At 47.7% G+C, this 143,093-nt stretch overlaps 8 protein-coding genes across 11 annotated transcripts in view; 3 read left to right on the top strand and 5 right to left on the bottom strand.

Annotated features, from left to right (window-relative positions):
• Positions 1-5,482: 5,482 nt before the first annotated feature.
• LOC143955999 (uncharacterized) lies at positions 5,483-12,803 on the bottom strand. The gene is made up of 3 exons (XM_077466128.1): positions 12,750-12,803; positions 6,538-6,647; positions 5,483-5,898 (listed from the first exon to the last, which is right to left on the bottom strand). Exons 2-3 carry the CDS (start codon positions 6,631-6,633, stop codon positions 5,548-5,550), a joined length of 447 nt encoding a protein of 148 aa, XP_077322254.1. The 5' UTR covers positions 6,634-6,647; positions 12,750-12,803; the 3' UTR covers positions 5,483-5,547.
• A 9,034-nt stretch (positions 12,804-21,837) lies between these two features.
• LOC143955865 (uncharacterized) lies at positions 21,838-26,650 on the bottom strand. 2 transcript variants are annotated; one of them, XM_077465984.1, is made up of 3 exons: positions 26,596-26,650; positions 25,400-25,517; positions 21,838-24,317 (listed from the first exon to the last, which is right to left on the bottom strand). In XM_077465984.1, the coding sequence occupies exon 3, from the start codon at positions 23,135-23,137 to the stop codon at positions 22,256-22,258; it is 882 nt and encodes a 293-aa protein (XP_077322110.1). In that variant the 5' UTR covers positions 23,138-24,317; positions 25,400-25,517; positions 26,596-26,650; the 3' UTR covers positions 21,838-22,255. The 2 variants fall into 2 exon arrangements, with proteins under 2 accessions (XP_077322110.1, XP_077322109.1); XM_077465983.1 differs by lacking the exon at positions 26,596-26,650 and having other exon boundaries at positions 25,400-26,569.
• A 25,950-nt stretch (positions 26,651-52,600) lies between these two features.
• LOC143955475 (uncharacterized) lies at positions 52,601-106,037 on the bottom strand. Its single transcript, XM_077465516.1, has 12 exons — positions 104,915-106,037; positions 104,165-104,420; positions 103,953-104,050; positions 103,642-103,863; positions 103,377-103,521; positions 101,435-102,672; positions 72,020-72,175; positions 70,046-70,144; positions 63,793-63,888; positions 63,512-63,712; positions 56,162-56,297; positions 52,601-56,035 (listed from the first exon to the last, which is right to left on the bottom strand). The coding sequence occupies exons 1-12, from the start codon at positions 104,996-104,998 to the stop codon at positions 55,284-55,286; spliced, it is 3,483 nt and encodes a 1,160-aa protein (XP_077321642.1). The 5' UTR covers positions 104,999-106,037; the 3' UTR covers positions 52,601-55,283.
• LOC143955988 (uncharacterized) lies at positions 63,930-65,375 on the bottom strand. The gene is made up of 3 exons (XM_077466114.1): positions 65,319-65,375; positions 64,768-64,882; positions 63,930-64,353 (listed from the first exon to the last, which is right to left on the bottom strand). Exons 2-3 carry the CDS (start codon positions 64,861-64,863, stop codon positions 64,003-64,005), a joined length of 447 nt encoding a protein of 148 aa, XP_077322240.1. The 5' UTR covers positions 64,864-64,882; positions 65,319-65,375; the 3' UTR covers positions 63,930-64,002.
• On the top strand, positions 68,368-70,912 carry LOC143955232 (uncharacterized). Of its 3 annotated transcripts, XM_077465316.1 has the most exons (7): positions 68,368-68,420; positions 68,909-69,018; positions 69,294-69,640; positions 69,757-69,854; positions 69,937-70,119; positions 70,200-70,409; positions 70,565-70,912. In XM_077465316.1, exons 3-7 carry the CDS (start codon positions 69,556-69,558, stop codon positions 70,763-70,765), a joined length of 777 nt encoding a protein of 258 aa, XP_077321442.1. In that variant the 5' UTR covers positions 68,368-68,420; positions 68,909-69,018; positions 69,294-69,555; the 3' UTR covers positions 70,766-70,912. The 3 variants fall into 3 exon arrangements, with proteins under 3 accessions (XP_077321442.1, XP_077321441.1, XP_077321440.1); XM_077465315.1 differs by lacking the exons at positions 68,368-68,420; positions 68,909-69,018 and adding an exon at positions 69,032-69,166 and having other exon boundaries at positions 69,296-69,640; XM_077465314.1 differs by lacking the exons at positions 68,368-68,420; positions 68,909-69,018 and having other exon boundaries at positions 69,173-69,640.
• Positions 71,208-73,970, top strand: LOC143955231 (uncharacterized). The gene is made up of 2 exons (XM_077465313.1): positions 71,208-72,224; positions 72,457-73,970. The coding sequence occupies exon 1, from the start codon at positions 71,243-71,245 to the stop codon at positions 72,194-72,196; it is 954 nt and encodes a 317-aa protein (XP_077321439.1). The 5' UTR covers positions 71,208-71,242; the 3' UTR covers positions 72,197-72,224; positions 72,457-73,970.
• LOC143955804 (uncharacterized) lies at positions 83,410-86,484 on the top strand. Its single transcript, XM_077465925.1, has 4 exons — positions 83,410-83,629; positions 83,744-83,832; positions 83,988-84,123; positions 84,655-86,484. Exons 1-4 carry the CDS (start codon positions 83,545-83,547, stop codon positions 85,608-85,610), a joined length of 1,266 nt encoding a protein of 421 aa, XP_077322051.1. The 5' UTR covers positions 83,410-83,544; the 3' UTR covers positions 85,611-86,484.
• A 17,627-nt stretch (positions 106,038-123,664) lies between the features above and the next one.
• The window catches only part of LOC143956099 (uncharacterized), a 184,932-nt gene continuing 165,503 nt past the window's right edge, over positions 123,665-143,093 (bottom strand). The window contains exon 2 of the mRNA XM_077466234.1: positions 123,665-124,807. Coding sequence (XP_077322360.1) covers positions 123,947-124,807 — 861 coding nt within the window. The 3' untranslated portion in view covers positions 123,665-123,946. The remainder of the gene's footprint in view (positions 124,808-143,093) is intronic.

Consider the following 143,093-nt stretch of genomic DNA (forward strand, 5'->3'; position numbering starts at 1 on the left):
CGGTATAGGGACTGACGTACAGTCTGCTAAACACTAATACACAACCTGCTTGGTCCACAAAAGTTCTTATAAGGACTGGTAACTTGGTATAGGGTGCTACGGTACATAGGCTTGAGTGCGGTACAGTCTGCTGTTCTGTAAGGACCGCTATCGGTCCACAATAGATAGGGTTGACGTGCACCACTGCTGACCGCTGCCCTATACTGCAGCAGTCCTTCAGCGGTATAGGGACTGACGTACAGTCTGCTAAACACTAATACACAACCTGCTTGGTCCACAAAAGTTCTTATAAGGACTGGTAACTTGGTATAGGGTGCTACGGTACATAGGCTTGAGTGCGGTACAGTCTGCTGTTCTGTAAGGACCGCTATAGGTCCACAATAGATAGGGTTGACGTGCACCACTGCTGACCGCTCACCTATACTGCAGCAGTCCTTCAGCGGTATAGGGACTAAGAGTTTTGTCACAGGGTCATTTAAAAAATGACATGCAGAGGAAGAGGCAGGCCCTTCCGCAGGGGTGGTAGGGGTAGGGCAGGAGCAACAGGCTTGAGCCAAAGTGGGAAGTTGCAGAAGGTGCGTTCAATTACTTTAAAGGATGCACCAGACTTGGTTGAGTGGCTCGCTCAGCCTTACTCTTCTGCACCCTCCTCATCCTCTCGATCTGCACCCTCTTCTTCACTCTCTGCTATGTGCACCCCCAAAGACACTACCACCAACAACACGACCACCACCACCACCACCACATACCTTCCGCTTGAGTCACTGGAATTATTTTCCGATCCATATCAAGAGGACATTTCTGATGCGCAGCCACTCTTGGTATTGGATCAGGAAGAGGAGGTAGCAACAAGCGCTACTCAGCAGTCTGACGCCAGTACCCAGATCAGCCCAAGGAGGAGGTTGGTCCCCGGTGTTGCTGCCTACTCCGAGATCTCTACTTATAGCGGTGGGGAAGGTGACGTTGATGATGACGTGTCTAGTGATGTCACGTGGGTGCCCACAAGAGAGGAAGAGGAGGGGAGTTCAGAGGGAGATATGGACCAGCAGATAGGGAGGAGAAGCAGCAATGACTTACATTGCACAGCAGGGACAAAGCAGACTGCAAATGTATCAGGAGCGAGTCATCGACCATGTACGGTCACATCTGGCGCTCCCAGGACACCGGCACATGGCTCCGCAGTGTGGGCTTTTTTTAACGTGTCCGCTGCTGACAATAGCGTTGCCATCTGCAATCTTTGCAGTCAACGCGTTAGTCGCGGTAAGCCCAATACTCACCTAGGGACGACCGCCTTAAGAAGGCACATGAGCAGCCATCACCGAGCCCAGTGGGAGCAACGGAACACACAAAGCCACACTGCAGGCTCTCACCGTCCAGCCTCGTCTTCTACTTCTCCTTCTCCTCTCTCCTCACAATTGTCCTCCACTCCACCTTCCATCACGCCAAGCTCACATTTTTCTGCAAAAAGGCAGGCTTCCGTGGGCCTAATGTTTGAGCGTAAAAAAATGATGACGCCGGATAACCCTCTTGCCCAACGGTTGGCGGCTGGCTTGTCAGAACTCATAGCCCGCCAACTACTGCCATATAAACTGGTGGACTCGGAGGCCTTTCGCAAATTTGTGGCCATTGGAACACCACAATGGAAGGTCCCAGGAAGGAAGTATTTCTCAGAGAAGGGCATCCCAGAGCTATATGGCCATGTTCAGCGGCAAGTGAATGTATCTCTGGCACACAGTGTCGGTGCCAAGATACATCTGACCACAGACACGTGGTCTAGCAAACACGGGCAGGGAAGGTATATCAGTTTTACTGCCCACTGGGTGAACCTTCTGACGGCCGTCAAGCATGTAACCCGTGGCACCCGTGTAGATTTGGTTTTACCGCCACGGATTGCATGCAGGCCTGACTCTTCTTCTCCTCCTCCTACTCCATCCTCCTCCCTCTCCTCCTCAGCTGCCTCCTCCTTTTCCGCTGCTAGCGTCTCTTCCACTGCACCGCCCAAGCTCCCCAGAACCTATTCCACATGCCAGGTGAGACGTTGCCATGCCGTGCTGCGTCTGTTGTGCCTGGAAGCAAAGAGCCACACTGGCCCGGCACTCCTTTCAGCTTTGCGTTCACAGGCAGATGAGTGGCTAACACCGCTCAATTTGACAGTTGGTAAAGTGGTGTGTGACAACGGTGCCAATCTGCTTAGCGCATTGAAACAGGGCAAAATCACGCACGTGCCGTGCATGGCACACGTCTTAAACTTGGTCGTGCAGCGATTCCTTGTCAAATACCCTGGGGTCCAGGACATCTTGCGGCAGGCAAGGAAAATCTCGGCCCATTTCAGAAGATCTTACACGGCCATGGCTCGCCTTGCTGACATTCAGCGGCGACACCATCTGCCGGTCAGACGTCTTATTTGCGATTGCCCGACGCGATGGAACTCAACCTTCTATATGCTTGATAGGCTGCTCCAGCAGAAACGTGCAGTTAACGTCTACCTGTATGAACTCTGCGAAAGAAACGGTTCTGGGGAGCTGGGTTTTTTTTCACCGCGCCAGTGGCTGCTCATGCGCGACACATGCAGACTTCTGCGGCCATTTGAGGAGATCACCAAACTGGTCAGTCGCAGCCATGGCGCCATCAGTGACATGGTACCTTATGCCTTCTTTCTGGAGCGTGCATTGCGTCGTGTCATTGATCAGGCTGTGGAGGAGCAGGAGCGGGAAGATGAGGAAGTCGCAATGCTGGATGAATTCCCAGGGGGGGCTACTCTATCTGAGACAAGTCAACAACAGGAGTCTGATGAGGAGTCAGAGGAGGATGGTGCCGGGGCGGATGAGCAGGAGCAAGAAGAGCATGCTTTAAACCTTTCTGGGATCCCTGTTGTGCGAGGATGGGGAGAGGAGAATGAAGAGGACGACATTATCCTGGATGATGAGCAGGAGCCAGGCCACCACACCGCTTCCACTTTAGTGCAAATGGGGGCCTTCATGCTCCAGTGTTTTAATAGGGACCCCCGTATAAAAAGCATGAGGGTCAAGGACCAGTACTGGGTGGCAACGTACTTAGACCCCCGGTACAAACACAAAATGGCGGAAATGTTACCGCCGTCGCAGAGGGCTGTCAGAATGCAGCACTTCCAGGCCTTGCTTCGAGAAATGCTGCATTCTGCTTTTGCGTGCGCTGGCAGAGGAGCAATTCCCACTCCCAGAGAAGGATTTGCGGGTACCAATCCAACAGCGCCTGCAAGAAGAGGCCGGTTTGAAGATGTGTTGGTGACTTCGGATATGAGGTCATTCTTTCAGCCGACCCATCGACAGGTGTCATCCGGATCCAGCATCAGGGAACGCCTAGACCGTCAGGTGTCCGACTACATTGGGTTAACGGCCGATGTGGACGCTCTGAGGAGTGATGAACCCCTAGACTACTGGGTGGGCAGGCTTGACCTCTGGCCAGAGCTTGCCCAATTTGCAATCGAACTGTTGGCTTGCCCCTCATCCAGTGTCCTGTCCGAAAGGACGTTCAGCGCAGCAGGGGGGATTGTGACCGATAAGCGTACTCGCCTAGCTCACCACAGTGTTAACTACCTCACATTTCTAAAAATGAATGAGGCATGGATCTCGGAGGAATTCAACACATGTGACCAGTAGACCATGTATATGTCTATAAACTATTTTTTTAATCAAGCACACAGACCTTCTTAATTCATTTGGCTCACTTCCTTGACCCAAAAAAGCACACCGTACTATATGCCCCTACCCTCCTCTTTGAAGAGGTTGAGCGGTGTCATATTTCTACTGGGGCTGCTTATGATATCCCTGTGCTGTGCTGACTTCCTCCTGGGGGTTCTTATTATGAAGGGATCACACTATCCCTGTGCTGTGCTGACTTCCTCCTGGGGGTTCTTATTATGAGGGGATCACACCATCCCTGTGCTGTGCTGACTTCCTCCTGGGGCTGCTTACGGTGCTGCTGTCAGTGCTGTATGTCACGGTGCTGCTGTCAGCGCTGTATGTCACGGTGCTGCTGTCAGCGCTGTATGTCACGGTGCTGCTGTCAGCGCTGTATGTCACGGTGCTGCTGTCAGCGCTGTATGTCACGGTGCTGCTGTCAGCGCTGTATGTCACGGTGCTGCTGTCAGCGCTGTATGTCACGGTGCTGCTGTCAGCGCTGTATGTCACGGTGCTGCTGTCAGCGCTGTATGTCACGGTGCTGCTGTCAGCGCTGTATGTCACGGTGCTGCTGTCAGCGCTGTATGTCACGGTGCTGCTGTCAGCGCTGTATGTCACGGTGCTGCTGTCAGTGCTCTGTATTACGGTGCTGCTGTCAGATGCCTCTATCACGGTGCATGTGTCATTCCGGTATGTCACGCTGCTGGTGATCATCTCCTGCACCCTCTTCTTTGCCTACCCTGGTCCCTGACCTTCCCTCTCCTCCATTGCCTTCATTAGCTCCATAGTCCTGAATTGTTAGAACAATTTCCCAAATAAAATAAAAATGCTTGTAGTTATCGATCCCAAATTCACCTCATACATGTATTATGTCATTGTCCAGATGGTGGGACTACGTTTTACCCCCTAATAATTACCACGTGGCCGCAAATTCGACATGAAGGTTTGCAAAGTTCGCCTCCCATTGAAGTCAATGGGGCCCGCGGCGAACGGTCGGTTTCGCGAACGTTTGGGTCCGTTCGCATTTCGCGTTCGCGAAACGTCCCGTCGGAAGTTCGTCCATCACTAATCATCTCCACATGTCAGAGTGTTCAATCACTTTATGTTCCCGACCCTCAACTCCACCTACCTGATGATGGTGGGGGATGGTGTGACCTTCCTGTGTGGAATCCCGGGAATACAGAGGACGGGGACATCTCTCTGATGGGTTCCTGGTATTTGGTGGCTCCATCATGTCCTTGTGTCCATCTGAAAACTCCTCCATCACTCCATACTCCTCTTCAATAATAACAATATTATAATCCCCGAGGTTTCCACTCTAAATATATAATAAAACATTCATTGTAACAAACATGCTTTTGTACTATCACTGTACAATCAACGATTGTTCCTCATCTACCTGATGATGGTGGGGGATGGTGTGATCTTCCTGTGTGGAATCCAGAGGACGGGGACATCTCTCTGGTGGGTTCCTGGTATTAGGTGGTTCTATAATGATGTCCTTGTAGAGATCTTTGCATCCTTTCAAAAGCTTCTCCGACACACCATACACCTCTATATACTCTTCTTTAACAATATTACAATCCTCGAGGTTTCCTCTCTAAATATATAATAAAACATTAAGTGTAACAAACATGCTTGTGTATAATTCAGAATTACCAATAATTGTCAATCATCTACCTGATGATGGTGGGGGATGGTGTGATCTTCCTGTGTGGAATCCCGGGAATACAGAGGACGGGGACATCTCTCTGGTGGGTTCCCATTACTGGATCCATCTGTAGGAAACACACACACTGACTGAATACATTGTTTCTATGTGTTTATCAGATGATGGGGGATGGGTGGAGCCTCCGTACTGCTCTCTCCTTTACAATAAAGTCTCCTCTTACCCGGTGATGTGAGGGGCGGCTGATTGTCCATCATGACGTCCTTGTAGAGATCCTTGTGTCCTTCTAAATACTCCCACTCCTCCATGGAGAAATAGACAGTGACATCCTGACACCTTATAGGAACCTGACACACACAATGATACAGTCACCATCCAGACACATCCCTTGTCTGTTACTGGATAATGACCCAGAATTCCCAGAATCCTCCTCACCTCTCCTGTCAGCAGCTCCATCATCTTCTTGGTGACTTCTAGAATCTTCTCCATGTTGTGTCTCTCGGGTTTTAGGGAGTCACATGGAGGCACTGTGATGGTCATATGATCACCTGACTTCACAAGAGGAAATCTCTGTATTGGAGAACCAATAGGAACATCATGTTAGAATCCCAGAATCCTCCTCACCTCTCCGGTCAGGTCTGTGTTTTATTAATAGAGATAAGAGTGATGTCATGTGACCTCCCAGAATCCTCCTCACCTCTCCGGTCAGGTCTGTGTTTTATTAATAGAGATAAGAGTGATGTCATGTGACCTCCCAGAATCCTCCTCACCTCTCCGGTCAGGTCTGTGTTTTTATTAATAGAGATAAGAGTGATGTCATGTGACCTCCCAGAATCCTCCTCACCTCTCCGGTCAGGTCTGTGTTTTATTAATAGAGATAAGAGTGATGTCATGTGACCTCCCAGAATCCTCCTCACCTCTCCGGTCAGGTCTGTGTTTTATTAATAGAGATAAGAGTGATGTCATGTGACCTCCGAGAATCCTCCTCCCCTCTCCGGTCAGGTCTGTGTTTTATTAATAGAGATAAGAGTGATGTCATGTGACCTCCCAGAATCCTCCTCACCTCTCCGGTCAGGTCTGTGTTTTATTAATAGAGATAAGAGTGATGTCATGTGACCTCCCAGAATCCTCCTCACTTCTCCGGTCAGGTCTGTGTTTTATTACTAGAGATAAGAGTGATGTCATGTGACCTCCCAGAATCCTCCTCACCTCTCCGGTCAGCAGGTAGATGATCTCCAGGGTGAGGTTTAGTATCCTCTCAGTCATGTGACTCCGGTCCTCCTCCATCCTCATTGGTGGCGTCATCTATGAAGGTTTTCCTGTAGATAAATAACACTGATAAATAGAACTTTCTGGAACAGGGTACCCGAGGCAACAGTGACTCTTTCGGGGGTGAACACTACAGAGGCAATAAACCATGTAAATTGGAACATAATTTACAAACGAGATAGCACCAGAATCGGTAGACTATTGGATAGTCTACAGCATGGGTCTTCAAACTATGGCCCTCCAGTTGTTGAGGAACTACAATTCCCATCATGCCTAGTCATGTCTGTGAATGTCAAAGTTTTACAATGCCTCATGGGATGTGTAGTTTTGCAACAGCTGGAGGGCCGTAGTTTGAGGATCCCTGGTCTACAGCCTGGTTCAAGCGCAACGTTTGGACCTCCTCAGTGTTGACTTCCTAACTATGGGAGATATACACACAGGGCTTTAAACACACAGTCCCTGCTAATTTCCCTCCCATTGGCCAGTGGTAAATGTCTGTTGGTGGCTGGCGTTGGGGCCCAAAGTCTACGTTGGAGCTCCCTTATTAGAGCTTTGTTTTTCGGAAGAGGAGAAACTCTCCAATAACACATCCATGGAGTTCCAAGAAACGGGTAGTGCTGTCTTTTTAGGCAGAAATGTAACAATGCTTACAAAAGGTCTCCCACTACTTTGGAGTCCATGACTAGAATTCTTTCCTCTCCTGGGTGCTCAGAACAGAGTCACCGGATACAAGGACTGGCTCACTTTTGCAGTCTCTAAAGGGTGATGGCAGCAGTCCTGAAAACAGCAAATAGTGACCCCGGGTGATATAGTAGGAAGTCCTGGATGCAGATGCTCTTTCTCTCTCTCTGGACACCCCAACCCCCGGTGGACCCCACACAGGCCAACAAAAAGGGAAACAGTCTCTCTTCAACCATGGGAAATGGTCCTCCACCTGCAGAATGGTGTCCCCTTTGCTCCAGGGCATGGTCCTCTGCATACAAGAGGTAGTCATTATGGAAACAACGGTCTCTAAGGGTGCAGCGGTAGTCCTGTGTTCTCTAGCCTGTCCTTCACACTCACAGCTCCTCTTCCCCCTCTATGGCACTAAGGGCCTTCCCATAGCACGGCTCCTTCTCCTCGCTCACCCCCCACATGAGACAGTCCTGCACAGACGGGGCTTTTCCAGTCCTCTGTGCCCCTTTCCAGCACTGTTCTCTTGGAACATGTAGTTCTTGGAACTCCATGGATATGTTTTGGGAGAGTTTCCCTCTTCCGAGTTGTGATAACAAAGCTCTAATAAGGAAGCTCCAAGGTAGACTTTGGGCCCCAACGCCAGCCACCAAGAGACATTTACCACTGGCCAATGGGAGGGAAATTAGCAGGGACTGCGTTTTCCAGTCCCCTGTCCCCCTTTCCAGCACTGTTCTCTTGGAACATGTAGTTCTTGGAACTCCATGGATATGTTTTGGGAGAGTTTCCCTGTTCCGAGTTGTGATAACAAAACTCTAATAAGGGTAAGGGAGCTCCAACGTAGACTGTGGGCCCCAACGACAGCCACCAAGAGACATTTACCACTGGCCATTGGGAGGGAAATTAGCAGGGACTGTGTTTTCCAGTCCCCTGTCCCCCTTTCCAGCACTGTTTTCTTGGAACTCCATGGATATGTTTTGGGAGAGTTTCCCTGTTCCGAGTTGTGATAACAAAACTCTAATAAGGGTAAGGGAGCTCCAACGTAGACTTTTGGCCCCAACGCCAGCCACCAAGAGACATTTACCACTGGCCAATGGGAGGGAAATTAGCAGGGACTGTGTTTTCCAGTCCTCTGTCCTCCTTTCCAGCACTGTTTTTTTGGAACATGTAGTCCCACACAGTCTCCCTCACATTTTTGGCCCTTTTTCTAGTAACTACGGTCACTACCGAGTCAAGGTCAACTAGGGCCCAGGGCAAACCTGCCAAACTGCCCACTCCAAGATGTATGAGCATCATGTGTCAGCAAAAATCCCCCCCCCGTCCCAAAAAAAAAAACTAATCGAGCACTAATCTCCTTGCTTACCCTCTAAGCATAAATCCACCCTCTACCCAATACTAATCTGCCCCCCTACTGAAATCCTTCCTTCCAGCACAAATCTTCACCCCCCAACCCCCCCCCACCAAGCTCAAGTCCTCTCTCTCCAAATCCCCACCCCCAAATAAAAATAAATCACCTCTCCTAGCACAAATCCATACCATATCACTTCTTCTAGCACAAACCCCTCCTCCCAGTGCAAATTATCCCCCCAATCCCCCCTCCTAGCACAACCCCCCAGCATAAATACCCCCTAATCATCCCTACTAGTACAAATCTCTCCCCCCTCCTCCCCCCAAAAAAAGAAAAACAAATCACCCCTCCTAGCACAAATTCTATACCCCTCAGTTTTCCCCTGCAAACACAAATACTCTCCCCCCACTCTAAAACCCACCCTCCCAGCACAAATTCTCCCCCCAATCCCCCCTTCCTAGCACAAATCCCCCCTCCCTCCTAGCATAAATACCCACGGTATATATCAAGGGGTATGAATACTTTTTCAAGTCTTTGAAGTGGTTTACCGGGGTTATGGATGCAGCTATCAGACATAACCCTGGTCATTTTTTTTTTTTCAGCCAGCAATTCTTATTGTCGTTTTAGAAGGAGGCGACCCCCTCCCACCGGTGTTTCTCAGGGGCTTACCGTTGAATGAATGAATGAATGAATGAAATACTTATATAGCGCACAATGCGAACTGAATCGCCTCTAGGCGCTGTGGCGAGCTTTGATCATCTGCTAAAAGAGGAAGGTCTTGAGTTTTTTCCTAAAAGCCAGGTGATTTTCTTCCAGGCGGATGTTGATTGGTAGAGCATTCAATAGCCGAGGCCCTTGGACAGCGAATCTCCGATCCCCCTTGGATTTATACCGGGCTTTGGGCACGAGGAGGAGGTTTTTGTTGGCTGATCGAAGACTGCGGTTTGGTGTGTAATGATTTATTTTCTCCATTAGGTATTGCGGAGCTTCTCTATGCACGCATTTGTGGGTGAGGCAAAGGGTCTTGAACGTGATCCGATTTTTCACGGTTAGCCAATGTAAGCTCCTCAGTGAAGGAGAAATGGATTCCCAGGGTTTTTTTCCTGTTATCAGCCTTGCCGCCGTGTTTTGGATCAGTTGTAATCGCGCAAGTTGATATTGTGGTAATCCTATGTAAAGCGAGTTTGCGTAGTCCAGTCGTGAATTAATGATTGTTCCAACTACCACTGCTTTGTCATTCTTTGGGATAAAAGGGATGAGTCTGCGAAGCATGCGCAGCAGATGGTGAGATCGACTGACTACTGCTCCTATTTGCGCATCCATTGACATTTGTGCGTCTAAAATAACCCCAAGACTCTTGGCTTTGGTCTTTGGGGAGATAGTCTGCCCAAAGACGGTTGGTGGAGACCAGGAGGTTTTGGTTGCGGGCTTATGATTTGGGTGTAAGATAAGAAGCTCTGTCTTTGATTGGTTCAGCTGGAGGGAGTTGGTGGTCATCCAGTCCTCTATTGATTTGAGGCAGTTTTCAAGTTGTTGTTGGTGATCTTTTTTTCCATTGATCCGGAAATAAAGTTGCGTGTCGTCAGCGTAAGAGTGGAAGCAGAGATCTGAGCATCTGATGATTTGAAGGAGTGGGCGAATGTAAATGTTGAAGAGAACGGGTGACAACGGAGAGCCTTGAGGGACTCCGCAGGTGACTGCCCGAGTTTCGGAGAGGAATTTTCCTAGTTTCACTGTCTGTGACCGATTTCCTAGGAAGGACGCGAACCAATGGAGATCTATGTCTTGGACTCCGGCTACTTCTGTGAGGCGGACGAGTAGAGTATTGTGATCTACTGTATCAAACGCTGCACTTAGGTCTAGCAGTACGAGGAGACACGGCTCTCCGTCATCTGCTGCTTCGAGGGCGTCATCCCAAATCTTGAGGAGAGCTGTTTCTGTTCCATGACCCGGGCGGATGCCTGATTGCAGCGGGTCCAGGAGTTTGTGAGTATCCAGGTGAAGTTGTAGCTGATGTACTACAGCTTTCTCCATGATCTTAGAAATGGTGTTGAGGCTTGTAATTGGCCTACGGTTGTTTGGATCCTGAGGGTCCAGGTTTGGTTTCTTGAGTAGAGGTTTGACGATGCCTTGTTTGAGGATGCTGGGAACAATCCCTTCGTGGAATGATCGGTTTATGAGGTGGGTTATGGTTGGAGCCACGATGTCGGAGCATTCTTTCAGTAGTTTTGTGGGGATGATGTCAATAGGTGAGGTACTGTCACGCAGTTTATTAATGATGTTTTTTGCGGTGTCTACGGTAATTGGGGATAGTGAAAATTTTGGCGGTTGCGGTATGTTGGTGCGGACATCCTCTTTATGTATTTGCTGGCTGAGGTCGGATGTTTTCTTCTGACAAATTGTTTCCCTGATGGTTTTGACTTTATCGATGAAAAAATCTGACAGTTTGTCACAGTAATCCTGGGATTCGCTTTCTGGGGGTTCTAGGCACACCGGATTCATTGATTGATTAACCAGTTTAAACAGTTCCCGTGGTTGGTTTGCGGCCGTTGAGATTGTATATGAGAAGTGGTCCTTTTTGGCTTTGAAGATTGCTTTCCGATAATTCTCTGTCAGACCGGCGAGCCTGAGAAACGATCTGATGGTTCGCGCCACTGGTCACAGAGGTGGGGGTGAGAAAAGACCACCTCTATGAACAGGGACAGGGGGGTCTCCAAACTGTGGTCCCTCTAGTTGTTCAGGAACTACGATTCCCATCATATCTAGTCATGTCTGTAAAGGTCAGAGGCCAAACCTCATGGGACGTGTAGGTTCCATAACAGCTGGAGGGCCGTAGTTTGGGAGATCCTTGATCTAGGAGGACCCGAGCGACGTCATGACGTCACTCTCAGTCTAGGTCAAAATATATTTGTTTTTTTGTAGAATTAAATCAATTTTTAAATCAATTTATTTTATTTTTTTATCTTTTGCTTTCAAAGGTAGAGGAGATATCTGGGGTCTAGAAGACCCCAGATCTCTCCATAAAGAGGACCTGTCATCCCTTATTTCTATTACGAGAGATGTTTACATTCCTGGTAATAAGAGTAAAAGGGATAAAAAAAAAATAAAGTGTAAAAATAAAAAAAAAACAGTTTCTTGTGAAAAAAAAAAATTAAAAGCGCCCCCACCCCTCCGTGCTTGTGCGCAGAAGCGAACGCATATGTAAACGGCGTTCAAACCACACATGTGAGGTATCGCCGCGAACACTACAGTGAGAGCAATAATTATAGCGTGAGGCCTCCTCTGCAACTGTAAACTGGTAACCTGCAAAAATTTTGAAAGCGTATAGAGATTTTTTTTTTTTAAGTATTGACGTTTGTCGCCATTCCACGAGCGGGCGCAATTTCAAAAAAGCGCGACGCGTTAGGTATCTATTTACTCGGCGTAACGTCATCTTTTATATTATTACCAAACAATCGGGTTATATCCTTCCTTATATCCTTCCTCACCAGAGCCCCTTTTTGCGATTCGGTACTGCGTCGCTTTAACTGACAATTTGCGCGGTCGTGCGACATGGCTCCCAAACGAAATTGACGTCCCCCCCCCCCCAAATCGAACTTTCTTTTGGTGGTATTTATTTGAGGATTCTGAGTAATTTTCTAGCAAAAAAAAAAAATACAGATTTTTACTTGTAAACAAAAAAAGTGCGAGAAAAAGCCTGGTCCTTGTGTTAAAAAGAAGCAAAAAAAAAAAAAACATAAAAAAAAAAAAAAAAAAGGGCGGAGATCTCTCCCAAGGTCCTCTAAAATACATAGCCGACCCTTGAAGGGGTCTCTGTGCTTTTTAAAAAAAATAAGCCGGCAATGAAATGTCATTTGCTGCCCATTTTTACCACATTTTTTTCGGCAGTACTTTCTGTACATCGGAGAGATGCCGCCCCCCCATCCCGGAGAGGATGAGGTCACCCCCCAGGCATGTTTTCCGAAGGAATTGGACTTTCAGAATGATCCAATTTAAGCATATTAAAAAATCACATTGATTAGGAATTTTGCGTAGCAGCATCTGCTAAAAGACGTCACGGTGACTATGGAGGAAGAGGACGGATATGACGGGGGGGATTACTGGGTGTAAATATAAAATAAGATCTTATTACCTCCTCACCTGCCACTTCCAGCAATGTCTCCTCTCTACTTCCTCCCGACTTACTTCTGACCCGGAACTTCTTATTTATAACCTGACATCACTTCCTGTCTGTTCCTGACATCACTTCCTGTCTGTTTTCCATAAAGACGTCCCATCTTGGTTAGACGTGAGATCACCATCTTGTGGAGCTCAGAGGAACTGCAGCCCCCGAGAAACTGTCTCGTAGTGTGAACACGGCCTTGTGCTGTGTGTGTATATACTGTATATCCTTATAGATGGGGGTCACCTCCACTCCCACCAAGGGGGATAAGTATTTTACTGATTAGGTGGGAATTTGGGCAGCTTTAATTTTGCAGCAAAATTGATCACAGATTTAGTCATATTTAGCCGCAAATTTTTTCACATGTGGCATTGCTTAGGAGAAATTTGTTTGTAAAAAAAACTAGCTACCTTGAAGAACATCTTTCCATGTGGCTTTGCAAGCCTTGTGATGCCCCCCATTTATACAAAGAAGACTCAGGTAGTGGTAGAATGGTAGAAGTGGTAGAATGGAGGACACGGGTCCCCCCCTCACTGTCCTTACCAGCAAGCAGTCCACCTCTATTGCCAGAAAGCTGCCCCAGTAAAGATGGAGATGGGTGCCTTCTCTTTCAGCATGTCCCACCTCTGGGGGATGGATGCAAAGAACCCCAACAGAGAAGAAGAGATGGAAATGGCTCCTAATCCCCAGAATGTGATTTCCTTTTGGGGAAAAAAATATGAAAAGAAAAACTCCCTAAATTATTATTCACGATTTATATAGCGCCAACAGTGCTTTACAATGTATGGGGGGGACAACACAATTACAGTACAATACAAAAGGTACAGGAGGGACCGGCTCGTAGAGCTTACATTCTAAAGGGAGGGGGTGGTGGTACAAAAGGTAATAGCTGCAGAGAATGAATTGATGGGGGGGGTGGCTCGGGGACAGTTGTTGGGTGGGTGCGGGATAGTCTTCACTGAATAAATGAGTTTTCAGTGATCTCCTAAAGGTGGACAGGTTAGGGGCTGATCGGACATACTGGGAGGGAGTTCCAGAGGATGGGAGAGGCTCTGGAGAAGTACTGAAGGTGGACAGGTTAGGGGCTGATCGGACATACTGGGAGGGAGTTCCAGAGGATGGGAGAGGCTCTGGAGAAGTCCTGAAGGTGGACAGGGTAGGGGCTGATCGGACATACTGGGAGGGAGTTCCAGAGGATGGGAGAGGCTCTGAAGAAGTACTGAAGGTGGACAGGTTAGGGGCTGATCGGACATACTGGGAGGGAGTTCCAGAGGATGGGAGAGGCTCTGGAGAAGTACTGAAGGTGGACAGGTTAGGGGCTGATCGGACATACTGGGAGGGAGTTCCAGAGGATGGGAGAGGCTCTGGAGAAGTACTGAAGGTGGACAGGTTAGGGGCTGATCGGACATACTGGGAGGGAGTTCCAGAGGATGGGAGAGGCTCTGGAGAAGTCCCGAAGGTGAGCATGGGAGGAGGTAACAAGGGATCTAGAGAGCAGGAGGTACCGGGAGGAGCAGAGGGGACAATTTGGGCTGGGATATCTGCAGATGAGGTTGGTGATGTAGATGGGGGGGGGGAGGTGATGTTGTGGATGGCTTTGTATGTTAGGGTTAGCATTTTGAATTTTATATGATGGGGGAGGGGAAGCCAGTGAAGGGATTGGCAGAGAGGGGCGGCAGTCACGGATTGGTTAGTGAGGTGTATTAGTCTAGCAGCAGAATTCATAATAGACTGAAGGGGGGAGGAGCCTGTGTAAGGGTCGGCCATTAAGGAGGGAGTTGCAGTAGTCAAGGCGGGAAATAATCGCGGAGTGAACGAGTTGCTTTGTGGTGTCATTAGTCGGGAAGGTGGAATTCTGGAGATGTTGCGGAGGTGAAGGCGGCAGGATTTAGCCAGTGATTGGATGTGGGGGCTGAAGGAGAGGTCAGAGTCAAGGATTACACCCAGGACCCCGACATGTGTGGAGGGACCAATGGTTGTGTTGTTGATATTAATGGTGAAGTCATGGGGGGAGGGGATCGTGAAGGAGGAAATATAACGAGCTCAGTTTTAGAAAGATTGAGTTGGAGGAAGTGGTGTGACCTCCATACCGATATGTCATTCAGTAAGTTTGAGATATGTGAGGAGATGGAGGGGGTGAGGTGAGGAGTGGAGAGATAGATCTGGGTGTCGTCGGCATAGAGGTGGTATTGGAAGCCATGGGAGGTTATCAACTGGGTAGAGGTATAGAGTGAGAATTGGAAAGGCCCAGGGACGAAGCCTTAGGGTACCCCAACAGAAAGAGGAATGGGAGTGGAGGAGATGAAGTTGTGACACTGAAAGTGCGCTGAAATAGGTAGGAGGAAAACCAGGATAAAGCAGAATCACGGAGGCCAAGGGAGTGGAGTTTGCTGAGGAGGAGCAGGTGGTCAACTGTGTCAAAGGCAGCAGAGAGGTCTAAGGGTATGAGTATGGAGTAGTGCCCATTGGTTTTAGCAGTTAGTAGGTCATTGGTGAGTTTTAGTAGGGCAGTTTCAGTAGAATGTTGTGGGCGGGAGCCAGACTGTAGGGGATCGAGAAGGTCGTGCCTCATTCGGTCATGGACAAGGCGTTCGATGAGCGTGGAGGCAAACGGGAGCAGGGAGATGGGTCTTAAGTTATTCAAACAGGTGGGGTCTAGTGAGGGTTTTTTGAGTACGGGGATAACCAGTGCATGTTTGAGCAGGGAAGGAAAATGCCCCCTATACTCACCTAAATATATGGTCACATGACCTTCTAGTTCTGAGTCTTCTCTGTTCTTTCTATGCACAGGATGTAAGGTGCTTCTTCAAGCGTCCACATCACTGCCTCCTTGACATGATCATTTCCTATTGGCTGCCGAGCCAGGGTCCTCTTATGATCTAGAACAGCCTTTCTCAACACAGGAACCCCTGAAATAACTTTCCGGTCACAGGGAACCCCTGATAAAAATTACAACTCATGATACATTAGTGTGATGGTCAGTAGAAAGAATGATCCTTACACTTGTGGTCATTGGGAAGAATTTCCCCCTTACAGATAGCTAAAAAGATCAATGGTGTCAGTGGGAACTTATCTGAGAGGCAGAAATTGCTCATTAGTCAAGGAACCCCAAGAAACCTCTGGAGGAACCCTCGTTGAGAAACCCTACTCTGGAGGAATCTTAGGTTCCATGGAGACTAGTTAAGGAGGAATGTTCCTTACACTTGTGGACATTGGGAAGAATTACCCCTTAAAGATAGCAAAAGAGATCAGGGGTGTTCGTGGGAATTTATCTAAGAGGCAGAAATTGCTCATTGGTCAAGGAACCCCTGGCAGCCTCTGGAGGAACCCTAGTTGAGAAACCCTACTCTGGAGGAATCTTAGGTTCCATGGAGACTAGTTGAGGAAGAATGTTCCTTACACTTGTGGACATTGGGAAGAATTACCCCTTAAAGATAGAAAAAGAGATCAGGGGTGTTTGTGGGAATTTATCTAAGAGGCAGAAATTGCTCATTAGTCAAGGAACCCCAAGTAACCTCTGGAGGAACCCTCGTTGAGAAACCCTACTCTGGAGGAATCTTAGGTTCCATGGAGACTAGTTGAGGAAGAATGTTCCTTACACTTGTGGACCTTGGGAAGAATTACCCCTTAAAGATAGCAAAAGAGATCAGGGGTGTTCGTGGGAATTTATCTAAGAGGCAGAAATTGCTCATTGGTCAAGGAACCCCTGGCAGCCTCTGGAAGAACCCTAGTTGAGAAACCCTACTCTGGAGGAATCTTAGGTTCCATGGAGCCTGGTTGAGGAAGAATGTTCCTTACACTTGTGGTCTTTTGGAAGGATTACACCCTAATGCCTCGTACACACGACCGGACTTAGGTCTGACAGGGTTCTGACAGAGTTCTGACAGAATTCTGACAGAGTTCTGACGGACTTTCCGAATGAACGGACTTGTCCACACACAATCACACCAAAGTCCAACGGATTTGAACGTGATGACGTACGACTGGACTAGAATAAGGAAGTTCATAGCCAGTAGCCAATAGCTGTCCTAGCGTCGGTTTTAGTCCATCGGAATAGCATACACACGAGCGAATTTTTCGGTAGGAACTGGGTCCGGCAGAGTTCTGGCGGAAAAATTTGAAGCATGTTTCATTTCTAAAGTCTGTCAGACTTTTGCTAATCAAAAGTCCGTTGCAGCCCACACACGATCGAATAGTCTGCCGGAATCATTCCGTCAGACTTTGGATGTTGAAAAGTCCGGTCGTGTATACGGGGCTTTACAGATAGCTAAAAAAGATCAGTGGTGTCAATGGGAATTTATCTGAGAGGCAGAAATTGCTCATTACTCGAGGAACCCCTAGCAACCTCTTGAGAAACCCTTGGGTTTCATGGAACCCTGGTTGAGGAAGAACTCTCCTTACACTTGTGGTCATTGGGAAGAATTACACCCCCCCCCCCCCCCCTTACAGATAGCCAAGAGGATCAATGATGTCAATGGGAGTTTATCTGAGATGCAGAAATTACTCATTGCCCAAGGAACCCCTAGCAACCTCTGAACAAACCAAAAGATTTCATGGAGCCCTGGTTGAGGAAAAATGCTCCTTACACTTGTGGTCATTGGGAAGAATTACCCCCTTACAGAGAGGCAGGCATTGCTCATTGCACAAGGAACTCCTAGAAAACCTGGAGGTACCCAAGCGTTTCATAGAATTCTGGTTGAGGAAGAATGCTCCTTACACTTGTTGTCATTGGGAAGAATCACCCCCTTACTGGTAGCTAAAAAGATCAATGATGTCAGTGGAAGCTCATCTGAGAGGCAGAAATTGCTCATAGCTTAAGGAACCCCTAGCAACCTCTGGAGAAACCCAAGGGTTCAATGGAATCCTGGTTGAGGAAGAATGGTCCTTACACTTTTGGTCATTGGGAAGAATTACCCTCTTACAGATATCTAAAAGGGATCAATGGTGTCAGTGGGAACTTATCTGAAAGGCAGAAATTGCTCATTGCTCAAGGAACCTCTAGAAACCTCTGGGGGACCACTGGTTGAGGAAGAGTGCTCCTTACACTCGTGGTCATTGGGAATAATTACCTCCTTACAGATAGCTAAAATCATCAATGGTGTCAGTGGGAACTTATGTGTGAGGCAACAATTGTTTATTGCTCAAGGAACCCCTAGCAACCACTGGAGGAACCCTGGTTGAGAAAGAATTCTCTGTAAACTTGAGGTCATTGGAAAGTATTACCCCCTTACAGATAGCCAAAAAGAACAATGATGTCTATGGAAACTTATCTGAGAGGCAGACATTTCTCACTGCTCAAAGAACCCCTCGCAACCTCTGGGGGAACCCAAGGTTTTCATGGAACCCTGATTGAGGAAGAATGCTCCTTACACTTGTAGTCATTGGGAAGAATTACCCCCTTACAGAGAGCGAAAAAGATCACCGGTGAACTTTTCTGGGGAGTAGAAATTGCTCATTACTCAAGGAACCCCTAGCAACCTCTGGAGGAGAAACCCTACTCTGGAGGAACCTTAGGTTTCATGGAGCATGTTTGAGGAAGAATGTTCCTTAAGCTTGTGGTCAATGGGGAGAAGTGCCTTCTTACAGATATCTAAAAAGATCAATGGTGTCAGTGGGAACTTATCTATGGAGCAGAAATTGCTCATTGTTCAAGGAAACCCAAGCAACCTCTGGAAGAACCCAAGGGTTCCATGGAACCACAGTTGAAGAATAATGCTCCTTACACTTACGGTGATTGGGACATTGGGAAGAATTTCCCCCTTACAGATATTATTATTCAAGATTTATATGGCGCCAACAGTTTACGCAGCGCTTTACAATGTATAGGGGGGACAACACAAATACACAGATATCTAATAATAACAGATATCTAAAAAGATCAATGGTGTCAGTAGGAACTTATCTGATAGGCAGAAATTGCTAATTTCTCAAGGAACCTCTAGCAACCTTTGAAGGAACCCAAGTGTTTCAGGGAACCCTGGTTGAGGAAGAATGTCCCTTACATTTATGGTCATTGGAACATTGGGAAGAATTAACCCCCTACAGACAGCTAAAAAAGATTAATGGTGTCAGTGTGAATTTATCATTGGTCCAGGAACCTATAGCAACCTCTAGAGGAATCCTATGGTTTCATCAAACCCTGGTCTAAAATAAAAGTCTTCAGCGATCACATCAGCATGATGGGACTGCCAGGGTTTGGACAGCTGTGGGTACATCTGCATTATTGGTTTACTAGTCCTTTTCACCCAGAAACAATTCCAGCAAGGGTTAGGAGTGGTGATTATAATAATCTTTCAAAGTCTTAAAAAAATAAAAACTGGTGGAAATGGGTTCCAGAATGATCAGGATGTAACCAATAAGAGACAGGGGGCATGTTGGAGTAATCATCCTTTGATAAACAATATGATAATCAATAAGGAGATCTACTTATAAATATAATAATACAGCACAAATTATGTTGCAAAATAATAACGTAATAATATACAAAATCCAGCAACCTGCTGAGCAGAATGGGAGATGCTGATGTCTTCAGTGATGAGAATGTAGTTGGTGTTCCAGAAACACGGCTTGACTCCTCACAAGACTGGGCTGTTTGTATTCATGCTGATCCTCTTGTTTAGAGGGACACAGGACATAGAAAAGATGGAAGGGGGTTTCTCTACGTTAGATATGATGTGAAAGTGAGGAAGAAAGATGATCTTGTGGACACAGCACAGTGAAAAGGGTATCTAAACTATATAAAATATTAAGAGGGGAGGGAGAAGGGGAATTATCCGTATACTTAGGGAAATGGGAAGGGGAACTGGGGACACTTAGAAATGATGAACACAGAAGGAAATTATTAAGGATGACATATGCACTAGCGAAAGATTCACGAACATATGAAATGGCATACAAATTAATAGCGAGGTGGTACATGACATCCATAAGAATGCAGAAGTTAAGAAGGGGAGAGGAATTGATGTGTTGGAGGGAATGTAAAGAACAAGGCACGTTCAAATATATATGGTGGGATTGCCCAAAAACAAGACCCTTCTGGGATAAGATAATTGAAAATATATACTTGATAACCGGAAAGAGGATTAGGAAATGTCCATGGGCCTACCTGTTCCACGATACAGACATGGGAGTAAGGCAGTACAAAGCCACCCTTATCCCTTATCTTTTGAATGCAGCCAAAGCCTTAATACCAAACCATTGGGGAGACCCCCAGGGGCCGACAATTCTTGAGTGGGTGAAGAGGGTGGAGCAGAGTAGACTGATTGAAGATTCGATCAATAAAACCCAGGAGCCAGAAAGTGAAATCCAAGGGAAATGGCAAAAATGGCTGACATTCATAGAGAGTGGGAACTGTCATGTCTGATTAGTAGGAGCAGGGAACAGGGGAGGAGGACGAAGGACACGGGCAGAGAATGGGGGGCACAGCTCCGCCTTTCTTTTTTTTTTTTGTGCCCGGGGGGGGGGGGGGGGGGGGGAGGGAGGATTGGGGCTTTTAAATGTACTATGTAAGATGAGAGGTGTAAGCAGTCTTTGTCTCTGTGATACACTGTATGACTCCACTCTCGAGACTTGTATAAATATGTTTGAATAATGTACGAAAAAGAAAAATAAAGAATATATAAAAGATGATCTTGTGGTTGGAGATGTGGTTGGTGTTCCAGAAACAGCGCTTGACTCCTCATAAGACTGGGCTGTTGGTATTCATGCTGATCCTCTTGTTTAGAGGGACACAGGACATGGAAAAAATGGAGGGGGGTTTCTCTATGTTAGATGTGATGTAAAAGTTTGGAAGAAAGATGATCTTGTGGTTGGGGATGTGGTTGGTGTTCCAGAAACACGGCTTGACTCCTCACAAGACTGGGCTGTTTGTATTCATGCTGATCCTCTTGTTTAGAGGGACACGGGTCATAGAAAAATGGAGGAGGGGTTTCTCTATGTTAGATGTGATGTGTAAGTGAGGAAGAAAGATGATCTTGTGGTTGGAGATGTGGTTGGTGTTCCAGAAACATGGCTTGACTCCTCACAAGACTGGGCTGTTTGTATTCATGCTGATCCTCTTGTTTAGAGGGACACGGGACATAGAGGGGGTGATACCTGCTTTTATCACACTTTTTGCAGGAGAGGGGATACCTGGCATGGGCACACTTTTCCCAGGATGGTGATACCTGCTTTTACCACATTTTTTCCTTGAAGGGGGGTCCCTGGCATTCTTCTCAGGTGGCGATACCTGCTATGGTCACACTCTTCCCAGGAGGGGTATTACCAGGTATGGTCCCACACTTCCCAGGTGGTGATGCCAGATGGGGGGAGTGTGCAACATATAGGATCTGCATGCTCTAGGTACACCCCTGGAAAGATGATCCGAAGTTTGGATGGTGCGGAGGAGGAATTATGGGAGGAATGATAGATGGGTTTTTGAACTGATGGACTTATCATTGGAGTCAAGGGGAGAGTTGGCTGGTACAACAAGTACAAGCCGGTAAAACCAAACTACTAAGACACAAGATTAAGACTAAAACCCCCAGGATGGGCCTCACTTGTGGTGTTAGAAAAAGGAGAAGAGAAGAACATTTTATCATACAGATCTGAGAACTTAGTTGGTGTTCCAGAAACACGGCTCGACTCCTCACAAGACTGGGCTGTTTGTATTCATGCTGTTCCTCTTCTTTAGAGGGACATAGAAAAGATGGAGGGGGGTTTCTCTATGTTAGATGTGATGTGTAAGTGAGGAAGAAAGAGGATCTTGTGGTTGGAGGTGGTGATGGTGCGGAGGAGGAATTACGGGTGGAATGATAGACGGGTCTATGAACTGATGGACTTATCATTGGAGTCTACTACAGACGTCCTGAGATTTATGAGAAGGGGGGGAGTCGGCTGTTCCAACAACTTCAAGCCGGTAAAACCAAACTACTAAGACACAAGATTAAGACTAAAACTAAAACCTACAGGATGGACCTTACTTGTAGTGTTAGAAAAGGGAATAAAAGAAAAGAACATTTCGGAAAGTAGACATTTACTGTAATCTTCATTTTCTTCGAACTAAAAAAATATGTGTTAATATATTTACATTTTTTATTTTTGAATACTAAATGATACATCGGAAAATGTCAGCCTGATCACTACGACATTGAAATTGTAAGTCCTGTCACGTAGTCTGATCTCCCCTTCTCTTCAACTACATGTAATACCTAGCTCCTCTCTCACCATGATGTCTTCCATTGAACCTTCTGATGAAGATCAGGGGAGAATAGACAACACTACTGGAAGGACTCAAATAGCAGTGACATACTGTCCTTCTTTCCACCTGTAGAGTAAGTCAGACGGAACTTTGAAGTCTTTGGTGATCTCTGATTTCCTTATAAAGAGTTTCTTCCATGATAAAGATCAGAGGAGCGCTCAGCCACGTGTTTTCTAAGTTGTATATCAAGGTGATCTTCTTCCCGGTGTGAGATCTCTGATGTATGGCAAAACATGACTCATATAGAAGACATTTCCCGCACTTGGGTTGAGGTGTCGAGGGTTGCGTGGGTTCTTTGATGTTTGGTAAGGCAAGACTTCAGTGAAAAACATTTCCCGCACTCAGGGCAGGAATACGGCTTCTCCCCCGTGTGGAATCTTTGATGTACAAGAAGGTCTGACTTCTGTGAATAACTTTTCGTGCACTCAGAGCAAGAAAATGGCCTGTCCCCGGCGTGAAATTTTTCATGCCTGACAAGTGCCGATTTCCTTGGAAAACATTTTCCACACTCAGGGCAGGGAAACAGCTTTTCCCGCTTGTGGCATATCTGATGTTCAATAAGATTGGATTTCCACGAGAAAGATTTCCCGCACTCAGGACAGGAATACGGCTTCTCGTGTATGTGGGACCTCTGATGTCTGGTAAGAATGAACTTCTGTGAAAAACATTTCCCGCACTCAGGGCAGGAATACGGCTTCTCCCCCGTGTGAGTTCTCTGATGTATAACGAGGTCTGATTTATGCGAATAACCTTTTCCACACTCAGGGCAGGGATATGGCTTTTTGTCGACGTGTAATCTCTGGTGCCTGGTAAAACTGCTCTTTTCTGAAAAACGTTTCCCGCACTCAGAACAGGAATACAGCTTCCCACCCAGGGTTAGTTCCAAGTGAAAACGTTCCCCACATTTGGAACAGGAAAATGTTTTCTCTCCCTGAATCCCGGCCCCATCCCTCACAGGTTGCTCAGAGTCGGAGGGATTCCATGGTCTAGCCACACTGTGAAGTCCACCATCCATAGTGGAGATCATTGTCTTTTCTCCTCCACAATCTCCTGTGATGTCCTCATCTTCCATTCTACAACCTGGAGATAAAGTGAGACGATCCTTTGAGGGTTTCTCCATGGCGTGTCCTGGAAAAATATAAAAACATCATCAATAGATATGAGAGGGTTAGATCACTTCCATCAAGATCCCATCTGGATCAGGTAGATATGAGTGAGGAGATGTTCTCTGTGGAGGTCCCAACCAGCCGGGACTCTTCCCCCCTCTTCAGTCAAAGGTTCTTTGGTCCTCCCAGATCACTTCTACATTTACACAGCCTCGTCAGAAGAGCAGGAACCAATGGGGGGCTGGGAGGTCCATGCTCTTCACACAACCACAAGCCTAGGCACTGGGTCATGTGACCTCCGATAGACAAGAGGGTCAAAGTTCAGGCTTGCAGACCCTTTACCACTTTCACTTCCAAGTTCAGATCCATCAAGATTCCATATGTGTTAGGAAGGTAACATTTAGCAATAAGTCTGCTCAAAGTAGAGGGATCAATCCAAATGTCACAGATCATATGATCTGTTTTCTTGTATTTCCATGGATCAGCAGCAAAGCTGATCTGTTACTTATAGTTATATAATTATTGTTTTCTGTTACACCGTTGCTGTACTAGACTGGGAGTTATAGGCCTTACTTGCTGATTTACATAGCATGCTACATGTCTAGTCCCCATCAGCCTTACTATTTAGTCATGTTCAGATCAACGCTCTTGGCCTGTGCAATAGGTTCAATCCATGGCCCAGGACCCCCCTCCATGTTGTTATAATATCCCTGCAATTCTACGTTCCCTGCATTCCTGCGTTCTTGTTGACTCCACTGTCCCCTGAATACATTGTTTCTATGTGTTTATCAGATGATGGGGGATCTAGGTGGAGCCTCCGTACTGCTCTCTCCTTTACAATAAAGTCTCCTCTTACCCGGTGATGTGAGGGGCGGCTGATTGTCCATCATGACGTCCTTGTAGAGATCCTTGTGTCCTTCTAAATACTCCCACTCCTCCATGGAGAAATAGACAGTGACATCCTGACACCTTATAGGAACCTGACACACACAATGATACAGTCACCATCCAGACACATCCCTTGTCTGTTACTGGATAATGTCCCAGAATCCTCCTCACCTCTCCTGTCAGCAGCTCCATCATCTTCTTGGTGACTTCTAGAATCTTCTCCATGTTGTGTCTCTCAGGTTTTAGGGAGTCACATGGAGGCACTGTGATGGTCATATGATCACCTGACTTCACAAGAGGAAATCTCTGTATTGGGGAACCAATAGGAACATCATGTTAGAATCCCAGAATCCTCCTCACCTCTCTGGTCAGGTCTGTGTTTTATTAATAGAGATAAGAGTGATGTCATGTGACCTCCCAGAATCCTCCTCACCTCTCCGGTCAGGTCTGTGTTTTATTAATAGAGATAAGAGTGATGTCATGTGACCTCCCAGAATCCTCCTCACCTCTCCGGTCAGGTCTGTGTTTTATTAATAGAGATAAGAGTGATGTCATGTGACCTCCCAGAATCCTCCTCACCTCTCCGGTCAGGTCTGTGTTTTATTATTAGAGATAAGAGTGATGTCATGTGACCTCCCAGAATCCTCCTCACCTCTCCGGTCAGGTCTGTGCTTTATTAATCGAGATAAGAGTGATGTCATGTGACCTCCCAGAATCCTCCTCACCTCTCCGGTCAGGTCTGTGTTTTTATTAATAGAGATAAGAGTGATGTCATGTGACCTCCCAGAATCCTCCTCACCTCCCCGGTCAGGTCTGTGTTTTTATTAATAGAGATAAGAGTGATGTCATGTGACCTCCCAGAATCCTCCTCACCTCTCCGGTCAGGTCTGTGTTTTATTAATAGAGATAAGAGTGATGTCATGTGACCTCCCAGAATCCTCCTCACCTCTCCGGTCAGGTCTGTGTTTTTATTAATAGAGATAAGAGCAATGTCATGTGACCTCCCAGAATCCTCCTCACCTCCCCGGTCAGGTCTGTGTTTTTATTAATAGAGATAAGAGTGATGTCATGTGACCTCCCAGAATCCTCCTCACCTCTCCGGTCAGGTCTGTGTTTTTATTAATAGAGATAAGAGCAATGTCATGTGACCTCCCAGAATCCTCCTCACCTCCCCGGTCAGGTCTGTGTTTTTATTAATAGAGATAAGAGTGATGTCATGTGACCTCCCAGAATCCTCCTCACCTCTCCGGTCAGGTCTGTGTTTTATTAATAGAGATAAGAGTGATGTCATGTGACCTCCCAGAATCCTCCTCACCTCTCCGGTCAGGTCTGTGTTTTATTAATAGAGATAAGAGTGATGTCATGTGACCTCCCAGAATCCTCCTCACCTCTCCGGTCAGCAGGTAGATGATCTCCAGGGTGAGGTTTAGTATCCTCCTCTCAGTCATGTGACTCCGGTCCTCCTCCATCCTCAGTGATGTGGTCATGTGATCTAAGAGGGTTTCTCTGTAGAGAGATATCAAAGAATTTGTTGGATTGGATTGGTTGTACAATATTAGGATGGTGATAAAGGGGGTTAATAGACCGACTGCCCTCGATAGGGGGCACCTTATTATTGTCTAAACCGCCCTTCAGCCAAATTCGCCAAATGTAAAAAAAATTTAAATGATGACAAAAAAAAATGATATAAAAGAACCAACATGACATCTCAGGTTGAACAAAACAGAAGAAAATATACAATAGTAACTGATGATAAATATATAGGAAAAAAAAATATTAATACATTTTACAACTCACCGTTCAACAGAAGAGAATATGCAATAGTAATCGATAATAATAATTAACATAAATAAATAAAAAGCAAGAAGAAACATAAAATCTCAGTTCAATAAAAACAGAAGAAAAAATGCAAAGTAACTGATATAATAAAAATATAAAACAAAATTAACATCTCATAGTTCAATAAAACAAAGGAGAATATGCAATAGTAACTGATATAATAAAAATATAAATAAATGATATCACAATTCAATAAAACAGAAGAGAATATGCAATAGTATTTAAGATAATAAACATACAAAATAAATAGATAAATAAAAAAAAAAAACGATATAATGCCTTAAAGTTAGTAAAACAGAAAATAATATGCAAGTGTCACTGATAAAAATAAAAATATACAAAAAAAAAAAATGGATCCCATTCTAAACTGCATACAATTCTCGTTATTCTTCAATAATACAAACTGGGACTTAATTAGGTCCACAAACACGATCCCCGATATCATCCAGAATACGGGCAGTTTATTTGTCCGGTCACAGACTTTGATTGGGCTGAAGCCGAATCTCATCCTTCGTGACAAGAGACTGCTGAGGTGAAAAGTAAAAAAAATGAAGAGAATGTTTCAGCCCCGTAAGTAGGGGGAATGTTCTGCCCCTGAAGGGGTTAATCTAGGTTTCCACACTATATATGTGTGTATCATCATCTGCTGGAGATAAAAGACGTCACAGTGACTATGGAGGAAGAGGACGGACATGACCGGGGGGGGGGGGTTACTGGGTGTAAATATAATATAAGATTTTATTACCACCTCTGCTGCCAGTTCCAACAATGTCTTCTTTCTACTTCCTCCAGACTCACCTCTCACCTGGAACTTCCTGTTTATATCTGACATCACTTCCTGTCTTCCATAGAGACTTCCTGTCTGGGTAGAAGTGAGATCACAACCTTGTGGAGTGCAAAGGAACTGCATCCCTGAGAAACGTCTCGTAGTGTGAACACGCCCTTCTGCTGTGTGTGTGCTGCATATCCCTATGCAACTCCCCTAGGAAACTCAGCTGACAATTGGTTTTGAGGAGTTCTCTACCAGGTACCCCGAACCTTGGGGTACACCACTAATAACACTGAACCTTGGGGTACACCACTAATAACTAGTGATGGACGAACTTCCGACGGGACGTTTCGCGAACGCGAAACGCGAACGGACACAAACGTTCGCGAAAACGACCGTTCGCCGCGGGCTCCATTGACTTCAATGGGAGGCGAATTTCGCAAACCTTTAGGTCGAATTTGCGGCCACGGGGTAATTATTAGGGGGTAGCACGTAGTCCCACCACCTGGACAATAGCATAATACATGTATGAGGTGAATTTGGGATCGATAACTACAAGCATTTTTTTTTTATTTGGGAAATTGTTCTGACAATTCAGGACTATGGAGCTAATGAAGGCAATGGAGGAGAGGGAAGGTCAGGGACCAGGGTAGGCAAACAAGAGGGTGCAGGAGATACAGAGCACTGACAGCAGCACCGTAATACAGAGCACTGACATCAGCACCGTGACATACAGCGCTGACAGCAGCTCCGTGACATACAGCGCTGACAGCAGCTCCGTGACATACAGCGCTGACAGCAGCTCCGTGACATACAGCGCTGACAGCAGCTCCGTGACATACAGCGCTGACAGCAGCTCCGTGACATACAGCGCTGACAGCAGCACCGTGACATACAGCGCTGACAGCAGCTCCGTGACATACAGCGCTGACAGCAGCTCCGTGACATACAGCGCTGACAGCAGCTCCGTGACATACAGCACTGACAGCAGCTCCGTGACATACAGCGCTGACAGCAGCTCCGTGACATACAGCGCTGACAGCAGCACCGTGACATACAGCGCTGACAGCAGCTCCGTGACATACAGCGCTGACAGCAGCTCCGTGACATACAGCGCTGACAGCAGCTCCGTGACATACAGCGCTGACAGCAGCTCCGTGACATACAGCGCTGACAGCAGCTCCGTGACATACAGCGCTGACAGCAGCTCCGTGACATACAGCGCTGACAGCAGCTCCGTGACATACAGCGCTGACAGCAGCTCCGTGACATACAGCGCTGACAGCAGCTCCGTGACATACAGCGCTGACAGCAGCTCCGTGACATACAGCGCTGACAGCAGCACCGTAAGCAGCCCCAGGAGGAAGTCAGCACAGCACAGGGATGGTGTGATCCCCTCATAATAAGAACCCCCAGGAGGAAGTCAGCACAGCACAGGGATGGTGGGAGCCCCTCATAATAAGAACACCCAGGAGGAAGTCAGCACAGCACAGGGATGGTGGGAACCCCTCATAATAAGCAGCCCCAGTAGAAATATGACACCGCTCAACCTCTTCAAAGAGGAGGGTAGGGGCATATAGTACGGTGTGCTTTTTTGGGTCAGGGAAGTGAGCCAAATGAATTAAGAAGGTCTGTGTGCTTGATTCCAAAAATTGTTTATAGACATATACATGGTCTACTGATCACATGTGTTGAATTCCTCCGAGATCCATGCCTCATTCATTTTTAGAAATGTGAGGTAGTTAACACTGTGGTGAGCTAGGCGAGTACGCTTATCGGTCACAATCCCCCCTGCTGCGCTGAACGTCCTTTCGGACAGGACACTGGATGAGGGGCAAGCCAACAGTTCGATTGCAAATTGGGCAAGCTCTGGCCAGAGGTCAAGCCTGCCCACCCAGTAGTCTAGGGGTTCATCACTCCTCAGAGCGTCCACATCGGCCGTTAACCCAATGTAGTCGGACACCTGACGGTCTAGGCGTTCCCTGATGCTGGATCCGGATGACACCTGTCGATGGGTCGGCTGAAAGAATGACCTCATATCCGAAGTCACCAACACATCTTCAAACCGGCCTCTTCTTGCAGGCGCTGTTGGATTGGTACCCGCAAATCCTTCTCTGGGAGTGGGAATTGCTCCTCTGCCAGCGCACGCAAAAGCAGAATGCAGCATTTCTCGAAGCAAGGCCTGGAAGTGCTGCATTCTGACAGCCCTCTGCGACGGCGGTAACATTTCCGCCATTTTGTGTTTGTACCGGGGGTCTAAGTACGTTGCCACCCAGTACTGGTCCTTGACCCTCATGCTTTTTATACGGGGGTCCCTATTAAAACACTGGAGCATGAAGGCCCCCATTTGCACTAAAGTGGAAGCGGTGTGGTGGCCTGGCTCCTGCTCATCATCCAGGATAATGTCGTCCTCTTCATTCTCCTCTCCCCATCCTCGCACAACAGGGATCCCAGAAAGGTTTAAAGCATGCTCTTCTTGCTCCTGCTCATCCGCCCCGGCACCATCCTCCTCTGACTCCTCATCAGACTCCTGTTGTTGACTTGTCTCAGATAGAGTAGCCCCCCCTGGGAATTCATCCAGCATTGCGACTTCCTCATCTTCCCGCTCCTGCTCCTCCACAGCCTGATCAATGACACGACGCAATGCACGCTCCAGAAAGAAGGCATAAGGTACCATGTCACTGATGGCGCCATGGCTGCGACTGACCAGTTTGGTGATCTCCTCAAATGGCCGCAGAAGTCTGCATGTGTCGCGCATGAGCAGCCACTGGCGCGGTGAAAAAAAACCCAGCTCCCCAGAACCGTTTCTTTCGCAGAGTTCATACAGGTAGACGTTAACTGCACGTTTCTGCTGGAGCAGCCTATCAAGCATATAGAAGGTTGAGTTCCATCGCGTCGGGCAATCGCAAATAAGACGTCTGACCGGCAGATGGTGTCGCCGCTGAATGTCAGCAAGGCGAGCCATGGCCGTGTAAGATCTTCTGAAATGGGCCGAGATTTTCCTTGCCTGCCGCAAGATGTCCTGGACCCCAGGGTATTTGACAAGGAATCGCTGCACGACCAAGTTTAAGACGTGTGCCATGCACGGCACGTGCGTGATTTTGCCCTGTTTCAATGCGCTAAGCAGATTGGCACCGTTGTCACACACCACTTTACCAACTGTCAAATTGAGCGGTGTTAGCCACTCATCTGCCTGTGAACGCAAAGCTGAAAGGAGTGCCGGGCCAGTGTGGCTCTTTGCTTCCAGGCACAACAGACGCAGCACGGCATGGCAACGTCTCACCTGGCATGTGGAATAGGTTCTGGGGAGCTTGGGCGGTGCAGTGGAAGAGACGCTAGCAGCGGAAAAGGAGGAGGCAGCTGAGGAGGAGAGGGAGGAGGATGGAGTAGGAGGAGGAGAAGAAGAGTCAGGCCTGCATGCAATCCGTGGCGGTAAAACCAAATCTACACGGGTGCCACGGGTTACATGCTTGACGGCCGTCAGAAGGTTCACCCAGTGGGCAGTAAAACTGATATACCTTCCCTGCCCGTGTTTGCTAGACCACGTGTCTGTGGTCAGATGTATCTTGGCACCGACACTGTGTGCCAGAGATACATTCACTTGCCGCTGAACATGGCCATATAGCTCTGGGATGCCCTTCTCTGAGAAATACTTCCTTCCTGGGACCTTCCATTGTGGTGTTCCAATGGCCACAAATTTGCGAAAGGCCTCCGAGTCCACCAGTTTATATGGCAGTAGTTGGCGGGCTATGAGTTCTGACAAGCCAGCCGCCAACCGTTGGGCAAGAGGGTTATCCGGCGTCATCATTTTTTTACGCTCAAACATTAGGCCCACGGAAGCCTGCCTTTTTGCAGAAAAATGTGAGCTTGGCGTGATGGAAGGTGGAGTGGAGGACAATTGTGAGGAGAGAGGAGAAGGAGAAGTAGAAGACGAGGCTGGACGGTGAGAGCCTGCAGTGTGGCTTTGTGTGTTCCGTTGCTCCCACTGGGCTCGGTGATGGCTGCTCATGTGCCTTCTTAAGGCGGTCGTCCCTAGGTGAGTATTGGGCTTACCGCGACTAACGCGTTGACTGCAAAGATTGCAGATGGCAACGCTATTGTCAGCAGCGGACACGTTAAAAAAAGCCCACACTGCGGAGCCATGTGCCGGTGTCCTGGGAGCGCCAGATGTGACCGTACATGGTCGATGACTCGCTCCTGATACATTTGCAGTCTGCTTTGTCCCTGCTGTGCAATGTAAGTCATTGCTGCTTCTCCTCCCTATCTGCTGGTCCATATCTCCCTCTGAACTCCCCTCCTCTTCCTCTCTTGTGGGCACCCACGTGACATCACTAGACACGTCATCATCAACGTCACCTTCCCCACCGCTATAAGTAGAGTAGGCAGCAACACCGGGGACCAACCTCCTCCTTGGGCTGATCTGGGTACTGGCGTCAGACTGCTGAGTAGCGCTTGTTGCTACCTCCTCTTCCTGATCCAATACCAAGAGTGGCTGCGCATCAGAAATGTCCTCTTGATATGGATCGGAAAATAATTCCAGTGACTCAAGCGGAAGGTATGTGGTGGTGGTGGTGGTGGTCGTGTTGTTGGTGGTAGTGTCTTTGGGGGTGCACATAGCAGAGAGTGAAGAAGAGGGTGCAGATCGAGAGGATGAGGAGGGTGCAGAAGAGTAAGGCTGAGCGAGCCACTCAACCAAGTCTGGTGCATCCTTTAAAGTAATTGAACGCACCTTCTGCAACTTCCCACTTTGGCTCAAGCCTGTTGCTCCTGCCCTACCCCTACCACCCCTGCGGAAGGGCCTGCCTCTTCCTCTGCATGTCATTTTTTAAATGACCCTGTGACAAAACTCTTAGTCCCTATACCGCTGAAGGACTGCTGCAGTATAGGTGAGCGGTCAGCAGTGGTGCACGTCAACCCTATCTATTGTGGACCTATAGCGGTCCTTACAGAACAGCAGACTGTACCGCACTCAAGCCTATGTACCGTAGCACCCTATACCAAGTTACCAGTCCTTATAAGAACTTTTGTGGACCAAGCAGGTTGTGTATTAGTGTTTAGCAGACTGTACGTCAGTCCCTATACCGCTGAAGGACTGCTGCAGTATAGGGCAGCGGTCAGCAGTGGTGCACGTCAACCCTATCTATTGTGGACCGATAGCGGTCCTTACAGAACAGCAGACTGTACCGCACTCAAGCCTATGTACCGTAGCACCCTATACCAAGTTACCAGTCCTTATAAGAACTTTTGTGGACCAAGCAGGTTGTGTGTTAGTGTTTAGCAGACTGTGCGTCAGTCCCTATACCGCTGAAGGACTGCTGCAGTATAGGGCAGCGGTCAGCAGTAGTGCACGGCAACCCTATGTATTGTGGACCGATAGCGGTCCTTACAGAACAGCAGACTGTAACGCACTCAGGCCTATGTACCGTAGCACCCTATACCAAGTTACCAGTCCTTATAAGAACTTTTGTGGACCAAGCAGGTTGTGTGTTAGTGATTAGCAGACTGTACGTCAGTCCCTATACCAATGAAGGACTGCTGCAGTATAGGGCAGCGGTCAGCAGTAGTGCACGGCAACCCTATGTATTGTGGACCGATAGCGGTCCTTACAGAACAGCAGACTGTAACGCACTCAGGCCTATGTACCGTAGCACCCTATACCAAGTTACCAGTCCTTATAAAAACTTTTGTGGACCAAGCAGGTTGTGTGTTAGTGTTTAGCAGACTGTGCGTCAGTCCCTATACCGCTGAAGGACTGCTGCAGTATAGGGCAGCGGTCAGCAGTGGTGCACGTCAACCCTATCTATTGTGGACCGATAGCGGTCCTTACAGAACAGCAGACTGTACCGCACTCAAGCCTATGTACCGTAGCACCCTATACCAAGTTACCAGTCCTTATAAGAACTTTTGTGGAACAAGCAGGTTGTGTGTTAGTGATTAGCAGACTGTACGTCAGTCCCTATACCAATGAAGGACTGCTGCAGTATAGGGCAGCGGTCAGCAGTAGTGCACGGCAACCCTATGTATTGTGGACCGATAGCGGTCCTTACAGAACAGCAGACTGTACTGCACTCAGGCCTATGTACCGTAGCACCCTATACCAAGTTACCAGTCCTTATAAAAACTTTTGTGGACCAAGCAGGTTGTGTGTTAGTGTTTAGCAGACTGTGCGTCAGTCCCTATACCGCTGAAGGACTGCTGCAGTATAGGGCAGCGGTCAGCAGTAGTGCACGGCAACCCTATGTATTGTGGACCGATAGCGGTCCTTACAGAACAGCAGACTGTAACGCACTCAGGCCTATGTACCGTAGCACCCTATACCAAGTTACCAGTCCTTATAAGAACTTTTGTGGACCAAGCAGGTTGTGTGTTAGTGATTAGCAGACTGTACGTCAGTCCCTATACCAATGAAGGACTGCTGCAGTATAGGGCAGCGGTCAGCAGTAGTGCACGGCAACCCTATGTATTGTGGACCGATAGCGGTCCTTACAGAACAGCAGACTGTAACGCACTCAGGCCTATGTACCGTAGCACCCTATACCAAGTTACCAGTCCTTATAAAAACTTTTGTGGACCAAGCAGGTTGTGTGTTAGTGTTTAGCAGACTGTGCGTCAGTCCCTATACCGCTGAAGGACTGCTGCAGTATAGGGCAGCGGTCAGCAGTAGTGCACGGCAACCCTATGTATTGTGGACCGATAGCGGTCCTTACAGAACAGCAGACTGTAACGCACTCAGGCCTATGTACCGTAGCACCCTATACCAAGTTACCAGTCCTTATAAGAACTTTTGTGGACCAAGCAGGTTGTGTGTTAGTGATTAGCAGACTGTACGTCAGTCCCTATACCAATGAAGGACTGCTGCAGTATAGGGCAGCGGTCAGCAGTAGTGCACGGCAACCCTATGTATTGTGGACCGATAGCGGTCCTTACAGAACAGCAGACTGTAACGCACTCAGGCCTATGTACCGTAGCACCCTATACCAAGTTACCAGTCCTTATAAGAACTTTTGTGGAACAAGCAGGTTGTGTGTTAGTGATTAGCAGACTGTACGTCAGTCCCTATACCAATGAAGGACTGCTGCAGTATAGGGCAGCGGTCAGCAGTAGTGCACGGCAACCCTATGTATTGTGGACCGATAGCGGTCCTTACAGAACAGCAGACTGTAACGCACTCAGGCCTATGTACCGTAGCACCCTATACCAAGTTACCAGTCCTTATAAGAACTTTTGTGGACCAAGCAGGTTGTGTGTTAGTGATTAGCAGACTGTACGTCAGTCCCTATACCAATGAAGGACTGCTGCAGTATAGGGCAGCGGTCAGCAGTAGTGCACGGCAACCCTATGTATTGTGGACCGATAGCGGTCCTTACAGAACAGCAGACTGTACTGCACTCAGGCCTATGTACCGTAGCACCCTATACCAAGTTACCAGTCCTTATAAAAACTTTTGTGGACCAAGCAGGTTGTGTGTTAGTGTTTAGCAGACTGTGCGTCAGTCCCTATACCGCTGAAGGACTGCTGCAGTATAGGGCAGCGGTCAGCAGTAGTGCACGGCAACCCTATGTATTGTGGACCGATAGCGGTCCTTACAGAACAGCAGACTGTAACGCACTCAGGCCTATGTACCGTAGCACCCTATACCAAGTTACCAGTCCTTATAAGAACTTTTGTGGACCAAGCAGGTTGTGTGTTAGTGATTAGCAGACTGTACGTCAGTCCCTATACCAATGAAGGACTGCTGCAGTATAGGGCAGCGGTCAGCAGTAGTGCACGGCAACCCTATGTATTGTGGACCGATAGCGGTCCTTACAGAACAGCAGACTGTACCGCACCCAAGCCTATGTACCGTAGCACCCTAGACAGACCAAGTTACCAGTCCTGATAAAGAGCTTTGTGGAACAAGTGAGTTGTGAATGATTAGCAGACTGCAGCAGAAGGGCAGCAGTCAAGTATAATATTCTTTCTATATTTGGAAGAAAGAATATTATACGTGTACAAGCCTATTACCGTACCACTGATACCAGTCCTGAAAAGAACCTTTGTGGAACTAATAGTAACAGCAAGTCTTTAAAATTATCCTCACTGCCTGACACACTGCTTCCTGCCTGTCCCTATACAAATTGGCAAAAAAGAGTAGGCTGGAACGATTAGCTGGAACAGCTCTTTTGTGGACCTGATAGTAACAGCTAATGATGATGATGATGATGATGATGAAGAAAGACTAATCTGGCTGAGCTGTCCCTAAAATAGCAGCATACAGCGCTCTGTCCCTTTATCTAAACTGACAAAAGAAACTCAGGCTGCTGACCTAACACCTATACCAGTCCTGAAAAGAACTTTTGTGTACCAAATAGCTAGCGTTTTCTCTGTCCCTACTCCACACAGGATCCTTTCCCTACAGTGACAGAAGAAAGAATGTAAAATGGCCACCGGATCGGGTGTATTTATAGGTTAGGGGGAATGTCCAAGTGTCCATGAGCTGTCATGTCTCAATTGGTTGTCCTGTAACACATGATAAACGTGTCACGAAAGGTTAAAGTTCTTGTATACATTAAACACGTAAGTCCGCCGGGGCGAACGACGGAAAAAGGCGTTCGAACCCGCGGACGGCGAAAGTCGGAAATTCGCCGCGAAACGACCGCCGGGCGAACCGTTCGGCCATCACTACTAATAACACTGAACCTTGGGGTACACCACTAATAACACTGAACCTTGGGGTATACCATTAATAACACTGAACCTTGGGGTACACCACTAATAACATTAAACCTTGGGGTACGCCACTAATAACACAGAACCTTGGGGTACACCACTAATAACAACTTGGTTTTTGCGTTTTTTTTTTTACCAGGTATCCCAAACCTTGGGTTACACCACTAATAACACTGAACCTTGGGGTACACCACTAATAACACTGAACCTTGGGGTATACCAGTAATAACATTGAACCTTGGGTTACACCACTAATAACATTGAACCTTGGGTTACACCACTAATAACACTGAACCTTGGGGTACACCACTAATAACACTGAACCTTGGGTTACACCACTAATAACACTGAACCTTGGGGTATACCATTAATAACACTGAACCTTGGGGTACACCACTAATAACACTGAACCTTGGGGTACACCACTAATAACACTGAACCTTGGGTTACACCACTAATAACACTGAACCTTGGGGTATACCATTAATAACACTGAACCTTGGGTTACACCACTAATAACACTGAACCTTGGGTTACACCACTAATAACACTGAACCTTGGGGTATACCATTAATAACACTGAACCTTGGGGTACACCACTAATAACACTGAACCTTGGAGTACACCACTAATAACACTGAACCTTGGGGTACACCATTAATAACACTGAACCTTGGGGTACACCACTAATAACACTGAACCTTGGGGTACACCACTAATAACACTGAACCTTAGGGTACACCATTAATAACACTGAATCTTGGTTTACACCACTAATAACACTGAACCTTGGAGTACACCACTAATAACGCTGAACCTTGGGGTATACCACTAATAACAACTTGGTTTTTGCATTTTTTTACCAGGTATCCCAAACCTTGGGGTACACCACTAATAACACTGAACCTTGGGGTACACCATTAATAACACTGAACCTTGGGGTACACCACTAATAACTTGTTTTTTAGTTGTTTTTACCAGGTATCCCAAACCTTGGGGTACACCACTAATAACACTGAACCTTGAGGTACACTACTAACACTGAACCTTGGGGTACACCACTAATAACACTGAACCTTGGAGTACACCACTAATAACATTGAACCTTGGGGTACACCATTAATAACATTGAACCTTGGGGTACACCATTAATAACAACTTAGTTTTATTTTTTATTTTTTTACCAGGTATCCCGAACCTTGGAGTACACCACTAATAACACTGCACCTTGGAGTACACCACTAATTACACTGAACCTTGGGGTACACCACTAATAACACTGAACCTTGGGGTACACCATTAATAACACTGAACCTTGGGGTACACCACTAATAACACTGAACCTTGGGGTACACCACTAATTACACTGAACCTTGGGGTACACCACTAATAACACTGAACCTTGGAGTACACCACTAATAACACTGAACCTTGGAGTACACCACTAATAACACTGAACCTTGGGGTACACCATTAATAACACTGAACCTTGGGGTATACCATTAATAACACTGAACCTTGGGGTACACCACTAATAACACTGAACCTTGGGGTACACCACTAATTACACTGAACCTTGGGGTACACCACTAATAACACTGAACCTTGGAGTACACCACTAATAACACTGAACCTTGGAGTACACCACTAATAACACTGAACCTTGGGGTACACCATTAATAACACTGAACCTTGGGGTACACCATTAATAACACTGAACCTTGGGGTACACCACTAATAACACTGAACCTTGGGGTACACCACTAATTACACTGAACCTTGGGGTACACCACTAATAACACTGAACCTTGGGGTACACCACTAATAACACTGAACCTTGGAGTACACCACTAATAACACTGAACCTTGGGGTACACCACTAATTACACTGAACCTTGGGGTACACCACTAATAACACTGAACCTTGGAGTACACCACTAATAACACTGAACCTTGGAGTACACCACTAATAACACTGAACCTTGGGGTACACCATTAATAACACTGAACCTTGGGGTATACCATTAATAACACTGAACCTTGGGGTACACCACTAATAACACTGAACCTTGGGGTACACCACTAATTACACTGAACCTTGGGGTACACCACTAATAACACTGAACCTTGGAGTACACCACTAATAACACTGAACCTTGGAGTACACCACTAATAACACTGAACCTTGGGGTACACCATTAATAACACTGAACCTTGGGGTACACCATTAATAACACTGAACCTTGGGGTACACCACTAATAACACTGAACCTTGGGGTACACCACTAATTACACTGAACCTTGGGGTACACCACTAATAACACTGAACCTTGGGGTACACCACTAATTACACTGAACCTTGGGGTACACCACTAATAACACTGAACCTTGGAGTACACCATTAATAACACTGAACCTTGGGGTACACCACTAATAACACTGAACCTTGGAGTACACCACTAATAACACTGAACCTTGGGGTATACCACTAATAACTACTTGTTTTTTAGTTGTTTTTTTTTACCAGGCATCTCAAACTTTGGGTTACACCACTAATAATATTGAACCTTGGGGTACACCACTAATAACAACTTCTTTTTTTTTTTTTTTTTTACCAGGTATCCCAAACCTTGGAATACACCACTAATAACACTGAACCTTGCGTTACACCAATAATAAAACAGAACCTTGGGGTACATCACTAATAACAACTTGATTTTGAGGGGTTTTCTACCAGGTATCCCAAACCTTGGGGTACACCACTAATAACACTGTACCTTGGAGAATAGGTAGGTAGGCAGGTTAGTTAGTTACTTGTAGTGTATTTGATATATATATATGTATATATACAGTCAGTCTAATATATATATATATATATATATATATACTCTGCATTCAGTGTAGCCTATATCTACAGTGCATTCGGTGGTGTACTGTTTCTAATAAACTTCAGGCGGTGTATTAACATATATATATATATATATATATATATATATATATATATATATATATATACATTCTGCATTCAGTGTAGCATATATACACACAGCATTCGTTTGTGCATAGTTTCTAATACACTTCAGGTGGTGTACACAGCATACAATACAGTGAAGCCATTGTACAGTTTCTAATACAGTGCAGGCGGTATACACAGTATCTAATATAGTGTGTTCAGTTTCTACTACACTTCTGGTGGTGCACACAGTATATAATACAGTGCAGTGTGGTGTTGCAAAACAAATAATACATCATGTCTGGAAGGCCACCAAGGAGAGGCAGACGCTCACAGGCCACTAAAAGAGGGCAAGCAGGCTCTGTGTCTACAGTCAACAGTGGTGGTGCAGGTACGGTGCATCCTCTGCGGTTGGCCGTGGGGCACACTTGTCCTTTTTTTCTGCTGCTGGCCGTTTTATTGAGCCACAACATGCAGAAGAGTTGGTGGAATGGATAACAAAGCCGTCCTCATCCTCTGTCACCCAGGCTTAGAGTAGTTTGCTTTCCAACGCAGCTGCCAAAGCAGCCTATTCCACTGGCTCCTTGTCCACAATTACTCCTTCCATAGCCCCACCATCATACATGGAGGAGTCCCCAGAATTATTTGACCACAGTGTTGGTTACATGCTGCTGGAGGACACGCAGCGATTTGAAGGCTTTGATGTTGGTTCACAGGTTGAGGAAGGGAGTAACGTGAGCCTAGAGAGAGGGGGTGCCACAGAAGGACAAGAAACTGGCAGTCATGTTCCCCCAGCTGCAGCACACTGCCAAGTTTGCTTCAGTGACGTGGAGGGAGGGGATGATGAGGTCACTGACTGTACTTGGGTGCCTGAAAGAAGAAAGGAGGAAAGTGAGGAGGAGAAGGAGGCACAACTCCAACGAGGCAGGATGTCCTCTAGGGGGCAGCTTAAGGGCAGCCACCCTATTGCATCACACTGCAGAACTCTGCAGATGCAGGGTGCTGCTGACTCCCTGCTGACTTTTAAAAGTTTCTTGGTGTGGGCCTTTTTCGACACGTGTGCAGCAGATCACATCATTGCTGTTTGCAACCTATGTTTGAAGTGGATCAAGCGTGGCCAGAACAGCAGCTGCTTGGGCACCACATGATTGACCAGACATATGACGACCTGCCATGCAGTCCATTGGCAACAGCACTTGAAAGATCCACACCAAAGAACAAGGCGGACCTCTCCTTGCTCCTCATCTGGGATCTCCAACCTGACTATACCCCCAGTCCTCTCAAAAACCTGCACTGAGAGGAATGAAGGTAAAGCAATAGGTGTCACAAATAGTTGCAGCCAATCTGCTAGGAGTACACCACCAATTGATTTTAGCAGGCAAATTTCCCTACCCCAGTTGCTGAACCCGTAAAAAGAAATTCGGTCCCAGCCATCCACATGCTCAGCGTCTAAATTCTAGCTTGGCCAAATTGCTAGCACTGACACTGCTGCCTTTTCAGCTGGTAGACTCTGCCCCCTTTCATGAATTTGTGGAATGTGCTGTACCACAGTGGCAGGTTCCAAAACGCCATTTATTTTCAAGGAAGGCCATTCCGGCTCTCTACTGGCATGTGGAAGGCAATGTCTTGGCCTCATTGGACAGGGCGGTTCCTATTACTGCTGACTCATGGTCCAGCAGACATGGTCAGGGACGTTACCCGTTACCTTTCCTTAACGGCACACTGGGTAACTCTGCTAGCAGCTGGGAAGGATGCAGGACAGGGTTCAGTGTTGTTAGAGCTTGTTCCGCCACCACGCCTCCAAGAAGCTAGTGGTGATTCTTCCACAGCTCTCTCATCCACCCCTTCCTCTTCTTCCTTTATGGCCTCTTCTGCAGAATTGTCCTCTGAACCAGCAATGCTCCGTAAACATTCAAGGGGCTACGCAAGCAGTCAGGCTAAAAGATGCCATGCAGTGCTTGAGTAAGTCTGACTAGGGGACGGGGGCCACACTGGGGCATAAATTCTGTAAGCTCTGCAGGGGGCAGGCCCAGAGGTGGTTGACACCACACCAGCTACAGGCAGGAATGGTTGTATGCGACAATGGCACCAACCTTCTCTCCGCCCTCTGACAGGGAAACTAGACCCATGTTCCATGTTTCATACACGTCCTGAATTTGGTGGTGCAGTGGTTCTTGACCAGGTCACAATGCCAGTGCTCGGCTGGGTGACATTCAAAGGGAATGCAACCTGCCCACAAACTGCCTCATTTTTTACATGTCCACCAGATGGAACTCAACATTGGCAATGCTGCAGCAGCTGCGCACTCAACAGAGGGTCATTAATGAGTACCTGTGTGAGTATGGCACCAGGGCAGGGTCAGGGGAGCTTGGCTTTTTTTCGCCACTCCAGTCACTACTGATCAAGGATGCATGCACTGTCCAGTCACCATTTGAGGAGGCCACAATGATGGTGAGCAGTGACAATGCATGCATCAGTGACATTGTCCCCCTAGTCTTCCTGCTGAAGCACACACGTCGTGGCATCATGGACAAGGCACTTGAGGCAGAACAGCGGGAGGATAAGGAGGACTTCTTTACCTCTCAAGGCCCCCTTTATCCAGATAGCATTCCTGCGGGCCTGCCAAACACACAGGAAGAAGAGGAGGATTGTGTCAGCATGGATCTATAGGATAACAATCAGCAGCAGTCTTCAAGGGATGGTTTTCAGTCCCCAGAAACCCAAGGAGTTGTAAGTGGCTGGGAGGAGGTAGTTCCCGACAACGTCATCCTCAATGACCCAGAGGACTCAGAATCGAATGCGTCTGCAAACTTACGCTGCATGGCCTCCCTGATTCTGCAAAGCCTGCGAAAGTACCCTAGGATTTGTGGCATCAAGGAGAGGGATCATTACTGGCTGGCAACCCTTCTTGATCCTTGTTACAAGGGTAAAGTTGCAGAACTCATCCTGCCTTCGCAGAGGGAGCTGAGGATAAAACATCTTCAGGAGGCGTTGAAGAAAGGTTTGTGTAGCACATTTTCAGACCCTGGGAGGTTACCACTTCCTGGTGCTGGAAAAAGTGTTGCTGAGGCTTCGTTCAGTCAGGGGAAGAGTGGTGGAGAAGGTGGCCATCTGACCGATGCCTTTAAACTATTTTTTAGTCCTCAGCGCCAACGTCTGATCTGTTCTAGCAACCATCGCCAGTGTCTGCATTATATCATGCAGGAATATCTAGGGGCAAGAGCAGACTTGGAGACCTTTCCAACAGGGCATCCACTGGGTTACTGGGTCTTGAGGGTGGACCACTGGCCAGAGCTCTCTCAATATGCATTCGAGCTACTGGCCTGTCCTGCCTCCAGTGTGCTTTCTGAACGCACATTCAGTGCTGCTGGAAGGTTTGTAATGGATCAAAGAGTGCGCCTGTCCACAGACTCCATTGATAGACTCACATTTATAAAAATGAATCAGTCCTGGATAAAGCAGCTATCAAGCACCTGGTGCTGATGTAACTGATTGAATTTGCTATGGATCTGGTATCCCTTGAAGACTGCCTATGCTGCCTATCCTATTCCTCCTCAATCTTGATGATGCTAGCTTACAACAATATTTTTGGTTTAGGGCACCACCACCACCCAAGGCCCAATTGTTTTGCCCTTGTTTAACAGGGGCATGTAATTTTTTATATAATATTTCATAGCAGGGCCCGTTCCAGCGCCCACCAAGAGTAACTGTGAGGGCTTACAGTGTTATGGCACCACCACCACCAAAGGCCCAATTTTTCTGCCCCTGTTTAACAGGGGCATGTAATTACAATTTTTGATATAATAGTTAAGCAGGGCCCATTCCTGTGCCCAACAAAAGTAACTGTGAGGGGTTACAGTGTTCAGGCATCACCAACACCCAAGGCCCAATTTTTCTGTAGAGTATCTAGTGCAGCCTGTATAGTATATATACTGCTGCTCAGAGTATATAGTGCCCGGGGGACCCCCACGCCATTTGTTTTGTAGTATTTTTGGTGCAGGTTCCCCTTAATATTCATACCAGACCTGGTATTGGAATAGGGGGGAACCCACACCATTTTTTTCCAATGATTCTTATCTATATTGCTGATATCCGACAATAAATTACAGCCATGAGCAGTTTTAAATGAAATTTTTTCCTTTAGAAATGTAATTTTGCTGCAGTGCTGTTCAGTGGCGTAACTAGAACCTTCAGGGCCCCGATGCAAGAAACCATGAAGGGCCCCCCTGAACTCCAACCAGCGCCCTTCCCTTCGAGTCTGGCGGTGGAACTCCAGTGCGTGGTCACAGATATGACCTTTCTGAGCCCTGTAGTTCCACCACTGGTATCATTTTTTTTTTTATTATTTATTTTTTTATTTTTAGGTGCCTTATTGGGGGACAGTCCCTAGGCAGGATGGGGTCCCCGTCCCCAGAAGAGATGAGGTCCTTTTCTCCAGGGCAGATGAAGTTACTGCCCCCAGGTGAGAAGGGGTCCCTGTCCCCAGGGGGAGATGGAGGGGGTATGTAATGGTGTGGCCGCGCACACAATGTTGGCCTGGGCTCCATCCAGTGTGCTGGACGGGTGATCAGCATATCTCCCAGAAAGACCTTTCATCATCTGTGTATGACGGGGGAGGAGAGGGGCTGGCAGACAAGCCTGCAGTGTCCTCCGGGGGGCTCTCATAGGGCTGCACTGCATCTGTGTGCTTAAAGTTTGTTTACCCGGGAGAAGTATGCAGTGCAGTGTGGGCCGGACTCAGGGGGGGGGGCAGGACTCTGGCTGGGGAGAACAGACATCGGACTGAGCGGCAATGCATGGAGCAGGAGAGGGGTACTCTGAGGAGCCGGCCGAGGACACAGGTCATGCGGGAATGCGCAACTAAAGAGCAGCCAGTGCGATAGTCGAGCATGGAGCTCTGCTAGTCACCCTCCACCTCCAGCCACCCGTGTGCATGGTTCACTGGTACCCCTAGCTGCCTATCCTGCTGCTGCCGGCCATATGTAGAGGGGGCTGCATGGGCCCCCTGCATCACAGGGCCCAGTTGCGGTCGCGACTGCTGCACCCCCTATAGTTACGCCCCTGGTGCTGTTATAAACATGGGAAAGATGCTCTACTTTACAGACATACTAAGGACACCCCTCAGGCACAATATTTAAAGTAATATTTCATCATTGCTATTGTTTCACTTTAAGCATTATTAAAATCCCTGCTCATGAAAAAAACTGCAGTTTCTAAAACTTTTTTTTTTGCGTTGATACATGTCCCCTGGGGCAGGACCCCGGGTCCCCAAACACTTTTTTATGCATATAAGCCTTTAAAATGAGCACTTTTGATTTTTCATGTCCCATAGACTTTAACCGTGTTCGCACAATTTTTTTGCCTGTTCGTAAGTTCTGGTGCGAACTGAACTGGGTTGGGGGGTGTTCGGCTCATCCCTACTTAAAATTAGGGCAAAGAAGTAAGCAGAATGTCAGCAGAGACATCTAGTAACTGTCAGGGAAGGCTTCGCCGAAGTACCGATGGAGTTCCAAGGCAAATAGGTATGCGCATGCACTGGTTGGGAACTAGCCGAGCAGCTGTGCACAATTGTGCGACAATGCGCATTCCTAGGTGTGCGCCCCTCACTAATTCTGGTGCCAAACAGTATATTTAAACAGGGTCTTTGCGCTGGCTAATTGCTGTTTGGTCTACAGCGTTTTGTGTATGTTCCTGATTCCTGTGCGTGACCTCTGATCTTGACCTGGTTTGTTCCTGACTGTCCTTGTCTGCTTCCTGCCCTGACCTCAGCTTGTTCCCTGATTCGGTTTCTGCCTTATACTATTACCTGATCTGTGCACCTTTAGTGACATTGTCCTGTGACCCGACCATTCTCCTGTCTGCCGTCAATGCCTGATCTGCCTGCCCGTTACTGACCCGGCTTGTCTGACCCTGCATCCAGCTCTTCCAGCCTGGAACAGCTCCATCAGTCCAGCACATCAGCTTCTGGCTCTTGCTTCTTGCTGCACATTTACCACCCGTCTGCCTCCAGCTTGCTCTGCTGTCACATCTGCCTGCTGTTCCATCTTTTGACATCTCCCAGCTACGTTTGGGTACTACTACACAGACTTCTGGACTAATTATGCCGCGTACACACGATCAAAAAATCCGGTGGAAAAGTCCGGCAAACTCAAGTCCGCCAAACAATCCCCCCGTGTGTAGCCTCCGGCATACTTTTTTGACCCGAAAGTACGGCGGACTTAGAATGCCGTGTTGCATGTGACATGGGTTGATGTCACATGGCGACAGTCCCAGCATCCTCCGGGACTGTGACATCGTAAGGGGGCGGGGTCACCATGTGACACCAACCCATGTGACATAAAGCCATGTGACACTGCCCCTTGTCCCTATATAAGTGGCAGCGCAGCGCGTCCCTGGCATTGCAGCCGGAGAGATCGTCGAGTCAACATCTCCTGGAGAAGAAGAAGAAGAAGAACGGAAGGCGGCGGCGGCGACAGAAGACCGGGCCACCGCCTGTAAAAGAGCTAGAAGAAGGCGCGGTGGCCCGGCAGAAGAACCGAAGAGGGGGACAAGACTCCCGAAGTCGGAAGAAGAGGCCGGCGGCGAGGAAGAAAGCCGGACTCCTCCGCTAGCAAAAGAGCTACAAGAAGATAGCGGAGGAGTCCGGCGAGAAGACCCCCGAAGACGGAAGAAGACCCCCGGAGCTGTGCAATAAACTATTTTATCTCGTGTGTTGTGTTTTTTTTGTACTTTTATTTTACAGGTAAATGGGTAGGGGTACATTGTACCCAATACTCATTCACATAGGGTGGGGGGCCGGTATCCGGGGGCCCCCTTATTAAAGGGGGCTACCGGATTCCGATAAGCCCCCCGCCCGCAGACCCTGACAACCAACGGCCAGGGTTGTTGGGAAGAGGCCCTTGTCCTCATCAACATGGGGACAAGGTGCTTTGGGGTGGGGGGGCCGCGCGGCCCCCCCTTCCCCAAGGCACCCCCCATGTTGAGGGCACGCGGCCTGGTACGGCTCAGGAGGGGGGGCACTCGCTCGCCCCCCTTTCCTGGCCGGCCGGGTAGCGTGCTCGGACAAGGGTCTGTTGTGGACTTGGGGGGGACCCCCACGCCGATTTTTTTTGGCGTTGGGGTTCCCCTTTAAGTCCATACCAGGCGGCGGGGCCAGCGACGTCTCCTTCGTGGGCCCCGCCTACCTGGAGACGCGCTCGAACTTTTCTCCCCGTGTGTGGGGGCGAGTCCGTTCATTTCAAAAGTAGGGCGGATAGTACGGCGGACTTAGTACGCCGTATTAGTCCGCTCAAAAAGTGCCGTGTGTGGGCAAGTAGCCCGTTCAGAAAGTCCGCCAGACTAAGTACGTCGGACATACCGCTACGTGTGTACGCGGCTTTACAGGCACTCTTACCTCGCCTTGCTCTCACGGTTACTGTTCCATTATCATTGACTCCCGAGCCGGAGCCGCACAAGAGGCCTTCCTCTGCACGTCAGGCTCTCTAACCAGGTTACGTGACGGTAACCATAATAAAAGTGTGTGGTTCTACTGCCCGTTGATCCTAATCCAAGACCTGAAAGATCAGCACATGTGCTGAAACCACAGCCTCCACAAGCTGTTTGAGCCAGGCATCCAATTGGAAGGAGGTTGACAATCCGATGTCCGATACATACTGTATAGAAGTCATTTTATTAAATTTCCATTAGGTGTAAAAAAAAATAAAAAATCTAGTACACAAAACAACTGACGCGTTTCAGCCCTTGTAGGCTTTAGTCCACAAGGGATGAAATGCATCAGTGTTTTGTGTATTTGGGACTTTTACTCCTGTAATATTGGAATAAAATTGATATTAATGCAGATGGGACATGGGAACAATATGGCTTTGAAGGAGACTTTTATGTGAGGTAGAAGAATTTTTACAGCCAGCCTGCAGTAAACAGGGCTAGATGAATACACAAGGTCCTTATCATCTGACCAGTAGGACACTTGAGACTTGCATAGGGCCTGAAGGATGATGGATTTGATGGAAATCCTGTGTGATTAAAGGAAACTCAAAGTTGAGCCTGGGAGAGGAATACATATTTGTGACCTTTGGTTCAAGATATATTCCACAAAGGATCCAGGACATGATTGTCTGGGACTCATTTGGAGGTGGGTCAAGAATGGACGAGAGGCCTTGGTGTGTGTGAGTCAGTGAGGATGTGTGTGTGTGTGATAGCAGATTGGATCCCCCTTTCGTTCCCCTCGCCATCTCCCTCACCATCTTTTTACCCAAATTCCTTATTTGTAAGTATAATGTATTTATATCCCTATTGTAAATAAATCCAACCCTTATTTTAGGAGTTAGTCGTCCTTCATTGGAATCAAGACACTCCAAACAGAATACATTTTTACTCTCTCTCAATAGAAAATGAACCCGAATTGCTGACCTTCTTCTAGACTCTTGGACAGCTAGTAACTAGACATGTGCATTCGTTTTCGTCCGAATGCATTTTCGTCCGAATTTCAGCTATTTTCGTTTTCGTTTTGACAAACGATAACGAAAGCACAAGATCCTAAAAACGAAAGATCCGACATAAATAAATGCTTTATTTTCGTTTTCATTGTTACAACAGTTCGATATAGAATAGGAGATTCGACATGACTCTGACAATAACAATCTGTGTCTATAGAACCTGTGGTCGAATGTGCCTAACCTTACCTCTATTAGTCCAAGATTATATAGAGAAAATATTCGACAGAGAAAAAAGATTTGACAGAGAGAAAAGATTCTGCAAGTTACTGTCCTAAAAAGTGTTTGGGGACCCGGGTCCTGCCCCAGGGGACATGGATCAATGCAAAAAAAAGTTTTAAAAACGGCCGTTTTTTCGGGAGCAGTGATTTTAATAATGATTAAAGTGAAACAATAAAAGTGTAATATTCCTTTAAATTTCGTAGGGGGGGGTTGTCTATAGTATGCCTGTGAAGGGGCTCATGTTTCTGGTGCTTAGAATTGTCCCTGCACAAAGTGTCATTTATGCAGGAAAAAAAGTCCTTTAAAATCACTCGCAGCTATTATGAATTGTCGGCTCCCGTAATACAGAGAACACTCATTGAAAGTCATTGATAAAAAAATAAATAAATAAATAAATAAAAAAGCGTGGGGGTCCCCCAAATTCAATTTCCAGGCCCTTCAGGTCTGGTATGGATATTAAGGGGAACCCTGCCTCAAATTTAAGAAAAAATTTGACGTGGGGTTCCCCCTAAATATCCATAACCAGACCCTTCAGGTCTGGTATGGATATTAAGGGGAACCCCGCATCAAATTTAAAAAAAATTTGACATGGGGTTCCCCCTAAAAATCCATACCAGACCCTTTATCCGAGCACGCAACCTGGCAGGCCGCAGGAAAAGAGGGGGGGACGAGAGAGCGGCCCCCCCTCCCTCCTGAACCGTACCAGGCCACATGCCCTCAACATTGGGAGGATGCTTTGGGGGTCTGTGACCCCTCAAAGCACCTTGTCCCCATGTTGATGAAGACAAGGGCCTTATCCCCACAACCCTGGCCGGTGGTTGTGGAGGTCTGCGGGCGGGGGGCTTATCAGAATCTGGAAGCCCCTTTAACAAGGGGACCCCCAGATCCCGGCCCCCCCCCTGTTTGAAATGGTAAGGGGGTACAAAACCTACCATTTCACAAAGAAAGTGTAAAAAATGGTTAAATAAAACAAACACACTTTTGAAAAATTCCTTTATTAAAAATAAAAAAAAAGATTCCAGCGGCGGTAATCCACTCTTGCTATCCAGCGACGGACGGTCAGCTCTCCATCGATGTCTAATGTCATCCAGCGCAGCGCAGCATCCTTCTTCTGTCTCCGTGGAGGAGACACTACAGACATTCCGGCGGCTTGACGTTTCTTATATAGGGTGGGCGGGGCCACCCGTCACCTGACCCCGCCCCCCTCTGACGCAAGGGGAAACCCGGGGTTCCCTGTGACGTAGGGGTGACCCGCACCCCTCTGATGTAACACAGGCAGGTTTCCGTTACATCAGAGGGGGGCGGGGTCACCCATACGTCACGGGGAACCCCGGGTTTCCCCTTGCGTCAGAGGGGGGCGGGGTCAGGTGACGGGTGGCCCCGCCCTCCGTATATAAGAAACGTCAGCGCCGGAATGCCTCCAGTGTCTCCGTGGAGGAGACAGAAGAAGGATGCTGCGCTGCGCTGGATGACATTAGACATCGATGGAGAGCTGACCGTCCGTCGCTGGATAGCAAGAGTGGATTACCGCCGCTGGAATCTTTTTTTTATTTTTAATAAAGGAATTTTTAAAAAGTGTGTTTGTTTTATTTAAACATTTTTTACACTTTCTTTGTGAAATGGTAGGGGTACTTTTGTACCCCCTTACCATTTCAAACAGGGGGGGGGCCGGGATCTGGGGGTCCCCTTGTTAAAGGGGGCTTCCAGATTCTGATAAGCCCCCCGCCCGCAGACCTCCACAACCACCGGCCAGGGTTGTGGGGATGAGGCCCTTGTCCTCATCAACATGGGGACAAGGTGCTTTGAGGGGTCACGGACCCCCAAAGCATCCTCCCAATGTTGAGGGCATGTGGCCTGGTACGGTTCAGGAGGGAGGGGGGGCCGCTCTCTCGTCCCCCCCTCTTTTCCTGCGGCCTGCCAGGTTGCGTGCTCGGATAAAGGGTCTGGTATGGATTTTTAGGGGGAACCCCACGTCAATTTTTTTTTTTAATTTGACGCGGGGTTCCCCTTAATATCCATACCAGACCTGAAGGGTCTGGTTATGGATATTTAGGGGGAACCCCACGTCAAATTTTTTCTTAAATTTGAGGCAGGGTTCTCCTTAATATCCATACCAGACCTGAAGGGCCTGGTAATTGAATTTGGGGGACCCCCACGCTTTTTTTTTATTTATTTATTTTTTTATTTTTTTATCAATGACTTTCAATGAGTGTTCTCTGTATTACGGGAGCCGACAATTCATTATAGCTGCGAGTGATTTTAAAGGACTTTTTTTCCTGCATAAATGACACTTTGTGCAGGGACAATTCTAAGCACGGGAAACATGCGCCCCTTCACAGGCATACTATAGACAACCCCCCCCCCCCCCCACGAAATTTAAAGGAATATTACACTTTTATTGTTTCACTTTAATCATTATTAAAATCACTGCTCCCGAAAAGACGGCCGTTTTTAAAACTTTTTTTTGCATTGATCCATGTCCCCTGGGGCAGGACCCGGGTCCCCAAACACTTTTTAGGACAGTAACTTGCAAATTAGCCTTTAAAATTAGCACTTTAGATTTTGAACGTTGGAGTCCCATAGACTTTAAAAGGGTTCTAAAGTATGCTATATAGTTAGCTCCGTCGAATCTTCTTTATACATTCGACAGACACCATAAGCCTTCCAAGACAGATTCGACCGTAATTCATGTGGATTTTCGGACGAATGCAATTTTTGAACGAAAAACGAAATAAATAAAAACGAATTTCGGGAGTAACTAAATAAATTAAGTTTTCAGACGAAAACGAAATTCCGAAACGAAATATTTTACTCTGCACATGTCTACTAGTAACTGAGCCAGCAACCTTGGAGGTCTGGATGTTTTCAGTGCTTGAGAACTTAGTTGGTGTTTCAGAAACACGGCTTGACTCCTCACAAGACTGGGCTGTTTGTATTCATGCTGATCCTCTTGTTTAGAGGGACACGGGATGTTGGAATCAAACAGGAATTAATGTTATACATCTACACAGCTGTTTGTACAGCCAAACTCAGCCATATTGATACTTGCAGTCCCACACGTTTAAAGGAGAAAGAAATGTGGCACCAAAACACAATCTGAATAGCAGAATGAGTTCTATTCAGCCCACCTGGAGTGTACTGAACTTCAAAGACAATATGGCGCCGGTCTGTCTGTAAGAACAAAGAAGATAATTAGTGAGCGGGAGGGGCGTCCGAGATCGAACCACAAGATGGGAACCCAGTCGGAGCAGTTGCAATTCATGGGCAGACACTGTCCCCCAGAGGCCAAGTATGGCAGGACTGTCCGAGGTGGTTAGCCTGGGGGAGGAAACGCCCCAGAGACGCTGATTGGTCCACAAGAAAAGTAGGGTGGGCTATGGGGTGTGGTATGGCTGAGGTATGTTTAACAAAAAGGGTTGCAACAATGAGTTCGGTCTCTATTCCATCAGGAGGTCCAGTCACGAGGGTCGGATAAGTATAAGGCTTATATTGTACTTTGATTGTATGCTATGTATTATTGTAACTTCTATTGATACTTTATGCACGCTTTCTTATTTCCGTGGGAAATAAATGAGATTTAATTGATCTTAGACCATGTATTGATTTCATAGCCAATGGTGGTAGTATTGTGATATTAACGATAGCATGTGCTTGGCGTATAGATAGACTAGCTGAACTATAGGGACTAGACAAAGGAATACATAACTGATAATAATAATAATAGATTGAATTGATCAGTTACTTCATGGGACATAGAAAAGATGGAGGGTTTTCTCTATGTTAGATGTGATGTGAAAGTGAGGAAGAAAGATGCAGTGGCATACCAAACGGCCGTCACCAGTTAGGGTGCCGCTCTGTACACTGCTCTTCGCACATCACTCCCACTGGCCTGGCAGAGTCCAGCAACTCCAGACTGTCCGGATCCTGCATCGAAATCTGAGCGCTGCGAGATCAGACTCCATGCATGAGTGGGACAGGAGAGAAGTTCCTGGCATGTGCACACTCTTCCCAGGAGGGGGGGGTCATGGCATGGGCAGATTCTTCTCTGGAGGGAGGGGCGATACCTGCTATGGTCACATTCTTCCTAGGTGGTGATACCTGCTATGGGCACACTCTTCCTAGGTGGTGATACCTGCTATGGGCACACTCTTCCTAGGTGGTGATACCTGCTATGGTCACACTCTTCCTAGGTGGTGATACCTGCTATGGTCACACTCTTCCTAGGTGGTGATACCTGCTATGGTCACACTCTTCCTAGGTGGTGATACCTGCTATGGTCACACTCTTCCTAGGTGGTGATACCTGCTATGGTCACACTCTTCCTAGGTGGTGATACCTGCTATGGTCACACTCTTCCTAGGTGGTGATACCTGCTATGGTCACACTCTTCCTAGGTGGTGATACCTGCTATGGTCACACTCTTCCTAGGTGGTGATACCTGCTATGGTCACACTCTTCCCAGGAAGGGGGGTACCTGCTATGGTCACACTCTTCCTAGGTGGTGATACCTGCTATGGTCACACTCTTCCTAGGTGGTGATACCTGCTATGGTCACACTCTTCCTAGGTGGTGATACCTGCTATGGTCACACTCTTCTAGGTGGTGATACCTGCCATGGTCACACTCTTCCCAGGAAGGGGGGTACCTGGCATGGGCACATTCTTTTTAGAGGGGGTGATACCTGCTTTTATCACACTTTTTGCAGGAGAGGGGATACCTGGCATGGGCACACTTTTCCCAGGATGGTGATACCTGCTTTTATTACATTTTTTCCTTGAAGGGGGGTTCCTGGCATTCTTCTCAGGTGGCGATACCTGCTATGGTCACACTCTTCCCAGAAGGGGTATTGCCAGGTATGGTCCCACACTTCCCAGGTGGTGATGCCAGATGGGGGGGGGGGGGGGAGTGTGCAAGATATAGGATCTGCATGCTCTAGGTACACCCCTGGAAAGATGATCCGAAGTTTGGATGGTGCGGAGGAGGAATTATGGGAGGAATGATAGATGGGTTTTTGAACTGATGGACTTATCATTGGAGTCAAGGGGAGAGTTGGCTGGTACAACAAGTACAAGCCGGTAAAACCAAACTACTAAGACACAAGATTAAGACTAAAACCTCCAGGATGGGCCTTCCTTGTAGTGTTAGAAAAAGGAGAAGAGAAGAACATTTCATCATACAGATCTGAGAACTTAGTTGGTGTTCCAGAAACACGGCTTGACTCCTCACAAGACTGGGCTGTTTGTATTCATAATGATCCTTTTGTTTAGAGGGACATAGAAAAGATGGAGAAGGCTTTTTCTATGTTAGATGTGATGTGAAAGTGAGGAAGAAGAAGATGTTGTAGTTGAAGGTTGTGATGGTGCGGAAGAGGAATTACGGGAGGAATGATAGACGGTTCTATGAACTGATGGACTCATCATTGGAGTCTACTACAGACGTCCTGAGATTTATGAGAAGGGGGAGAGTCGGCTGTTCCAACAAGTACAATCTGGTAAAAGCAAACTACTAAGACACAAGATTAAGACTAAAAATAAAACCTACTGGATGGACCTTACTTGTAGTGTTAGAAAAAGGAATAAAGGAAGAGAAAGAACATTTCATCATACAAATCTGAAGGCCGACTTTTATTCATCAACTTGCAAATATCATGAGTTTAAGAATATAAATATTTAAGCTTCAATTATTATTTTTTTTAACTTATTTACATTTTTATCAGGTAATTATAAAGTGTTACATCCAATGTCATATTTTCCACATTCGGCCAGCGGGCGGCTCTCTCCAAGCAAATGAAGAAACTTGAGCAGGCTTGACAACTAGTGCACTGAAATCATCATTTCTGCCATGGAGTCTGTTCTCCCCGTTCCTTCACCCACCAGCAATATCTACATCCTCTGTAAGGGTGATTTCTTTCTTTAAAGCTTCTGCTGAAGATCAGGGGAGATCAGACTACACTGCTAGAGGGACCCAACCAGCAGTGACACCCCCTCCTTCTCTCTCCTAGAGGGACCCAACCAGCAGTGACACCCCCTCCTTCTCTCTCCTAGAGGGACCCAACCAGCAGTGACACCCCCTCCTTCTCTCTCCTAGAGGAACCCAACCGGCAGTGACACCCCCTCCTTCTCTCTCCTAGAGGGACCCAACCAGCAGTGACACCCCCTCCTTCTCTCTCCTAGAGAGACCCAACCGGCAGCGACACCCCCTCCTTCTCTCTCCTAGAGGGACCCAACCGGCAGTGACACCCCCTCCTTCTCTCTCCTAGAGGGACCCAACCAGCAGTGACACCCCCTCCTTCTCTCTCCTAGAGGGACCCAACCGGCAGTGACACCCCTCCATCTCTCTCCTAGAGGGACCCAACCGGTAGTGACACCCCCTCCTTCTCTCTCCTAGAGGGACCCAACCAGCAGTGACACCCCCTCCTTCTCTCTCCTAGAGGGACCCAACCAGCAGTGACACCCCCTCCTTCTCTCTCCTAGAGGGACCCAACCAGCAGTGACACCTCCTCCTTCTCTCTCCTAGAGGGACCCAACCAGCAGTGACACCCCCTCCTTCTCTCTCCTAGAGGAACCCAACCAGCAGTGACACCCCCTCCTTCTCTCTCCTAGAGAGACCCAACCGGCAGCGACACCCCCTCCTTCTCTCTCCTAGAGGGACCCAACCAGCAGCGACACCCCCTCGTTCTCTCTCCTAGAGGGACCCAACCAGCAGTGACACCCCCTCCTTCTCTCTCCTAGAGAGACCCAACCGGCAGCGACACCCCCTCCTTCTCTCTCCTAGAGGGACCCAACCAGCAGCGACACCCCCTCCTTCTCTCTCCTAGAGGGACCCAACCAGCAGCGACACCCCCTCCTTCTCTCTCCTAGAGGGACCCAACCAGCAGTGACACCCCCTCGTTCTCTGTCCTAGAGGAACCCAACCGGCAGTGACACCCCTTCTTTCTCTCTCCTGGAGGGACCCAACCGGCAGTGACACCCCCTCCTTCTCTCTCCTAGAGGGACCCACTCGGTAATGACACCCCCTCCTTCTCTCTCCTAGAGGGACCCAACCAGCAGTGACACCCCCTCGTTCTCTCTCCTAGAGGAACCCAACCGGCAGTGACACCCCCTCCTTCTCTCTCCTAGAGGGACCCAACCGGTAGTGACATCCCCTGCTTCTCTCTCCTAGAGGGACCCAACCGGTAGTGACACCCCCTCCTTCTCTCTCCTAGAGGGACCCAACCGGTAGTGACACCCCCTCCTTCTCTCTCCTAGAGGGACCCAAACAGCAGTGACACCCCCTCGTTCTCTCTCCTAGAGGAACCCAACCGGCAGTGACACCCCTTCTTTCTCTCTCCTGGAGGGACCCAACCGGCAATGACACCCCCTCCTTCTCTCTCCTAGAGGGACCCACTCGGTAATGACACCCCCTCCTTCTCTCTCCTAGAGGGACCCAACCAGCAGTGACACCCCCTCCTCCTCTCTCCTAGAGGGACCCACTCGGTAATGACACCCCCTCCTTCTCTCTCCTAGAGGGACCCAACCGACAGTGACACCCCCTCCTTCTCTCTCCTAGAGGGACCCAACCGGCAGTGACACCCCCTCCTTCTCTCTCCTAGAGGGACCCACTCGGTAATGACACCCCCTCCTTCTCTCTCCTAGAGGGACCCACTCGGTAATGACACCCCCTCCTTCTCTCTCCTAGAGGGACCCAACCGACAGTGACACCCCCTCCTTCTCTCTCCTAGAGGGACCCAACCGGCAGTGACACCCCCTCCTCCTCTCTCCTAGAGGGACCCACTCGGTAATGACACCCCCTCCTTCTCTCTCCTAGAGGGACCCAACCGACAGTGACACCCCCTCCTTCTCTCTCCTAGAGGGACCCAACCGGCAGTGACACCCCCTCCTTCTCTCTCCTAGAGGGACCCACTCGGTAATGACACCCCCTCCTTCTCTCTCCTAGAGGGACCCAACCGACAGTGACACCCCCTCCTTCTCTCTCCTAGAGGGACCCAACCGGCAGTAACACCCCCTTCTTCTCTCTCCTAGAGGGACCCAACCGGCAGTGACACCCCCTCCTTCTCTCTCCTAGAGGGACCCAACCGGCAGCGACACCCCCTCCTTCTCTCTCCAAGCAGAGGAAGACAAAACTTTGAAGTCTTTAGTGATCTCTGATTTCCTTATAAAGAGTTTCTTCCCTGATAAAGATCAGAGGAGCGCTCAGCCACGTGTTTTCTGAGGTGTACATCAAGGTCAAGATCTCTGATGTACGGCAACAAATGATCCATAAAGAAGACTTTTTCCACACTCAGGACCCTAATACACCTCAATGGTTGTGTGGCTTCTCAGATGTCTGTAAAGATGGGACTTCTGCGAAAAACGTTTTCCGCACTCAGGGCAGGAATATATCATCTCCTCTGTGTGAGATTTTCTATGTCTGACAAGTGCTGATTTCCTGGAAAAACATTTCCCGCACTCAGAGCAGGGAAATAGCTTTTCCCGCGTGTGGCATATCTGATGTTCAATAAGATTGGATTTCCAAGAAAAAGATTTTCCACACTCAAGACAGGAATACCGCCTCTCACCTGTGTGGATTCTCTGATGTCTATTGAGAACGGACTTTTGTGAAAAGCATTTCCCACACTCAGGGCAGGAATACGGCTTCTCCCCCGTGTGAGACCTCTGATGTATAACAAGGTCTGATTTATGTATAAAACATTTTCCACACTCGGGGCAGGGATATGTCTTCCCGCCTGTGTGTAATCTCTGATGCCTGGAAAAACTGCTCTTATCTGAAAAACATTTCCCGCAATCAAGGCAGGGATACGGCTTCTCATCCATGTGATCAACAGAAAAACATGGCTGAGAGTGAAAACTTTCCCCATATCCAGGACAAGAAAATTCCTTTTCTTCCAGAATTCCGGAACCGTCCCTCACAGTACGAGGTTGCTCAGAGTCGGAGGGATTCCATGGTCTATCCACACTGTGAATTCCACCATCCATAGTTGAGGTCATGGCCTTTTCTCCGGCACAATCTCCTGTGATGTATACATTTTCCATTTTCCAACCTGGAGATAAAAGTGAGAAGATCAACAGACCTTATTGGTTGATATCACTCAGCCTCCTGCCCTACTCTGGACCAATCAGTGAGCAGTAACAGAGCAGAGATAAGAGAAGAATATATGACGGGTCACCTGTGCTGATCTCTGTAGGAGTGTCCTCCTCTATGAATGTCCTCGTCATTCCAGCCTCCTCCGTATATTGCTGATCATCCCTCACATACGTCTCTTCTACTTCACCCTCAACTTTCATCTTCATCGGATCTTCACCCTAAACCAACAGAATGGCAGAAAATATCATCTGTAACATAGAAGTATTTATGATGTGAGATCACATAGAAAATATCATCTGGTACAGTAAGTCCCCTACTTACAAATGTAGTTTGTTTGCCAGAGTATTCATAATCACCTCAAACACAACAGGAAGAGAGCCCTTGGCTATATTTTTAAGGGCTCTAGGGTTTTTCTGCATGGTAAACTAAGAGAGGATTCAGTTTCATATCGCCAGAAGCATTGCCAGCAAACAATAGAGTTAGCCTGTCCTTTGCTGCTTTATAGCCTGGTGTCTGGAAGGGCATGCCAGTACCAAAAATGGCAGCTGAAGCTGGTCCGTTACTTCAGCCCCCATCAGAATACCATTGGTGCGCCTGCGCACATACGCGCATGACGGCGCACGCGCGCGCACCCCGTGATAGTTTTTGGCGTCCAACAGGCTATTTAAACACAGCCAGTACCCAGACTCAGTGCTGTCTGCTCTACAGCATTCCCGTGCGTTCCCGTTGCCTTGTATCTGATACTCGTTCCTGTTAGGCCGCGTACACACGGACGGACTGTCTGTCCAACTTAGTCCGCTGAAACGTGTTTAAACACAGCCAGTACCCAGACTCAGTGCTGTCTGCTCTACAGCATTCCCGTGCGTTCCCGTTGCCTTGTATCTGATACTCGTTCCTGTTAGGCCGCGTACACACGGACGGACTGTCTGTCCAACGTGTTTCAGCGGACAATCCGCTCGTGTGTGGGCTTCAGCAGACTTTTTCAGCGGACAGTCTGGCGGACTAAGTCTTTCGGAATTTCCGTAATACAGTCCATCCAAACTTGGTTTCAGCGGACAATCCGCTCGTGAGTAGGCAAGTTGGACGGACTAAGTATGGCGCATGCTCAGAAAGGATTTACACGGCGGAAGGGTGCTTTGCTGTGTATTGGACTTCCTATTTCTAGTCCCGTTGTACGTGCTGTACACGTCATCGCGCATGCTTTCAGTGGACTGTCTGCTCATCGTGTGTGGTCAGGTCCGTTCATTCAAAAGTAGGACGGACTGTCTGTCGGATTGTCTGACGGACTTAGTTGGGCAGACAATCCGCCCGTGTGTACGCGGCCTTATCTGACCCGGCTTGCTTCTGACATTCCTGCTTTCTGCCTGGTCCCTCTGCTACTTCGCTGCCAGCCCATCAGCGACCCGGCCTGTAGCCTGACTACGCTTCAGCCTTCGCATCTGCTCCTGACGCGCCCACCAGTGTACGACCCGGCCCGCCTGTACCTGCCTTCTTTTCTGCCTGGAGAGTCCTGCTGAACTGCCATCCCACCTGCACTATCTGCGATCCACCCGGCACTCGTGTGACTCTGCACTCCTGTCTGCTCTACCAGGGGGGCCCTCGAGTCAGAGGTGTATGAGAGGCCGTCCTCTGCATATCAGGCTCTACCGTCAGGTACGTGACACCTGGCATCAGCTTTTCCTCCTGACTGATGTAACTTCGGTCTGGCATCCTTTTCCAGTACAGTCCTGTCTCATTTACATTAAAAAAAAAAAAAACCTGCTCAGGTAAATGAGCACCTTCATCAATAATTTCTCGAAGCAGGAAATTCCCCGGGCAGCTACGCTGTGAAGGTCGGCTCTAGCCTTGAACCTATGAAACCAGCCATGGGTGGCCATAAAAGATGCACCTTCTGATTCTTTACCATGTTTCATAGTTTCATAGTTAGTAAGGTTGAATAAAGACACCAGTCCATCCAGTTCAACCTGAGTGAGTGTCTACAATTGTCCCCATCCCTGCACATTGCACACCCACATCTTTTCCCACCCTCAAAGAGCCCACAATCCAAGGTCCCCATACCTACACTAGGGCCAATTTTGGACAGAAGCCAATCAACCTACCTGCATGTCTTTGGATTGTGGGAGGAAACCGGAGTACCCGAAGGAAACCCACGCAGGCGCAGGGAGAACATGCAAACTCCGGGCAGGTAGTGTCGTGGTTGGGATTCGAACCAGCGACCCTTCTTACTGCTAGGTGAGAGTGCTAACCACTACACCACTGTGCTGCCCATAAGAAGGTCCCACCGAGATGTATTTTCTTCAAGTCTTTATACAGGCTTTTAAACTTTTTCTTGAACCAGCATTAGGCTGAGAGGGACTCGTAATTTTATCTGAGCATGCGTGGCACTTTGTCCGAGCGGAATTCTCCACTAACGATCGGACAAAGGCCGATCGGATCATGTTTGTGACAGTGGGGTCACTTTGGACACAGGGTGAATAAAAGAAACCCCCGATATGGTCTGTGATAGCCATATTCAAGGCTGTATAATACATTGTATATAGATTGGATGTATACTGTATGTGGGGGTTAAGTGTCATTGCTGTGAGGAATTAAGTTGTTTTGCATTTCTATTGTTTATTTAAGTCTGTCCTTGTGTGTATTGTAAAGTGCCAGACAGACTGGCTGCCAACCCTTTGTGAAAAGATGTGTATTGGGTGGGATCGTTTGAAGCCTAGCAGACGTCAGGATGAGGTGTTGAGTCTTGGGATGTGTGGGTGGAGCTGGGCTCTTGTTCATGTTAAAGCATGTGCCTTGAATTGTGTATAAAGTTACAATGTTGGTCTTTAATAAAGTCATTCCTACTACAGAAGGGACAGAGTGCGTCTCGTCTTTTTGCCAGAGGGGTCGGCTCCTATAGGAAAGGGTCGTTTAGCTGTGGATATTGGTAGCAAGTGGATGTGTGTCCAGAAGAGGGAACATCGTAAACGGCGTTAACCCCCTTTATATTAGGGGTGCCGTTACAATGTTGTCGGAAAGTTTTATAGCCAAGCTCTCAAACAGTCCAATGAAGCCCACACATGGTCGGATTATGCGATAACATGGTCTGATCGGATATTTTTCGTCGGAACGTCTGACCGTGTGTACAAGGGCTTAGAGCCCACACTAGCCTGATTTACAATAAACACATTATAGCAGACGACAGACGGGTGGCTGGAGTTGATGACATCAGCATCTTCTATGAGCCCCACCATTATGAATCAGTCACTATTTATAATATGGCCAATACAGGGTTCCCAGAGTCTGTGTGTTTTGGGGGGGGGACATGGACCTGAATATAAAGTAACACCACCTCCAGGGTCCCCAGGCATACAGCTCACAAAGAGCACCGTGCCCCCAAATGCCAGGGCCCATAATCGGTAGGCAAGAGGCTAGAATTCAGTCCCCTCCAAAAGCCTGTCCCGGGTGAGTCTGTCACACCCACTACAACACCAGTACTTTTACGCTTACTTCCCGACATCCTGGGCTTGAAATACACACTGTACAATACTACTGTAAATTATAAATAATGTAGTGCTAAGGGGTGAACTCATATCAATACGTGAGTAAATACAAAAAAAAAAAAAAATTATACAGAAATAACACAAACGGAAAATGTGAAAAAGTCCAATGAGTGTGAAGGTCCTGAGAAGAGCCATATATGCGTCAACCACCAATAAACGACTAATCAGAGATGGAACACGCTGGTAATGTCTGTTATAAAAAGCATCAAGGATGGTACATCTTCAACCAAAAAAGGGAAAGGTGTATCTACTCTTACCGGAACAGGTGGACTCGAATGTCAGCGGCGAGTCATAAAGGCATGGATCTGCAGAATTCCAAGAAACCCAGGGCCTCCAAACACGACTCCGAAAGGTGTTTGGGACAACCACCAAACCGGACCTCAGATGAAGAGAACACCGGAGGGCTGGACCTTTAGGCGTGGAAAGACCAACTGAACCACAAAAAGGAACTCTCGTCTGAAAAGTTTATGTAAAGAAAAAAATGCCTCCATACGGTGTAGGTCCAAAAAATGTTTTTGAGAATAAAATAAAAACTCTGTGATCACAGAATAAAAATGAGGGACAATTTGATAGAGAAGCAGAAAGCCAAGCCCAACGTGTTGACGTACACACATACATATGCCCCAGTTGAAGTCCTTGGGGACGAAACGCATTGGGCTTGGCTTTCTGCTTCTCACATTGTCCCTCATTTTTATTCTACGATCACAGTTTTTATTTTATTCTCAAAAACATTTTTTTGACCTACACCATATGGAGGCATTTTTTTCTTTGCATTAACTTTTCCGAAGAGAGTTCCTTTTTGTGGTTCAGTTGGTCTTTCCACGCCTAAGGCCGCGTACACACGCGCGGACTGTTCGCCCAACTTTGTCCGTCCAACAGTTTCGGCAAACAGTCCGCTCAAACTTAGCATGGACGGACATGGCCACACACGACGGACGAACAGTTTGCTGAAACCGTGCGCGATGACGTGAACGGCACGTACGACGGGACGAAAAATACGACGTCCTATACACTGCAATGCAACCTTCCGACGTGGAAATCCTTTCTGAGCATGCGCGAGACTTAGTTGGCCGAACAAGCCTACACACGAGCGAACAGTCCGCTGAAACCTTGTTTCAGCGGACAGTTTTTCGGAATTTCCGTAAGACCTTGTTCGGCCAACTGTCCGCTGAAACTGTCCGCTGAAGCCCCACACACGAGCGGACTGTCCGCCCAAACACTGTTCAGCGGACAAGGTTGGGCGAACAGTCCGCGCGTGTGTACGCGGCCTAAAGGTCCAGCCCCGGTGTTCTCTTCATCTGAGGTCCGGTTTGGTGGTTGTCCCAAACGCCTTTCGGAGTGGTGTCTGGAGGCCCTGGGTTTCTTGGAGTTCTGCAGATCCATGCCTTTATGACTCGCCGTTGACATTCGAGTCCACCTGTTCCGGTAAGAGTAGATACACTTTGCCTTTTTGGTTGAAGATGTACCATCCTTGATGCTTTTTATAACAGACATTACCGGCGTGTTCCATCTCTGATTAGTCGTCTTTTGGTGGTTGACGCATATATGGCCCTTCTCAGGACCTTCACACTCAATGCGTTTCGTCCCCAAGGACTTCAACTGGGGCATACGTATGTGTGTACATAAACACGTTGGACTTGGCTTTCTGCTTCTCTATCAAATTGTCCCTCATTTTTATTCTGCGATCGCAGTTTTTATTTTATTCTCAAAAACATTTTTTGACCTACACCGTATGGAGACATTTTTTTTTTTCTTTTTCTTCTTCTCTTCATCTGAGGTCCAGTTTGGTGGTTGTCCCAAACACCTCGTATCTGGAGGCCCTGGGTTTCTTGGAGTTCTGTCCATCTGCCGATCACGGCATCCACGCCTTTATGACTCGTTGTCGCTGACATTCGAGGCCACCTGTTCCGGTAAGAGTCGATATACTGCCCCTTTTTGGTTGAAGATGTACCATCCTTGTTATAATATATTCTTATAAACGGACATTGCCAGCGTATTCCATCTCTGATTAGTCATCTTTTGGTGGTTGACGCATATATGGCCCTTCTCAGGATCTTCACACTCATTGGACTTTTTCACATTTCCATTTGTGTTATATATATATATATACACACACACACACACACTACCGTTCAAAAGTTTGGGGTCACATTGAAATGTCCTTATTTTTGAAGGAAAAGCACTGTACTTTTCAATGAAGCTAACTTTAAACTAGTCCTAACTTTAAACAAATATACTCTATACATTGCTAATGTGGTAAATGACTATTCTAACTGCAAATGTCTAGTTTTTGGTGCAATATCTACATAGGTGTATAGAGGCCCATTTCCAGCAACTATCACTCCAGTGTTCTAATGGTACAATGTGTTTGCTCATTGGCTCAGAAGGCTAATTGATGATTAGCAAACCCTTGTGCAATCATGTTCACACATCTAAAAACAGTCTAGCTCCTTCCAGAAGCTACAAAACTGACCTTCCTGTGAGCAGATTGAGTTTCTGGAGCATCACATTTGTGGGGTCAATTAAACGCTCAAAATGGCCAGAAAAAGAGAACTTTCATCTGAAACTCGACAGTCTATTCTTGTTCTTAGAAATGAAGGCTATTCCATTCTATTAGTGTGTACTACTCCCTTCAGAGGACAACACAAACAGGCTCTAACCAGAGTAGAAAAAGAAGTGGGAGGCCGCGTTGCACAACTAAGCAAGAAGATAAGCACATTAGAGTCTCTAGTTTGAGAAACAGACGCCTCACAGGTCCCCAACTGGCATCTTCATTAAATAAATGAATAAGGAAGGCTATCACTCCATTTTGCAACGCCATGCCATACCCAGTGGACAGCGCTTGATTGGAGCCAATTTCATCCTACAACAGGACAATGACCCTAAACACACCTCCAAATTGGGCAAGAACTATTTACAGCAGAAGCAGGCAGCTGGTATTCTATCGGTAATGGAGTGGCCAGCACAGTCACCAGATCTGAACCCCATTGAGCTGTTGTGGGAGCAGCTTGACCGTATGGTACGCCAGAAGTGCCCATCCAACCAATCCAACTTGTGGGAGCTGCTTCTAGAAGCGTGGGGTGCAATTTCTCCAGCTTACCTCAATAAATTAACAGCTAGAATGCCAAAGGTGTGCAATGCTGTAATTGCTGCAAAAGGAGGATTCTTTGACGAAAGCAAAGTTTGATGTAAAAACAATGTTATTTCAAATACAAATCATTATTTCTAACCTTGTCAATGTCTTGACTCTATTTTCTATTCATTTCACAACGTATGGTGGTGAATAAGTGTGACTTTTCATGGAAAACACAAAATTGTTTGGGTGACCCCAAACTTTTGAACGGTAGTGTATATATATATTTATTTATTTATTTTTTTGTACTATTTACTCACATATTGATATACGAGTTCACCCCCTAGTGCTAAATTATTTATCATTCACTCTTTAGCATCTTGTTTATGTAGCAGCTTTTCACCCTTCATTTGAGATAGCGCAGTGATTTTCTTATTTACACAATACTACTGTAGACTATAGTACGCACAACCGCTTGCGACAGAGAGAGAACGCATGCGACAACGTCTGGCAGGCACGTGAGCTACTCCCGTGAGTTGACATCTAACAAAAGGTTTGCATCTTTGAAAGTTCGTAAGTAGGGGTCCACACATCGTCTCCTCATGTCAGAGTGTTCAATCACTTTATGTTCCCGACCCTCAACTCCACCTACCTGATGATGGTGGGGGATGGTGTGACCTTCAACTCCACCTACCTGATGATGGTGGGGGATGGTGTGACCTTCAACTCCACCTACCTGATGATGGTGGGGGATGGTGTGACCTTCAACTCCACCTACCTGATGATGGTGGGGGATGGTGTGACCTTCAACTCCACCTACCTGATGATGGTGGGGGATGGTGTGACCTTCCTGTGTGGAATCCAGAGGACGGGGACATCTCTCTGGTGGGTTTCTACTACTAGGTAGTTTCATCATAATATCCTTGTAGAGATCCTTGTGTCCTTCAAAAAGCTCCTTCATCACACCATACTCTTCATCCTCTTCTTTAACAACGATATTATCATTTCTATGGTTTCTACTCTAAATATATAAGAAAACATTCATTATGACAAACATTCTTGTGTATAAATCACAACTACCAATAATTGTTCCTCACCTACCTGATGATGGTGGGGGATGGTGTGACCTTCCTGTGTGGAATCCCGGGAATACAGAGGACGGGGACATCTCTCTGGTGGGTTCCCATTACTGGATCCATCTGTAGGAAACACACACACTGACTGAATACATTGTTTCTATGTGTTTATCAGATGATGGGGGATCTAGGTGGAGCCTCCGTACTGCTCTCTCCTTTACAATAAAGTCTCCTCTTACCCGGTGATGTGAGGGGCGGCTGATTGTCCATCATGACGTCCTTGTAGAGATCCTTGTGTCCTTCTAAATACTCCCACTCCTCCATGGAGAAATAGACAGTGACATCCTGACACCTTATAGGAACCTGACACACACAATGATACAGTCACCATCCAGACACATCCCTTGTCTGTTACTGGATAATGTCCCAGAATTCCCAGAATCCTCCTCACCTCTCCTGTCAGCAGCTCCATCATCTTCTTGGTGACTTCTAGAATCTTCTCCATGTTGTGTCTCTCAGGTTTTAGGGAGTCACATGGATGCACTACGACTGTCATATAATCACCTGACTTCAGAACACGAAAATTCTGCATTGGAGAACCAATAGGAATGTTAGAATCCCAGAATCCTCCTCTCCTCTCCGGTCAGGTCTGTGTTTTATTAATAGAGATAAGAGTGATGTCATGTGACCTCCCAGAATCCTCCTCACCTCTCCGGTCAGGTCTGTGTTTTATTAATAGAGATAAGAGTGATGTCATGTGACCTCCCAGAATCCTCCTCACCTCTCCGGTCAGGTCTGTGTTTTATTAATAGAGATAAGGGTGATGTCATGTGACTTCCCAGAATCCTCCTCACCTCTCCGGTCAGGTCTGTGTTTTATTAATAGAGATAAGAGTGATGTCATGTGACCTCCCAGAATCCTCCTCACCTCTCCGGTCAGGTCTGTGTTTTATTAATAGAGATAAGAGTGATGTCATGTGACCTCCCAGAATCCTCCTCACCTCTCCGGTCAGCAGGTGGATGATCTCCAGTGTGAGGTCTAGTATCCTCTCGGTCATGTGACTCCGGTCTTCCTCCATCCTCAGTGATGTGGTCATGTGATCTATGTCAGTTTCTCTGTAGACGGATATCAGAGAATTATCTGGATTGTATTGGTTGTACAGTATTAGGATGGGGGGGTATAAGGGGTTAATTGCCTGGGATTCCCCCCCGGTGGGAATCGGCAAATGTAGATTGGGTAACAGTAAACCTGTTACTGTTTGAAATGTTGTTCTGCCAATTTCGACTCATATCTAAATATATAAAAGTAAAAATGATGACAAAAATTCATATAAATAACCAATATAAAATCTCACAGTTCAATAAAAAGACAATATTCAGTTATTAAATGAGGGAATGTTCTGCCCCTGAAGGGGTTAATCTAGGTTTCCACACTATATATGTGTGTATCATCATCTGCTGGAGATAAAAGACGTCACAGTGACTATGGAGGAAGAGGACGGAACATGACGGGGGGGTTACTGGGTGTAAATAAAAGATCATATCTTATTACCTCCTCTACTGCCAAGTTCCAGCAATGTCTCCTCTCTACTTCCTCCCGGCTCACCTCTCACCCGGATCTTCCTATTTATACCTGACATCACTTCCTGTCTTCCATAGAGACTTCCTGTCTGGGTAAAAGTGAGATCACCATCTTGTGGAGCTTGGAGGAACTGCAGCCCCGAGAAACGTCTCGTAGTGTGAACACGGCCTTGTGCTGTGTGTGTGTGTATATACTGTATATCCTTCTAGATGTAAACAGGTCAACTCACCCGAGAAACTAGGCAGACTCTTGGTTTTGAGGGATCTCTCCTGAACATCCCCACGGTTGAGGCAAATCTCTGGGAATATCCCAGAGACTCCTAAGTAAAACTACCACCGGGCAAATGACAGCAATTCCTACTTATATGCAAAAATACCAGCCTATCATGGGACAAGTCTAGAGTCAAGATAGCCCATTCAACTCATGAGCCCAGGCCCAGCTAACCTACTCATCTTTTGGGCCTAGCTTCAACTAGCCAACCCAGCCCTTGATCCCATGCCTAGACAGCCCATCCAGTTTTTTGAGCCCAGGTCTAGATAGGTCTCGGCACGGCGGTGCTACTGTCTTGCTACTAGCTGCCACAGCAGCCGAGGAGGAGAGGAGAGGACAGGATAGGATAAGACAGTCACTCAGTGAGTGAGAGGATAATAAAAAGATGGCAGAGGACTTGAGGAGGACTGGGGGTGAAGCTGTGAAGTGGGCAGAGGAGGACACTGATGTGCCTTGCCCTGTGGAGAGGTAAAAGGGGCACAGGAGGAGGAGGACACTGCCACAGCCTATGAACTGGAGGGGCACAGGATATTGATGGGAGACAGAGACGTAAACCGCAGCCTCTATCCTCCACCAAATATATCATGTCTGCAGCCTCTGTCCTCTACCAAATGTATCATGTCTGCAGCCTCTGTCCTCCACCTCCTGTACCATGTCTGCAGCTTCTGTCCTCCACCTCCTGTACCATGTCTGCAGCTTCTGTCCTCCACCAAATGTATCCTGTCTGCAGCCTCTGTCCTCCACCTCCTGTACCATGTCTGCAGCCTCTGTCCTCCACCTCCTGTACCATGTCCGCAGCCTCTGTCCCCCACCTCCTGTACCATGTACCATGTCCACAGCCTCTGTCCCCCACCTCCTGTACCATGTCCACAGCCTCTGTCCCCCACCTCCTGTACCATGTCCACAGGCTCTGTGCCCCACCTCCTGTATCTTGTCTGCAGCCTCTGTCCTCCACCTCCTGTACAATGTCCGCAGCCTCGGTTCTCCACCTCCCGTACCATGCCTGCAGCCTCTGTCCTCCACCTCCTGTACCATGTCTGCAGCCTCTGCCCCCCACCTCCTGTACCATGTCTGCAGGCTCTGTCCCCCACCTCCTGTACAATGTCTGCAGCCTCTGTCCTCCACCTCCTGTACAATGTCCGCAGCCTTGGTTCTCCACCTCCCATACCATGTCTGCAGCCTCTGCCCTCCGCCTCCTGTACTGTGTCCGCAGCCTCTGTCCTCCACCTCCTGTACCATGTCTGCAGGCTCTGCCCCCCACCTCCTGTACCATGTCTGCAGCCTCTGCCCCCCACCTCCTGTACCATGTCTGCAGCCTCTGCCCCCCACCTCCTGTACCATGTCTGCAGCCTCTGCCCCCCACCTCCTGTACCATGTCTGCAGCCTCTGTCCTCCACCTCCTGTACAATGTCCGCAGCCTCTGTCCTCCACCTCCTGTACCATGTCCGCAGCTTCTGTCCTCCACCTCCTGTATCATCACTGCAGCATCTCTTGTATCATGTCTGCATTCTCTGAGGGGGAGTTTGAAAGAGTTCAGTTTCACTGTAATGGGGAATCCTGCAGACTCTGATGTAAGGGGGAACTCTGTGTTGGTTAGGTTATAGTGAGCTTACCCCCCAACTTTTTGAAATGGGAATGAGCAACACCTATCAGCAAAAGTATGCAGGCATAGGACACACCCCTTGCCACGCCCCCTTAAAGGAGAATTGTACAAAAAAAACCACGAGTGCTTTTTTTACCACTACTATTCCTTTATATTGGCTTTTGAAATTTACAAATGCATCAATTTAGGAATCGGATGAAAGGTTTAGCGCTGGAAAACACTTTTTGATAGATAAAAAGTGCATTTTATATACATCTATATGGATCAGACAAACATGATGGACAAATGAGGAGGAAAGAGGGACACTGGGAAATCGCTCCAAATCAGGGACAGTCCCTTGAAATCAGGGACAGTTGGGAGCTATGCCTTACCTTCATGTAAATGGAGAAAGTTATTTTTTTTGACTTTTGTTTAACTTAAACACGTTGCTAATAGCACTAGCTAGGGGCGGACTGACAACTCATGGGGCCCCTGGGCAATGGGAGATTATGGGGCCAAACAGTATACACACACACAGTATACAATCACACAGTATACACAGACATGTTTCTATTGGCTGAGAAGGTACTGGAGAGGTGGGGCAGCTATAATCTCAGGATTTTTAGACCAAAAGGATGTCGGTAAGTGACATTTCAGAGACAGATGTGAAAAAAACACACATTTTTACATACTCCCCCTGGTTTTACTGAGGCTGGCAACCCTGTTGGGGCCCCCTAGTGACCCAGGGCCCTCGGGCAATGCCCGAGTGGCCAAATGGTCAGTCCGCCCCTGGCACCAGCTACATGTTTATAGTTTAAATATTGATATTTGCACTGTGTAGCAGTGAAAACGGTCATTTTAGGTACTTTTTGTTCCAGTGTCAGTAAAAAAAAAAAATGCAGCTCTGCCAGTAATAGTAGTATTTCGTGATTTTTGCCAATAAAAAAATTGGTGCCGTTCGTAAATTTTAGCATCCTGCCAGTAAATCTTATTTCAGGGGGTTGGCAACGCTGAGCACAAGGCCATGTCTACACTACGAGACGTTTCTCAGGGGGCTGCGGATCCTCTGAGCTCCACAAGGTGGTGATCTTACTTCTACCCAGACAGGAAGTCTCTATGGAAGACAGGAAGTGATGTCATGTACAGACAGGAAGTTCCAGGTGAGAGGTGAGTCGGGAGGAAGTGGAGAGGAGACATTGCCGGATCTGGCAGCAGATACGGTAATAAGATCTTATTTTCTATTTATACCCAGTAATCCCCCCCGTCATGTTCCGTCCTCTTCCTCCATAATCACTCTGACGTCTTTTATCTCCAGCAAATAGAATAGTGTTTTCCCTCCTTTTTTTCTTAATCAAAGCTTTTAAAATAAAAACATACGTAGTCACATCCACAGCTGATAATAGCTTCTCTACTAAGATAAACAGTAATCAATTAGGGAAAGATCCTATTGATCGTACCTTATCTGCAGATCGAAAACTAAGGAAAAATAATTCAGAGGTAAAACAGGAGGTGTAATTTTTAATCAGGCAGGTTGGATAAAATATAACAGGTTTGCTGGGGACAAGAAACACGACAAACACCAAGTAAGTAACCCAACCTACATGTGCCAATTTCCACCAGGGGCAGCCCAACTATTAACCCGTTATACCCCCACCCTAATAATGTACAACCAATACAGTCCAGATAATTCTACGCTATCTATCTACAGAGAACCCCACATAGATCAGACGACCCATGAGGATGGAGGAGGACTGGAGTCACATGACTGAGAAGATACTAAACCTCACCCTGGAGATTATCTACCTGCTGACCGGAGAGGTGAGGAGGATTCTGGGAGGTCACATGACATCACTCTTATCTCTATTAATAAAACACAGACCTGACCGGAGAGGTGAGGAGGATTCTGGGAGGTCACATGACATCACTCTTATCTCTATTAATAAAACACAGACCTGACCGGAGAGAGGTGAGGAGGATTCTGGGAGGTCACATGACATCACTCTTATCTCTATTAATAAAACACAGACCTGACCGGAGAGGTGAGGAGGATTCTGGGATTCTAACATGATGTTCCTATTGGTTCTCCAATACAGAGATTTCCTCTTGTGAAGTCCGGTGATCATATGACCATCACAGTGCCTCCATGTGACTCCCTAAAACCTGAGAGACACAACATGGAGAAGATTCTAGAAGTCACCAAGAAGATGATGGAGCTGCTGACAGGAGAGGTGAGGAGGATTCTGGGAATTCTGGGACATTATCCAGTAACAGACAAGGGATGTGTCTGGATGGTGACTGTATCATTGTGTGTGTCAGGTTCCTATAAGGTGTCAGGATGTCACTGTCTATTTCTCCATGGAGGAGTGGGAGTATTTAGAAGGACACAAGGATCTCTACAAGGACGTCATGATGGACAATCAGCCGCCCCTCACATCACCGGGTAAGAGGAGACTTTATTGTAAAGGAGAGAGCAGTACGGAGGCTCCACCTAGATCCCCCATCATCTGATAAACACATAGAAACAATGTATTCAGTCAGTGTGTGTGTTTCCTACAGATGGATCCAGTAATGGGAACCCACCAGAGAGATGTCCCCGTCCTCTGTATTCCCGGGATTCCACACAGGAAGGTCACCCCATCCCCCACCATCATCAGGTAGGTGAGGAGCAATCATCGGTAATTATAATTTAAGCACAAGCTTTTTTTTTTAACAATCGTTGTCTTATTATATATTTAGAGTGCAAACCTTGTGGATCATAGTATTGTTGTTAAAGAAGAATATGGAGTGATGGAGTTTTCAGAAGGAAACAAGGATATTATGGAGCTGCCTAGTAACAGAAACCCACCAGAGAGATGTCCCCGTCCTCTGTATTCTCGGGATTCCGTACTTGAAAATCATACCTTTCCTCATTATAATCAGGTAGATTAGTAACAGTTATTGACAGCTGTAATTTATACACAGCCTTATTTGTTACAACACATGGTTTATTATATATTTAGAATGGAAATCTCTGGGACTGTAATATCGTTAAAGAAGAGTACAAAGTGGAGGATGAGGAGTACGGTGTGATAAAGGAACTTTTTGAAGGACACAAGGATCTCTATGAGGATGTTCTGTTGGCACTACCTAATACCAGGAACCCACCAGAGAGATGTCCCCGTCCTCTGTATTCCACACAGGAAGGTCACACCATCCCCCACCATCATCAGGTAGGTGGAGTTGAGGGTCGGGAACATAAAGTGATTGAACACTCTGACATGTGGAGATGATGTGTGGACTCTACAAGATGATATTTTCTATGTGATCTCACATCATAAATACTTCTATGTTACAGATGTTATTTTCTGCCATTCTGTTGGTTTAGGGTGAAGATCTGATGAAGATGAAAGTTGAGGGTGAAGTAGAAGAGACGTATGTGAGGGATGATCAGCAATATACGGAGGAGGCTGGAATGACGAGGACATTCATAGAGGAGGACACTCCTACAGAGATCAGCACAGGTGACCCATCATATATTCTTCTCTTATCTCTGCTCTGTTACTGCTCACTGATTGGTCCAGAGTAGGGCGGGAGCTGAGTGATATCAGCCAATAATAGGTTGATAATGGTCCCCTCCCTGTACTGATACCCTATTTGTGGTTCAGCTGGCAGTATTAGGTTGTGGGTCACTCCTAGTTACAGTAGCACAGATATGATAACACAGATTGAGCCTTTCTTAGGTTGGTTCCTCTTCTTCCAGAAGACTTATATCTAAATGATTTTTTAAAAATAAAAATAGTCCTGTGGCTGTGTAAAGAGCATGGACCTCCCAGCCCCCATTGGTTCCTGCTCTTCTGACAAGGCTGTGTAAATGTAGAAGTGATCTGTGTGGAGGACCAAAGAACCTTTGACTGAAGAGGGGGGAAGAGTCCCGGCTGGTTGGGACCTCCACAGAGAACATCTCCTCACTCATATCTACCTGATCCAGATGGGATCTTGATGGAAGTGAACTAACCCTCTCATATCTATTGATGATGTTTTCATATTTTTTCCAGGACACGCCATGGAGAAACCCTCAAAGGATCGTCTCACTTTATCTCCAGGTTGTAGAATGGAAGATGAGGACATCACAGGAGATTGTGGAGGAGAAAAGACAATGATCTCCACTATGGATGGTGGACTTCACAGTGTGGATAGACCATGGAATCCCTCCGACTCTGAGCAACCTCGTACTGTGGGGGATGGGGCCGGGATTCAGGAGGAGAAGACATTTCCATGTGCTGAATGTGGGGAAAGTTTCAGCTGTGAACTAAGCCTTTCTGCTCATAAGAGGTCTCACATAGGAAATGAGTTACATTCCTGGCAATGCAAGAAAACTCTTCTTTACAAAGCAGAACGCGTCGCACGTCGCAAATCTCACACGGGGGAGAAGCCCTTTTTCTGTCCTGAGTGCGGGAAACGTTTTTCCAGGAAGTACTGCCTTTCCAGACATCAGAGAGCTCACACGGGAGAGAACACTTATTCCTGTCCTGAGTGTGGAAAATATTATACACAGAAATCAGACCTTGTTATACATCTGAGGTCTCACACGGGGGAGAGGCCCTATTCCTGCCTTGAGTGCGGGAAATGCTTTTCAGATAAGAACAGTCTTACCAGGCATGAGAGATTGCACATGGGTGAGAAGCCGTATTCCTGCCCTGAGTGTAGAAAATGTTTTTCCCGGAAGTCCCATCTCGCCGAACACCAGACATGCCACAAATGGGATAAACTGTTTTCCTGCCCTGAGTGCGGGAAGTGTTATGTACGGAAATCTGAACTTGTCAGACATCAAAAATCTCACAAGGGAGAAGCTGTGAGTGAGGGAAATGTTTTTCATGGAAGTCTTGTCTTGCCCAACATCACAGAACCTGCACAATCCTCGAATTGTATTAATGTCCTGAGTGCGGGAAATGTCATCTACATGAATCATATTTTGCCGTATATTGGAGATCCCACACTGGGAATAAGCACACCTTGATAACAACCCATGGATGTGTCGTCCTCTAGTCTTTCATACATAAGGGTCCAGCTAGCCCATCCATTGCTTTTGACCAGGCCTAGATAGCCTACTCAATTTTCAGACTGAGGCTTAGCTAACCTACGCATTGGCCAAGCCAAGGCCCAGCTACCCAACCAGCTCTTGAGCTCAGGCCCAGCTACCCAACCAGCTCTTGAGCCCAGGCCCAGCTACCCAAACAGCTCCTGAGCCCAGGCCCAGCTACCCAAACAGCTCCTGAGCCCAGGCCCAGCTACCCAACCAGCTCTTGAGCCCAGACCCACCTAGCACACCCAGCTCTTGAGCCCAGGCCTAGATATCCCATCCAACTCTTAAGTCCAGGCCTGGGTAGCCTAATTAATTTTCAGGCTGGGGCTTAGCTAGCCTATGCATTGGCCAAGCACAGGCCGAGCTACCCAACCAGCTCTTGATCCCAGGCCCAGCTAGCACACCCAGCTCTTGAGCCCAGGGCCAGCTAGCCAACCCAGATCTTGAGTCCAGGCCTGGATAGCCTACTCAATTTTTAGGCTGAAGTTTAGCTGGCCTATGCGTTGGCCGAGCCCAGGCCCAGCTAGCCAACCCAGCTCTTGATCCCAGGCCTGGATAGCCATCCAGCTCTTAAACCCAGGCCTGGATAGCCTACTCAATTTTCAGGCTGATGCTTAGCTAGCCTACGGATTGGCAAAGCCTAGGCCCAGCTACCCAACCAGCTCTTGAGCCCAGACCCACCTAGCACACCCAGCTCTTGAGCCCAGGCCTAGATAGCCCATCCAGCTCTTAAGCCCAGGCCTGGGTAGCCTAATTAATTTTCAGGCTGGGGCTTAGCTAGCCTATGCATTGGCCAAGCCAAGGCCCAGCTACCCAACCAGCTCTTGATCCCAGGCCCAGCTAGCACACCCAGCTCTTGAGTCCAGGCCTGGATAGCCTACTCAATTTTTAGGCTGAAGTTTAGCTGGCCTATGCATTGGCCGAGCCCAGGCCCAGCTAGCCAACCCAGCTCTTGATCCCAGGCCTGGATAGCCATCCAGCTCTTAAACCCAGGCCTGGATAGCCTACTCAATGTTCAGGCTGATGCTTAGCTAGCCTACGGATTGGCAAAGCCTAGGCCCAGCTAGCCAACCAGCTCTTGATTCCAGGCCTAGATAACCAATCTAGCTCTTGAGCCCAGGCCCAGATAGCCTACTCAATTCTCAGGCCGAGGCTTGGCTAGATTATGCATTGGCCAAGCCCAGGCCCAGCTAGCCAACCAGCTCTTGAGCCCAGACCCAGCTAGCACACCCAGCTCTTGAGCCCAGGCCTAGATAGCCCATCCAGCTCTTAAGCCCAGGCCTGGATAGCCTAATTAATTTCCAGGCTGAGGCTTAGCTAGCCTATGCATTGGCCAAGCACAGGCCCAGCTAGCCAACCCAGCTCTTGCAGGAAGTGAAGAGAACTCTCCCCAATGGGACAGAGATGGTAAAAAAAAAACAATCCAGAAAAGGGTTTATGACCCTCCCTCACTCTATCCAGAAAGAGTTTTGTCTTTAGTTCTAATGGAAGAGATTTCAGTTCTGGACGCGCGTTTGGGGCGCGGTTCTTATCCACACGTAGGGATGAGCTTTGCCTCTGTTTGGATCCGTGTTTCTCAACTTTTTCACCTTCGAGGAACCTCGGAAATGAGGTTCACATCTACAGATCACGGAACATTGGTATGGTCAGACACAAATGATTTGTAGAAATGGCATTAAATAAAAGAATAAATATTAAAATGTACCTATTTTTTTAAATCGAAAAACAAACTTTATTAAAAAAAAAAAAAAAAAAAAGAAGGAAACAGAAGATGACATACATAGCAGGCATACATACGATACATCAAATAACGTGGGCCAATCTGGCCAAGGCAGCGTTGCATACATAAAAGCATTGGGTTAACTGCACTGTATATGGGTCCGACACCCATCATGGGTAGATGCACCATTAGAGCTAATTTGTGTCAACCGGGGGAGGGGAGCGGGCAAAAGGAGAAATAAAAGGGGGAGGGGGACAGAATAAAAGTAGGTCCTTGAGGTGGAGGAAACACCGAAGGGGATAAGCAGAGGGGGGAGAGGGGCAAGGGATCAATATAACAGCATATCAAGTACACGTCTCCCCATCTCCCAACCACCTACCCCAGATCCGTTCATATTTAAGTGGACATCCTCTATGTGTATAAACCAATTTCTTATAAGGGAGGGTATCGTTAACCTCTTTTTTCCAGCACTGGACCGTGGGGGGGAGGGCCTGCATCCAGCCACGAGCAATCACTTTTCGCGCCAGGAACAGTGTTTCATGTAGGAAGGTGCGAAGGGACTTGTCAGCTTCTAATTCTGGTAAGAGACCAAGCAGACACATCTTCGGGTCAAGGCTAGCTGGAGAGCCCATCTGGTCATGGAGAAAGCGAATCACTTGTATCCAGTATGTTTGGATAACCGGACAGGACCATATAAGGTGATAGAAGGAGCCTGGAGTGTGGTCGCATAAACGGCATCCTGGATTATACGTGGGTTTAAACCGTGCTATCTTCTGGGGGGTCAGGTACGTCCTATGTAGAATGTATAGCTGTGTGAGGCGGTCCGAGAGCCTGGGGGAGACTCTCTTCACATCCCCCAAGACTTCGTCCCACTCCTCATCCTCAATCACACCCACATCCAGCTCCCATCTGGCCTTGGCAGCATAAGCCAATGCCACGGTGCCTGGGAGACGGATGGCGGAGTAGAGGGCAGAGATCAACTTGGTTGGCTCAGCACCTGTGACTATATCCACTATGGGAGGGACTGTCAGAGTGGGGCTGGAGCTGGCAAACTGAGTCTGTAGCGCATGTCGGAGCTGTAAATATCTGAAGAAAAGATGGTTAGGGAGTGTGAATTCTTCCTTTAGTGACTGAAAGGATTTAATCCCAGTGTTAGTCATAATTTGGTGCACATACAGGATCCCATAGCGTGTCCAGGCCGCGGGGTCCGGAACGGACAGCAATTCGGGCAAATGGGTGTTGAACCAGAGAGGCGTGTAAGAATGAACCTGTGGGGTCCCAAGTTTGTTAAGGGCCGCCCGCCATATCCTCCGGTGGTGCGTCAGCATGTCTACCTTGTGATGAGGGGGACGTCTGGACAGTGGGGCTCTAAGGACTGACTGAAGTGGGGTGTGGGCTGGGTCGTCAGGGCGTTTACAAAGTAATGTCTGGTATCTTGGTAGCTCGCTCTTGTCAAAGTGATAGAAGTGGGACAACTGGGAGGCAAGATAATAATCCTGGAAATCTGGAAGAGCAGCCCCTCCCATTGTCACTGGGTTCTTCAGAAGTCTCCAAGACAATTTGTGTCTGCTGTGGCCCCATATAAATGAATTAAGAATTGATTCAATCGTCTTGAAAAATTTTTGTGGTATATACAGGGGTGCATGCCACACCAAATACAATATCTTGGGCAGGAGTATCATTTTGACCAGATTGATGCGTCCCATAACACCCAGAGGTAGTCTGGCCCAAGTTTGAGTCTTGTTCTTGATCAGGGTGAAAAGGGGTTCAATGTTCAGGGGTATATAGTCTGTCAGCGATCTAGTGACCTGCACTCCTAAATACTTGATCACGGAAACCCTAGGGAGATTCAGAGGAGGGGACGTGGGCACAGGGGGGAAATGATCAAGCGGAAGGATCTGGGATTTAGACCAGTTGATGCTCAGACCCGAATGACTACCAATACAGTCTATGGTGTGAAGGGCTGCAAGGAGAGAGGGACCAAAATGTACCTATTTAATGTGAAACTTGTGCTTTATTTTCCTGCAAAGCTGATCAATTCGGGGGACATTACATGGGACAGAGCATATTACATAGAAAAGAGCACATGACAGGGGACATTACATGGGACAGGGGACATTGCATGGGACAGGGCACATGACAGGGGGCATTACATGGGGCAGGGCACATTACATGGGGCAGGGTACATGACAGGGGACATTACATGGGGCAGGGCACATTACATGGGGCAGACCACATTAGGTGGGACAGGGGACATTACATGGGACAGGGCACATGACAGGGCACATTACATGGGGCAGGGCACATGACAGGGCACATTACATGGGGCAGGGCACATTACATGGGGCAGGGCACATGACAGGGGACATTACATGGGGCAGGGCACATGACAGGGGACATTACATAGGGCAGGGCACATTACAAGGGACAGGGCACATGACGGGACATTACATGGGACAGGGCACATGACAGGGGGCATTACATGGGGCAGGGCACATGACAGGGGACATTACATGGGGCAGGGCACATTACATGGGACAGGGCACATGACAGGGGACATTACATGGGGCAGGGCACATGACAGGGGACATTACATGGGGCAGGGCACATGACAGGGGACATTACATGGGGCAGGGCACATGACAGGGGACATTACATAGGGCAGGGCACATTACAAGGGACAGGGCACATGACGGGACATTACATGGGACAGGGCACATGACAGGGGGCATTACATGGGGCAGGGCACATGACAGGGGACCTTACATGGAACAGAGCACATTACATGGGGCAGAGCACATTACGTGGGACAGGGCACATGACAGGGGACATTACATGGGACAGGGCACATGACAGGGGACATTACATGGGACAGGGCACATGACAGGGGACATTACATGGGGCAGGGCACATTACATGGGACAGGGCACATGACAGGGGACATTACATGGGGCAGGGCACATGACAGGGGACATTACATGGGGCAGGGCACATGACAGGGGATATTACATAGGGCAGGGCACATTACATGGGACAGGGCATATGACAGGGGAAATACATGGGACAGGGCACATGACAGGGGACCTTACATGGAACAGAGCACATTACATGGGGCAGAGCACATTACGTGGGACAGGGGACATTACATGGGACAGGGCACATGACAGGGCACATTACATGGGACAGGGCACATGACAGGGGACATTACATAGGGCAGGGCACATTACATGGGACAGGGCACATGACAAGGGACATTACATGGGACAGGGCACATTACATGGGGCAGAGCACATTACAGGGGACCTTACATGGAACAGGGCACATTACATGGGACAGAGGACCTTACATGGAACAGAGCACATTACATGGGGCAGAGCACATGACAGGGGACATTACGTGAGGCAGAGCACATTACGTGAGACGGGACATTACATGGGGCAAAGCACATTACATGGGATGGGGCACATTACAGAGGACATTACATGGGACAGGGCACATGACAAGGGACATTACATGGGACAGAGGACATGAAGATCCTACTGTTTCCAAGCTCTCTGCTTTCCTGCAAGCTTTCCACAAAACCTTTCGATGTGTCTGCCCATCCAATTCTGGAGCTCATTTTTTTGGATTTGTCAAGGAAACATGTTGGCCAATATACAGTTCAGTTTCACATCTTGGCTTCAGAACCGACATGGAATAATGAGGACCTTACAGAAAATGTTGGCAGGGTCAAGTGGATCGTATTAAGTTTGAAGCACAGTAGTTGGCAGAACTAAATCCACCACCTTGGATGACTTTATTGCCCTTAGTAGGTCATTTAGCTCCTGTTGGCCAGATAACCCCAGAACAACCCATCTCTGGAGCTATGTTGGCATCTGAAGAACCTATGTAATTAGGCCAGACGCGCCTCACTCCACAAGAGCCGTCGTGTCACCTGAGACTTGGCCTAGGCCTTTACTGCAGGGCTGACGGTCAAATACTATAACAAAACCATGTCCTGTCTGTCTGGAAAACTCTCAGGTCTAGACCAGAACTTGAAATCCGACACTTTCCCCTCGATTTTATCATACCTGTCTCCATTAGGCCCTGAACTTGTATCAAGTTCTTTGGGGCAGCTGGGAATTTCATTGAGCAGTCCTTGGCATTCCTCTTGTTCCCTTGGCATTGCCTCTATCAGTATCTGCAGTTGATGGCTCTACCTTGGCCTTAGGATGACCCCTACAGTTCCGAACTTCCTCCATAACCATGCATGCCGGTGTTCTTCATTGTGAGGAACTCTCCTTCCTGATCCGTCCCAATGCCACGTAGACACGACCGGACTTTTCGAGGGACTAGGTCTGACAGTCTTCCCGACGGACTTTCGGCAGAGTTCCAACTGACTTTCCGAATGAACGGACTTGGCCACACACAATCACACCAAAGTCAGACGGTTTCATACATGATGACGTACGACCGGACTAGAATAAGGAAGTTCACAGCCAGTAGCCAATAGCTGCCCTAGCGTCGGTTTTTGTCCGTCGGACTAGCATACAGACTAGCGGATTTCTCCGTAGGAACTGGATCCGGCAGAAAATTTGAAACATGTTCTATTTCTAAAGTCCGTCAGATTTTTGGACAGCAAAGGTCCGATGGAGCCCACACACACGATTGAATTGTTCGACGGATTCGTTCCATCGGACCTTTGCTGTCGAAAAAGTCTGATCGTGTGGCATGTGTGGTACGTGGCATAAGTCTTCTCGTCCCCTCATTCTTGCACTTCTGTGGTTGCAGAAACACTCGTCCTATCTGGATTGGAACTCTGGTCAAGTGAAATTTTGTCCCGGTAACAAGCTTTGGCTCTCTACCAAGAATATCCTTCTCCGAGTACCCTCTATGAAATTTGCTCCTCGTTTGATTGGTCACTTTAACATTCCTTGCCAGGTTGACCCTATCAATTTCAAGCTTCGTCTCCCTTCACACCTAAGGATCCCCAATGTTCTCCATGTCCCTCCCCTGACACCGCACATCATCAATAGGTTTTCTCGTCCTCTTCGTCATCCTTCTCCAACAGTCAGTACCTCGGATCACCATGAAATTAGGAAAATCTTGGATTCTAAATTCTCCAGGTGTGAACATGGGTGTGGTTAATACAGAGGTGTACATTACACATCATCATTACATATCATTACTCATGTCATCTGCTTCTGAATCACAGTTTTTTGTAGTAGTTGACAAGTAGTAGACAAGTTTAGCAGTTGTCTAATTTATTCTGGGAGGGGCTGCGTTTTATATGCACCCTTATCAGCCAATCATTGCATAGAACATGGGTGTGGTTAATACAGAGGTGTACATTACACATCATCATTACATATCATTACTCATGTCATCTGCTTCTGAATCACAGTTTTTTGTATCTAATTGACAAGGGATATAGTCCTGAGGAGAAGTCGTTGGATTCCTTCTTTCGATGTTTCTGCCCCTCGTTTAGTGAAACGTTTTCATCAGATGTTTCCTCTCAAGCCTAGCCCTAAACGAGTGGGAAGACCACGTAAAGGGGGGGGGGGGGGATGGGTGTACTGTCACACAAGTTAGCCTGTAGTTTCCTGCTTGTTGTGATTAAAATGGTATTTCTATATACCTGACAAAGACCAGCTAGAGATATAACTAACGCAATTACAATACTCACAAAACCCTTTAACTAACGCTGCAGCATTAGGAGACAACACGAAAAACAGACCAGCCCATTTACAGCTTAGCAGTTGTCTAATTTATTCTGGGAGGGGCTGCATTTTATATGCACCCTTATCAGCCAATCATTGCATAGAACATGGGTGTGGTTAATACAGAGGTGTACATTACAAATCATCATTACATATCATTACATATCATTACTCATGTCATCTGCTTCTGAATCACAGTTTTTTGTATCTAATTGACAAGAGATATAGTCCTGAGGAGAAGTTGTTGGATTCCTTCTTTCGATGTTTCTGCCCCTCGTTTAGTGAAACGTTTTCATCAGATGTTTCCTCTCAAGCCTAGCCCTAACGAGTGGGAAGACCACGTAAAGGGGGGGGGGGGGGGAGGGTGGGGTTACTGTCACACAAGTTAGCCTGTAGTTTCCTGCTCGTTATGATCAAAATGGTATTTCTATATACCTGACAAAGACCAGCTAGAGGTATAACTAACGCAATTACAATACTCACGAAACCCTTTAACTAACGCTGCAGCATTAGGAGACAACACGAAAAACAGACCAGCACATTTACAGCTTAGCAGTTGTCTAATTTATTCTGGGAGGGGCTGCATTTTATATGCACCCTTAATCAGCCAATCATTGCATAGAACATGGGTGTGGTTAATACAGAGGTGTACATTACACATCATCATTACATATCATTACTCATGTCATCTGCTTCTGAATCACAGTCATGGGATATGTGGCCCAGACATATTGTGACACAATCTGTTTATTTAGACAGCATAGAACGAGACTGCAGAATTCAAGCTAATGGGGTGTGCAATACCGCATTTGGCTAGAGGTGCGGGGGCCCAGTGACACTCGGAAGGGTTCGGGAACCGTTCGGAGCCATTTGGAAATATTCAGCAATACTCTGAAACCCTTGGAAGTACTCAGTTTCTGAGTGTTTCCGAGGCTTTCCGAGATCAGCCTAGCTGTCCCCGAATATTTCTGGCACCCGCCCCACCCACCTCTGGCCACATGCGGTATTGCATGCAATAGAAGTCAATGCGGAACGAATTATTATTTCCATTGACTTCTATGGGGAAACTTGCTTTGATATGCGAGTGCTTTGAAGTACAAGCATTCTCCTGGAGCGGGTTATGCTCTTAATCCAAGGTTCCACTGTATCTCAGTTACATGGGAAGCCACAGCCCAGTCTAAATAATGTGTCCGGGTTTCAGGCAGACTGAAACCCGGACACAAGAATCCAAACCCGAACTGTCCGGGTGAATCCTGGACAGGTGGCAACCCTAGTGTCGCCTGCCATTCTGTGGACATTTATTGCCTTTTCTTCCATCATTTCCTGGCCCGTCCGCTAGTTTTCTTACCTATATAAGACATGCTCAGTGTAACCCACATTGCTTGAGCAACTTCACAGTTCTCTGAGCTCCTGTTCGCATGTCACTTGTGTACCCTGTGCCTCCGACCCAGGAATTGGTCACCAGCTTGTTTGCTGACCGTCCTGACCTCGGCTTGTCTCCTGGATTTCCTGCTGATTGTGCTCTGCACACGCGAGTTGTCTCCGCATCCTTAGTTGGACGTACCTGGGGGCCACGACCTGATTCTGGCTTACTGCAAGTCCATGTCCACCATCACGGACTCTGGTGAATAAGGAGGTTGGGAATTAGACTCCGCACACCGGGGAACCCCAAGTTTGGCAATCTGTAAGGGCTCACCACCACAGATACATGCTCAAGCTAATTTCTACTCAGAAGCCCTTCTTCCTGTATCTTCGTTGGGTTGTCTGTGTGCTGACATCATTTTGGACGATATCTGTAGAAGTGCCATCTTATGCCGCGTACACACGGTCGGACTTTCCGGCAGAAAAAGTCAGACGGAATCTTTTCATCGGATATTCTGATCGCGTGTGCGCCTCCTCTTGTTTTTGTTTTTTTTGAAAATTCTGATTGACCCAGAAATGGAACATGTTCTAAATATTTCCCATGGAACCAATTCCTATCGGGGAAAACCACTCGTCTGTATGCCGTTCCAACGGACCAAAAACAACGCATGCTCTGAAGCAAGTTCGAGACGGCGGCTATTGGCTACTGGCTATTGAGCTTGCTTTTTCTAGTCCCGTTGTGCGCGTTGTCCGTCACCGCGTTCTAGACAGTCGGATTTTGGTGTGATCGTGTGTAGGCAAGACAGTTTCAGCGGAACTCGGTCGGAAAAACCTTCGGAGTTTATTCCGACGGGAAAACCGGTCGTGTGTACGCGGTGTTAGGGGTTGTTTGTGATGGTCACTTCTATGATGAGAAGTTCCTCCACACGGGGAAGGTCATCATCAAGAGCAGAACATGGACTTTTCAGTACCGAAAGACCCACCAGGCTACAGAGATGGGCCTTCTTCAAAGTTCTACTACTTGTTCTCTTCAGTGAATTATATGTGGACAGATAATAAATATACCAAAATATACAGTATGTAAGGGGCAAATATGGCAAGACAACAATTCAAAAATGCTAAAACACACAGCACAAGGCCATGTTTACACTATGAGATGTTTCTTGGAGCTGCAGCTCCTCTGAGCGACACATGGTGGTGATCTTACTTCTATCCAGATAGGAAGTCTCTATGGAAGTTGGACAGGAAGTGATGTCAGAAGTAAACAGGAAGTGGAGAGGAGACATTGCTGAAACTGGCAGCAGAGGAGGTAATAAGATCTTATTTTATATTTACACCTAGTAACCCCCCCGTCATGTCCGTCCTCTTCCTCCAAAGACGTCACTGTGACGTCTTTTATCTCCAGCAGATATAATAGTTTTTTCCCTCTTTCTTCCTAAACAAAGCTTATATAATAAAGACAAACATATTGAAATACAGGGTAGATGTTCTCCACAGCTGAGAATAGCGCTTCTACTACCCTCCAAAGGTAACATCTAAACAATTAAAGAAAGATCCTATTTATCGTCCCTTGTCTGCAGATCTAAAACAAAGCAAAAATAGTCCAGGTAATTCTCCTTTATCCGTCTACAGGGAATCCCTCATGGAGGACATGACCACATCACTGAGGATGGAGGAGGACCAGAGTCACATGACTGAGAAGATACTAAACCTCACCCTGGAGATAATCTACCTGCTGACCGGAGAGGTGAGGAGGATTCTGGGAGGTCACATGACATCACTCTTATCTCTATTAATAAAACACAGACCTGACCGGAGAGGTGAGGGGGATTCTGGGAGGTCACATGACATCACTCTTATCCCTATTAATAAAACACAGTCCTGACCGGAGAGGTGAGGAGGATTCTGGGAGGTCACATGACATCACTCTTATCTCTATTAATAAAACACAGACCTGACCGGAGAGGTGAGGAGGATTCTGGGAGGTCACATGACATCACTCTTATCTCTATTAATAAAACACAGACCTGACCGGAGAGGTGAGGAGGATTCTGGGAGGTCACATGACATCACTCTCATCTCTATTAATAAAACACAGACCTGACCGGAGAGGTGAGGAGGATTCTGGGAGGTCACATGACATCACTCTCATCTCTATTAATAAAACACAGACCTGACCGGAGAGGGGAGGAGGATTCTGGGATTCTAACATGATATTCCTATTGGTTCTCCAATACAGAGATTTCCTCTTGTGAAGTCCGGTGATCATATGACCATCACAGTGCCTCCATGTGACTCCCTAAAACCTGAGAGACACAACATGGAGAAGATTCTAGAAGTCACCAAGAAGATGATGGAGCTGCTGACAGGAGAGGTGAGGAGGATTCTGGGAATTCTGGGACATTATCCAGTAACAGACAAGGGATGTGTCTGGATGGTGACTGTATCATTGTGTGTGTCAGGTTCCTATAAGGTGTCAGGATGTCACTGTCTATTTCTCCATGGAGGAGTGGGAGTATTTAGAAGGACACAAGGATCTCTACAAGGACGTCATGATGGACAATCAGCCGCCCCTCACATCACCGGGTAAGAGGAGACTTTATTGTAAAGGAGAGAGCAGTACGGAGGCTCCACCCATCCCCCATCATCTGATAAACACATAGAAACAATGTATTCAGTCAGTGTGTGTGTTTCCTACAGATGGATCCAGTAATGGGAACCCACCAGAGAGATGTCCCCGTCCTCTGTATTCCACACAGGAAGGTCACCCCATCCCCCACCATCATCAGGTAGGTGGAGTTGAGGGTCGGGAACATAAAGTGATTGAACACTCTGACATGTGGAGATGATGTGTGGACTCTACAAGATGATATTTTCTATGTGATCTCACATCATAAATACTTCTATGTTACAGATGTTATTTTCTGCCATTCTGTTGGTTTAGGGTGAAGATCTGATGAAGATGAAAGTTGAGGGTGAAGTAGAAGAGACGTATGTGAGGGATGATCAGCAATATACGGAGGAGGCTGGAATGACGAGGACATTCATAGAGGAGGACACTCCTACAGAGTTCAGCACAGGTGACCCATCATATATTCTTCTCTTAGCTCTGCTCTGTTACTGCTCACTGATTGGTCCAGAGTAGGGCGGGAGCTGAGTGACATCAGCCAATAATAGGTTGATAATGGTCTCCTCCCTGTACTGATACCCTATTTGTGGTTCAGCTGGCAGTATTAGGTTGTGGGTCACTCCTAGTTACAGTATCACATATATGATAACACAGATTGAGCCTTTCTTAGGTTGGTTCCTCTTCTTCCAGAAGACTTATAGCTAAATGTTTTTTTTTTTTATAAAAATAGTCTTGTGGTTGTGTAAAGAGCATGGACCTCCCAGCCCCCATTGGTTCCTGCTCTTCTGACAAGGCTGTGTAAATGTAGAAGTGATCTGGGAGGACCAAAGAACCTTTGACTGAAGAGGGGGGAAAAGTCCCGGCTGGATGGGACCTCCACAGAGAACATCTCCTCACTCATATCTGCCTGATCCAGATGGGATCTTGATGGAAGTGAACTAACCCTCTCATATCTATTGATGATGTTTTTATATTTTTCCAGGACACGCCATGGAGAAACCCTCAAAGGATCGTCTCACTTTATCTCCAGGTTGGGAAATGGAAGATGAGGACATCACAGGAGATTGTGGAGGAGAAAAGACAATGATCTCCACTATGGATGGTGGACTTCACAGTGTGGATAGACCATGGAATCCCTCCGACTCTGAGCAAACTCGTACTTTGGGGGATGGGGCCGGAATTCAGAGGAAAGAGACATTTTCCTGTCCTCAATGTGGGGAAAGATTTAGCTCTGAACAAAGCCTTTCTGCTCATAAGAGATCTCACAATGAGTTACATTCCTGGAAATGGAAGAAATCCTCTCCCTATAAATCAGAACGTGTCACACAGTGCAAATCTCCCACTGGTGAGAAGCCGTTTTCCTGTCCTGAGTGCGGGAAACGTTTTTCATGGAAGTACTGCCTTTCCAGACATCGGAGAGCTCACACGGGAGAGAACATGTATTCCTGTCCTGAGTGTGGAAAATGTTATACACAGAAATCCCACCTAGTGATACATCTCAGATCTCACACGGGGGAGAGGCCATATTCCTGCCTTGAGTGCGGGAAATGTTTTTCAGATAAGAATAGTCTTACTAGACATGAAAGATTGCACACGGGTGAGAAGCCGTATTCCTGCGCCGTGTGTAAAAAATGTTTTTCCCAGAAGTCCCATCTTACTGGACATCAGACATGCCACAAATGGGATAAACTCTTTTCCTGCCCTGAGTGCGGGAAATGTTACGGGCGGAAATCAGAACTTGTCAGACATAAAAAATCTCACAAGGGAGAAGCTGTGGGTGTGGGAAATGTTTTTCAAGGAAGTCTTGTCATACCGAACATCACAGAACCCACACAACCTTCGAGTTGTAGTAGTGTCCTGAATGCGGAAAATGTCTTCTATATGAATCATATTTTGCCATATATTGGAGATCTCACACTGAGAAGAAGCTCACCTTGATATAAACCAGGCTGAGCGCTCCTCTGATCTTTATCATGGAAGAAAAACTTTAGAACGAAATCAGAATCCACTAAAGCCTTCAAAGTTCTGTCTGATCTCCTCTGCTAGGAGAGAGAAGGAGGGGTGTCACCTCAAGTTGGGTCCCTCTAGGAGAGCGAAGGAGGGGGTGTCGCTGCTGGTTGGGTCCCTCTAGGAGAGAAAAGGAGGGGGTGTCACTGCCGGTTGGGTCCCTCTAGGAGAGAGAAGGAGGGGGTGTCACTGCCGGTTGGGTCCCTCTAGGAGAGAGAAGGAGGAGGGGGTGTCACTGCTGGTTGGGTCCCTCTAGGAGAGAGAAGGAGGAGGTGTCAATGCCGGTTGGGTCCCTCTAGGAGAGAGAAGGAGGGGGTGTCACTGCCGGTTGGGTCCCTCTAGGAGAGAGAAGGAGGGGGTGACACTGCTGGTTGGGTCCCTCTAGGAGAGAGGAGGAGGGGGTGTCACTGCCGGTTGGGTCCCTCTAGGAGAGAGAAGGAGGGGGCGTCGCTGCCGGTTAGGTCCCTAGTAGTGTAGTCTGATCTCTCCTGATCTTCAGCAGAAGCTTCACAGAAAGACATCAGGATCTAGCTGTGGATGAAGAGAAGAGGAGAACTGTCTACATGATAGGACTGACAATTTCAGTGCATTAGTAATCAGCATTCACAAGAAGCTTCATTTGCCTGGAGAGAGCCACCTGCTGGATGAAAGTGGAAAATATGACGTTTTCAGCTGTAACATTTTTTAAGTGATAAAATGCAAATAAATTAACATTTTCTTTGCTATGAAGCAAATGAAGGTTAAATGGTTCCTTTCTTAAACTCATGATGTTCTTTGTAAGTTAATTGATAAAAGTCTTCCTTCAGATCTGTATGATGAAATGTTCTTCTCTTTTCCTTTTTCTAACACTACAAGTAAGGCCCATCCTTTTTAGGTTTTAGTTTTAATCTTGTGTCTTAGTGGTTTGGTTTTACCCGCTTGTACTTGTCCATCTTTTCTATGTTCCGTGTCCCTCCAAACAAGATGATCGGCATGAATACAAATAGCCCAGTCTTCTGAGGAGTCAAGCTGTGTTTCTGGAACACCAACTCCATTCTCATCACTGAAGACCTCAAGATCTCACATTCTGCTCAGCAGGCTGCTGGCTGTCGTGTTATGAGTAGACATGTTTGTTCGGGGGGTTCATTTGAACAGCAGACTTTCAGCCCGTTCGGCAGTAGCCAAACATTATACATAGAAGCAAGCTTTTCTCCTGCTACTATATGTCACTTCCTTCTTCTTCCTTTCGGGATTGTTAAAAAAGCAGAGAGGGCTGGCTCCTGCCCCTTCCTTAGCAACCAGTGATGTCATCCGGCCCCATTCACTTATTGCCCGTGGGGCTCTCCCCCTAACAATCAAACCAGGCCTACCCGGTCTGGTATGAATTTACCCCCCCTCCCCACACACAAAATAAAAAATAAATATCAGCCTACCTCAGTACTGCTCTCATTCCCCTAGCACAGCCTCTCCCCCATTACAGCATTGCCCCCTCAGTTCAGTACAGTCCCTCCCCAGTACAGCGCTGCCCCCTCAGTAAGGCTCTCCCCATTACAGCTTTGCCCCCTCAGTTCAGTACACTCCCTCCCCAGTACAGCGCTGCCCCCTCAGTAAGGCTCTCCCCCATTACAGCATTGCCCCCTCAGTTCAGTACAGTCCCTCCCCAGTACAGCGCTGCCCCTCAGTAAGGCTCTCCCCAATTACAGCTTTGCCCCCCTCAGTTCAGTACAGTTCCTCCCCAGTACAGAACTGCCCCTCAGTAAGGCTCCCCCCCATTACAGCATTGCCCCCTCAGTTCAGTACACTCCCTCCCCAGTACAGCGCTGCCCCCTCAGTAAGGCTCTCCCCCATTACAGCATTGCCCCTTCAGTTTAGTACACTCCCTCCCCAGTACAGCGCTGCCCCTCAGTAAGGCTCTCCCCCATTACAGCATTGCCCCCTCAGTTCAGTACAGTCCCTCCCCAGTACAGCGCTGCCCCTCAGTAAGGCTCTCCCCCATTACAGCATTGCCCCCTCAGTTCAGTACACTCCCTCCCCAGTACAGCGCTGCCCCTCAGCAAGGCTCCCCCCATTACAGCATTGCCCCCTCAGTTCAGTACAGTCCCTCCCCAGTACAGCGCTGCCCCCTCAGTAAGGTTCTCCCCCATTAAAGCATTGCCCCCTCAGTTCAGTACACTCCCTCCCCAGTACAGCGCTGCCCCCTCAGTAAGGATCTCTCCCATTACAGCATTGCCCCCTCAGTTCAGTACACTCCCTCCCCAGTACAGCGCTGCCCCCTCAGTAAGGATCTCTCTCATTACAGCATTGCCCCCTCAGTTCAGTACAGTCCCTCCACAGTACAGCGCTGCCCCTCAGTAAGGCTCCCCCCCATTACAGCTTTGCCCCCTCAGTTCAGTACAGCCCCTCCCCAGTACAGCGTTGCCCCTCAGTAAGGCTCCCCCCCATTACAGCTTTGCCCCCTCAGTTCAGTACAGTTCCTCTCCAGTACAGCGCTGCCCCCTCAGTAAGGATCTCCCCCATTACAGCTTTGCCCCCTCAGTTCAGTACAGTCCCTCCCCAGTACAGCTCTTCCCCTCAGTAAGGCTCTCCCCCATTACAGCATTGCCCCCTCAGTTCAGTACAGTCCCTCCCCAGTACAGCGCTGCCCCTCAGTAAGGCTCTCCCCCATTACAGCTTTGCCCCCTCAGTTCAGTACACTCCCTCCCCAGTACAGCTCTGCCCCTCAGTAAGGCTCCCCCCCATTACAGCTCTGCCCGTCCAGTACAGTTCTGAACCCCCAGTATTGCTCTTCCCCAATACAGCTCCCCTCCCAGTATAGCACCCCCCCAGTACAACTCTGCTCCCTTAGTATCTTTCCTCCGGTACAATTCTCAGTACCATCTCCTCCTGTACAGCTCTCCCCCCCAGTATAGCTCTGTGTTCTTGCTGCAGCTCCTCCCGCAGTACAGCTCTCCCCCCAGCATCGCTCTACCTCCATAGTAAATCTCTGCACCCCTAGTACAGCTTTGTCCCCTCAGTACAGCCCTCCTCACCAGTAAAGCCCCCCTTCCAGTAAAGCTCTTTCCCTCTGTACAGCCCCCCCCCCCCTATTACATCTTCCCCCAGTACAGCTCTTCCCCAAAGTGTACCTTCCCCAACGTAGTACAGCTCCACTTCCCCACTACAGCTCTCCAACCTCAGTGCAGGTTCCACCAACCCAGTACCGCTCTCTCCCCCAGTACACCTTTTCCCCTCAGTACAGCTCTTCCCCCAGTACCGCTCTCTCCCCCAGTACACCTCTTCCCCTCAGTGCCGCTCTCTCCCCCAGTACACCTCTTCCCCTCAGTGCCGCTCTCTCCCCCAGTACACCTCTTCCCCTCAGTACACCTCTTCCCCCCAGTACCGCTCTCTCCCCCAGTACACCTCTTCCCCTCAGTACACCTCTTCTCCCCAGTACCGCTCTCTCCCCCAGTACAGTCCCCCCCCCCTTATAAAAAAAAACAATTACCAGACCAGGGAAGTTCAGAATACAGGTGGTCCGCCCTCAGTCGGGTCCTGTGGATCAAGGGTGGAGCAGCCTTCCATTACTCGGAACTAACATGCTGGCTAACGGGGGTCAAGCTAAAGTCTTTTTTTTCGTACAAAGAAGGGAGCAGAGGAAGGAGGCATAGGACGGGAATACAGGACCGGACTGCAGATGTCCCAGAGAGAGAGACGCTGTAAGAGAACTGTTGTAGCACATTGGGCGCATACGGAACCTGGCTGATCACCAGTTGCGCCAATGCGTAAAGGAATGTGCGCGCTCGCGGGAGCCTGTCCACAGTTCCCTCTGGCGCCAGCACCATATTTAAAGGACGCGCTGACCCTTGCTCAATGCTGACTGGTTTAAGCCATTTCCCTGTGACCTGCCTGTATCCTGTTTAATCATCCGTTGCTGACCTGGCTTACCACTGACATACCCTTTGGATTCCGATTATACTGCCGATTACTGGTTCCTGATTCTGGCTTATCCCTGACGTTTCTTCTGTCTGATGCCCTGGTTCTTCGCTGCCCGCTCGCTGCTGACTCTGGCTGATCCTTTGACTTGGCTCATGTTTCCTGCCTGGCTCCACGCCTCCTCCAAGTATCTGAGCTTATGGAGCCTATGGAGCAGTTCAGGATATACTTCACTTTTAGCCTTTGCTCTTGCCTAGTCCGCCCCCTACTGGCCCCCGTTTTTGGTTGCTGTTGGTTACGCCTCTTCAGCTCCCGGGTTGGAACATTTTCTGCCGCTGCATACACGTATGTAGTGCCTCTTACAAGGCCACATGCTTTCTTTCAACCTAAATTACCATTGAATGTTATATCTTACTGTTATCTATTATATATATATATATATATATGTAGCGGGGTCTCTTTAAGGACTATAAAACTACTGTTCCCAGAACCCCGCTGGTTCCCAGGATGTTTGGAGTTATTCCCCAGAGACTCATGGGGGAGGGCATATAAGGAGGGGGAGAGGCCTAGTTCGCTCACTTTGGACACCCCCCCTCCTAGCAAGAGGAGGTCTGTGCTGAACTGCTGGAGGCACAAGGCCTGAAGCCTGGGCCTTGTGCTCTTTTCCAAAGAGCCCTCTGCCAGCCTAGCTGCACCTGAGAGACATTTTCTCATCCTTGCTGCAGTACACCAGAAGGATTGAAGACTCGGAGGTCGGTGGATTCCTGTTCCTAGACGAATAGGCGGAGGAAACGGACTTGGACTTGTCCGGGTGGTGAGAGCTGTTTAAAGACAGATACTTTATCTTTATTATTCGTTTGGATTACAAAGTTGTTCTTCAAGTGCACCACCGAAAGATTCCTAGCGAATATTGTTTCACTGGACTTCCATCTAGATCAGTCAGGCCTGACTGCATAGGTAGATAGTGCTGGGTGTTAGTTTACCCATGCGGGGAAGTAGCTGAAAAAGGGCAGCGCTAGAGTTGCATAGCAATACTTTATTATGCTGATTACTCTGTTTATCTTTATTACTGGTTACTGCAGGGACCTGCTTATGTGTTGCAAACCAAATGTTCGATTCATGTTATTCCTTTTATAAAACAACTAGTAAAGTCAGTTATATACTTTCAAAGATTGTCTATGAGCTTGAGTTATCCACCCACGCACACACATATTTAGAGTATAAGTGATTTAATGTGTATTGCTAGATACTAACTGTGCCAGAGTGGGTAGAGCAGATTGCCGGGGGGGGGGTTGGCGGAGCTGTGCTCAGGGCCCAAACCAAACTTGCGGCCCTCTTAAGTGAGGGTATCGCTATATATATTTTCTAGAAACCCCGCATATACACCAACTCCTGAGGAAGCGAGCCACGCTCGTGAAACGCGTCGAGTATTATGTTGTATATGTATATGATCTATTTTACTACTATGTCAATGGTTAAATCATGCCTGACGATGCTACTATGTTTATGTGCATTCAACCATGTCTCTCTTGAAATTGAATAAAAATATTTTTATACTTATCTAAGTTGACCTATATGACCAACTCATTTAAAGTCCCATGGGCGAATTTGTTTTCTATGCAAGTATCTGAGCTTCTTCTCTTCCAATCTCCATTGAACACGGTGCGCTCCTGGCTCCTGGAAGCTCTGACAAGCCGCATTTCCTGGAACTGCAAGCCTGGTGGAGTTCCCCCTTTAACCTCGGTTGATCTACCCAGCATCATCACGTGTTTCCGGACTTGATGTTCTGCCTGAATCTCAGAGTCTTCGACTTCTGCCACAAGCTCTGCAACTTACACCTACAGGCACTCGTGTTCCTCCTGTCCCTTGGCACCCTCCGTCTCACACCTCAGGCTCCTTTCACACTTGTGCTACTCCAAAGTCGCGCGATTTTGCAGCGATTTCGCCGCCACGATTCTGGCAAGACAGTCATACGACTGTGGATCCGACTTTGCCCCACGACTTGAAGTACGACTTCTATGAGCAGGGACACGACTTTGATTACCAAATAATTAGGGGGGGGGGGAACTCCACGCCAATTTCAACTGCGACGAGGAAGAAGAAGACCGGGCCAACGTTAGTAAAAGAGCTGGAAGAAGATAGCGGAGGAGCCCGACAGAAGGCACCGGAGAGCGGGAGAAGACACCGGAGAGCGGGAGAAGAGACCCCCCGAAGTCGGAAGAAGACCCCCGGAGCTGCCTAATAAATTACTTTAAAAACCTGTGTAGTGTGTTTTTTTTATTGGCACATTTTCCCCCCCAGGTGAGTGGGTAGGGGTACGATGTACCCCATACTCGTTCACATAGGGTGGTGGGCTGGGATCTGGGGACCCCCTTATTAAAGAGGGCTCCCAGATTCCCATAAGCCCCCCCCGCCCGCAGACCCTGACAACCAACAGCCAGGTTTTTGTCCTCATCAACATGAGGGCAAGTTGCTTTGGGGTGGGGGGGCACCCCTGCCTCAAAGCACCCACCCCCCATGTTGAGGGCATGCGGCCTGGTGCGGCTCGGGGGGGGGGGAGCTTGCTGGTCCCCACCCCCTTTCCTGACCGGCCAGGCTGGTGCTCACATAAGGGTCTGGTATGGATTTTTGGGGGGGGGACCCCATGCCATTTTTTTGGGCGTGGGGGTTCCCCTTAAAATCCATACCAGACCGAAGGGTCCGGTATGGTCATGAAGGGGGAACCCATGCTGTTTTTTTTTTTTTTCTTAAAGAAAAAAAAATAAAATTGGTGTGGAGTTCCCCTTTATGCACAAGTCGCATGCCAAAGTAGGGGCAGTTAATACGGAATCCGACTCTGATCCGACTTCAGAAAAAAAAGTAGCGCAGGAACTACTTTGAAGGTAGTCATTCAAAATCATGGAGAATGACTTGTCGTGAGATTTTTGCAGTCCAAAATCGTTGGGACAAGTCGTATAAGTGTGAAAGGGGGCTCAGTGGGGCCTGGGCTGGAGATGCAAGGGAGGTCGACCTCGTCACTTCAGACTCCGACCAGGTATGTGACAGACGCTGCATGCTCATGGCCAGAACTTCTGCTTGTCCTTTCTGTTAGGACTGTTCTTTGATTTGGGCATCATCAGTTTAACCACTTCCCGACCAGCGCACGACGATGTACGTCGACAGAATGGCACGGGCAGGCATATTGGCGTACAGGTACGTCCAATATTCGATGCCGCTCTGCCATCGGGAGCGCGCCGCCGGCGGCGCGCTCCCGCGCTGGTCGGGACCCCCGTGAGTCCGGTCGCGGGACCCGCGGACTCGATCGCCGCGGGCATCCCCGCGATCGTCTCACGGAGCGGCCGAATGGAGGAAATGCTGTGTAAACAACATTTCTCCATTCTGCCTAGCAACTACTGACGCTGATCTCTGCTCCATGTGATTGGAGCAGAGATCAGTGTTCACTAAATGAAAGCCCAACCCCCCCACAGTTAGTAACACACCCCTAGGAACACTTAACCCCTACACTGCCACTCACTGGTTAACCCTTTCACTGCCAGTGTCATTTACACAGGAATCACTGCATTTATATAGCACTGATTACTGTATAAATGACAATGGTCCCAAAAATGTGTCAAAAATGTCCGATGGCTCCCCCACAATGTCGCAGTCACAATAAAAATCGCTGATCGCCGCCATTACTAGTAAAAAAAAATAATAATAAAAAATTATTAATAAAAATGCTATAAAACTATCCCCTATTTTGTAAACGCTATAACTTTTGCGCAAAGCAATCAATAATCGCTTATTGCAATTTTTTTTACCAAAAATATGTAGAAGAATACGTATCGGCCTAAACTGAAGGAAAAAAATGTTTTTTTATATATTTTTGGGGATATTTATTATAACAAAAAGTAAAAAATAATGCGTTTTTTTCAAAATTGTCGCTCTATTTTTGTTTATAGCGCAAAAAATAAAAACCGCAGGGGTGATCAAATACCACCAAAAGAAAGCTCTATTTGTGGGAAAAAAAGGACGTCAATTTTGTTTGGGAGCCACATCGCACGACCGCGCAATTGTCAGTTAAAGCGACGCAGTGCCGAATCGCAAAAAGTGGTCTGGTCTTTGACCAGCAAAATGGTCCGGGGCTGAAAGTGGTTAAAGGAGATTATATCAGCTACTGATATTTCCATAGTGTCCCTCTATACTCTGCAATATATCATAGGAATGGCCTCTGTGTGTATGCCCCCTTCTCTTGTACGCTGTCAGTCAGAACTCATTAGCTATTCATATCCGTTTCGGAAACCGGTGGTTTGAAGGGGTGACAACGTTGTCACACTCTGGAGACCGACTTCTACAGCACTTAGACCACCCCATCTCTATGCAAAGAATGGGTTCCTCATAAAATAGGACCACCCCATCTCAGACGCTGGCCTCACAGAGGAAATTGGCTATGAGGAAGTTCTCCTGGCGTTATGTGAACGTGGCTCTCTGCGTTTCGAAATTGGCCCCAGGTTCATCCCTGGGCTACTCCGACAACGTGGGAGGGTAGCAGAATGGAAAAGTGGACACTGGCGTTTCAAAGGAGTAGGAAGTCTCAGTCAAGGAACCCGGGATTCTGTAGTCAGGGTTAGACATGTGCAAAAGGAAATAATTCGTTTAGTTTCGTTTAGTTTTCATTTGTTAATTCATTCATTTTGTTTAGTTATATTTCGTTAACTTCCTTAAATTCGTTTTCGGATTTCACTTAGTTTTCTACCGAATTCGAAAAATCGGCCACATTCGAAAATATTTCTTCGAAATTATTTGAACATGATTCGAAATTATTTCAACCCCATTCGAAATGATTTCAACATGATTCGACATTATTTCAACCCCATTCGAAATGATTTGAACATGATTCGAAATGATTTCAACCGCATTCGAAATGATTTCAACATGATTCGACATTATTTCAACCCCATTCGAAATGATTTGAACATGATTCGAAATTATTTAAACCCCATTCGAAATGATTTCAACATGATTTGAAATTATTTCAACCCCATTCGAGATGATTTCAACATGATTCGAAATTATTTCAACCCCATTCGAAATGATTTGAACATGATTCGAAATTATTTCAACCCCATTCGAAATGATTTGAACATGATTTGACATTATTTTAACCGCATTCGAAATGATTTCAACATGATTTGACATTATTTCAACCGCATTCAAAATGATTTTAACCCCATTCAAGATGATTTCAACATGATTCAACATTATTTCAACATGATTCGAAATTATTTCAACTCCATTCGAAATGATTTGAACATGATTCGAAATTATTTCAACCCCATTCAAAATGATTTCAACATGATTCGAAATTATTTCAACCGCATTCGGAATGATTTCAACATGATTCGAAATGATTTCAACTGCATTCAAGATGATTTCAACATGATTCTAAATTATTTCAACCGCATTCGAAATGATTTCAACATGATTCGAAATTTCAACTGCATTCAAGATGATTTGAACATGATTTGAAATGATTTCAACCGCATTCGAAATGATTTCAACATGATTCGAAATGATTTCAACAGCATTCAAAATGATTTCAACATGATTCGAAATGATTTCAACTGCATTCAAGATGATTTGAACATGATTCTAAATTATTTCAGCCCCATTCGAAATGATTTCAACATGATTCGACATTATTTCAACCGCATTCGAAAATATTTTGTGACCCGAATTTAGGGCCAAGTATCTCGGGGTCACTTGATGCTAGAAACTCCAAATTTGGATATGTTGTAGTGCTAGTACTATTGTGTTTGCATACCAAATTTAGAATTTCTAGCACCAAGTGATCCCGAGATACGGGGCTCCAAATTCGGGTCACAAAATGTCAAGCACTTTTCTGCAGCAGAGAATGACATTTTGCGACCCGATTTTGGGGCCACATATCTCGGGGTCACTTATAGCTAGAAACCCCAAATTTGGTATGCAAACACAATAGTACTAGCGCTACAACATATCCAAATTTGGAGTTTCTAGCAAGTGACCCCAAGATACATGGCCCTAAAGTCTGGTCACAAAATATTTTCGAATGCGGTTGAAATAATTTTGAATCATGTTGAAATCATTTCGAATGCGGTTGAAATCATTTCGAATCATGTTCAAATCATCTTGAATGCAGTTGAAATAATTTCGAATCATGTTGAAATAATTTCAAATGCGGTTGAAATAATTTCGAATCATGTTGAAATCATTTCGAATGCGGTTGAAATCATTTCGAATCATGTTGAAATCATTTTGAATGCGGTTGAAATCATTTCGAATCATGTTCAAATCATTTCGAATGCGGTTGAAATAATGTCGAATCATGTTGAAATCATTCTGAATCCGGTATCGAGTCGAATTTCGGCCGAATTCGGTTGAATTCGTTAGCATTGTAATTCGGTAATTCGTATGCATCCGAATGTCCGAATAATGAAAATTCGTCCAAATTTCGAATCGGAACGAAACGAAATGCACATGTCTAGTCAGGGTAGGGTTGCCACCTTTGGGTGCAGTAGCGGACTGGACCGATACCTGCACACATAGCATGCCACACCAATCTATATTCGCCCTGTCTGTGTCCTGGCAGCCATGGACACAAGGCCAGTGGTTCTTAATCCTTAATAAGAACAGGGCCAGGTCATTTTTGTCCAAAACCTTCCATGCTCCAACAGTGAGGGCCATTTAACTCTTTGATGTTCTGATGCTCAGCCCTGCAACCCTTTGCAAACCATGCTCACCCTTCCATCTCCTGCCGTCCTCTACCAATGCTGCTCACCCCTGCATTACCTACCACCTTCTTCCAAGACTGCACACATCAGCATCCTCTGCCACCCTCCTCCAACACTGCTTATCTTGGCATCCCCAATCACCCTCTTCTAATGCTGCCCAGAGCCCACCTCTGCATTCCCTATTGCCCTCTTCCAACTTTGCCTTCACCACCCTCTTCCAGCACTGCTCACCTCTGTATCCCCCCCTCTAGTGGTGCTGCTTACCTCTGCATCCCCTGTTGCCCTCTAAAAATGCTGCTCACTCCTGCATCCCCTGCCACCCACCTGCGACGCTGCTCACCTCTGTATCCGGTCACCCTTTTGCAGTGCTGCTCACCTTTGCCCCCCCCATACTCTAAGAGCACTGCTCACCTCTGCATCCCCCGCACCCCTTTACCAACGCTGCTCACCTCTGCCCCGCCGCCGTTCACCAAAACGATTTACCTCTGCATCCCCCAGCTCCCACTTCCAATGCTGCTCACCTCTGCATCCCCCTCGCTCTCTTAGAGTGCAGTTCACCTCTGCATCCCCTGCCATCCACCTGCATTGCTGCTCACCTCTGTATCCCCCATTGCAGCGCTCCTCCCCTGTTGCCCTCTTCCAGCACTGCTCACCTCTGCATCCACGGTCGCCCTCTTGCAGCGCTGTTCACCTTTGCCTCCCCTGTTGTTCTCTTGCAGTGCTGCTCACCTCTGTATCCCCCCGTCGGCCTCTTGCAGCACTGCTCACCTTTGCTCCCCTCGTTGCCCTCTTCCAGCACTGCTCACCTCTGTATCCCACCTCATCCTCTTTCAGTGCTGCTCACCTTTGCCTCCCCTGTTGCCCTCTTCCAGCGCTGCTCACCTCTGCATCCCCCGCCACCCACTTCCAACGCTGCTCACCTCTGTATCCTCCGTTGAACTCTTGCGGTGCTGCTTGCTTCTGCATCCTCCGTCGCCTTCTTCCAACACTGCTCACCTCTGTATCCCCCCTCACCCTCTTTCAGTGCTGCTCACCTTTGCCTCCCTTGTTGCCCTCTTCCAGCGCTGCTCACCTCTGCATCCCCCGCCACCCACTTCCAACGCTGCTCACCTCTGTATCCTCCGTTGAACTCTTCCGGTGCTGCTTGCTTCTGCATCCTCCGTCGCCTTCTTACAACACTGCTCACCTCGGCATCCTCCATTGTCCTCTTCCAGCACTGCTCACCTCTGCCCCCCCGTCTCCCTTTACCAACACTGCTAACCTCTGCATCCCCCACCACCCGCTTCCAACACTGCTTTCCTCTGTATCCCCCCTCGCTGTCTTCCAGTGCTGCTCACCTTTGCCTCCCCTGTTGCCCTCTTAGAGCTCGCCTCTGAATGGCCCGACACCCATCTGCAACGCTGCTCACCTCTGTATCCCGTCGCCAACTTGCGGTGCTACTAACCTCTGCATTTCTAGTTGCCCTCTTAGATTGCTGCTCACCTCTGTATCCCCCTCACCACCCATCTGCAACGTTGCTCACCTCTGTATTCCCGTTGCAGCACTCCTCGCCTTGGCCCCCCCTGTTGCCCTCTTCCAGCGCTGCTTACCTCTGCATCCCCTTCGCCCTCTTGCAGTGCTGCTCACCTCTCCACCCCCTTGCCTTCTTGCAGTGCTGCTCACCTCTCCACCCCCTTGCCTTCTTGCAGTGCTGCTAACCTCTGCATCTGCAGCCACCCACTTCCAAGGCTGCCCACCTCTGCATTCCCTGTTGTCCTCTTCCAGTGCTGCTCACCTCCGCATCCCCTGCCAACCTTTTCCGACACTGCTCACTTCTTCGTCCCTTGTCACCCTCTTGCAGCGCTGCTCACCTCTGCATCCCCATGTTGCTACATACTTCCCATCTTTAAAGACTGAATTCACCTTTTGTTGAGTTTTTTTTCTATATTCCAGCCCCCCTATGTACCAACATACCATTAATGTACCTCGATTGCAGAAAAATAAAAGCTTTCTTTGATTATTAGAACAAGGCCTTACCTTAGCCCCTGCTGTGCTCATAGAAAACTTCATGACTTCCTGGTATGTAGATTCGGGATATGAGAGCCAGTAAGACACAGGAAGGAGTTTACTCTGCTGTATTCAAATAACTCTGCTGACTCCTCCATACCTGATGCTGGGGCTATGGTAGGAATAGCTGTGGGCAAGGAGGCAGGTTTTGCCACTCTGACAGCTGCAGGGGACTGCGCACTAGTCTGTGCTTGGGTGACAGAGGATGAGGACGGTTTAGTAAGCCAGTCCACCAACTCCTCTGCATGCTGTGGCTGGATAGCACGGGCAGCATCACTAAACAGGAAATGATGCCCTGCCTGAGGACTGACCACGTCCACCTTTGTCTGTGGACACATACGCTGCCCGTCCCCTTACAGTGCCATGGGAACGTCTGCCTCTCTTTGCTATCCTCTCAGACATGATGGGGGGGGGGGGGGGGGAGTAGGGGGTGCTTATTAACAAAATGTAATAAAGATGTGTAAATGTGTACGTGGATGCACTTTAATCAATGGAAAGCAGTGTTTGGTGTACTTTAATTTGAGTATTCACGACACAGACACACTCCATGGATACACTATAATATTGCAGTAATGCAATAAAATATATGGCGTTAAACTTGCAGTAACGCTTGGAACTATATGGCATTAAAGTTGCAGTAACGCAATTAAATATGCAGCGGTAAACTTGCAGTAATGCAATGAAATATACAGCATTAAAAACTTGCAGTAACGCACAGAACTATATGGTGTTAAACTTGTACTAATGCACAGAACTATATGGCAGTAAACTTGCAGTAATGCAATGAAATATACAGCGTTAAACTTGCAGTAACGCATAGAACTATATGGCGTTAAACTTGTACTAACGCACAGAACTATATGGCAGTAAACTTGCAGTAATGCAATGAAATATATAGCGGTAAACTTGCAGTAATGCAATGAAATATACAGCGTTAAACTTGCTGTATTGCACAGAACTATATGGCGTGAAACTTGCAGTAATGCAATGAAATATACAGCATTAAACTTGCAGTAACGCATAGAACTATATGGCGTTAAACTTGTACTAACGCACAGAACTATATGGTAGTAAACTTGCAGTAACGCATAGAACTATATGGCGGTAAACTTGCAGTAATGCAATGAAATATACAGCGTTAAACTTGCAGTAACGCATAGAACTATATGGCGTTAAACTTGTACTAACGCACAGAACTATATGGCAGTAAACTTGCAGTAATGCAATGAAATATATAGCGGTAAACTTGCAGTAATGCAATGAAATATACAGCGTTAAACTTGCTGTATTGCACAGAACTATATGGCGTGAAACTTGCAGTAATGCAATGAAATATACAGCATTAAACTTGCAGTAACGCATAGAACTATATGGCGTTAAACTTGTACTAACGCACAGAACTATATGGTAGTAAACTTGCAGTAACGCATAGAACTATATGGCGGTAAACTTGCAGTAATGCAATGAAATATACAGCGTTAAACTTGCAGTAACGCATAGAACTATATGGCGTTAAACTTGTACTAACGCACAGAACTATATGGTAGTAAACTTGCAGTAATGCAATGAAATATGCAGCAGTAAACTTGCAGTAAAGCAATGAAATATACAGCATTAAACTTGCAGTAACGCATAGAACTATATGGTGTTAAACTTGCAGTAACACAATAAAATATACAGTGGTACAATTGCAGCAAGGCAATGAAATATAAAGCGTTAAACTTGTACTAACGCACAGAACTATATGGTAATAAACTTGCAGTAATGCAATGAAATATATAGCGGTAAACTTGCAGTAAAGCAATGAAATATACAGCATTAAACTTGCAGTAACGCATAGAACTATATGGCGTAAAACTTGCAGTAATGCAATAAAATATACAGTGGTGCAATTGCAGTAAGGCAATAAAATATAAAGTGTTAAACTTACAGTAACGCACAGAACTATATGGCGGTAAACTTGCAGTAATGCAATGAAATATACAGCGTTAAACTTGCTGCAATGCACAGAACTATATGGCGTTAAACTTTCAGTAAAGCACATAATTATATGGCGTTAAACTTGCAGTAATGCACAGAACTATGTGGCGTTAAACTTTCAGTAATGCACAGAAGTATATGGCATTAAACTTGCAGCAATGCAATTAAATATATGGTGTTAAATTGCAGTAACGCACATAAAAAAAAAACTGTTAAATGGTCACTACACTCACACTGACTGAACTATCCCTACATTCACCCTAATGTAAAGATGAATGGTCGCACTACACTCACACTGAACCGATATGCTACCGACAATAGAATTAGAATCACACATTATAGCACACTAACTGTCAAGTAGGACTGAACAGAGCCCCGTTCTATCTTTCTCCACGCCACCATCACACTACAAGTGGCTGCTATAGAAAGAATATTTTTATAGTGTGGGGTGGGATGAGGAGTAATGAGCCATGATTGGATAGTCATCATGACAGAGTCCATTCATGGCTCTGACAGTGCTTGATGCCCTGATTGGGCAAAGCTTTCATTGCTTCAGCCAATCAGGGCTTTCAATGCACTGTGCGGCTGAGCAGTGCTTTGTGGTCATTCGGGGGGCCGAACAAACGGTCAAACAACCTTATAATTCAGTTGTTCGGAGAACTTCTTAACAGCCAATGTTCAGCCCAAACTCATGCTTGGGATGAACCGTCCACCCATCCTTACTGGCCATGAAGGGGGGGTGGGGGGTTAAACCTTCCTGAAGCGGTTAAACAGACCTGTTAGTGTTTGTGAAATCTTCCACCACAAAATGTACTCAACCAATGAGAGGTAATGACTCCAATTTTTATTCTGTTATCAATGGCCAACACAGTACAACACTTCATCCATGTCTTTGGTGATCTCTGATCTCCTTATCAACTGTTTCTTCCATGATGAGATCAGCCATGGAGTATATCTGAGGTGTATATCAGGGTGTGCTTAATCGCCACATGTCCAGCAACATTCATATACAAGACATTTCCCGCACTCACTAATAAACCTTGAGGGTTGTGCGGGACCCCTTACGTAAAGGAAGACAGGACTTCAGTGAGGAACAATTCCTTCATACGGCTTCTCCCTCATGTGAGATCTCTGATGTCTTTTATGAGAGGACTTATCTGAAAAACATTTTCCGCACTCAGAACAGGGATAAGGCTTCTCCCCCGTGTGAGATCTCTGATGTGTATTAAGATGTGACTTGAATGAAAAGCTTTTCCCGCACTCAGGACAGGAATACGGCTTCTCCCCCGTGTGCAATTTTTGATGTCTTCTATGAGAGGACTTGTCTGAAAAACATTTCCCACACTCAGGACAGGAATACGGCTTCTCACCTGTATGCAATCTGTGGTGTGTATTAAGATGTGACTTGAAAGAAAAACATTTCCCGCACTCAGGACAGGAATAAGGCTTCTCCCCAGTGTGTAATCTTTGATGTCTTCTATGAGAGGACTTGTCTGAAAAACATTTCCCACACACAGGACAGGAATACGGCTTCTCACCTGTGTGCAATCTGTGGTGTGTATTAAGATGTGACTTGAATGAAAAAGATTTCCCGCACTCAGAACAGGAAAACGGCTTATCACCTGTGTGATATCTCTGATGTATGGAAAGCTGGGATTTCGTTAAATGAACTTTTCCGCAGTCAGGGCAGGAAAACGGCTTATCCCCTGTGTGAGATCTCATATGTACATGAAGACAGGATTTAAAATGAAAACACTTCCCGCACTCAGTACAGGGAAACCTCTTATCTGTTGGAAGGATGGCACGGCCCCTCACAGTCTGAGGTTCCTCGGGATAAGAGGAATACGATGGTCCGGCACCGTCCCGCACAGTCTGAGGTTCCTCAGGATAAGAGGAATACGATGGTCCGGCACCGCCCCTCACAGTCTGAGGTTCCTCGGGATAAGAGGAATACGATGGTCCGGCACCGTCCCGCACAGTCTGAGGTTCCTCGGGATAAGAGGAATACGATGGTCCGGCACCGTCCCGCACAGTCTGAGGTTCCTCGGGATAAGAGGAATACGATGGTCCGGCACCGTCCCGCACAGTCTGAGGTTCCTCAGGATAAGAGGAATACGATGGTCCGGCACCGTCCCGCACAGTCTGAGGTTCCTCGGGATAAGAGGAATACGATGGTCCATCTACACTGTGTGGTGCCGGATGGACATTTGAGGTAGTCGGGTTTTCTCCTGGACTATACTGTGTGATGTCCTCATCTTCTACTTTACAGTCTGGAGACAAAGTGAGACAATCCTCTGAGGTTTTCCTCATCTCCCGTCCATCTACTAAAATAGAAATACAAAGATTATTACTAGACATCAGCTGATTGGTTCCCCTAAACCAGGACTCCGCCCACATCAGGCAGCTTTGTCTCTGAGGATCTTACAATTCCCCCCTCAAGGTAACTAGTAAATGGGTCCTCTGATCTCCTACCAGATCATTTCTTTATTCATGGACCTTAGTCAGAGAGTGAGGAAACAACGAGAACTATGTTCTATAGGAGTGACAGTGATGAGGGGATTATAGGACGAGTGTCCCCTCCCCCTCTATCACTCATTGCCATCTTCCCAACACAAGAAGTCCTGCACTTCCTTATTTAGTCCATGATTTAGTCATGAATAACAGCGGGGCTGAGCCCCACCAGAGGTCAGAGAGTGAGGATGGGGGGAGAACAACCAAGATGAAGACTGGACTGATCCTGAAGACCCAAGACACATGCCCTAGCTACCTAGGTCAAGCAACGCCTATGGTGAAAATCAACATTTTGCTGATCCCCAGAATCTCCATAAATCCAGTCTAGATACATAAATTGTGTCAGCAGCACAGAGAAGGAAGATTATCGGAGAGAAATCCAGGAATACAGGACGGGGAACACAGCTCAGGAAAGTGACCAGGGGATTACAGGCTGATATCACCCAGCCCCCGCCCTACTCTGGACCAATCAGTGAGCAGTATGGGTGGAGGAATGTATTTAGTGTTAATGACCCACCTGTGCTGATCTCTGTAGGAGTGTCCTCCTCTATAAATGTCCCCGTTATTCCATCCTCCTCCATAGACTGCTGATCATCCCTCACATACCTCTCTTCTTCTTCTTCTGCTTTAATCTCAACTTTTATATCTATCAGATCTTCACCCTAAAACCAATAAAACAAAGAGAAAATCGTCTGTATAATATAAGCTTTAATATTGTGACATCACATTAAAAAAAACCCACACATTGTGTCTGTAAGTGCATGTTCTAGATGCCTACCAACCTTGTAACAGAGAGTGATGGTGTGATCTTCCTGTGGGGAATCCCGGGAATACAGAGGACGGGGACATCTCTCTGGTGGGTTCCTGTAGCTGGATGACTCCACCATGGTGTCCTGGTACAGATCTATTAGATTCATGGACTCATCCATCACCCCATCCTCATCATCCTCCTCCTCTTTTATCTCTTCTTTAACCTCAACTTTAGGATCTCTCAGGTTTCCACTCTGAATATATAATAAAAATGACATCAATGGTAACAATGCAGATAATGTACAGATCCTAATGATACTATCAGTGATTGTTCCTCATCTACCTGATGATGGTGGGGGATGGTGAGATCTTCCTGTGTGGAATCCCGGGAATACAGAGAACGGGGACATCTCTCTGGTGGGTTCCCATTACTGGATCCATCTGTAGGAAACACACACACTGACTGAATACATTGTTTCTATGTGTTTATCAGATGATGGGGGATGGGTGGAGCCTCCGTACTGCTCTCTCCTTTACAATAAAGTCTCCTCTTACCCGGTGATGTGAGGGGCGGCTGATTGGCCATCATGACGTCCTTGTAGAGATCCTTGTGTCCTTCTAAATACGCCCACTCCTCCTTAGTAGATACGGTTCCTGAATTCCCAGCCCCATTCACTTCTTCCGTCAGCAGCTCAACAATCTTCTTGGTGACTTCTAGAATCTTCTGTATGTTGTGTCTCTCAGGAGTCAGTGAGTGAGGTGGAGGCACTGTGATGGTCATATGATCACCAAACTTCACAGGAGGCAAACTCTGTATTAAAACACCAACAGTAACGTCATAAAACATTCCCAGAATCCTCCTCACCTCTCCGGTCAGGTCTGTGTTTTATTAATAGAGATAAGAGTGATGTCATGTGACCTCCCAGAATCCTCCTCACCTCTCCGGTCAGGTCTGTGTTTTATTAATAGAGATAAGAGTGATGTCATGTGACCTCCCAGAATCCTCCTCACCTCTCGGGTCAGATCTGTGTTTTTATTAATAGAGATAAGAGTGATGTCATGTGACCTCCCAGAATCCTCCTCACCTCTCCGGTCAGGTCTGTGTTTTTATTAATAGAGATAAGAGTGATGTCATGTGACCTCCCAGAATCCTCCTCACCTCTCCGGTCAGGTCTGTGTTTTATTAATAGAGATAAGAGTGATGTCATGTGACCTCCCAGAATCCTCCTCACCTCTCCGGTCAGGTCTGTGTTTTATTAATAGAGATAAGAGTGATGTCATGTGACTTCCCAGAATCCTCCTCACCTCTCCGGTCAGCAGGTAGATGATCTCCAGGGTGAAGTTTAGTATCCTCTCAGTCATGTGACTCCGGTTCTCCTCCATCTTCATTGGTCCGTCGTTTGATCAATACAGGTCTCCTTTTAGACGGATAACTTTGGAAAATTAAAGTAAGAATTATATGGATGGTATTGGTCACACAATAATAGAATGTGGATGTGAGGGGGGATAATAGGAGGGTTGTTGTACATTTAAGGACTACTCCCCCTCCATGAGAACACATTTCAGTTGGACTTTTTAATGTTATTACATTTTCGAGGTCCCGGGACCCTCTTGACCTGCTGGATCATAAACTGTCTTTTCTTTGTTGGGTTTGCTTTATTTCTGAACTGGTATTGATTAGTTTTCGATCTGCAGATAAGGAATGATAAAAAAAAAAAAAGATCCTTCTTCCGTCTCTGTGTTTTGCTCTGAGGCAGTGCTGTGAGGTCAATGTCGGGTTATCATGATTTCCGAGAAGGGGAACCTCCTTGTTTCTTTTGCCAGATAATCAGGATGATTGGCAGAACTCGGACTGCAAGGTTCCCCCACTACCTACTAAGGGGCCTTTAAAGTCCATCAGCTAGACCATTACTCCTCACAGACCCCTCGGCTCCTCTACTTCCCTCAGAATTTTCCTCCCTCTGACCCCAACGATGGAACATATTCTTCATGGCAAGTTGGGGAATGTTTTCTTCCTCCTGACCAAGGGCTCTATGCTCCATACTCCTGACCCCGGCTCTCCATCATTGTTTTGGCTGCATACTGTAATGATTGCCCATTGGCTGCTCGTGTAGTGTAATGATTGCCCATTGGCTGCTCGTGTAGTGTAATGATTGCCCATTGGCTGCTCGTGTAGTGTAATAATTGCCCTTTGTAGGCCATGTATGGTCATTGTCTTGTCTTTGTTTAGAGGAATATATAATTAGAAATTATCCACAAAAAGAAGGAAATATTTCGGCCCTGAAAGTGGGGGAATGTTCTGCCCCTGAAGGGGTTAATTTAGGTTCCCACACTATATATGTGTGTATCATCATCTGCTGGAGATAAAAGACGTCACAGTGACTATGGAGGAAGAGGACGGAACATGACGGGGGGGGGGGGTTACTTGGTGTAAATAGTAAAATTAAATCTCATTACCTCCTCTGCTGCCAATTTCAGCAATGTCTCCTCTCTACTTCCTCCCGGCTCACCTTTGAACTGGAACTTCTTATTTATACCTGACATCACTTCCTGTCCATACCATACATCACTTCCTGTCTTCCATAGAGACTATTTCTGTCCAGGCAGAAGTGAGATCACCACCTTGTGGAGGTCAGAAGAACTGCAGCCACCCCCGAGAAACGTCTCGTAGCGTGAACACGTCCTTGTTCGGTGTGTGTGTGTGTATGTACGTATATTCTTATAGATGGGGTCATCTCCACTCCCAACAAGGTGGATAAAGAATATATTATTGCCTAGTCCAGCCTTTCTCAGCCAGGGTTCCTCCAAAGGTTTTAAGAGTTTTGAGTAATAAACGATCACCGTTTCTCAGTAGCAATTTGCATCTAGCGATGAGCTGATGGCTCAGTCTGAACCTAGTTTCAGACCAAACTATGGCTGTTTTGATGAATGCCAGAATATTTTCCTGTTTTTTTATCTGCTCCCGCTGTTCGAATGGGAGCAGAAAATCATATATACAGTAGAAGGGGTATTTCCAATACTTCTATGTATGACAGTATGGCTCTATCACTGGTTCCCAAGGAAGCACCCGCAGTGTCCTTAGATACCACTGACCTCACAGGGAATCTCCACCCCTTTTGTGCAAAGAGGTGGAGATACCAGTAATATCACTGCCTAAATATGGCCACTGGCTAATTTTTGGGAATGACGTTGACCAAACGTGGACATATTTGGTCAAAGATGTCACCATTACCCTACCCAGGGGCGTAACTATAGGGGGCGCAGCAGTCGTGACCGCAACTGGGCCCTGTGCTGCAGGGGGCCCATGCAGCCCCCTCTACATATGGCCGGCATAAGCAGTATAAGCAGCTAGGGGTACCAGTGCATCATGCACACGGGTGGCTGGAGGTGGAGGGTGACTAGCAGAGCTCCATGCTCGACTATCGCACTGGCTGCTCTTTAGTTGTGCATTCCCCACATGACCTGTGTCCTCAGAGTACCCCTCTCCGGCCCACTCTGCACTGCATACTTCTCCCGGGTAAACAAACTTTAAGCACACAGATGCAGTGCAGCCCTATGAGAGCCGGCTCCCCGGAGGACATTGCAGGCTTGTCTGCCAGCCCCCCTCCTCCCCCGTCATACACAGATGATGAAAGGTCTTTCTGGGAGATATGCCGATCGCCCGTCCAGCACACTGGATGGAGCCCAGGCCAACATGGATGAGTGCGCGACCTGCAGCTTGGTCATGGTGAGTGAGAGGACCCCATCCCCCACACACCATTACTTACCCCCTCCATCTCCCCCTGGGGACAGGGACCCCTTCTCCCCTGGGGGCAGTAACTTCATCTGCCCTGGAGAAAAGGACCTCATCTCTTCTGGGGACGGGGACCCCATCCTGCTAGGGACAGTCCCCCAATGGGGCACCTAAAAATGTAAAAAAAAAATAATAAAAAAAACTACTGATACCAGTGGTGGAACTACAGGGCTCACAAAGGTCATACTGTACCTGTGACCACGCCCTGGAGTTCCACCGCCGGACTCAGCGGGAAGGGCCCTGGCTGGGGTTCAGGGGGCCCTTCATGGTTTCTTGCATAGGGGCCCTGAGGGTTCTAGTTACGCCACTGACCCTACCCCTTACCTTATATAGCTTAGGATAGCTTGGGGAGATGTCATTCGGCTAAGTGTACCATCAGGATAGGTTGGGTGTGCTTAGTTGTCTGTGCGTTTTGGAGTCAAGTCGTTGCAACCACGAGGGCTGGCAGGGTTTGCATCGGACGTGTTGGGATCAGTAGTCCACCAAGTGTCAGTTAGCACATTTATCCTTTTCTACTAAAACGGTTGCTACCTCAAAGGGGACTGCAGACCCCTGCCTGTAATGGGCTATTAGGAAAACGTTAGGACTTATTCAGAGCGAGGCCTAGCCATGTGCTAATGGAGACAGGAACCTAGATTTGGACAGTGAAGTGAAGCAAGTGATCTCAACTTCAAGTAGTGTGCTGGAGGAGATGTGTGGAGGAAGAGACTGTCAAATCTAGACTCAACCAACAAGACTCAATCTAGACTCAACCAACAAGACTCAATCTAGACTCAACCAACAAGACTCAATCTAGACTCAACCAACAAGACTCAACCAACAAGACTCAATCTAGACTCAACCAACAAGACTCAATCTAGACTCAACCAACAAGACTCAACCAACAAGACTCAATCTAGACTCAACCAACAAGACTCAATCTAGACTCAACCAACAAGACTCAATCTAGACTCAACCAACAAGACTCAACCAACAAGACTCAATCTAGACTCAACCAACAAGACTCAATCTAGACTCAACCAACAAGACTCAATCTAGACTCAACCAACAAGACTCAATCTAGACTCAACCAACAAGACTCAACCAACAAGACTCAATCTAGACTCAACCAACAAGACTCAATCTAGACTCAACCAACAAGACTCAATCTGGACTCAACCAACAAGACTCAATCAACAAGACTCAATCTAGACTCAACCAACAAGACTCAATCTAGACTCAACCAACAAGACTCAATCTAGACTCAACCAACAAGACTCAATCTAGACTCAACCAACATTGATTTCATTGAGAAGTATTCATTATCTGGGCATCCCATGTCCCTTTTCCCCTGTCCAAGTTTATTCCCCTAATAAAATCTAGAAAAGCAAGCAAGAGACTGTTCCTTGTCTGGGAAAATGTGCCAAAATGTATGTCTGACCATTAGGGTGAAATGTGTAATACGCAACGGGGGGGGGGGGGGGGGGGGTTGGGGTACCGCTACACAACGAATAGAACACGCCACCCTCTTGGATTTCCATGGGACCAATAAATAAGGCAAGTGGGGAGTGAATTAATAAATCGGGAATGTGAGCTTTTAGACCCAATTACTTCTTTTAGAAGCACTGGTTTGATATGACGTGGTAAATTCCCATACATCTGTGCATATTATGGCAAGTATGCCCCCCAAATCAGACCAGGTCACATGCCCTCAACAGGGAGGGACAAGCATATCCCCCCAAACCATACCAGGTCTCATGCCATGAACAGGGAGGGACAAGCATGCACCCCACCCCTCCCTCTGAACCATACCAGGCTTCATGCCCTCAACAGGGAGGGACAAGCATGCACCCCATCCCTCCCTCTGAACCATACCAGGCCATATGCCTTCAACAGGGAGGGGCAAGCATGCACCCCACCCCTCCCTCTGAACCATACCAGGCCTCATGTCCTCAACATGGAGGGACAAGCATGCACCCCAGCCCTCCCTCTGAACCATACCAGGCCTCATGCCCTCAACATGGAGGGACAAGCATGCATCCCACCCCTCCCTCTGAACCATACCAGGCCTCATGTCCTCAACATGGAGGGACAAGCATGCACCCCATCCCTCCCTCTGAACCATACCAGGCCATATGCCTTCAACATGGAGGGACAAGCATGCACCCCACCCCTCCCTCTGAACCATACCAGGCCTCATGTCCTCAACATGGAGGGACAAGCATGCACCCCACCCCTCCCTCTGACTATACCAGGCCATATGCCTTCAACAGGGAGGGACAAGCATGCACCCCACCCCTCCCTCTGACTATACCAGGCCATATGCCTTCAACAGGGAGGGACAAGCATGCACCCCACCCCTCCCTCTGAACCATACCAGGCCTCATGCCCTCAACATGGAGGGACAAGCATGCATCCCACCCCTCCCTCTGAACCATACCAGGCCTCATGTCCTCAACATGGAGGGACAAGCATGCACCCCATCCCTCCCTCTGAACCATACCAGGCCATATGCCTTCAACATGGAGGGACAAGCATGCACCCCACCCCTCCCTCTGAACCATACCAGGCCTCATGTCCTCAACATGGAGGGACAAGCATGCACCCCACCCCTCCCTCTGACTATACCAGGCCATATGCCTTCAACAGGGAGGGACAAGCATGCACCCCACCCCTCCCTCTGACTATACCAGGCCATATGCCTTCAACAGGGAGGGACAAGCATGCACCCCACCCCTCCCTCTGAACCATACCAGGCCTCATGCCCTCAACAGGGAGGGACAAGCATGCACCCCATCCCTCCCTCTGAACCATACCAGGCCTCATGTCCTCAACATGGAGGGACAAGCATGCACCCCATCCCTCCCTCTGAACTATACCAGGCCATATGCCTTCAACAGGGAGGGACAAGCATGCACCCCATCCCTCCCTCTGAACCATACCAGGCCATATGCCTTCAACAGGGAGGGACAAGCATGCACCCCACCCCTCCCTCTGAACCATACCAGGCCTCACGTCCTCAACAGGGAGGGACAAGCATGCTCCCCATCCCTCCCTCTGAACCATACCAGGCCATATGCCTTCAACATGGAGGGACAAGCATGCACCCCACCCCTCCCTCTGAACCATACCAGGCCTCATGTCCTCAATATGGAGGGACAAGCATGCACCCCACCCCTCCCTCTGACTATACCAGGCCATATGCCTTCAACAGGGAGGGACAAGCATGCACCCCACCCCTCCCTCTGAACCATACCAGGCCTCGTGCCCTCAACAGGGAGGCACAAGCATGCACCCCATCCCTCCCTCTGAACCATACCAGGCCTCATGCCCTCAACAGGGAGGGACAAGCATGCACCCCAGACCCTCCCTCTGAACCATACCAGGCCTCATGCCCTCAACAGGGAGGGACAAGCATGCACCCCAGACCCTCCCTCTGAACCATACCAGGCCTCATGCCCTCAACAGGGAGGGACAAGCATGCACCCCACCCCTTCCTCTGAACCATACCAGGCCTCATGCCCTCAACAGGGAGGGACAAGCATGCACCCCATCCCTCCCTCTGAACCATACCAGGCCTCATGTCCTCAACATGGAGGGACAAGCATGCACCCCACCCCTCCCTCTGAACCATACCAGGCCTCATGCCCTCAACATGGAGGGACAAGCATGCACCCCACCCCTCTCTCTGAACCATACCAGGCCTCATGTCCTCAACAGGGAGGGACAAGCATGCACCCCACCCCTCCCTCTGAACCATACCAGGCCTCATGTCCTCAACAGGGAGGGACAAGCATGCACCCCACCCCTCTCTCTGAACCATACCAGGCCTCATGTCCTCAACAGGGAGGGACAAGCATGCACCCCACCCCTCCCTCTGAACCATACCAGGCCATATGCCTTCAACAGGGAGGGACAAGCATGTTCCCCCCAAACCATACCAAGCCACACATCCTCAACATCGGTGGGATGCCTTTTTAGGAGGACCCTCCTGGCAAACCACCATGACCCCATATTGATGAGGACAAGGACCTCACAACACTGGCAGGTGGATGTGGGGGTAGCTAGCTAGGGGCTTATCTGAACCATAAAGCCCCCGTTAACAATAAGGGGGCCCTCAGATAAAAATAGTGCAATGTGGTATTATGACCACTGGATGGAGCCAATGATCATGGGAAATCATTGTATGAAATTAAACGCGACAAACATTCATCATGGATCAGCGAATGTGTGTCACATTTGTTTAACTCATTTTTTTTATTCAATCATTTTTGTTTTATGTTACAAAAGAGTAAGGGCATAATGCCAAAAAAGAGGCTAATACAATAAGATGCGCTGTACATAAATTACTCAGAACGCAAAACAAAGAGCATACAAAGGAAGAATTTAATGATTCAAAAGACAATGGTATAGTATTTGCTATCCATCCATGATTGGTTTCCACAAACTATCAAGGAATGCCCTATACACACGGTCGGACTTTCCAACGGAAAAAGTCTGATCGGATCTTGTTGTCGGAAAATCCGATCGTGTGTGTGTGTGGGCTCCATCGGACTTTTTCCGTTGGAATTTCCGACACACAAAGTGTGAGAGCAGGATCTAAAATTTTCCGACAGCAAAATCCGATCGCGTGTAGACAATTCCGACGGACAAAGTGCCACACATGCTCAGAATAAATTATGAGACGAAAAGCTATTGGCTACTGCCCTCTTTACAGTCCCGTCGTACGCGTTGTACGTCACCGCGTCCTGAGCGATCGTGATTTTCCCGACAACTTTGTGCGACCGTGTGTATGCAAGACAAGTTTGGCCCAAAATCCAACGATTTTCATCCAGTGCCTGGCTATAAGTGTTTTAGCAGCCACTAATGAGTGGAAGACGACCGTTCTAAGGTTGCGGGGGGGGGGGGGGGGGATCTTTCTATACTTGGATGGAGTATGGCTAGGGCGGGATCAGGCTTTGTCAGGACCCCTGTGAAGTTTGGCCCAAAATCCAACGATTTTCATCCAGTGCCTGGCTATAACTGTTTTAGCAGCCACTAACGAGTGGAAGACGACCGTTCTAAGGGTGTGTGGGGGGGGGGGGGGGGAATCTTTCTATACCTGGATGGAGTATGACTAGGGCGGGATCAGGCTTTGTCAGGACCCCTGTGAAGTTTGGCCCAAAATCAGATGATTTTCATCCAGTGCCTGGCTATAACTGTTTTAGCAGCCACTAACGAGTGGAAGACGACCGTTCTAAGGGTGTGTGGGGGGGGGGGGGGGAATCTTTCTATACCTGGATGGAGTATGACTAGGGCGGGATCAGGCTTTGTCAGGACCCCTGTGAAGTTTGGCCCAAAATCAGATGATTTTCATCCAGTGCCTGGCTATAACTGTTTTAGCAGCCACTAACGAGTGGAAGACGACCGTTCTAAGGGTGTGTGGGGGGGGGGGGGGGAATCTTTCTATACCTGGATGGAGTATGACTAGGGCGGGATCAGGCTTTGTCAGGACCCCTGTGAAGTTTGGCCCAAAATCAGATGATTTTCATCCAGTGCCTGGCTATAACTGTTTTAGCAGCCACTAACGAGTGGAAGACGACCGTTCTAAGGGTGTGTGGGGGGGGGGGGAATCTTTCTATACCTGGATGGAGTATGACTAGGGCGGGATCAGGCTTTGTCAGGACCCCTGTGAAGTTTGGCCCAAAATCAGATGATTTTCATCCAGTGCCTGGCTATAACTGTTTTAGCAGCCACTAACGAGTGGAAGACGACCGTTCTAAGGGTGCGGGGGGGAATCTTTCTATACCTGGATGGAGTATGGCTAGGGCGGGATCAGGCTTTGTCAGGACCCCTGTGAAGTTTGGCCCAAAATCCGACGATTTTCATCCAGTGCCTGGCTATAACTGTTTTAGCAGCCACTAACGAGTGGAAGACGACCGTTCTAAGGGTGCGGGGGGGGGAATCTTTCTATACCTGGATGGAGTATGGCTAGGGCGGGATCAGGCTTTGTCAGGACCCCTGTGAAGTTTGGCCCAAAATCCGACGATTTTCATCCAGTGCCTGGCTATAACTGTTTTAGCAGCCACTAACGAGTGGAAGACGACCGTTCTAAGGGTGCGGGGGGGGGGGGGGGGGGAATCTTTCTATACTTGGATGGAGTATGGCTAGGGCGGGATCAGGCTTTGTCAGGACCCCTGTGAAGTTTGGCCCAAAATCCAACGATTTTCATCCAGTGCCTGGCTATAACTGTTTTAGCAGCCACTAACGAGTGGAAGACGACCGTTCTAAGGGTGTGTGGGGGGGGGGGGGGGAATCTTTCTATACCTGGATGGAGTATGACTAGGGCGGGATCAGGCTTTGTCAGGACCCCTGTGAAGTTTGGCCCAAAATCTGACGATTTTCATCCAGTGCCTGGCTATAACTGTTTTAGCAGCCACTAACGAGTGGAAGACGACCGTTCTAAGGGTGCGGGGGGGAATCTTTCTATACCTGGATGGAGTATGGCTAGGGCGGGATCAGGCTTTGTCAGGACCCCTGTGAAGTTTGGCCCAAAATCCAACGATTTTCATCCAGTGCCTGGCTATAAGTGTTTTAGCAGCCACTAATGAGTGGAAGACGACCGTTCTAAGGTTGCGGGGGGGGGGGGGATCTTTCTATACTTGGATGGAGTATGGCTAGGGCGGGATCAGGCTTTGTCAGGACCCCTGTGAAGTTTGGCCCAAAATCCGACGATTTTCATCCAGTGCCTGGCTATAACTGTTTTAGCAGCCACTAACGAGTGGAAGACGACCGTTCTAAGGGTGCGGGGGGGGAATCTTTCTATACCTGGATGGAGTATGGCTAGGGCGGGATCAGGCTTTGTCAGGACCCCTGTGAAGTTTGGCCCAAAATCCGACGATTTTCATCCAGTGCCTGGCTATAACTGTTTTAGCAGCCACTAACGAGTGGAAGACGACCGTTCTAAGGGTGCGGGGGGGGGGGGGGATCTTTCTATACCTGGATGGAGTATGGCTGGGGCGGGATCAGGCTTTGTCAGGACCCCTGTGATTTCTGAGATGTAAGAGAAGATTTTCCTTCAGTAACTTGCGAGACTTTTACAAGTCCAAAATGTATTGATGAAATTGTCTACTTCTCTGCATCCCCTCCAACAGAGGGGGGATTGGGTCTAAGCCAGGGGGTCTCAAACTTGCAGCCCTCCAGCTGTTGCAAAACTACAAGTCCCATCATGCTTTTACCTGTGAGAGTCACGCTTGTAACTGTCAGCCTTGCAATGCCTCATGGGACTTGTAGTTTTGCAACAGCTGGAGGGCCACCAGTTTGAGATCCCTGGTCTAAGCCCTTGTACACACGGTCGGACATTCCGACGGAAAACGTCCGATCGGATCCGTGTTGTCGGATAATCCGACCGTGTGTGGGCTCCATCTGACTTTTTCCTTCGGAATGTCCGACCAACAAAGTTTGAGACAGTGGCGTAACTAGAACCTTCAGGGCCCCGATGCAAGAAACCATGAAGGGCCCCCCCTGAACCCCAGCCAGGGCCCTTCCCTCCGAGTCCGGCGGTGGAACTCCAGGGCGTGGTCACAGGTATGACCTTTGTGAGCCCTGTAGTACCTCTGGTATCAGTAGTTTTTATTTATTTATTTTTTTACATTTTTAGGTGCCCCATTGGGGGACTGTCCCTAGGCAGAATTGGGTCCCCGCCCCCAGAAGAGATGAGGTCCTTTTCTCCAGGGCAGATGAAGTTACTGCCCCCAGGTGAGAAGGGGTCCCTGTCCTCACGTGAAAAGGGGTCCCTGTCCCCAGGGGGATATGGAGGGGGTATGTAATAGTGTGTGCTAGCTGTCTATGCTGCTGCCTGCCATATGTAGAGGGGGCTGCATGGGCCCCCTGCATCACAGGGCCCGGTTGCGGTCGCAACTGCTGCACCCCCTATAGTTACGCCCCTGGTTTGAGAGCTGGATATAAAAAAATTTCCGACAGCATGATCCGATCGGACTTTGTCCGATGGTTTGTAGAGAATTCCGATCGGACAAAGTGCCACGCATTGCTCAGATCAAATTCTTAAACCAGTGATGGTGAACCTTGGCACCCCAGATGTTTTGGAACTACATTTCCCATCCGTGCCCCTGGATGACGCAATTTTTTGCGAAACACGTAGGGATGAGCGATGAGCTGACGTCACCCCTTACGAAGGAATTGTACCCAGGAACGACGAGTTTGTCCGTTTGCATCCGGCCGGCGCATCGGACTTAAGGCTGATCTTTCCTTTGTGCTTTGTAAGTGCATTTTTGTTTTTATATTTGGTTTATAAGGTTTTACACTATTGGAGCTTCATTTCTTTTGCATGGAATTGGCACATATGACCTAATAGATGGGAGATAATTGTTTGACAACCGGGTCATGATATCGGTGGAGGGAGGAGAACAGCTGAGACCCTTCTGAAGTGGGAGATATCTATTGTTACGTGCTGTTGGTGACCCTCTGTAGTGGGGGTCATGAAAATTCAGGTAAGGAGTAATTTTGGCTGTATGGTGGTGGATCAAGCACTTGCTACACAGTAGAAGATTTGACGATTTCATCTATATTGGAATTTAAATGTTTATATAATTACACATTGGGTGTTCACTATTTTGTTTTATATTTTTTGTTTTTTCTTCTTTTTTCGTTGTTCACTGTGATCATTTATCCTATAACCCTTATTCTTTAGGACTGGGGGGGGTAATAGGCCTAATTTTGCACATTGTTATTGAAATTTTTTCTAATGTTTTTTTACTTCATTGAATTTTATGTGGGTTTATGATTTAGCGCAGCTTACTTCATTTTTCATACATTTCCCATGATGCCCATGCGCTCTGCAGTGTAGCTGAGCATCGTGGGAGATGTAGTCCCACGTAGTGTAATAGTGTAAAACCTTTTAATATAACTCAAATATTAAAACAAAAATGCACTCACAAAGCACAAAGGAAAGATCAGCCTTAAGTCCGATGCGCCGGCCGGACGCAAACGAACAAACTCGTCGTTCCTGGGTACAACTCCTTCGTAAGGGGTGACGTCAGCTCATCGCTCATCCCTACGCGTTTCGCAAAAAATTGCGTCATCCAGGGGCACGGATGGGAAATGTAGTTCCAAAACATCTGGGGTGCCAAGGTTCGCCATCACTGTCCTAGACCAAAGCTATTGGCTACTAGCCTTGAACGTAGTCCCGTCGTAACTAAATTACGTCATGGCGTTACGAACGAAGCGGATTTTCCGACAACTTTGTCCGACCGTGTGTATGCAACACCAGTTTCGGATAAAATCCAATCGGACAAAATCCGACGGATTTTGTTGTCGGAAATGTCCGACCCGTGTGTACAAGGGCTTCGAAAAACTTGGAAAGTTGGTAAGGCTTCGGGTACCTCCTAGTGCACAATAGGGACCCTACCAACACAATTTTTTTGGGGATTGATAAGTTCAACCCCCATTGGAGGGGAACCCATTTGGTGAGAAGCATCTCAAAGCTTGAAATGACGTGGATACACAAACTAAAGAGCTATACCCTCATGGCCTTAACATTGAAGTGGACGTAAATGCGTTTATTGACAATGCATGATATATAACTTATAACTGGTTTGAACAGTTTGTATATTTTAGGCTTCTTTTCCCCTTTTATTGTAAACTTGGTGTGAGTTCCATGAGTCTTTGCTAAACGATTTTTGTTTCCACCTATGTTGATTTTTACCTGGGGTTATTATTACATACTTTCTCTATGATGGTGGCATCTTTTGTATATACAACTGGTAATATTTAGATATAAAAAAAGAAAAAATTTTTTTTGCAGCATAAGCCCCTTTGCTTATCTATTTGGATTGTTTTGCCTGCGTTGATTTACATCTAATTTTTTATGTATTATTTTTATATATTATTTCAATAAACATCATTTTTATTAATTCAAAATAATTTTTTTAAGGGAAGGTTTTTTTCCCCCTGTTTTTCCCCTTTGGACATCTATATACGTATGGGTCTTTAATATATTTGACCAACAGAAAGGGGAGGGGAAGAAAGGATTCTCTTTGATGAGAGATGACTTATTTTTACCATGTTTTTTATATACACTGTAGATTTATATGATCCACAGTTTTAACTTGTGGCTCCCAGGTAATTCTGTTGGTTATTGGCAGAGGTCTGGTTTTGTGTGGTAGCAGGGCAATCTCTATTCTCCTTCCCTCATATAATATGGCAGATTAGGAGACAATAAGGGTATTTTTTGTCCTTTTTTCCCCTCATCCAATATGGTGGACTGGGAGACGATATGGAGCTCAGACCGAGGCTGTTTGTTTGTGATTTGGTATATAGCAATCAAAAAATATAGCTGCGCTAAAACTTATAAAACAAAATTATAAAGTGACATAATTTTTCTAATTTACAAAAAATCCCAAAAACATGCAAAAATAGTGCCAAAATAATGATTTCCAGGCATATAAGCAGTCCAAAGAAAAGGAAAGATGGATAGGATGCTGAATCTTAGTCCATTTTCGGTGACTCTCAAAAACCACCCTTTACACACGTAGCAGGTGCACCCAGAGTAGAAAGAGATTAATCACCACCAAATTAGAGGAGGCTTACCAGCTGTCAAGATCTCTTTTTAGGGAGATCATATGGGCTTGTAAAATGATACGTTCCTGGTCCCCACACTGGGCTCTGTTGGTAACACCAATCTATCTGCTCCCTCTTTATGGTATATCTCGTTCCACCACATTCATTTAGTACGGCAAAGAGAGAAGAAAAAAAGCTCCCATAGCATAATTCCGTAAAGATTTATTAAAATATAAAAGGTAAAATAACAACTCACGAATTCCCAGCAGAGTATAAGCGTATAGCGTATAAAAAACGAGCCGGCCGGCTCTCTCTTGTTTGCACTGCCCGCCCTTCCGGATTAACGTGGAAATGCGGTGACGTCAGCACGCCGCTAACCCTACGTCGTTTCGTCAAAAGTGACTTCTTCCTGGGGTACTCCAGGAAGAAGTCACTTTTGACGAAACGACGTAGGGTTAGCGGCGTGCTGACGTCACCGCATTTCCACGTTAATCCGGAAGGGCGGGCAGTGCAAACAAGAGAGAGCCGGCCGGCTCGTTTTTTATACGCTATACGCTTATACTCTGCTGGGAATTCGTGAGTTGTTATTTTACCTTTTATATTTTAATAAATCTTTACGGAATTATGCTATGGGAGCTTTTTTTCTTCTCTCTTTGCCGTACTAAATGAATGTGGTGGAACGAGATATACCATAAAGAGGGAGCAGATAGATTGGTGTTACCAACAGAGCCCAGTGTGGGGACCAGGAACGTATCATTTTACAAGCCCATATGATCTCCCTAAAAAGAGATCTTGACAGCTGGTAAGCCTCCTCTAATTTGGTGGTGATTAATCTCTTTCTACTCTGGGTGCACCTGCTACGTGTGTAAAGGGTGGTTTTTGAGAGTCACCGAAAATGGACTAAGATTCAGCATCCTATCCATCTTTCCTTTTCTTTGGACTGCTTATATGCCTGGAAATCATTATTTTGGCACTATTTTTGCATGTTTTTGGGATTTTTTGTAAATTAGAAAAATTATGTCACTTTATAATTTTGTTTTATAAGTTTTAGCGCAGCTATATTTTTTGATTGTTGTATATTGTGTGTGTCTCGCATTGGGTTGCAGCAAGAACTTACTACTGTCAGTATTAACATTTATATCAAGTTTTTGTTTTATTTACACTTGATTTTTTCATATATATTTGTCTAGCACTTTGTTTAGACCAGCGCTGTTTTTCAAAGGTTTTATATATTTGGTATATAGGCGGTGCGTCAGAACGCCGTCCCGTGAACACGTCCGTTCGTGACGAAACGCGCGTAGGGAGGTAGGCGTTCTGACGTCTCCGCGTTCTACGCCCAGCTAGGAAGTGCGGGCGGCATACGAGTCCCGGCCCGGCTCGTTTTTCTTATTATACGATCGTATTCTTCTGTGTACATGTGAGTGCAATACTGTTTATTTTTTAATTCCATTAAACTAAGAGGTTTTACGCTATGCGAGTGCCTTTCTGATTTTTTTATATGATCCACGATACCCTCGTTCCTTGTCTGGAGGCTTCGTATCAGAGATAAAGGCTGTGTGGCTCCTGTGACGGTTCATACCCTCGTTCCTTGTCTGGAGGCTTCGTATCAGAGATAAAGGCTGTGTGGCTCCTGTGACGGTTCATCCAGAACTTCTGTGCTTTTTTGCCCTGTTGATCTCATTGACACTGAGATCTATAATTTTGGTAAGCGGCCCCTCTTCTCACTGGTGGAGGATTGTTTGGATTTTCTTTAACACAGAACATTGTGGGTGTTAACTTCATATTTTCACTTTGGAAGAATCAACACTGCTCTTTGGACATTTTTTCTGGGATTTTTTTCTTTTTTTCTTTAATTCAATACTCTTTTTTTTGTTGGCTTTTTCTGTTTATTCATTACAACTGATTTGGGGGGTGTGTCGGTTTATTTTCTCTAATACTGATATTTTATGTGATTTATATATAAGGGGTATGCAATTCATGCTAAGCATATCATGGGCACTGATTCAAAAACAATTTTTTTGTCACTTATATGGTGAAAAGATATCATTCACTGATATAATTTAATTATTTGTATCCTTTTTTGTCACTAATATTTTTTTTCTTGTGATTATTGATGAATCTTTGTGATTAGACAAATTTTTTTGTTTAGAGTTTTTTTTAGCGCAGCTCACTTTTTTCACCATCGGGAAAGGATTTTTTTTTTTTTTGTTTTTTTTTCCCATAAAAGTTTTTTTATTTTTTTCCTAAAGGAAAAAAAAAAAATACAGATTGCATTACAGAGTATGCCAGAGGTACAACCAGGTAGATAACAAACAAACAAATATCCCATACATTAAAAACTGCGTAGCAAACACGTTTCTGTGGTTTGTGGTCTATCGATCAATCAGTACACTTCGACTGGAAAAATCCCCTTACCCGCCAAGAGTTCTGTCTAAAAATGGGAGTATAAACTTTGGAGGGGAGAGAGGAGATAAGAAGAGTCCTAGATGTCGGCCTTTGCGCTATAACGAAGAAAAAGCACCGTGGCGCTTGGCGTGATCGGGGTCCGATTGGTCATGTCTGTGTGGCAGGGTGATCTCTCCTGGGTATCGCGTGGTGCCGAGTGGCCTCAGATTTTCCTGGTAACTAGAGCGGTCATGTCGATCTTCTGTGTATGGGCAAGGAGGGTAAGCGTCTGGCGTCAAGTCATAAAGCATGTGGGTACAGTCAGGTGGTCTGGGATGGAAGGGGAAGGAAAAGGGGATAGGGGGGCACATAAGGGAGATCAGAGAGAGGGAAGGAGGAGAGGGGGATAAGGACCTTCGTGATCTGCTCTCTGACTCCCACCGAGACAAGTCATTCATAGGGGGCTAGGTATGGTAGCTCCAGTTCCGGGTGTGAGAAGCCCTTTTAGATTTGGGGCAGATATGAGGGGCCCCGTCCAGTCTCGGGCGCATCATCATGTCAGGGGACCATAGGATCAGTTTCATTCAGAAGTTGGTACGAGCGTATTTGTGGGGGAGAGTCTCGAGCAATATGGATAAGCTCCTCCATTTCATCTATCTTTCCCACCCTGTTCAGCCATTCAGAGATGGTCGGGATCTCTGTAGATCCCCAATGTACCGGTATGCGTAGCTTGGCTGCGTTCAGCATGTGCAGGCCCAGGGACTTTCTGTAAGAAGAAGTAGAGTTGGGGGAGTGGTGGAGAAGGAGCCTAGCTGGTACAAATTCAAAGGAGTTTTTGCATTTCTTCCCGATGTGCTATACAGTGGGACATTACGCTTATTGGATCCAGGGCCGGTGCTACCACTAGGCAAACTAGGCGGCCGCCTAGGGCGCTCTGCTGCCTAGGGTGCCCTGCCCTACTCGGTTCTCTCTACAGCAAGCAATTAAGTCTCAGCATCAGCAGGCAGCTGCCTCTTCTTTCGCACATAGTGTCAGAGGCGCAGTGGACTACTGTGTCTGTGTCCCAAATGAATAAAAACAAGCAAACATTCATTGATGGGCGCTGGTAGGCTACATTTGATGGGCATTGGTGAGGCTGCATTGATGGGTGCTAGTGAGGCTGCATTGATGAGCGCTGGTGAGGATGCATTGATGGGCGATGGTAGGCTGCATTGATGGGCGCAGGTAGGCTGCATTGATGGGTGCTAGTGAGGCTGCATTGATGAGCGCTGGTGAGGATGCATTGATGAGCGCTGGTGAGGATGCATTGATGGGCGATGGTAGGCTGCATTGATGGGCGCAGGTAGGCTGCATTGATGGGTGCTAGTGAGGCTGCATTGATGAGCGCTGGTGAGGCTGCATTGATGGGTGCTAGTGAGGCTGCATTGATGAGCGCTGGTGAGGCTGCATTGATGGGTGCTAGTGAGGCTGCATTGATGAGCGCTGGTGAGGATGCATTGATGGGCGCAGGTAGGCTGCATTGATGGGCGCAGGTAGGCTGCATTGATGGGTGCTAGTGAGGATGCATTGATGGGCGTTGGTGAGGCTGCATTGATGAGAGCTGGTGAGGATGCATTGATGGGCGCAGGTAGGCTGCATTGATGGGCGATGGTAGGCTGCATTTGAGGGGCGCCAGTGAGGCTGAATTTGATGGGCGTTGCTGAGGCATCATTTGATGGGCGCTGGTGAGGCTACATTTAATGGGTGCTGGTGGGCTGCATTTGATGGGCACTTCATTAAAAACGTGGGGTATGCATGGGCAGGGGGTGGAGCCAAGGGACGGCAAAATGAGGGTTTGCCTAGGGTATCAAAAAGAGGGGTAGCCAAAAAGAACAGCCTCCTAGATCATTGGTTTGTACTTACTGGAGTCCTCTCAGGCACGGCTCCTCCTCAGGCAGCTCTTCAGAAGCCCCAGGGTCACTCCTTTACTTTAGCTTCTGGCCCTCAGGTTGACCACCTGAGGCCGCATTGGCAACTGGTCAGGGTTGCCACCTTTTCGTCAAGCCAAACCCGAATGCTCCCCAGTTATACAGAGTGCAACAATGACAGTGCATGCTGGAGGCAGAGAGGGAGTAGTTGTGGATAGCTCTGTCCTTGGTACACTGAGCAGCGGCTTAGTGATCTTTACCCTGCACTTTTTAGGACATATACTGGGACAAAGTGGTTGGTGGGACAGTTGTCAAGTGTGCCTGGGGAGCCACAGACAGGTATGAATCATATGTCCGTGTTTCAGGGAGACAGAAACCCAGACACAATTAAAAATCCAGACTGTCCAGGTGAATCCCGGACAGGTGGCAACCCTACAGCTGGCGCGCCAGGGGTGGCAAGCCTGCCTCACCCCCCGGCTGGTGCACTCCGCCATCAAGTCCCCCGAGACTACGTTCTTTGAATATATAGGCCAATCCCAGCATGCTCAGGGGCATCTCTCCTGTAATTGGCTAGAACTGCTACATACACATGCTTCCTATTTTCCTAACTCCCACCCATGTTCCAGAAAGCTCTACTAGTTTCTAAAAGGTGGGAGGAGTCCAAGCAAACTCAATAGCACCAGAACACAGAATCAGCCCTAACTAATCAATTGCAGCATTCTGTTTACGCAGACCTGCTGAAGGCAGATTTGCCTCTAGCCCAGTGTTTCTCAAATCCAGTCCTCAGGCCCCCCCCAACAGGTCATGTTTTCAGGATTTCCCTCAGATGAAACGGCTGTGGTAATTGCTAAGGCAGTGAAACTGATCAAATCACCTGTGAAAAATAATGGAAAACCTGAAAACATGACCTGTTGGGGGGGCCTGAGGACTGGATTTGAGAAACACTTCTCTAGCCCCACTGTTAGGCGGAAAAGCGCAAATTACTCTAGTCTATTTAAATCCTTGCTCCTATACTAGGAGGGTGCTACATAGATCGGGATACCCCTAATCTTTTAATTGCTGCGACGTGACCTATCTTCTATGTTAGCCACTTACACTTTCAAGGAGGCTAATTCATCTTGATGGTCTGCATGCGAGTCCACTAGGGCTGGAAAGAAACTTGATATTTCCTTCACAAGCACAATGTCTTGGTGGTGGCACCGCCGCATCTCGATTGCGGGGATTCGGCTACTTGATGGAGGCCAGCAGGTAACAGAAGGAGGTTCAGAGGCTGAAGTCGATGTGGATAAGCCCAGGAGCCAGGCCAAGCTCTAGAATCACAAGACCATCTTGCCAATGGGTCACCACGCCCCAGGCCTTTAACTATTTTTTTTTTTTTTTAAACAGACCTGTGTTTGTGAAATCTTCCACCACAAAATGTACTCAGCCAATGAGAAGTAATTAATCCATTTTTATTTTTATTCTGCTATCAATGGCCGACACGGTACAAGACTTCATCCATGTCTTTGGTGAGCTCTGATCTCCTTATCAACTGTTTCTTCCATGATGAAGATCAGCCATGGAGTATATCTGAGGTGTATATCAGGGTGTGCTTCTTCCCCACATGTCCAGCAATATTCATATACAAGACATTTCCCGCACTCACTAATACACCTCCAGGGTTGTGTGGGATCCCTTATGTAAAGGAAGACAGGACTTCAGTGAGGAACATTTCCCTCACTCAGACCAGGAAAGTGGCTTCTCCCTTGTATGCACTCTCTGATGTTTGTAAAGGTGTGCCTTCCTTGAGAAACATTTCCCGCACTCAGAACAGGGAAACGGCTTCTCACCTGTGTGAGATCTCTGATGTGCGCAGAGATATGACTTCCTTGAAAAACATTTCCCGCACTCAGGACAAGAATACGGCTTTTCCCCCGTGTGAGATATCTGATGTGTGACCAGCTGTGATTTTTCTACAAAACATTTCCCGCACTCAGAACAGGAATACGGCTTCTCACCCGTGTGCAACCTCTGATGAATGCAAAGATGTGTCTTATCTGAAAAACTTTTCCCACATTCAGAACAGAGATGCGGCTTTTCCCCCGTGTGAGACCTTTGATGTCTAACGAGGTTTTGTTTGCGTACAAAACATTTCCCGCACTCAGGACAGGAATACGGCTTTTCCCCCGTGTGAGACATCTGATGTGTGACAAGATCTGATTTTTGAACAAAACATTTCCCGCACTCAGAACAAGAATACGGCTTCTCACCTGCATGCATTCTCTGATGTCTGTAAAGACGATACTTGTCTAAAAAACATTTTCCGCACTCAGAACAGGGATAAGGTTTCTCGCCTGTGTGAGACCTGTGATGTTTGACAAGTTCTGATTTTTTTACAAAACATTTCCCGCACTCAGAACAGGAATACGGCCTCTCCCCCATGTGATATCTCTGATGTGCGGAAAGCTGAGATTTCGTTACATGCAATTTCCCGCACTCGGGACAGGCGTACAGCTTTCCACCTGTGTGAGATCTTTTATGAACATTAAGATGGAATTTAAAACGGAAACACTTCCCGCACTCAGTACAGGGAAACCTCTTATGTATTGGAAGGACGGCACCGTCCCGCACAGTCTGAGGTTCCTCCGGATAAGAGGAATACGATGGTCCGGCACCGTCCCGCACAGTCTGAGGTTCCTCGGGATAAGAGGAATACGATGGTCCGGCACCGTCCCGCACAGTCTGAGGTTCCTCAGGATAAGAGGAATACGATGGTCCGGCACCGTCCCGCACAGTCTGAGGTTCCTCGGGATAAGAGGAATACGATGGTCCGGCACCGTCCCGCACAGTCTGAGGTTCCTCGGAATAAGAGGAATACGATGGTCCGGCACCGTCCCGCACAGTCTGAGGTTCCTCGGGATAAGAGGAATACGATGGTCCGGCACCGTCCCGCACAGTCTGAGGTTCCTCAGGATAAGAGGAATACGATGGTCCGGCACCGTCCCGCACAGTCTGAGGTTCCTCGGAATAAGAGGAATACGATGGTCCGGCACCGTCCCGCACAGTCTGAGGTTCCTCGGGATAAGAGGAATACGATGGTCCGGCACCGTCCCGCACAGTCTGAGGTTCCTCGGAATAAGAGGAATACGATGGTCCGGCACCGTCCCGCACAGTCTGAGGTTCCTCGGAATAAGAGGAATACGATGGTCCGGCACCGTCCCGCACAGTCTGAGGTTCCTCGGGATAAGAGGAATACGATGGTCCGGCACCGTCCCGCACAGTCTGAGGTTCCTCAGGATAAGAGGGATACGATGGTCCGGCACCGTCCCGCACAGTCTGAGGTTCCTCAGGATAAGAGGAATACGATGGTCCGGCACCGTCCCGCACAGTCTGAGGTTCCTCGGGATAAGAGGAATACGATGGTCCGGCACCGTCCCGCACAGTCTGAGGTTCCTCAGGATAAGAGGAATACGATGGTCCGGCACCGTCCCGCACAGTCTGAGGTTCCTCGGGATAAGAGGAATACGATGGTCCGGCACCGTCCCGCACAGTCTGAGGTTCCTCAGGATAAGAGGAATACGATGGTCCGGCACCGTCCCGCACAGTCTGAGGTTCCTCGGGATAAGAGGAATACGATGGTCCGGCACCGTCCCGCACAGTCTGAGATTCCTCAGGATAAGAGGAATACGATGGTCCATCTACACTGTGTGGTGCCGGATGGACATTTGAGGTAGTCGGGTTTTCTCCTGGACTATACTGTGTGATGTCCTCATCTTCTACTTTACAGTCTGGAGACAAAGTGAGACAATCCTCTGAGGTTTTCCTCATCTCCCGTCCATCTACTAAAATAGAAATACAAAGATTATTACTAGACATCAGCTGATTGGTTCCCCTAAACCAGGACTCCGCCCACATCAGGCAGCTTTGTCTCTGAGGATCTTACAATTCCCCCCACAAGGTAACTAGTAAATGGATCCTCTGATCTCCTACCAGATCATTTCTTTATTCATGGACCTTAGTCAGAGAGGGAGGAAACAACGAGAACTGTCTTCTATAGGAGTGACAGTGATGAGGGGATTATAGGACGAGTGTCCCCTCCCCCTCTATCACTCATTGCCATCTTCCCAACACAAGAAGTCCTGCACTTCCTTATTTAGTCCATGATTTAGTCATGAATAACAGCGGGGCTGAGCCCCACCAGAGGTCAGAGAGTGAGGATGGGGGGAGGACAACCAAGATGAAGACTGGACTGATCCTGAAGACCCCCATCATTGGGTTATTGACTCCTCCCTCATTATCACTTTCTGTTTAAGGCTCCAAAGTTGGGAGGATGTTATCACATTATTATCACCATGTAAAAGTCTGTCCTCCAATCGCATCATCTGATATAAAATGTCCAGCTGGTAGGAAATGGGTGTAACAAAAGAGAATACATATTATGTGTATATATAGCAGTGGGGGGGGGGGGAGGGGAGAGAGCAGAAGTCAGGAGTATATAATGTACAACAGAGAATATAGTGCAGGGGTCAGGACTATATAATGTACAACATAGAGAATATAGTGCAGGGGTCAGGAGTATGTAATGTACAGCATAGAGAATATAGTGCAGGGGTCAGGAGTATGTAATGTACAACATAGAGAATATAGTGCAGGGGTCAGGAGTATGTAATGTACAACATAGAGAATATAGTGCAGGGGTCAGGACTATGTAATGTACAACATATTGTATAAGATACAACAGATAGGACTATATAGTGGAGGGGAAATAATTATTTGCTCAGGTTTGCACACATCTCAGGAGGGGTTTTGGTCCTCTCTTCTTTACACATCTTCTCAAAATCCTGAAGGTTTCTTGGCTGTCTCTTGGCAACTCGAAGTTTCAGCTCCCTCCATTACATTTTCTATAGGATTAAAGTCTGGAGCAGTGATTCTCAACCAGGGTTCCTCCAGAGGTTGTAGGGATTCCTTCAGCATTGGGCAATTTCTCCCTCTCAGATAAGTTCCCAGTGACACCATTCATCTTTTTAGCTCTCTGTAAGGAGGTAATTCTTCCCAATGACCATCACACTGTTGTATCATGAGTTGTAGATTTCTAATTTTTAGAAGGGGTTCCCCCCGAGACCGGAGAACTATTTCAAGGGTTCCTCTGTGTTGAAAAGGTTGAGAAAGGCTGATCTGGAGACTGGCTAGGCCACTCCATGACCTTAATGTGCTTCTCCTTGTACCACTCCTTTGTTGCCTTGGCGGTATGTTTGGGGTCATGGTCATGGTAGACCCATCCACAGCCCACCTTCAGTGTTCTGGCTGGGGGAAGAAGGTACTAATCATGCATGACTGTACATGGGCCTTCTTGAGGACGGGGGGGGGGGCTCGCCGTGTTTGGAGGAAGAAAATTGCCGACTATGACTCTAAGGCCGCGTACACACGGGCGGACTGTTCGCTCAACTTTGTCCACTGAACAGTGTTTCGGCGGACAGTCCGCTCGCGTGTGGGCTTTCAGCGGACAGTTTCACGAACAAAGTTTTTCGGAAATTCCGTAAAACTGTCCGCTGAAACTTAGTTTGAGCGGACAGTCCGCCCGTGTGTAGGCTTGTTCGTCAAACTAAGTTCCGCGCATGCTCAGAAAGGATTTACACGGCGAAGGTTGCATTGCAGTGTATTGGACGTCGTATTTTTCGTCCCGTCGTACGTGCCGTTCACGTCATCGCGCACGGTTTCAGCGGACTGTTCGTTCGTCGTGTGTGGCCAAGTCCATCCATGCTAATTTTGAGCGGACTGTCCGCTGAAACTGTTTGACGAACAAAGTTGAGCGAACAGTCCCCGCGTGTGTACGCGGCCTTAGAACGCCGTCCCTACAGTCCGGCACGGAGGTGGAAACGTGATGCTTTGGGGACGTTTCTCTGCTGAAGGTACAGGCCCACTTTGCCGCATTGAGGAGGCCAATGGACGGGGCCCATGTAAACACCTTCCTGCCCAGACCAATTTTGAGCTTTCAGCGCTGTCGCACTTTGAATGACAATTGCGCGGTCGTGCTACACTGTACCCAAATGAAATTTTCATCATTTTCTCCCCACAAATAGAGCTTTCTTTTGGTGGTATTTGATCACCTCTACGGTTTTTATTTTTTGCTAAACAAATAAAAAAATACCGAAAATTTAGAAAAAAAAATTTTTTTTTTTGTTTCAGTTTCAAAACTTTGTAAATAAGTACGTTTTCTCCTTCACTGATGGGGCTACACTGAGGGGCACTGATGAGGTGGCACCAATGAAGTGGCACTGATGAGGTGGCATTGATGGACACTGATATGTGGCACTGATGGGCGACAAGGATGGGCAAGGATGAGATGTGTGCAAACCTGGTCACCACCTACAAGAAACGTCTGACCTCCGTGCTCGCCAACAAGGGTTTCTCCACCAAGTCATGTTTTGCTTGGGGATCAAATACTTATTTTACTCACTGAACTGCAACTCCATTTATAACATTTGTATTATGTATTTTTTTTCTCTGGATTTTTGGTTGATATTCAATGTCTCAATCATATAAAATGCACCTATGATAAAAAAAATTATAGACCCTTCATTTCTTTGTAACTTGGGAAACTTCAAAATCTGCAGGGGATCAAATTATTATTCCCCCCCCCCACTATATAGTATATTAATTATGTAATGTACAAAATAGAGGATATAATGCAGGGGTCAGGAGTATGTAATGTACAACATAGAGTATATAATGCAGGGGTCAGGAGTATGTAATGTACACCATATAGTATATAGTGCAGGGCGTTGGACTACATAATTTGCAATGTAAATTGTAAACTGTAAAAGTCAGGACTGATAATATTGGTATTCAGAAATCAGTGGAAGATGAAATGATTACATGAGACAAGTTGCAGAGGTCCCACACCGCTCCTCCCATCTCCTGAGACTGCACTCAGTGACTTGGGTCTGAGACTATACAGACATATCCCTCCACCCGGCACAGCCAGCAGACAACAGAGCAAGTGACCCCGGGGGGATTGTTCTGTCAGAGATCCTGCTATACCCTGGCATGGGGCAGAAGACACAAGACACATACCACTGGTGCCTAGGCTGAGCAATGACTATAGTGAGAGTCAACATTTTGCTGATCCCCAGAATCTCCATAAATCCAGTCTAGATACATAAATTGTGTCGGCAGCACAGAGAAGGAAGATTATCGGAGAGAAATCCAGGAATACAGGGCGGGGAACACAGCTCAGGAAAGTGACCAGAGGATTACAGGCTGATATCACCCAGCCCCCGCCCTACTCTGGACCAATCAGTGAGCAGTATGGGTGGAGGAATGGATTTAGTGTTAATGACCCACCTGTGCTGATCTCTGTAGGAGTGTCCTCCTCTATAAATGTCCCCGTTATTCCATCCTCCTCCATAGACTGCTGATCATCCCTCACATACCTCTCTTCTTCTTCTTCTTCTGATTTCAACTCAACTTTTATATCTATCAGATCTTCACCCTAAACCAAAAATATTATTAAAAAAAAGATCTTCTGCTATCACATACTGTAAAAAAAAAGTCACAGATTGTCTCCATGAGTCCATGTTTTAGATGCTCCGACCTACCAACCTTGTAACAGTGGGGGATGGTGTGATCTTCCTGTGTGGAATACAGAGGACGGGGACATCTCTCTGGTGGGTTTCTGTATCTGGATGACTCCTCCATGGTATCCTGGCACAGATCTTTGTGTTCTTCCTCCATCACCCCATCCTCATCATCCTCCTCTTTTATCTCTTCTTTAACCTCAACTTTAGAATCTCTCAGGTTTCCACTCTGAATATATAATAAAAATGACATCAATGGTAACAATGCAGATAATGTACAGATCCTAATGATACTATCAGTGATTGTTCCTCATCTACCTGATAATGGTGGGGGATGGTGTGACCTTCCTGTGTGGAATCCCGGGAATACAGAGGACGGGGACATCTCTCTGGTGGGTTCCCATTACTGGATCCATCTGTAGGAAACACACACACTGACTGAATACATTGTTTCTATGTGTTTATCAGATGATGGGGGATCTAGGTGGAGCCTCCGTACTGCTCTCTCCTTTACAATAAAGTCTCCTCTTACCCGGTGATGTGAGGGGCGGCTGATTGTCCATCATGACGTCCTTGTAGAGATCCTTGTGTCCTTCTAAATACTCCAGCTTCTCCGTCGTAGATACTTTTCCATATTTGCCAGCCCCATTCAATTCTACTGTCAGCAGCTCAACAATCTTCTTGGTGACTTCTAGAATCTTCTCCATGTTGTGTCTCTCAGGAGTCAGTGAGTGAGGTGGAGGCACTGTGATGGTCATATGATCACCAAACTTCACAGGAGGCAAACTCTGTATTGAAACACCAACAGTATCATCATACATTTCCAAAATCCTCCTCACCTCTCCGGTCAGGTCTGTGTTTTTATTAATAGAGATAAGAGTGATGTCATGTGACCTCCCAGAATCCTCCTCACCTCTCCGGTCAGGTCTGTGTTTTATTAATAGAGATAAGAGTGATGTCATGTGACCTCCCAGAATCCTCCTCACCTCTCCGGTCAGGTCTGTGTTTTGTTAATAGAGATAAGAGTGATGTCATGTGACCTCCCAGAATCCTCCTCACCTCTCCAGTCAGGTCTGTGTTTTATTAATAGAGATAAGAGTGATGTCATGTGACCTCCCAGAATCCTCCTCACCTCTCCGGTCAGCAGGTAGATGATCTCCAGGGTGAGGTTTAGTATCTTCTCAGTCAGGTGACTCCGGTCCTCCTCCATCATCACCCGTGCCGTCATGTGATATATACAGGTCTCCTTGTAGACGGATAACTTTGGGAAGTGAAAGTAAGAATTATATGGATGGTATTGGTCACACAATAATAGGATGTGGATGTGAGGGGGAAATAGGAGAATTGTTGTAAATTTAAGGACTACTGCCCCTAAGGCAGTGTTTCTCAAATCCAGTCCTCAGGCCCCCCCAACAGGTCATGTTTTCAGGTTTTCCATTATTTTTCACAGGTGATTTGATCAGTTTCACTGCCTTAGCAATAACCACAGTCGTTTCATCTGAGGGAAATCCTGAAAACATGACCTGTTGGGGGGGCCTGAGGACTGGATTTGAGAAACACTGCCCCCATGGTAACACATTTCGCTTTGACTGTTTTAAGGTTCTTAGATTTTCATGGTCCCGGGACCCTCTTGACCTGCTGGATCAGAAACTGTATTTTATTTGTTGGGTTTGCTTTATTTCTGAACTGGTTTAGATTAGATTTAGAGCTGCATATAAGGAATAATAAATACGATCTTTCTTCTGTCTTCGTGTTTTGCTCTGAGGAAGTGCTGTGAGGTCATCATGATGTCTAGCAAGGGGAACCTCCTGGCATATGGCCTGATTTTCAGCTAATCCAGATAATTGCCAGAACTTCGGCTGCAAGGCTCCAATCTCCAGCAGTCTGCTGACTGGGTAGGAAGATGGCATCAGCAGGTTTATTGTCTTAGGTCCCAGCTGGGCGGCTTAGGAGGGCTGCTGGCCAATCAGGAAGCCAGCAGGCAGGGGAGCAGGGAGATGACATCATCTCTCACTGCCCTGCATCCCTCCAGTTCCGCCCTCACTGTGCAGGAAGCTGTGTGCAGCAGAGAGATTGCATCATCTCTCTGCTGCCTATCTTCACTCTGGACTCAACAAAAGAACACCTTAGCAGAAAAGTGACACAGTAGGTGACAATACGCAATGTGTGGCAGGCTACGTGGCAAGTGGCAATCCGCAATGTGTGGCAGACTACGTGGCAAGTGGCAATCCGCAATGTGTGGCAGACTACGTGGCAAGTGACAATCCGCAATGTGTGGCAGGCTACATGGCAAGTGACAATCCGCAATGTGTGGCAGACTACATGCCAAGTGGCAATCCGCAATGTGTGGCAGGTGACGTGGCAAGTGGCAATCCACAAAGTGTGGCAGGCAATGTGGTAAGTGACAATCCGCAATGTGTGGCAGGCTACGTGGCAAGTGACAATCCGCAATGTGTGGCAGGTGACGTGGCAAGTAACAATCCGCATTTGGTGACAAGTGACATGACAATCCACATTTGGTGGCAGGCGACATGGCAAATGACACCCTCAGGGCTCCCACTGATTCTGCATTATGGTGAGTTGAACCATTTAATTTTATATTACAATGTATTAATAGAAATAATGCGCTTCAATCATCCTGACACCATAACAACCATGGTGCCGTAATGATTGAAGCGCAAATACCAGCCATTTCCCATATAAATTGCCCCCAAAAAAACATATTTTATAGCAGTGCCCCTCCCGAGATTAGACTCTGGATCCGCCCCTGGTACAAAGTGGCAGTGGGTTTTAGCAGTCTGAGTTCCAGCGGCGGCACTGCCAGAGCCCATGTCATGGGAACACAACGGACCCCTCTCATATGCACAGAACTGACCCAGGGCCACCTGCACAAACAGACCTTCTCCTCTAAGAGCGAATGCCCACCAAGGGGTGAAGGACTGTCGTTCTTCACTAACCTTGGTTTCCTGGAAAATGTTATTTGACCAGTGAGATGGTAAGAAGGTGAAGGCTGCCTTCATTTCCAGGCAGGAGTTCTGTAAGGAGGTTCATCATAGACCAAGAGCCCCCCCTACCTACCTTAGCGTCCCCCGGAGCTCTACAGCCTCTTCTTCCCTCATAGCCCGGGTGACTGCTAAACCCCGTGAAGGTCCTCAGAATCCTTTAGCTACACTACCTCCTCAAAACTGTTCCTATCCATTACTCCTCACAGACCCCTCAGCTCCTCAACGTCCCTCAGAACCCTCAGTATTTTCCTCCCTCGGACACCAATGATGGAACATATTCTTCATGGTAGGCCATGGTAGGCGGCAGGGGAATGTTTTTTTCCTCCTGACCACCAATGTATATTGGCTGTACAATATTATTATGGTGGTATAAGGGGTTAATAGGCCAACTGCCCCCAGTGAGAATTGGAACATGTAGACTGGGTTACAGGAGGTGGAGGTAGTCGGGTGTGTGGGGGATTATCTTCAACGAAAGGGTGTAGAAGTGCGAACGTCAGTACAACCCGACTCTGAATCTCATCCCTCGTTACAAGAGACTGCTGAGGTGAGAAGGTGACACATCTCCAAGCTGAAGGAAATGTTCTGACCCCGTAAGTGGGGGGAATGTTTTGCCCCTGAAAGGATTAATCTAGGTTTCCACACTATATATGTGTGTATCATCATCTGCTGGAGATAAAAGACGTCACAGTGACTATGGAGGAAGAGGACGGAACATGCCGGGGGGGTTACTGGGTGTAAATCGAAAATAAGAACTTATTACCTCGTCTTCTGCCTGTTTAAGCAATGTCTCTTGTCTACTTCGAGCCACATGGAAGTTCTTGTCTGTAGATGATATCACTTCCTGTCTGAGGCTGACATCACTTCCTGTCTTCCATAGAGACTTCCTGTCTGGGTAGAAGTTAGACCACCATCTTGTGGATCTCAGAGGAACTGCAGCCCGAGAAATGTCTCATAGTGTGAACACTAAAGCCCCGTACAGACGACCAGACTTTTCAACATCCAAAGTCTGACGGAATGATTCCGGCAGACTATTCGATCGTGTGTGGGCTGCAACGGATTTTTGATTCGCAAAAGTCTGACAGACTTTAGAAATGGAACATGCTTCAAATTTTTCCGCCAGAACTCCGCCGGACCCAGTTCCTACCGAGAAATTTGCTCGTGTGTATGCTAGTCCGACGGACTAAAACCGACGCTAGGGCAGCTATTGGCTACTGGCTATGAACTTCCTTATTCGAGTCCAGTCGTACGTCATCACGTTCAAATCCGTCGGAGTTTGGTGTGATTGTGTGTGGCCAAGTCCGCTCATTCGAAAAGTCCGTCAGAACTCTGTCGGAACTCCGTCAGAACTCCGTCGAAAGTCTGTTAGACTTAATCCCTCGAAAAGTCTGGTCGTGTGTACGCGGCATTATAGATGAGGTCAACTCCAGTCCACTCCCACCAAGGGGGATAGAAACACATTACTGTCTAGTCCAGCCTTTATCGTCAAGGGGTTCCTCCAAAGGTTTCTAGGGTTTCAGGTAATTAATAACTCCTGTTCCTCAATAGTAGGGATGAGCTCAGGCATTTTCGCATGGTCCACGTACAGAGAACCCCCCAGGAAGTTGGCACAGCGCTTCTGTGATTAGCGCATCGCTGCGCCGGCTTCCTGGCGGCTCTGAGCGTGGAGCATGTGAACACGCCTGTGCTCATCCTTACTCAATAGCAACTGACATCTAGGGATGAGCTAACGGCTCGGTCTGAACCTAGTTTGGACTGTGGCTGTTCTGATGTGTGGACAAACGCCTGAATGTTAACACGTTTGGACCCCTGTTTGATGGAAGCTGGAAATCATATATAGAAGCGTTATTTCTACTGCATCTGTATAAGATATCATCCTGCTATCACTGGTTCCTATGGAAGCCGCCTCCGTGTCTCTAGGAACCATTGACGTCACAGGAAATGAGGGCATGTGACCTGGTATGAGACTTCTGAGTAGTTGAATTTTTGGGAATACATTCCGAGGACATCCCCATGTCTTTCCTGTCCATGATGGTGGACTGTATATAAAGTCCAAGCTTCCCCCATCGCAGTGGGCAAACCCCTAGTGGGCAAACCCCTGGACTTGTATAGCACCTTGCAGCTAATTCAACAAGTTTCAACGAGTGCCAATGTGAGTGCCCCACGCATGATCCAGTGTAGACATGTGCAAAAGGAAAAAATTTGTTTAGTTTCGTTTAGTTTTAATTCGTTAATTCATTAATTTCGTTTAGTTATATTCGTTAACTTCCTTAAATTCGTTTTCGGATTTCGTTTAGTTTTCTACCGAATTCGAAAAATCGGCCACATTCAAAAATATTTCAACCAAATTCGAAAATATTTCTACCGGATTCGAAATGATTTCAACATGATTCGACATTATTTCAACCACATTCGAAAATATTTAGTGACCCGACTTTAGGGCCATGTATCTCGGGGTCACTTGGTGCTAGAAACTCCAAATTTGGATATGTTGTAGTGCTAGTACTATTGTGTTTGCATACCAAATTTAGAGTTTCTAGCTATAAGTGACCCCGAGATATGTGGCTCCAAAATCGGGTCGCAAAATGTTATTCTCTGCTCTAATAACTAATAACATTTTGCGACCCGATTTTGGGGCCACATATCTCGGGGTCACTTATAGCTAGAAACCCCAAATTTGGTATGCAAACACAATAATACTAGCACTACAACATATCCGAATTTGCAGTGTCTAGCACCAAGTGACCCCGAGATACATGGCCCTAAAGTTGGGTCACAAAATATTTTCGAATGCAGTTGAAATAACGTTGAATCATGTTGAAATCGTTTCGAATGCAGTTGAAATAATGTCGAATCATGTTGAAATAATTTCGAATGCATTCGAAATTATTTCAACATGATTCGACATTATTTCAACCACATTCGAAAATATTTTGTGACCCGACTTTAGGGCCATGTATCTCGGGGTCACTTGGTGCTAGAAACTCCAAATTTGGATATGTTGTAGTGCTAGTACTATTGTGTTTGCCCTAAAGTCGGGTCACAAAATATTTTCGAATGTGGTTGAAATAATGTCGAATGCGGTTGAAATAATTTCGAATCACGTTGAATTCATTCGTTATATTTCTTTCGTATTCGTTGTAATTTGTTATTTTTTTATTCGGACATTCGGATGCATCCGAATGTCCGAAACATGCAAAATTCGGCCGAATTTCGATTAGTTACAAAATGAATTGCACAAGCCTAATCCAGTGCCCAAAGCCTCTTCACAGGGTAGGGTTTGGATATGACTCACAAGGTTTTATCGAGGTTGCTTTGCTCTGGATACACTGCTTCTGTATAGGTGTTAGCCCTTGTACACACGGTCGGACATTCCGACAATCAAATCCGTCGGATTTTGTCCGAAACTGTTGCATACACACAGTCGGACAAAGTTGTCAGAAAATCCGATCGTACTTAACGTGATGACGTTATTTCGTTAGGACGGGACTACGTTGAGGCTAGTAGCCAATAGCTTTGGTCTAGGAATTTGATCTGAGCATGCGTGGCACTTTGTCCGATCGGAATTCTCTTACACATGATCGGACAAAGTGCGATCGGATCATGTTGTCGGAAAATTTTATAGCCCAGCTGGAAAGCTTGGTCCGTCGGATACTCCGACGGAAACAGTCCGATGGAGCCCACACACTGTCGGATTCTCCGACAACACGGTCCGATCGGAGATTGTCCATCGGAATGTCCGACCGTGTGTACAAGGGCTTAGAGGCTGAACATTCAAACAAAGAAGACGCCGCTCCAGGTGAGCAATCACTACAGTCCAGATACACTGAGTGCAAGCCACGGCTCGTCACCGATGATCAATAGGAAGAAATGAACGGCTTCACACCACAGGAACGTTCCAACAATTTATTTCAAAAATAGCAAATGACAGCCAACAAAGACAGAGTGTCCGAACCCACGAGTTCTGACACAATCTTTGTCGGCTGTCATTTGTTATTTTTGAAATAAATCGTTGGAACGTTCCTGTGGTGTGCACACGGTCGAACTGTTTGACGTACTTAGTCCGTCATACAATCCGACGGACAATCCGTCGTACTTTCCACTGAACGGACTTGACCACACACGGATGCACAAACAGTCCGTCGAAAGCTTGCGCGATGACGTGTACAGCACGTACGACGGGACTAGAAATAGGAAGTCCAAGACACAGCAAAGCACCCTTCCGCCGTGTAAATCCTTTCTGGGCATGCGCCATTCTTAGTCCGTCGAACTAGCCTACTGACGATCGTATTGTCCGCTGAAACCAAAGTACGACGGACAGAATTTTCGGAAAAACCGAAATTCTTAGTACTCCGGACTGCACGCTGAAAAAGTCAGCTGAAGCCCACACACGAGCGGATTGTCCGCTGAAATGTGTTTCGACGGACTAAGTACGTTAAACAGTTCGACCGTGTGTACGCGGCATTAGAGGACCGTGAGCTGTTCATTGAAGAATAAAAATAAAAATTAGAAACTAGTAAACTTGATTCCCCCCGGAAGAAGAAGCGGTCCATCAGCTGAGGACTCACTGAGTGGGGGGGAGGGTTATATAGCCGCACCCCCATAAGGGCTGCTAAGTGTTGTAGTCCATCTGTTACCCTACCCAGCTGGGCACACAGTTCTCATTCACCCTCAGACAGAAAACCAATCCTTGGACTTTGTTTTTGTGTTTTTATTGAGGGGAATAGACTTGTATGGGGATTGGGGAGATATGGGATGCCAGCTTGATTGAAGAACAAAGAATTTGGGACTTTAACCACTTGCTTACTGGGCACTTAAACCCCCCTCCTTTCAGCGCTGATGCACTTTGAATGACAATTGCGCGGTCATACAACACTGTACCCAAATGAAATTTTTATCATTGTTTCCCCACAAATAGAGCTTTCTTTTGGTGGTATTTAATTACAGCTCGGAGTTTTATTTTTTGCTAAACAAACAAAAAAAGATGCAAAAAAAAAAAATCATGTTTAATAGTTTGTTATAAAATTTTGCAAACAGGTCATTTTTCTCCTTCATTGAAGTGCACTGATAGGCTGCACTGGTGGGCACTGATAGGCTGCATTGGTGGGCACTGATAGGCTGCATTGGTGGGCACTGATAGGCTGCACTGGTGGACACTGATAGGCATAGTTAAGGCGGCACTAATAGGCACAGATAAGGCGGCACCGATGGGCACAGATAAGGCGGCACTGATGGACAAAGATGGGCACAGATAAGATGGCACAAATGGGTGGCACGGATGGGTGGCACTGATAGGTACCACTGATAGATGGGACTGATGGGCACTAATAGGTGGCTCTGATAGGTGGCACTGCTGGGCACAGATATGTGGCACTGGGGTGCAGCACCTTTGTTGAGGCAGATTGTGGGCACTGCTGGGTGGCACTGTGGGCACTGCTGGGTGGCACTGACAGGGGGGGACATTTTTTATTCATGTGGCACTGGCAGGGGGCAGGTGGGCACTGGCAGGGCTGGCCGTGATCAGGACTGATGTCCCGATCACGGCCGCCGGTGATCGGCTCTTTTTTTTTTCTCCTCGCACTGTCAGCGCGAGGAGGAATAATAGCCGATTACCGGCTCCGTTGTATCACATGATCAGCTGTCATTGGCTGACAGCTGATCACGTGATAAGGGGTCGGGATCAACCCCTTGCTCAGATCGGTGATCAGGCGAGTCTCATAGACTCGCCGATCACAGAGCGCGCCGCCTCAGGGGGCGCGCAGGCCGCTCGTGCACGGGACGACGTCAATAGACGTAGTTCCGGCAAAGGAGATCCACGCTGTAGCCGTCATTCGGCTATAGCGCGGGTCTCAAGTGGTTAAAACTATATACACTCTCTATATATACACCTCTTCACTTCCAGTTCCAGTACATCACTTGGTTACACTTCCCACTTCCAGCTCTAGCACAGCACTTGGTTACACCAAAATGCCCTTTGCAGACAGGGACCGTGGGAACCTCTGGTGTAGAAAAAATTCTAGTAGTCCTAGAGCTAGATGTCCACGTGGCTACTAATACCAGGACCACATCTTCAAGCCCTGCCAGCCCTCCTGGCTGCAGCTGTCTCTCTCCGCTGCCCATGACACCACAGTCCACTTCACTGGATCCCAGACTGCAATTTCCCAGTCCTCTCAGGCATGCCTCCCCAGTCCTTCCCGACTGTGTGTCACTTACCAACCCTCCTGGCTGTGACCTTTGTTCCTCCCTGAAGGCTTGCCAGGCAAGGCTTGCTGTCCTACTGTCCTTTCCTTGCTCCCGTGCTACCTGTCCAGGACACCTCTGTGTGATGTAGAAGGTCCCGTCTGCACCAGAGCCTAAGATCACCCCCCCCCCCCACCAGATTGGGGAGCTCCCTCCAGGCCACATCAGCCTAGCCGTCACAAGGGCCATGTATCTGAAGTTAGACTGAAGTAGTGGGGAGGCCTCCCTTGCACCTCAAGTTCTTGAAGCCTCTGGAGATGGAGACAGAGACTTGGTGGAAACCGAGGGGCGCGGGTGCCAGGGGTGCGGAGCACCGTGCAATTCTTAATCTGAGATCCAAGCCGAGGTAAAATCCAGTTTGGCAACGAAGTATAAAATGGTTAATCAGAAGAAGAATGGTCGAGATCCAAGCCGGGGTCGGTTCCAATCTGGCAGCTGAGTACAAAAGGGGCAAAGAAGTAGAATAGTCATAGTACAAATCCGAGGTCAATGGCAAGTAGAAACCAGGGGGAGTTAAATAGGTTTCCAGGTAGGGTTGCCACCTTTTCTTCAAGTCAAACCCGAACACTTTAGCGGCGCACAGCAATTTTTTTTTTTATATTATAAACTATATATATATTTTGCTATTAAATAACATTTCTAATCATATGAAATTAATAACAAGAGTTCCCCTTTGGCATCAGAGTCTGCAGAGTTCCCCTTTTACATCTGAACTCGCAGAGTTCCCTTTCACTGTAAGGGGGGACTCTGCAGACTCTGATGGAAAGCAGAACTCTGGGGACTCTGACATGAGGTATCCTCTGGGAACCCGGATTTAAGGAGGAACACTGAGAACTCTGATCTATGGAGAGGAAACACTGTGGCCTCTGGTGTAAAGGGGAAATCTGATGTAAGGGGTGCTCTGAGAACCCTGATATACTTTAGTGTACTCTGCCAGAGGAAGGAGAGATAAGGGGGGGGAGACTTCAGTCAAATTTCCAGCCCCCACTTTCCTTTTCTGAAGCACAGCACCGGGATTGGAGTGTGGGCAGACACAGAGGGGTAGGGGTGGGGGGGAGAGGTGCAGATCGAGCCCTCTCTCCTCTCCCGTCTGTGTGTGTGTTTGGAGGGGTTGTTGGTGCTGGCTTTGGGTTTGGGCAGCGTGAAAGAATGTAACAGTCACTCTCAGCTTAGACAACTGCAGCCAGCAACCCTGAAGCCATAGTCCAGTCTGAATAATGTGTCCGGGTTTCAGGCAGTCTGAAATCCGGACGCATGGTTTCAAACCCGAACTCTCCGGGTGAATCCTGGACAGGTGGCAACCCTATTTCCAGGTCACAAGTTCAAACAGATCACACACTAGCACAAGAACAAGGGGCAACTGAAGATAATCCAGCAATTTGGCAGTGTCCGGGCTGGGCTTTGAGGTCACTTCCTATGCGCCTCCTGGGCATTTTCCCACCTTTTTTCATCAGGTTGAGGTCACTTCCTGTGCACCGCCTGGGCATTTTCCTGCCTTTTTCCATCAGGTCTTCTGTGCAGGTGCGGGTTGGCGCACTGAGGTGTCTTGGAGCTGGGCTGAAATCAGCAGGGATCTCGGTCCCTCCCTCTGCAGCGCCCGGAGCTGGGCTGAGGTCAGCAGGGATCTTGGCCCCTTCCCTCCGAATTGCGCGAAGCTGGGCTGAAATCAGCAGGGATCTCTGCCCCTCCCTCTGCAGCGCCCAGAGCTGGACTGACATCAGCAGGGATCTTGGCCCCTCCCTCTGCAGCGCTCGGAGCTGGGCTGACATCATCAGGGATCTCGGGCCCTCTCTCTGCAGCGCTCGGTGGTGCAGAACATGATTACATCATTTTACAAGGACTTTAACCAAGGTGGGCTGACGTCAGCAGGGATCTTGGCCCCTCCCTCTGCATCGATCGGAGCTAAGCCGACGTCAGCCTGGATCTCGGCCCCTCCTTCTGCAGCGCCCGGAGCTGGACGGACATCAGCAGGGATCTCCACCCCTCCATCTGCAGCGTTTGAGCTGGGCTGACATCAGCAGGGATCTTGGCCCCTTCCCTCTGCAGCGCTCGGAGCCGGGCTGAAGTCAGCAGGGATCTCGTCCTCTCCCCCTGCAGTGCTCGGAGCTGGACTGACAGCAGGGATTTCAGCCCCTCCCTCTGCAGCACCTGAAGCTGGGCTGACGTCAGCAGGGATCTTGGCCTATCCCTCTGCCGCACTTGGAGCTGGGCTGTCAGCAGGGATCTCGGCCCCTCCCCCTGCAGCGCTTGGAGCTGGGCTGTCAGCAGGGATCTCGGCCCCTCCCCCTGCAGCGCTCGGAGCTGGGCTGAAATAACCAGGGATCTTGGCCCTTCCCCCTGCAGTGCTCGAAGTTGGGCTGACATCAGCAGGGATCTTGGCCCCTCCCTCTGCAGTGCTCGGAGCTGGGCTGATGTCAGCAGGGATCTCAGCCCCCCCCTCTGCAGCTCCTGAAGCTGGGCTGACGTCAGCAGGGATCTTGGCCTATCCCTCTGCCGCACTTGGAGCCGGGCTGACATCAGCAGGGATCTTGGCCCCTCCCTCTGCAGCGATCGGAGCCGGGCTGAAGTCAGCAAGGATCTCGGCCCCTTCCTTTGCAGCGCCCAGAGCTGGGCTGAAATAAGCAGGGATCTCGGACCCTCCCTCTGCAGCGCTCGGAGCCGGGCTGACATCAGCAGGGATCTCAGCCCCTCTCTCTGCAGCGTTTGGTGATGCAGAACGGATTACATCATTTTACAAGGACTTTAACCAAGTTGGGCTGATGTCAGCAGGGCTCTTGGCCTCTCCCGTTGCATCGATCGGAGCTGGGATGACTTCAGCAGGGATCTCTGCCCCTCCCTCTGCATCGCTCGGAGCCGGGCTGACGTCAGCAGGGATCTCCGCCCCTCCCTCTGCTTCACCCAGAGCCGGCCTGATGTCATCAGGGATCTCTGCCCCTCCCTCTGCTTCACCCGGAGAAGGGCTGACGTCAGCAGGGATCTTGGCCTCTCCCTCTACAGCACTCGGAGCTAGGCTGAAATCAGCAGGGATCTCTACCCCTCTCTCTACAGCGCTTGGTGGGGCAGAACATGATTACATCATTTTACAAGGACTTTAACCAAAGTGGGCTGACGTCAGCAGGGATCTTGGCCCCTGCCTCTGCATCGGAGCTGGGCCGATGTCAGCCAGGATCTCGGCCCCTTCCTCTGCTTCGCCCGGAGTCAGGCTGACGTCAGCAGGAATCTCCGCCCCTCCCTCTGCTTCGCCCAGAGCCGGGCTGAAGTCAGCAGGGATCTCGGCCACTCCCCCTGCAGCGCTCGGAGCTGGGCTGACATCAGCAGGGATCTTGGCCCCTCCCTCTGCATCGCTCAGAGCTGGGCTGATGTCAGCAGGGATCTCAGCCCCCCCCCCCCTCTGCAGCTCCTGAAGCTGGGCTGACGTCAGCAGGGATCTTGGCCCCTCCCTCTGCAGCGATCGGAGCCGGGCTGAAGTCAGCAAGGATCTCTGCCCCTTCATTTGCAGCGCCCAGAGCTGGGCTGAAATAAGCAGGGATCTCGGACCCTCCCTCTGCAGCGCTCGGAGCCGGGCTGACATCAGCAGGGATCTCAGCCCCTCTCTCTGCAGCGTTTGGTGATGCAGAACGGATTACATCATTTTACAAGGACTTTAACCAAGTTGGGCTGATGTCAGCAGGGATCTTGGCCTCTCCCTTTGCATCGATCGGAGCTGGGATGACTTCAGCAGGGATCTCTGCCCCTCCCTCTGCATCGCTCGGAGCTGGGCTGACGTCAGCAGGGATCTCCGCCCCTCCCTCTGCTTCACCCGGAGAAGGGCTGACATCAGCAGGGATCTTGGCCTCTCCCTCTACAGCACTCGGAGCTGGGCTGAAATCAGCAGGGATCTCTACCCCTCTCTCTACAGCGCTTGGTGGGGCAGAACATGATTACATCATTTTACAAGGACTTTAACCAAAGTGGGCTGACGTCAGCAGGGATCTTGGCCCCTGCCTCTGCATCGATTGGAGCTGGGCCGATGTCAGCCAGGATCTCGGCCCCTTCCTCTGCTTCGCCCGGAGTCAGGCTGACGTC

This window comes from Lithobates pipiens, unplaced genomic scaffold (assembly GCF_037356315.1).
Source record: "Lithobates pipiens isolate NorthernLeopardFrog02 unplaced genomic scaffold, aLitPip1_a1.2 Scaffold_35, whole genome shotgun sequence".
NCBI lineage: Eukaryota > Metazoa > Chordata > Amphibia > Anura > Ranidae > Lithobates > Lithobates pipiens.

What these genes read in the sequence shown, in the direction of transcription:
- LOC143955988 (XM_077466114.1), bottom strand. Translation starts at nt 64,863, where the DNA reads ATGACCACATCACTGAGGATGGAGGAAGACCGGAGTCACATGACCGAG. An exon ending in TCCACCTGCTGACCGGAGAG is followed by an intron (nt 64,354 to 64,767) that starts GTGAGGAGGATT and finishes TCTCCAATGCAG; the next exon opens with AATTTTCGTGTTCTGAAGTC.
- LOC143955804 (XM_077465925.1), top strand. Translation starts at nt 83,545, where the DNA reads ATGGAGGAGTGGGAGTATTTAGAAGGACACAAGGATCTCTACAAGGAC. An exon ending in CCATCCCCCACCATCATCAG is followed by an intron (nt 83,833 to 83,987) that starts GTAGGTGGAGTT and finishes CTGTTGGTTTAG; the next exon opens with GGTGAAGATCTGATGAAGAT. An exon ending in TCCTACAGAGTTCAGCACAG is followed by an intron (nt 84,124 to 84,654) that starts GTGACCCATCAT and finishes ATATTTTTCCAG; the next exon opens with GACACGCCATGGAGAAACCC.
- LOC143955475 (XM_077465516.1), bottom strand. Translation starts at nt 104,998, where the DNA reads ATGAAGATGGAGGAGAACCGGAGTCACATGACTGAGAGGATACTAAAC. An exon ending in CCATCCCCCACCATCATCAG is followed by an intron (nt 103,864 to 103,952) that starts GTAGATGAGGAA and finishes TTATATATTCAG; the next exon opens with AGTGGAAACCTGAGAGATCC. An exon ending in AGGACGGGGACATCTCTCTG is followed by an intron (nt 63,889 to 70,045) that starts GTGGGTTTCTGT and finishes TTTCCTACAGAT; the next exon opens with GGATCCAGTAATGGGAACCC.
- LOC143955231 (XM_077465313.1), top strand. Translation starts at nt 71,243, where the DNA reads ATGGAGAAACCCTCAAAGGATCGTCTCACTTTATCTCCAGGTTGTAGA.
- LOC143955865 (XM_077465984.1), bottom strand. Translation starts at nt 23,137, where the DNA reads ATGGAGAAACCCTCAAAGGATCGTCTCACTTTATCTCCAGGTTGTAGA.
- LOC143955232 (XM_077465316.1), top strand. Translation starts at nt 69,556, where the DNA reads ATGGAGGAGTGGGAGTATTTAGAAGGACACAAGGATCTCTACAAGGAC. An exon ending in GCCGCCCCTCACATCACCGG is followed by an intron (nt 69,641 to 69,756) that starts GTAAGAGGAGAC and finishes TGTTTCCTACAG; the next exon opens with ATGGATCCAGTAATGGGAAC. An exon ending in CCATCCCCCACCATCATCAG is followed by an intron (nt 70,410 to 70,564) that starts GTAGGTGGAGTT and finishes CTGTTGGTTTAG; the next exon opens with GGTGAAGATCTGATGAAGAT.
- LOC143955999 (XM_077466128.1), bottom strand. Translation starts at nt 6,633, where the DNA reads ATGACGCCACCAATGAGGATGGAGGAGGACCGGAGTCACATGACTGAG. An exon ending in TCTACCTGCTGACCGGAGAG is followed by an intron (nt 5,899 to 6,537) that starts GTGAGGAGGATT and finishes TCTCCAATACAG; the next exon opens with AGATTTCCTCTTGTGAAGTC.